Raw genomic sequence first — 144179 nt, 5'->3', positions numbered from 1 at the left:
GGGGCAGAGGTTCTGAATTGGCATCCAGGGAGTGTGTGTGCTCATTTTGGCAGCGACCGGTACAACGGTGCCGGAGATTAGCCGTTAACAAACTTGGGAGGACGGACGGACGCACGCACGGACGGACGGACGCACGCACGGACAGGGGCGAAAACATATTCTCCCCCTGCCTTCGGCTGGTGGAGACAATGATCGTTTGTGTTCAATCTGTGTTTTTAGATATTTTAGTATTTCAGCATGCTACAACTGCTTTGAAGCATGATATTGCATCATATGATGCATCATATGATGCAAAATGCATCATATGATGCTTTGTAGCATGCTGAAATACTAAAATATCTAAAAACACTGATTGAACACAAAATATAACTCAGGATTGTGTTGATCGTGTCCCAAACAACAATAAAAGCAGCAGAATACCACTGAATATCAATTTTCTTTTTTAAGATTATGGTTTGGTATTTTCTGCTTTATTTGACAGTGACTTAGTAGAGATTGGATTTGAAACCGGGCCAGCTGCGACAACAACTGATGCGCACGGCACAGGTAACACGGGATCCACCAAGGCCCTCCAAGCCAAGTAATTTCTTTTTTTAAATCATCAGTGGTCTTTCTGCTGCCAGCGTTGGCAGCATTAATAATTTCTTGCCATGCTTTTTTTTTATCTGTTCTTGCCACTCCACTACTTAGAGTAAAGTAAATACTTTTTCAGCCACATGCATTACAATAAAACCTAAATGTAATTGTTTGAAACCTTAACACGCTTTGAACACACGCCATACATACTGTACTGTAGTACTGTGTAACACGTGTCCATGCAAATCAACATGAACAGGCAATGTGCAAATTGTTCATTCAATTTAGGAACAATTGGCATTCATCATCTGGTATACCTGGGACACAACAACATTTAGTGACTGTGGTTTTTCATAGGCTCTACAAGAACAAAAGTAAACTAGAAATACTGTTCCAACGAAATAGTGTGGCCTCGCTCGACTATACTCTGCAGCGTGCTAACTGTCATGTGAAGCTCAACCAATACTCCAGCTAACACCACTCCCAGATTTTTTTCCACCAATTGCGCCTCATTGGCTAACGGAACACGATATGCGGTGGAAATAATGACGAAACCATAGTGTTTTCGCCTTTGAACTGTCTGCGGCGGAACTCACTATATAAATAATGAGGATAACATAGTGTTCTCGCCTTTCAGGCGAGCCCACAATAATTCAGGACAGGTTTTGTGAATAAGGCCCAAATGAGAGTGCATTGAAGTCTGTGGTCCCTCGCTCTCAGAGTGCAGGAGCAGTAGATAAACATGGTTGACAACATTTTATATACTTTAGCTACACAGCCCACAGTTCACAGTGCTTTGAAGCACTGATAAACCGAGGCTGCAAGAAGAGGATGCCAAGTTGCGAACATGATGCAGATTGTCAGAAAGCTGAGGCAACTGCCAAGCAGAATTACAAAAAGGGATGGGCTGAGTATCTGAGTCACCGCACAAACCAGAGGAAACAGGAGGCTTGTCCAACAGAAACATGCCAACATGGCCATTACTGCAGGGAATGCCCCATGTCTTAATGAGCCAGTCTCTGCTACTTGTGTGTTAACATTACTATAATGGGCCCTCAAGCTCTCTTATGGAAAATGCTGAGAGGTACTGTCGGGAAAATACTGAATTACTTTAGGAAACAAAAAATATTTAGCCTGTCAAGGAGAAGGGTAATTATGTGAGGATTTGCAGCTGTCGGGCTGAAACCTTGTACAGTATGCATCTCCATATTTCAAGTATCAGATCTACAAGCTCACAACACAACTCTGTATTTTATGTTATTTATAAATAATAAAATATGAAGGTTTTGGACATAATGAGGTTTGCTTGGAGAGATCAGTGTGTTAACATTGACATAATGAATGTGTGCCATAAATATACAATTATAGACTATTTCCGTATTCACAGGAAGCTATTTTGCTGGGGGACCGAATGATGCTTATCGCCATGGTTACCTTGAAGCTGCACTATGTACTTTCCTCTTTGGCCTCAGATTTTTTGCTGACATTTTAGCCATTGAGCAAATAGAGCCTGCCTGCTTGCAACCATCTGGTCAAAATTTGTGTCAGAGGTGAGACATAGAGAGCAGGGAGAAAGAATTTGGTAATCTTCTGATCCCCAAGTGGCTTCTCTACCTCCTGAGCCACCTCTGCCCCATTTCAGCTTTACCCAGCAGACGGCTGCTCAGGTGATCATATTGAGCACTCGGGAAGAACAGTTAGGGGTCAAGTGTCTTGCTCATGGACACAGGGGTTAAAGCAAAAAAAAAAATCCGAGACGGAAATGTATTCCCCCCCCCCCCCCCCCCCCGCGCGCTTGAAAAGCGTCTTTTTATCTTTGCTGCCATATAACAAATTTCTGTTGCACACACAACAGAAACAGGCTCCTGGTTCTCACCGTTTGACACCAGGACCTGAACGGCTTTCCCGTCAACCTTTTCATCCAGCCAAGCCCACCTCCATTTGTTTTTGACCGCACTGAGCACATCCGAGCCTTATTGTCGCTGGCTCCACCCAGAACTCATGTGCAATTCCAAATAACGCGTCGCTGACTGAACCGATGCCACACGTGGGTTATGGGAGAAATCTCCGCCTATTGCCATGAACACCAATCATTCATGATACGTTGCTAATCGGTACCAATGAAACACCACCCCGAAGTATTTCATTAGCATCTGTATGGATCACTTTTGTGAGTGACAAATAAATCCCCTCGAATCTCTGATTTGCAAACATAACAAGTGTTCCGTTGCTTATTTTAATGCAGAGAACGTAAGCAAACCATAGACTGTAGGAAGCAAACGCATATTGTCAATTACTGCTGCCCCCTGTAAACACATATTTAGATAGTATAGCCTACCTGCTGTTTGGTTACATGTAAAACTCCAGTGACTTCATCTTTTGACACTGCCATCCATCCATACATTACAGACAGAGCGACGTCTCATTCCTTTGCAGCGTGATATAATAACACCACCACTCATCTATTGGAATTAAGCGTAGGTCCAAAAAGTTTAACAAACTTCCAAACGGTGTACATCGTTTAAGCCACAGGAGCATGGTTTTCTATCATAAATATGAACTTTAGCCAAACTATTGCGAGTAATCCAAGTGATGTTTTGTTTATCCAACACAGCATGCATCGTCGCAGTTAGCTTACAGCAGCAACAAGTAGCTACAGAGGCATTTCCTCTCAGTGTAGGGCGGATTTCAAAATAAGAGCCTAACGTAATCCGATCAAGTCAAGTCAAGTCACGTCAACTGGTTTTATTTTGGTTTTTATGTCAACTGGTCTACTTACAGGAAGTAGTTGATCTAAATTAGAACTACATGACACACCAGCAAGTCTACGCACCACAGTAGTAACTGATGCTATTATAATTAGCGCAGACGGTTCAGCTTTTTTTCTTTTTTTCCGAAACTTCTCTGATCTCATAAATAGCCCCTAGGGAATCCTCAAGACGGAAATCCGTCCCCAGGACGGAGAACTTTAACCCCTGTGGACACCGTCCTTGACATACAGCTGGGGCCAGGAATCGAACCTGGGACCTTCTGTTTCCCATGTGGCATCAGCTACGGCCTCCCATACATATGGAAAAAATATGGACGGTGGGAACCCATTGGTTTCTATGCTAAAATGAAGCTTTTTTTGCCATTGTATGGGTGTCGCCATCATGGTACCAAGGAATGCTATTGGCTGCCAATGGTCATGTGCAACTGCAGGGATACTTGGGACATTGTCTTCTTGAGCTTGCCGAAAATAAAGCACACAAAGAAGAATCATCACAAGCCTATGATGACAAGCCTCTCCTACAGCATAACCTGCTTCAAAATCAATTACAACCTAAATTGGACCATATTTTCACAAAACGCATATCATGGTGATTGAAACAAGGCTTTAAACTAGCGACAGGAACCATAAAGTATTTATGAAAATGTTTATTAGGTTTATTTTTTAGGTAAGAAAATCAAGTGTAAAAGTTTGGGGGAAATGAATGGAATCCTATGGAGAACATGTTGCTTTTGGTACCAGAAAAGCGCAACTAGCGGCTAACTTTTAGTTCCGTGTTTGCTTCATTTTAAATTCGGACAACTGGCCCCCTGCTCCCATAACTGGCTTATACTGCCCATGTCTAAATTACTGACACATGAAAAATACATGAAATTGCCTAAAGGTATTTTACAATCCCTGGGGTGAAGAGCGTGTGTGTCTGTCCATCTTAATGCTAATTGGGACAAGAACCAAGGGAGCGTTAATCTCCAGCTGCTCGTCCTTGCCTCCTCTATACACCTGGGTTATCTCACTCCTCTGAGACAAGCGCACACACGCACGCACGCACACGCACACACACACACACACACACACACGCACGCACACACACACACTCTACCTTCAAGGGTGTCCCAGGGAAACTAAAGGTAGGATGGGAAGAGTGAGAGAGAGGGTAATGGGGAGAGACAGAGATAAAGTGAGAGACATTAGGAGGGTAAATGGAGACTACAAGTGACATTTGCAGCTCTCAGGCCTGTCTACTTGCTCTTATTTGGAAAACAGCCCCCCAGGCTGCAAGTCAGCTGTATTCAGTCTGAATACAAAACTGTGATACTATTGTCCACTGTGTATACAATACATTGTTATCTGCATCTCTAAAGCAGGGATCTTCAACGTTTTCAGGCCAAGGACCCCTTAACTGAGAGAGAGATGAGGGAGGGACCCCCTCTACATATTCTATAAATGCGTTATGCAGATTTTCATCAACTTGTTCGACAGCACATCAGTTGGATTTGTGTTTCAGATATTTAGCCACTTAAATCGTCGATATTTAGTAAACTTGTCACACAAGGATGTCACACAAGGATTTGGTAGCCCCCCTGTAGTAACTCTGAGGACCCCCTAGGAGTCCCGGACCCCCTGTTGAAGACCCCTGCTTTAAAGTATATTAATACTGGGGTGCCAATAATGACCCAGGAGCTAAGGTGCATACCACATATCCTACAGGCTGTTTGTGTGTGTGTGTGTGTGTGTGTATGTGTGTGTGTGTGTGTGTGTGCGTGCGTGCGTGCGTGCGTGCGTGCGTGCGTGTGTGTGTGTGGTAAATGGTGCATTTATATAGCGGCGCCTTTGTCCACTTTACAGAGATTGTGCATTACATTCTCCCATTCACAAAAACATTCACACACCGATGCGATGGTGGAGGAAACCATGCAAGACACCAACCTGCTCACCAGGAGCAACTAGGGGTTCAGAGTCTTGCTCAAGGACTCTTCGACCCTCCGTGTTCTAATGCTGGTTTCTCTACCCCTGAGCCACTGTGACGCATGCACGCACGCACGCACTCGGAGGGCGTGAGGGTGGTGGTGGAGGAGCTTAAAGCAGTCAAAGCTCAGGCAAAAGTGTGCTACAAGGATAAGTTGGAGAACTGTTTGCAGGAGAACAACACTAGACAAGTGTGGGGTGGTTTCAGAAAGTTCACGGGGTACGGCTCTGCTAACTCAACTGTGTCAGGCACAGGGGAGCTGGCAAACGACATGAACCTTTTTTTTCAACCGGTTTGATGGAGCTCCTGTTAGTGTTTGACAAGCAGCTGCTGGGCCTACTGCTGCAGGAGAAATGGTAGCTACCCTGTTCCTTCGCACCTTCATCTCTGCTGACTCTCACCATCGAGCAAGTGAGGCGCCAACTCGCACAAATCAACACCAGGAAAGCTGCGGGACCCGATAACATCAACTCTAAGGTGCTTAAGGCTGCTGCAGAGCAGCTCGCTGTCCCCCTCACGCATCTCTTCAATCTCTCCCTTAGGACGGGGAGGGTACCACAACTGTGGAAGTCCTCCTGCATTGTCCCGGTGCCTAAGAAGAACCGTCCTTCAGTCCTCAATGATTACAGACCAGTTGCCCTGACATCACAAGTCATGAAGGTCTTTGAACGGCTGGTACTGAACCAACTGAGACCGGTGGTCAGTGAACACCTGGACCCCCTTCAGTTTGCCTACCAGGCTGACATTGGGGTCGATGATGCCATCACCTACATTCTCCACAAGGCATTCACCCAACTGGAAGATCTGGGTTACACGGTCAGAATCAAGTTTTTTGACTTCTCCAGTGCTTTCAACACTATCCAAACTCCTCTGCTTGCGGAGAAGCTTGCGCTGATGGGGGTGGACAAGGGCTTGGTGGCATGGATCACAGACTACCTTTCAGGCAGACCACAGTACGTGAGGCTGCAGAGTTGTCGGTCTGATGTGCTGGTGAGCAATACGGGTGCCCCTCAGGGCACTGTGCTCTCACCTTTCCTGTTCACTCTCTATACATCGGACTTCCGCTTCAACTCCAAGACCTGTCACCTGCAGAAGTTCTCAGATGACACTGTGGTGGTCAGCCAGATCTCGGGTGATAACACGGCTGAGCACGATGGTGTGGTTAAGGACTTTGTGCAGTGGAGCGAGGCCAACCACCTCAGGCTCAACGCGAGCAAGACCAAGGAGATGGTGGTGGACTTCTGCACTTCCAAGAGAGTTCCCCCGGTGCCAAGCACCATTAATGGAGAGGTGGTGGAGTTTGTGGACAACTACAAATTCCTAGGAGTGCACCTGAACAGTTCACTGGACTGGTCGGACAATGCGGAGGCGATTCACAGCAAGGGGAAAAGCAGGCTGTTCTTCCTGAGAAGACTGAGATTGTTTGGCGTGTGCAATAGGATGCTACAGATGTTCTACCAGTCTGTCATGGCAAGTGTCCTCTTTTTTGGAATAACCTGCTGGGGTGGCAACAACAGAGCGGGTGACACCCTTAGCCTAAACAAACTGGTGAAGAAAGCGGGCTCTGTCGTTGGGTCCTCTTTGCAGGGGGTGGAGGAAGTAGCCAGACTGCGAACGGCTAAGAAGCTAGACTCCATCTTGAAGAACTCTTCCCACCCCCTCCATCTTGAGATCTTCAGTTACTGGAGTAAGATAGGAAATTACCGTTTTGCCTACCCAGGACGGAGATGCGAGAGACTAGGAAAGTCTTTTGTACCGGCTGCTCTCATAGATCAAGCTGTACAACGAGACTAGTGAAAGACCGATATATCGGCCGCCGATTATCGGTACCCGATATGGCCTTATTTGGGCATATCGGTTTATATCGGTATCGGTGAAATTTCCCGCCGATATAAAAATAAATAAATAAAAAACTGGCCGCTGCTGAGAGCTCTGTGGACTAGTGAATGGTAGTGTAATGAAATATTTTGTCCAGCAGAGAGCATCATTCCTTCACACTGAGGCCATGCCAGTGGAGTGTGTGTGTGTGTGTGTGTGTGTGTGTGTGTGTGTGTGTGTGTGTGTGTGTGTGTGTGTGTGTGTGTGTGTGTGTGTGTGTGTGTGTGTGTGTGTGTGCGTGCGTGCCTGTGTGTGTGTGTGTGTGTGTGTGCGTGTCTGTGTGTGCGTGATAACTCACATAACGTCTCACGTTGCTGAAGAACAACAAAGATAAATTAATTCCAAACAATGTCCATGGGAGTATAGGGACAGCACTTGTTGGCGATCTAAGGATAGCATTTTTAATTCCCTTTATAGAGTTTAAAACGACCAGTTCGACCGGAGCTAGCATTAGCCATTAGCCAAACTGTGGACACGACAGTGGAGAGAGGAGGAAGGAAGCGTGTTGCCAGACTTATGGGAGAGAAACAAGCAAACTGGTATATAAAACACAACACTGTGGACAGTGGAAAGAAGAGTGTTGCCAGATTTATGCGAGAGAAACAAGCAAACTGGTATATAGATCATAAAAAGTGCGCTCCCCTCCTCCTTTACTGTATGGTGAATTGACAACGTGTAGTGTGTTTTGTGTCAGCCGAGCCTTGTCAGGCCTGTCAATGTCAGGCCTGTCAATGCTCCTGGATTGTGTGTAAAAATATAATAATAATCTATCTATAAATGCGACAAATCTCTGTCTGTTTGTTTGTAATCCGCGTATCTCGAGAACCGTTCGTCCCACCGGCTTCAGATTCGGCACGCGCGTTCCCCGCCGCCGCGAGGAGTGCAGTGCCGGGCCTCGACCCGACCCGACTCGCGGTTTTCCGAAACCGGCGCGAAACGTTCGGAATCTCCTTACGCGGAGCTGATTGTTGACATCAGGCTGTTCCTGAGGAAATCGGCACAATCGTTGACTCATTGTGACATCACTTCATAAAAGGCTCTGACATCACGTACGCCAGGAGTCAACAAAAAATCTCTGTGAATGTGTATGTATGTATGTGAATCTCGAGAACCGTTCTTCCCACCGGCACGCGCGTTCTCCAGATATGGGCATAAAATGAATCCCCGAATGCGGAGCTGATGTCTGACATCAGAGTTTTCCGCAACCGGTACTGTGTGTGCAGAGATCTCCATATATGGGCATAAGGGGACAATGGCAAACAGATGGTCAAAACGGGTCCTATGACAACAGGTATATTGGGGTTTGCATTAAAGGGTGGGGACAAAGGCTAACAGAAGGCAAACAGATGGTCAAAACGGGTCCTATGACAACAGGTATATTGGGGTTTGCATTAAAGGGTGGGGACAAAGGCTAACAGATGGTCAAAACGGGTCCTATGACAACAGGTATATTGGGGTTTGCATTAAAGGGTGGGGCATTCATGGGGTCCGCTCCAAAAAAGAAAATAAAAGAGACAAAGACAAACATAAGACAAGCGACAAAGCATGGGACTGGGAGGATGACTTGAATGATGCAGATTTAAGCAGGCTGTGTATTCTGCTTAAAGAAGAAACAAACAAAAAGCGACAGAGATCTCATATATGGGCATAAAATGGACGCAGATAAACAGATATCTCCATATACGGGCATAAAGGGACACAGACAGACAGATACAGAGATCTCCATATATGGGCATAAAATGGACGCAAATAGTCAGATATCTCCATATATGGGCATATGGGCATAAAATGGACCCAGAACTATATCTGCAGGGATCTCCATATATGGACATAAAATGGACGCCGACAGACAGACAGATACAGATATCTCCATATATGGGCATAAATGGACACAGGCAAACAGATGGTCAAAACGGGTCCTATGACAACAGGTATAATGGGGTTTGCATTAAAGGGCGGGGCATTCATTCCCTATTTACATCGTTCCCGAGTTGGCCAGGTCGCCGACTAGACGCTGGGCCGCCCGAAGGGCGGCCCAGCTTCTAGTAATAATAATAACTCATTTGCTGCCCCCGCCCAAGTTTCCCGAGTTGGCAGCCATTTTTCTTTTTCAAAAAACTTTTTTTTTTTTTTTCTTTTTTTTTCAATTTCTTTTTCAAAACTTTTTTTTTTTCAAAAAAATTTTTTTTCCAAAATCTTTTTTTTCTTCAAAACTTATTTTTTTTCAAAAACTTTTTTTTTTTTGTCATTTTTTTTTTCAAAAATATTTTATATCGGTATCGTATCGGTATCGGTGATGGGCCCCCCTCTCTTGTATCGTATCGTATCGGTTAAAAAAAAAGGCTATCGGTCGGACACTAAACGAGACACACAACGGTCGATTGAAGAGGACTACCTTCCTAACCTAGGATGACGGTAGCCTTTCTTACTGGAACTTTAGTTGCACTGACTCTGACCTCTAAGGACATTCCAGGGAGGGTGCTCTTGTGCGTCTTGCTGCGTCACACTCTCTTGTTTCTTTCTTTTTGAAGCGGTGAAAGCCGCTTCCAAGGAGTGGCTTTGTCTGTCCCGTACCTGTTTTTTTGAGGATTCCCATAGATTCTCAAGGAGTGAGAATGTCTGTCCCGTACATGTCCCGTACCTGTTTTTTTTAGGATTCCCATAGATTCTCAAGGAGTGAGAATGTCTGTCCCGTACATGTCCCGTGCATGCAGAATTGAGGATTGGTCAAGCTTCACATAGCCTACCCTAACACAGGCCTATTTAGGTCTAGAGGGGGCGGATCCACCGGCAGAAAACAGCCGGTGGATCCTATTGGTTCACAATCTGTGCCATGGCCCGCCTCCCACCTCCTATGCCAGAAATCTCAGCAGGACACTCTGCACTATTAGGTTGTGTTAGTAGTTTTGAGTATTTTTGCTTGTGTTTGACATGAGGGTGAGATACTTGTTGCACTAATTAGCATTGAAATGTTATGGTTACTTTGATTTGGGGGCACTGTACTATAACTTTATGTGTATATATATATATATATTATATATATATATATATATATATATATATATATATATATATATATATATATATATATATATATTATTCGTTCCCTTTCTTGACGTACTGTTTCAGCAGAAAAGAGTTAATGTTAAAAGCCAACAGGTAAAGTATAATACATATTTATATGAATATTCACTGCGTAGTATCATAAAGGATATAAGATTATAACCTCCCTCCCTAACTCTCTCCGATACAGTTTCACATAAATGTGAAAAGCCGACCTGCCAAGGCCCTCTTTTTTTGTCAGCACAAGCCAGCTTCAGTGTAAATCCAGCTAATCAAGGTCCTCACACTCATCTGCTGGTGGCAGCACTTTTTCCACTTGCTGAAAAGGGGGTGAAATCTATTCAGGCCTGTCAGATATGGTGTTCCTTTGAAATAATCCACACAGGAGTACAGCAAGCTACTCAGGGGAAAATGGATTACTCGTTCCAAAGCAAGAGTGTGCGCGTGTGTGTAATTGGTCTGGCGTTTCTATAATGGTCTGTATTTCTGTTTTCTATAGCACCTTTCATGCAAAGCGCTGGGTAAATGTAACGTTATATTCATCTATTCACACACACAGACACACACTGACAGCAGAGGCAACAATGCATGGCACCGACCTGCTCATCAGGAGTAGCTCGGGGTTCAGTGTATTGCTCAAGGACACTTTGACACAAAGCCAGGAGGAGTCAGTATAAGAGAAGTATAACTTCTCGCTACAAAGGGCTCTCTTGTTATGAATTACGTTTAAATAAATGTTCCAATGATTTCAGAGGGAGATGGTCTTGCTGGTACAGTATTGATGACATAAGACAGCAAGTCTGACCAGGTGAACACAACTAGAAAGGCCATATCTCCGCCAGGCTAAGTGGCATACCCAGGGCTGTGTCAGGGGTTGCAGTCGGCAGGACTTGAGAAAGCCACAAGGGGATATAACATATAACATACGGTTCAAATATTTGTGTGTGTCTGATCGAGCTCTGGTCTGATGTCACACACATCCTCCATCCCTCTCTACGTCTCTCTTCCTCCCCCTCTCACTTTCCTCTCCCTCCCCCTATCCTCTCCTTCTCTCGTTGCCTAACAACGGTGACTTACTGTACGTGGACATCAGGGATATCCATGTTTGCCATATATGGGTAGTGCATTAAGCATGCGACTCTTTTGGACAAAAAAGGCTTAGTTTTAGTCACATTTTTGAAGCGGTGAAAGCCGCTTCCAATGAGTGGCTTTGTGTGTCCCATGTCCATATATGGTCATTTCAGTCCAGAATAAACAGGTTTTTTCAAAAACAAAATGTCTGTCACCTCATGTCCATATATGGTCATTTCAGTCCAGAATGAACAGGTTTTATCTGTCCCTTTTTATCTGTTCTTTTTGGAGTAAAATTTAGCCAACGAGGGAACAGCAAAAACTGCTTTTAGCCAATGAGGAAGCTGCATAAAGGTGACGTCACAAGAATGCTGGTTCCTCATTGGCTAAAAGTTACTCTATAACCGCGCTACTCAACCCGCAGCCTGCGGGCCGGCCCTTTCCGCATGTCTGTGCGGCCCGTCATGATCATACAAATAAAAATATGATTTTTCTAAGCATGTCAAAGTTAACACGCGATTAACGCGGTGATGTCTGAGCCTCGGTGCACTCCGTAGGTTAGGGATACGAGTCAGGAAGCGAATGCAGTTAATGCACAGAGCACAGCACTGACAGCAGTGCGAGATGCGGCTACAGCTAGTACGAGACAGACAGACAAAAACCTCTACTGAGATTTTGCAGCAGACAACCACAGTAGGGATGTTAATCGACGCATTATTTGCAAATCAACGCGTCGAGGCCGAAAATCGACGCGTCGATCGAATTTTTTCACTTTTTTTCCCGCTGAGCAGCAGCTGAGAGGAGAGCACAACGGCACATTACTTTAAGCAAAACAACTTAATGCAGCTGCACCCATCAGAACTTGCATCAAAGCCCTAATAATAATTATAATAAATAATTGCTCTTCCTTGCGTTAGCATGGAGTCTGTTCTCTAGAGACTAGAAGCGGAGTGACAAAGTCCATGGAACGTATATATAGTGGGAGCGCTCTGGCTGGCACCCCAGGCTAGTGTATCAAATGTGGAGCTTTGGTCTGCCTCGCTCTCCCTCCCCGACCGCGTCCACGGGTGTGTCGCATTAACAACGAATAGTGTATTTTGGGTTGTGTTTTATTGTCAATCTTGACAAAATCACCGTACACATCGGAGACGCTGCCATTAACAACTTGGGAGCCAAACTCATTCAGTAATGAGGTACGGCCACTGGAGGTCGCTGTGCCAAAAATGAGTCATCTCATTGAGAGACGAGACAAAGGGTTAACTGTGCAGCGTGCAGCTGCATCCGTCCTGTGTACCCTGTGAAAGACCCTGGTCCATACGTCATAACGTGGCTCGCAGAGAAACAAAATGGCGCGTCTAGGCTGCATTGATTTCTATTCTATGCTGAAACATAAAAAGGGCTTTATCTATGAATAAGGTGCAAAGAACGCCAGGGAAGCAGAGATCTGCCTGTTTTCACGGCGACACTTTACTGCGATGGTCAGCCCCAGTTTGGATTTTAGTTTCACGAGCGTTTGTAAACAAATGAATTATCCTCCTCAATCGTCAGTGGACACTCACGTGCACACGCACGAAGCTTCCGAGGCTCTTCAAAATTAAAGCGTAAGTGAACGACGGCAGCAGCAACAGCTAGAAATGTTAGAAACCTTGGCTTCCCATGTGTTAACAAGCGAGCTTTCGTGTCAAGCATGCATGCAAAGGCAAGGTAAACAAAACACATCCAGTCAGCGACTCAGCGCGCATCGCTATGAAGCGTGCATCAGACCAGTCCAGCAGTGTTTCTCAACCAGTAGTCCGCGGACGTGACTAGCGTCGCATGCATGCGAATCTGCGATGCATGCGTGCACAACACAGACATGCACTTGTCTCCGACAGACACACACACCGGTCCTCTCACATTTGGAAAACATTAACGTTTATAGCGTTTTTGAACAAGCGATTAAAACATTTTGGGGGGAAAAACTTTAGAAAAATAAAAATAGAAAAAACGATTTTTCAACTCATACTTTTTGAGTCGCGGTGAGCATGAGTCGATTTTTGAGTCGATTTTAGATTTTTTTTCACATCCCTAAACCACAGTCGGGCTCAGAGGACACTGGACGCATGACGGTCGTGCGATATGAACGGTCGCGACCGTCATGTTTCAGGCTAATGAAGACGTAGCCCTTGTCTGTGCTTGTCTCTGGCTCCGCCGCCATTGAAAAATAAAGTCAGCACCGACAGTGCACACATTCAAACAAATCGCAGCAGCCAGGGAACTATGCTTATTGTACCACAAATCTCCTCCAACGAGCTGTTGTGTTTTACAAAGCTCAAAGCATCAAACTGTTTTACAAGAGTACAGTTCAACTGAGGCTGATTTGAGTTATTCTTCCATATAACAACTCTCTTCACCAAAAATAGCTGATCTACAAGCTCACAACGCATCTTGTGGTGAGCTTGTAGATCAGCTATTTTTGGTGAATGTCCCCCAAGAATAGGGATGCTGGGGTTTGAGTGATAGAATAATATCTGACGTATAAACGTCAGATGATGTAATTTTCTCTCCAAAACCCCTAAGAGACTTTTTGTCTTGTTTTAAAACAAGATTTGTATTTTATTTTATAATTTATTTTATTTGTTACAAAGAAGAAAGACTTAATTTCATTTCTAGGATATCATTTGAGTCATTGATTTTAATTGTTGCACTCTTGACTGTTACTATCTGTTCAATTCAATTCAAAGGAGCTTTATTGGCATGAGAAAACATACCTTTACATTGCCAAAGTTCACAAGCCTCGCATACCCAGAAACTGTTGTGGATATTAGTCTGGTCCTTCTCAGTGTTATTTATTTCCAAGGGGCGGTTACAAAAAGATAGAACCAGATCTGTTCATTTTCACTTCACATTTTGTGAATAAAGCCTAATTTGATAAAATGTGATAATTTCTTCATTCTATCTGTAGGAGCCATTATGTTAGGCCTATTATTTCTGATTAGGATGCAGTTTTGGTTAACAGACACTAGGTGGTGGGCTCTAGATTTCTGCACTGGGTAGGTTACTTCAGGGCCACAGGTGAAGCATTCAGGAGATTCAGTAGGACTAGGACACGGGTTGGGGAGCACACCCTTCTTACCAGCAGACCAGCAGACAAACAAACAGTACAGGAAACCACTTCAGAACCCAATACTGCAATATCAATGGTATGTTTCATTCTCAACTGAAAACCTTCATGTCAATAAATGCACCTCAAACTGGAAACTTTTGGACTGGACATTACATTGTTTGTTTCTGTGTCATACTGCGTAGGATCACCCCTCACTACAACCTGTGAAGTAATGCGCAAAATCATTGGTGAAATTGCCATTACACTCAAGTAAGAAGGACGCTCTACGAGTGAAACAAAGGACATCGAAGGAACAAAGAACAAGGAGCCACAAAAGACAGATTGTTTCTCAGCCAACTGCCTCCTAATGTGGGTGATAGGACACACCTGCAGCTCTACTGGGTGAGTGTGAGGAGGCTGAAACTGAAAGAACTATCATGTCTGGCAATGGTGATGCTCTGCCCCAAGATGGCAACATTACAAAGGATCCTGCAAAGGAAAAAAGAGTGGTCACACATACAGCTAAAGGCCTTGACTTGTTGATTGAAAACACACAAAAGACAAGAGGCTTGTGTGTAAAAAAGGCAGCTAAAGTCAGAGAGACTTTGAAGGAGCTCATGAAGGAAAATGAGAATGTAAATGCAGTAAAATGTGATTTGGATGAAATAATTGATCTGTGTGGTCAAGCAAGAGAAAGCCATGCTTCATTGGTTGTTTTGCCATTACCTGAGGAGGAAATTGACAGGCAAAATAAATGGTTTCAGCCAAAAATTCAAATACTGGAGGATTTCATAGATGATGTACACGTGTGGCTATCTGAAGTGAAAATGCATGTTACTGTTGAAAATGAACCACAAAAGGAACAGCAAATACAAGTCACAATTCAGAATGAGCCACAGATGCATATCACTGCTGAAACAATACTTACCACTTGTGAAACACCTGTCCATGTTGAAACTCAGTCTGAAAATGAACAACAAATACATGTCACAGAGAGTGAAAGACTCAATGATGAGATTGGTCCCCTGGACAGTGTGTCAAACATTGCAAAATCCACACACAGGTCAACAACATCAAAAGCATCTACAACTTCATCTGCTCGCATACTTGCCCAGGCTGAAAGGGCTGCTCTCCTGGAACAAATGGCTGCCCTTGCAAAGAAACATCAAATTGAGGCACAACAGGAACAGCTCAGAATGCAGCAGGAACAACTCAGAAAAGACATGGAAACATTGGAAATGGAAACAATGCTGGCGGCAGTTAATGCAAAGGCCCATGTTCTGGAGACAAGGGCATCAAGGGGCAGCTCAAAAGTATCAGAATCACAAAAGGGAGCTGCTGCTGCTGCAGCTAAAACAACAACATTCAATCCAAATACAATTGCATACTTACCTGATCAACATGATCAAACCCTACAAACAGGAAAAGTGTCGATGAAAACAAGGCCTCCCTCCCAGCCACAGGCTGTGAGGCCAAAACAAGCACTATATGGGAAATCTGCAAAAGTTCCACTAACGCAACACTCTCTCCCCAGGCAAACTGTGCAGGTTGACAATGTACCAATTCCAAATGTGCAAACTGAAAATGTATATGGTGTTTCTGGTCATGACGGTCATACTAACCCCCCTGCAGGTGACATTTGTGATATGTTACAAAAACAGAATGACATATCAACATTACTGGTGAAACAAAATATGTACTCTACTTTACCCCCGAGAGACATTCCAATTTATGATGGTGATCCACTACAATATGAGATGTTTATGAGGGCATTTGAAGGAGGAGTGGAGAAAAAGACAGACAACTTTAGTGACTGTCTACATTATCTGGAACAGTATACACGAGGTCACCCAAAGAACCTGGTCCGCAGCTGCCAACATCTGCCTTCATCTCAAGGCTATCAAAAGGCAAAACAGTTGCTCAAAGAGAACTTTGGAAATGAGCATAAAATTGCAACTGCGTACATGGAAAAGGCTTTTGCCTGGGCACCCATTAAACAGGAGGATGTTAAAGGTTTGCAAGCATTCTCTCTCTACCTCAGAGGCTGTCACAATGCAATGGACAATCTAGCCTATATGGATGAAATGAATGTGGTTTCTAATATGAGGTCAATTCTAATGAAGTTGCCATACAGGCTCAGAGAAGGATGGAGGAACAGGGCATGTGAACTACTGGAGCGTGGTCAAAGGGCAATGTTTTCTGACCTTGTTAACTTTATTGAAAAACAAGTTCACACACTCACAGCTGCATCACTTTTCGGATGCCAGTGAGAGTGGCTACGGAACTGTCTCATATCTAAGACTGGAAAACAAGAACAAAGAAGTGCATGTTGCATTCATAATTGGAAAATCCAGAGTGGCACCATTAAAACAAATGACCATCCCCAGAATGGAGCTGGCAGCAGCAGTTTTGGCTGTCAGAGTGGACACTATGCTGCGAAAGGACATGCAGCTACCACTGGACAAATCCATTTTCTGGACGGATAGCACTACAGTGCTCAAATACATAAACAATGAAACTAAACGTTTTCAAACATTTGTGGCAAATAGGATTTCCTTTGTAAGAGATGCTACTGATGTATCACAATGGAGATACGTGAGAACAAAGGAAAATCCTGCAGATGCAGCATCAAGAGGGCTGACAGCAGATCGCTTCTTAAGCTGCAAAAAGTGGATCAGAGGACCAGATTTTCTCTGTAGATCAAATGTGGAGTGGCCAAATTTACACTTTGAATCTGCAATCTCTGTCAATGATCCAGAAATCAAGCCTGACATAACAGTGAATGTCATTGTTAAAGGTCAACTGAACCCAACCGACTATCTAATCCACTATTTCTCATCATGGATGAGACTGAAGACTGCTGTAGCTTGGCTTCTTAAAGTAAAGACCACACTCTTGCAACTGACTAGAAGGAGAAAGAAGATTCAAACTACTGTGAGTAGTGTTGAACAAGATCCTGTCAAATTAAAGGAGAAGATTGAAGAGGAGATGCAGGTCTTTAAAGCCACACTGAGTGGACAGTGTTTAGCTCCTGAGGATCTCATCCAAGCAGAAACTGCAGTCATCTCATTCAGTCAACGACAAAGATTTCAAGAGGAAATGGCTATTCTGGAAACTGGCAAAAATGTCAAAAGAAGCAGTCATTTGTACAAATTGGATCCAGTGCTGGATGATGGCCTTCTGAGAGTAGGTGGTCGCCTGAATAGGCTGGCGATGCCTGAAGAGCTCAAACATCCGATTATTCTCTCAAAAGACTTTCACATATCCACACTACTGTTACGGCATATCCATAAACAACTCGGACATGGAGGAAGAAATTACATGCTGTCTCACCTCCGCAAAAGATATTGGATCATCAAAGCCAACTCTGCTGCAAGAAAAATCTTAACAGACTGCATTATATGCAAACGACAGAGGAGCAAAGTGGGAGAACAAAAAATGTCAGATTTACCTTTGGAGAGGATTCAACCGGACAAGCCTCCATTTACAGATGTAGGAGTAGACTACTTCGGTCCTATAGAGATCAAAAGAGGGCGAAGTCTTGTTAAAAGGTATGGTGTAATCTTCACCTGCATGGCAAGTAGAGCGGTACACCTTGAAGTTGCACATACACTTGACACAGACTCCTGCATCCATGCATTACGAAGATTTATCTGTCGACGAGGTCAAGTTTTGTCTTTAAGATCAGACAATGGCACAAACTTTATTGGAGCGGAAAGAGTATTAAGGGAAGCACTAAATGGCTTAAATCAGGACAAGATCCAGAATGCTATGCTTCAGCAAGGGATAAAGTGGAGCTTTAATCCCCCTGCAGGATCCCATCACGGCGGTGTTTGGGAACGACTGATCCGCATGATAAGAAGTGTGCTACGCTCTGTTCTTAATCAACAAGTGCTTGATGATGAAGGATTGCAAACATTAATGTGTGAAGTGGAAGCAATTTTAAATGATCGACCCATAACTAAGTCTTCTGATGACCCAATGGACCTGGAAGCGCTGACCCCAAACCACCTTCTTTTGCTGAAAACACAGCCAGTATTGCCACCTGGACTCTTTGTAAAAGAGGATCTATACATCAAACGTAGATGGAAACAAGTACAATACATGGCAGATCTCTTTTGGAAACGATGGACAAAAGAATACTTACCTTCAATCCAAGAACGTCAACGATGGTCTACAGCAAAGAGAAGTTTTGCCCCTGGTGACATTGTGGTGGTGGTTGATTCCACTGCACCACGAGGCTCCTGGTTACTGGGGAGAATACTGGAAACCCTTCCTGATGCGAAGGGTCATGTACGCACAGTTCGACTAAAGACTAAAAGCAACATCTTGGAGAGACCAATAACGAAGATTTGTCTGCTCCAAGAGACTGAAACCTAAGTTTAAAGGACATTGAATGAATTTATTTTGTATTTTTTGTGAAAAAAGAAAAAAAAAGAAAAAAAAGAAAAGAGAGAAAAACATGTAAATGTGAAATTGATGAATTATGAATTTGAATATGGCTCCTTATTTTTATGTTGTAATTGTCATTAGACTTGAGACAATTAGGGGCCGGTATGTAGGAGCCATTATGTTAGGCCTATTATTTCTGATTAGGATGCAGTTTTGGTTAACAGACACTAGGTGGTGGGCTCTAGATTTCTGCACTGGGTAGGTTACTTCAGGGCCACAGGTGAAGCATTCAGGAGATTCAGTAGGACTAGGACACGGGTTGGGGAGCACACCCTTCTTACCAGCAGACCAGCAGACAAACAAACAGTACAGGAAACCACTTCAGAACCCAATACTGCAATATCAATGGTATGTTTCATTCTCAACTGAAAACCTTCATGTCAATAAATGCACCTCAAACTGGAAACTTTTGGACTGGACATTACATTGTTTGTTTCTGTGTCATACTGCGTAGGATCACCCCTCACTACAACCTGTGAAGTAATGCGCAAAATCATTGGTGAAATTGCCATTACACTATCCATGACAATCTTTTGGTTCAATGAGGTGTGGCCTGGTTTATATAGATGGAAATGTGGCTGTTTTCTGTGCGTTTCCTTAATTATTACTATTAGACTTGTCATAAAGTGTTACAAAATCATTGTAAACGTCCAAAATGGGACCGTCATTTTTAGCTTGCGGCCCTTTGACTTTTGGTATTTTGCTGAGTGGCCCCTGAGCCATCTTAACAGTTCTGCTGCCATTGACGATCCTCACCGGCATTTAAAGGGTTAAAATCGTGGTGCCGTTGACGGTGAGCACCGTCAATCTTACTGTATTTATTTATTTAAGTATTATTACTTACTGTACGTCGCTCCGGTCCCGCCCGCATCGGTAATGTCTGCGATTTGTTTACAACGCACGTTGTGCGTGCACGCGAAGTGAAGCTCCTCCATAGTAAATCCATTGAGAGGCCCATAAAAAGACTTCATTTACTAAAAAAAAGAGACTTTTTAATCCCAAAGCTAGCATGTTTACAGCTCAAACAAGGCTCGGCTGGTGGCCGCCATGACACACTGTCACATGACACATGTCATGTGACTAGATGACGTAATCGTTGATGTCATTCACCATTCTATCAGTGCAAAGACAACCCCATCCAGCCCTTCACAATAATAGCGTCTGCTAATGGAGGGAGCGGCGCGGCAGCAAAGACATTTTAACCCTTCATATAAAGTGGCAGCATTAGTGTTAAGTTGAGTAGCCCTGCTCTATAAACTCGCACACAGTGTACAACAACACCAGCAGCAGCAGCAAAAAAAGAAAAGGTTCCTATACCTTGAGCCGTCTTCTACTGCACAGGAGGAGCCCTCCAGCAGGGCCTCCAGTCACGTTGATCCTCCATACATGATCTGAATAGCTCGCCAGTCATTTCGTCCTCTACTGGGAGCTACTGGTGTCAATCATAGACATACTGTAGAAAGGTCTCCTCCGGTCGGGGGCGTCTGTAAAAAGTATTGGCAATTTTTAGGGAATCCTACCATGTGCGTCACAGAAACGGAAGTTCGGTATCCCAATCAAGCTTTTGGTGCTTGGGTGCCAACCCTTTTGCCCTAACACTCGCATGACTGAGCCTGATTTTGAGATTTTGACTTTTGAGGTGGAATGGGTTTGCTCAGGAAACTCTCAGAAATGTGCCCTTTCATGACTTTTCCTTAACATACAAGCCAAGTCTTGTTTTTTTTTCCCACCATTTGAGATGTTTTGTAAATGTGAAATAAATATTTTTGAGTGTTTCCTGAGCAATCTATTTCCATATCTAAATATCAAAAAAGGTCAAAATGACCTGTTCAGTCATGTGTGTGTTTTAAAGTCCCACCTCGCTAACCTTGCAGCTGCAAACTTTATTTGAGATAGGCAGAAAGCATAGTAAGATCACTGTACTACATTATGTTCTGGTGTTGGGCACTGTATTTGGCTGCAGTGAAGACCAGGGCTTGTGTGGAGATTCATAGTACCTGCTCTTGCAGACAGTGTGTACATGGCTCCTAGGGTGCGGAGTAGGTTGGGAGGAATACCATAAGCCTTGAGTGTCTGAAAGAAAGAAATAAAGACAAAGAAAGAAAGAAATTGAAGTGACCTCGGGTCCCATGTGTGATGTATCCTGTCACAACAACTCACTACCTTCAACAATAGCCACAACACAACCTAGTATAATTACAACACCAGAGGCAGCGCCACAGATCACGTTCAACCCAGAGTCAACTCAAACAAAGGGTCAAACTCGTTCTTCTGCTATACCACCAAAATGTGGAACGCTTTACCGAAGGGCTTAAAGGAGTGTGGATCCTTAGCATCCATTAAAATCGCCCCGAAAAACCACTTACAGGCAGCAGCCGTTCGCAACTGGTAAAAACAAACCTAGCCCGGCCTTACCCTCCCCTGACCCTTCTTTGTATTTGCCTACTGTATTTCTTTTTTGCATTTTTTTTATTTTATTTTATTTTTTTCCTTTTTTTACTGCATAGTGCTGTGTTCTATCCGTCTGTCCTTCAATGTTATATGACATACTTCAATGGTTTCCTGTGTAAATAAGCCAAGTGCTTTTCTAGGATCTCCGTATAGTTGACCTTGTACCAGTGAACTGTACCGTCATGAGACTGTACCTTTTCCTATGCAAACTTCTAATAAATCAAATAAATCAAGTATACGTATACTGTATCCTGTCACAACATACAGTGTCACTGAACTTGATTCATTGCCAGACCGTCAATGGGGCCGCGTAAAGTTAAGTCATTTTGGATAGTTGACAAATATTCAACCACAGAGTTAAGCTGGTTGCACACTGCTGAGTTTTTTCACTGGAAATCACTTGGAAATCCGAGGCCAAGGAGAGAGAGGACAGAGAGAGAGAGCAAGTAGCGACAGTTGCGAAAATCAAAAAAAAAAAAAAAAAAAACTAAAATAAATACGAAACGGGCAGCAGTGTGCAAATGTGATTGACATAACGTGAGGTCGATTTTTTTATTTAAGTGCTCCGAAAATCGCTCTGATATTCGGTGTAAAACGCAGCAGCGAGCAGAGACTTATTTGTAATGTGTATTTTCAATTCCTCCAAACCAAATGAGTTATTGACACGCAACAAACTCCAATGTGCAGGGGGATGTATGTGCACACCCTTTAGAATTCCCATGAAATATCTTAAATATTTTACATGAATATAGTATTTTTACAGTGTATGTTTTTATTACTGTAAATTGCATAATTACTGCCATAACGGTAGAACTCCACTTACAAAAAGAAAATGAGGCCTAGATTGAGCAGAGTAGCCTACTGGATATACAGTAGACATAGTAGATACATACTATATAGGACTTGTCCATCAATTGGCAAATGACAAGGGTCATAAAATAATGGATACATCACTGGCCAGATGGCCAAGTCTTTTTTCGGTGGTGGAAAAAAGTACTCAAATGTTTTACTCAAGTAAAAGTATCAACACGGGAATGTAGAAATACTCTGTAAAAGTAAAAGTCTGGAATTTTAATTGAGTAAAAGTCCAAAAGTATTGGCATCAAAATGTACTTGAAGTACCAAAAGTAAAAGTATTCACTATGCAGAATGTCTCATTTCAAGTTTTCAAATGTATACAAATCTACAAGCTCACAATGCGTTGTGAGCTTGTTGATCTGCTATTTTCAAATGGCCAAAATGTATATAGGACTTAAAGGAGTAGTTCACCCCCAAAATGACTTTTTTTCTATTGATTACTCATGCCATGGAGAGTAGAGTTCAATAATAATTTTTGGTTTTTGTCACATTCCTAAGACAAAAATATGATAACAATAAATTTACCCCCATTCATTCCGGATGGTGACCCGTTTCGAAATGGGTCACCATCCGGAATCAATGGGGGTAAATTTACTCAAATCAAATTTTTGTCTTAGGAATGTGACAAAAATCAAAAAATATTATTGAACTCTACTCTCCATGGCGTGAGTAATCAATAGAAAAAAAGTCATTTTGGGGGTGAACTACTCCTTTAAGTGGTTAATTCTTTGTAATAATCTAAACCAGGGGTCTTCAACAGGTGGTCCAGGGCCCTTAGGGGGTCCTCAGAGTTACTACAGGGGGCCGGGGGGGCGCCAAATCGTCCCACTTTCCCCCCCCTTGTGACGCCCCTGAAAATGACATACTGATGACAGTGCTGTCAAACAAGTTGATGAAAATCTGCAACACAATTTTATACAATATGGGGGTCCCTGCTTTATCTCCCTCTCAGCTAAGGGGTCCTTGGCCTGAAAACGTTGAAGACCCCTGATCTAAACCAACAAAGTGACTAGTAACTAAAGTTTTCCAAATAATTGTAATGGAGTAAAAGTACAAAATTTGCCTCTGAGATGTAGTAGTGGAGTAGAAGTAAAAGTGTTTAAAATTGGAAGTAGAGGCATATTCAAGTAAACTACATAATAATCCTACCTCAAAAATGTACTTGGCTACAGTAGCCTACTTAGTTGCTTTACACCACTGCTAGCCTTACATTAAGTCGGTCCTGTAGAAGTTTCTGCATTGATGACGTTTAGCCATTAACGTCATCAATGCAGAAACTTCTACAGGTGAGACTTAATGTAAGGCTACACCACTGCCAATATCAATTTCAATTAATCATTGGTAAACAGTTAGATATGGGGTTGACACCCCAACAAAACATTGTGTATTTATGCATTAAAAGTAGGCCCATGACATGAGACCCATTCATTTCAGTTTCACACACGCACGTGCGCGCACACTCACCTGGTGAATAAACACAACTGGAAATTGGAAAGAAAACGACCTGCAGTCATTTTCAACTGTCAGAGATTTGACACAGCTGCAGCCTGCAGAACACTGATAACTCCACTCGACGTACATGAAGTGTGACGACGTTACAAGTAGTTTGTTTCTCTTTTACTTCCAAACAAAAAGTAGCTTGCTACAGAACCCTCTCTGCTGTTTACAGCAGCAGCTGTGGGGAAAGGGGCGGGGCAACCGGATGTTTTCAAAAGAGCCCGCGAGAAGCCTGCTTAGGGAGTGTGTACCTTCATTGACAGTACTACTTTCTAGGGAGTATCTGACAATAACACAATATTTTGTGTGTTAATTCGCTGTTTTGCCTTTTTGCCAGACCCATGAAATGGGTAGGCCTACATAAGCAAATGTCTGTCGGTCCGGGTTTTCTATATAAAGGGTATATATGATGATGACATGATGATGACATGCCTACAAAAGGCATGATGTCATAAATGATGATGACAGACAGGGGGTCTGGCACAACCAGGTTGACCTGGTCTAGTTTTTATATAAGCTGTAGCCTATTCTCCTTTGGATGCAAACACACTTTAGAATATGAATGAATAAATACTCTGTTTATGTTTGTTTTTCATTTGACCAAACAAAGAGAGAATGCAGTCAAAGTGATATAGCCTAAGACAAAATAAGCCATTACTTACTGTATATAATGCAAACAATAGGGCATAGCAGTGGCGGACATTTTCTGGTTCCACTCAAAAATAGTCCATTAATTTTTTTCCATAGAGATTTAAAACAATATTTAGGCCTATATAAATTGTGCCTACACACATTGGTTCATTTTGTCCTCACTGTCTGGTGGCATTTTTAAACATCCAAAAGAGCAACACCTAGAAATGTGACTAGGCCTATATGGTATGAAATTATTAGGGAGATGAAATAGAAATCTAGATGTACTATTCAGGTCAGGTGTGTCGCACCTAATTCTGGGCCCTGGGTACAAGGATTCACTGCGGGCCCCCCATGAATGTTCTTCATAGGGGGAGGGAGTTTAACCCATTTAGACTGGGAACGCATTATTACGCATTATTTTGTGCTTTAACTATTGAAAAATAGCAGATACAAGCTCACAGCACAGCACCGAGTGCCGTGCTGCAAGCTTTTTGGAAAATCGTGAACATTTGTGCAAGTCTTGGAATATTTTCCGAACTCTAATTCGGGGTATTGCTTTTCAGAAGTTACGAGTGACGTAATTTTGTATAGTTGTACTGGACCTTTCCGACGAAAAGTTCGTTTTTTGAGAGAATATGGACTGGCCTTTATGCCAGCAGACTACAACAGACTAGCAGTTTGAATCAGTTACTTGGAAGTAAGCTATTTGGTGGAGAGCCACAAATAGCTTTATATGGATTTTTACCTTCAAAACTGGCCTTAACACTGCCCTCTAGTGAAAGCAGGTGTGGTCACATGACACATGGTATCAACTATCAAGTCTGTCATCAGGGATAGACAGGTACAGGCCAATCACGTCCTCTCACTGTGGCTGCAATGCGTTGCATAATGCGATGCGATGTGAAAGTGTGGTCTAGCCAACACCAACCACCAGGGTCTTGAGTTCTACAATGTTGTAGAACGTAGATGCACTGTACGTAGGCTGTACGTAGATGCACTGCGCCACAGTGCATCTACGTACAATAGGTGGTGCGCCTCCTGATTTTCCAGGCTTTGCCCTGGGTTGGCTCCCATAGTCAGTTTGCTTGCCTCTAGTTCTGGGTGCCTCATCCTTCTCTCTCTGACTTTGACTGTGACCCGTGGTACGTCTTCATAGAGGTCCACATTTCTGATGTAAGTGAAAGTAAGAAAAATCATGTGGTAAAAAATGGCAGATTGACAGCTCGCTGGGGGAGGGGGGGGTGGTGAAAGTTAATTTAGGAACATTTGGGGGGTTGGGAAATTATATAAAAAAAAAACTCTGCTGGCCTCCCATTATATAGGATGATTCTCAAATGTGTATTCTTTTTAGTTTAATTTGTTTCAACTTGAGGACAGTGTGAAACTTTGCACTCATTCAGCATGCAAATGTTGTGTGTGGGAGACAGAAAGAGAGACAGAGAGAGATAGTAGAGTATAAAATAAATTAACTTTTTTTTTTTCCTGAACAGAGTGCTTTACAATGATCAGGCCAACAACAAGGGGTTAATTTCAAGAAAGTTAGGGCCGGTGGATGAGCTCTGCTGATTCTAATGACAGCATCATATATCACTGTCATGTAAGGGCTCAGGGAATAGAAAGCCTACATCTCTCTCATTCCAGTATACGCGTGGCAAGAGCCTGACCTTAAGTACAGAGGTAGCGTTGTTCTCTGTGAATATGTGGCAAAATGGCACTGTCAGACTTAGAGCAAAATTAGTAAAACGGGACAGTGTCTGTTGGAAAGAAAGCGCAAGCAGCTTGGAGGAGTCTTTGGCTTTGGCAGGCCAGGCCAGTGTGTATAATGCTTAGTGTGATTGGAGTGGGTTTGACCTCCTTGCAGGTCCTTCTCAAGTTCAGGTGGATGTACTTTTTCTGTTGCTGAGAGACACTACCAAGGCATCCAAGTAAACATTATATTTATATTAAAATAAAATCAGCTTTTCCCTGTTTTATGTTTTCTGAATCTGTGATTCATTATCTTAATCTGTTACAGTCTGCCCCCTGACCTCTCTGGTCTCCTCCTATGCTTCCCTACCTGTCCACCATATGTTACCTTGTCTTATACGCTGGCAAACAATGGAACAGGAGCGCACACACCAGTGAGGACTGAGGAGGTGCTGGCCATGGGAGATAAACTGTTTCAAAGAAAGAACAACTCGTAGCCACAATGCAATATACAATATATAAATATACAGTATATCTGTATATACCGGTATATATATATATATATATATATATATATATATATATATATATATATATATATATATATATATATACACACACACACACAAACTGCATATATATATTTGTTTTTCTTTTTTTTTTCCCCAATGCAGTAAAAGTTCTTCAGGGTCCTATACTTTTCCACCAGATGTTACCTTGCCCTAAACCAGGGGTCTTCAAAGTTTTCAGGCCAGGGACCCCTTAGCTGAGAGAGAGATGAAGCAGGGACCCCCACAACCTGTTCATAGATTCCATATCGTTTCATTGTTTGACGGCACAATCATAATAAATCATTGTAAATTGGTGTTTCAGATATTTAACCACTTGAACTGTCAATACTTAATAAACTCGACCTTTCACTCTGTACTTAGTCTGCTCTTTTTCCCCTCTACACCTAACCTCTTTGCCGAATCTACAAGCTCACAACTCCTCGCAGCGCGAGCTTGTAGATCTGCTATTTTTGGCTAAAGTTCTCAGGATTTGGACATTTGGGTTCAAGTGGTTAATATAAAAAAGGAGAAAAAAAGTTTCTATCGCACAAAGATTTGGAGGACCCCCTGTAGTAACTCTGAGGACCCCCTGTTGAAGACCCCTGCCCTAAACATCTCCACCCCCACAGATGTTACCTTCATAGTCCTATGCATCTCTACCTGTCCTCCAGATGTCCTCGGGATGTGTTCCCTGGTTAATCAAGAATCAAGAGGCTTTTGTTTGTCACACAAGGGTGTAATGAAATAAAAAGGGGGGTGGAGGGATGTATACACAAGAATACGGTTAAAAATACAGGTAAGAGACACTCTAACCCTCTTTAAAATCCTCTTGGCAGCAATGCGGATTGAGCAATGCGGAATGTGTAGGATTAGGGGGGAGGATAATGCGCTGTGAGGTATCATACATTATTAATTTAGTATACACCTACGTACATTAGTGCAAGTATAGCAGTGTGAGTAAAAGAAAGTGTGGTTATTTGTGGATGAATATTTAACTTTTTTGTCCATTAGTTTTGTGTCCTTGTTTATTCAGTGTAATTGCTAATTGGTCATCTTGTTCATCTGTGTACCTTGTGTATATCTGTTTTCCTTATTCTTCTGCCAGATCCTAAGCAATGTTACCCTGGATTTCTGTCTTGGCTCCTCCTAGCCTCACACTTATCTGTGTTCTAGTTTTCTGTGTTCCATCTCAGATTCTGTTCTGCCTTCTTTCATTTGTCCCTGCATGTCCCTGATCTCTAGATTATTGCCTGTTACCTTCTTGGATTTGTTTTCCTGTTTGTACTGCTTTCCTAGGTTTGACCTCAGCCTGCTTCAGCAATCCTATAAGCCTTCTTGTTGTAATACAATAAATCCTATTGTCATCTGCACTTAGGTTCTTTTCCCCTGACACACCATAACAAAATTTTTTCAGTATATGAATCGGTGTTTTAGTAACAGAATCTATATGATTTCCTTATCTAAATCTGTCTTTCAATAACTCTCTCTTCCCCATAGCTAAACTATAAACTAGAAAGGGGCGCTCCATGGGGGGTATATCTCCACCAGGCTGGGTTGACGAACCAGGGCTATTATGTAAGTTGTAGGCTATACTGTAGGTCAGTGGTTCTCAATCGTTTTTGGCCGCAGTACCCCCTTACACTGATTTCCAAAGCCAAGTACCCCTTTCCCCTGACTACAGAAATATTGTCATCAAAAGTCCAGTTCCAATGCCAACACGTTCAAAATAAAACAGCATAATGGCAAATAACATTACTTTCTATTCAATGAAAGCTTCTACTGGTCAAGTAATTGATGTAATTTGGTTTAGAAATGTACAGATGAGCAGGTTCAAGTACATGATTGGTAAAACAATTGGGGTGTCAATTGGTAAATTGACACCCCAATTACTGTGGTAGTATTTATACTTGACTTGTGAAAGGGGCCTTTTCCCCCACTTCAGCATGCTTACGAATACCACCGGAAAACATTGGAGGAAAAACAGAGTGTCGAGTTATTATGAATCCGTCCACTTTAATGTTTTCTGTGAAGCCCCTGTGTTTCCAGTAGAGGAAGAGAGACACAGTAAATAAAGCTAGTTAACCTTTCTGTAATGTGGGTGACATTTGCCACATCAAATAGTGGACAACAGCTACAAAAATGTTAAGTATTTTGAAGATGTGACAGCTAGACTGCCGTCATGTATAAATAAATCACTGTTTTGCGTTTGCTGACATCATAGCATTACATAGCGGCGGGCTTGAAGTCTATTATTTTAGAAAGACATACAGAAGAATAAGTACTAAGTAGGCAGACAACACGCTCATGGTGCAGTATGACGATATGCATTATAGCTCACAGCATCACTGTTCTCTTTTAGTTCCCCCATGTGTCAACAAACACTCATTTCCAAGAAGAGTGCCGACGGTGCCATAAATGAACTAGATACATACGGGATTGTCTCTCGATCCTGCTGGTGTCTGTCACACGCTGGTGTCTGTCACACGCTTCATTTGAATTGAAACAATGACCTAAAACCATGTTTGATGGAATCATATACAGGCCAGAAAAAGAAAAGAATTAGTCAGTTTAGAGTTTACCACATCACCACTTAAACTCTCTACAGGTACTTAGTGTAGTGAATTGGAGCTGAGTTGCAACTGTACTTGGCCTGCTCCCGTTTCCCTCTACACCAAAGCTCTATGCCAGAAATAGCTGATCTACAAGCTCACAATGTGTGTGTGTCCCCACCCCCAGCATATTGATGCTAGGGTATACTAAGTGGTTAATAAATACTATAATAATAATACTATTTGTATGAATCACCTTTATTTTCTTCAACAAAATATTGCACCACTATTTAATTTTGCTATCTGTCGTCAACTTCTGTATAGGGTGAAATGAATGTCCCCACACAGGGCATTATAGGTATAAACAACCCTGATATCTGCAATTAGAGCAGAACAAATCACACACACACACACACACACACACACACACACACACACACACACACACACACACACACACACACACACACACACACACACACACACACACACACACACACACAGCCAAAGCACAATTGGTCGTACCTCACTGCCAAATGTAAAAGCACAATTGATTTGTACAGTAAATAAAGAGCAGCCTGTGCTACTCGAGGGATGTTATGTCTCTATAAAATAAAGCCGAATGCGAATAATAATCAATGGTGGACAGTAACTAAGCAACTTTATTTGAGGACTATACTTAAGAAACAGAATTTAGTATCTGTACAAATTGTTTGTGTACTTCCACTCAACTACTGGATTTTCCTTTAAAAATAAATGTTTTTTTAAGTAGTACTTTTGAATACTTACCTATTTTTAAAAACATGTACTCCAGTATACATTTAGTACAGATTCGTTACTGGGGTTAAGTACTTTGTCCACCACTGATTATTAAAATAACACAAACTGAGTCAGACAGTGCTCAGCGAGCTGAGCAGTTAAATATGGCAAGCCATCGATCCATACGGCATATCTGCCCTCTGTCACTGTCAATCAAACGTCATCTCTGTATCTGGCCTGTGCATGTGTAGTTCACAGACCCTGGCTTTAGCCGATGGCTATAGGGGTTACCCAAGGATCCAGAACCATTCAGACTTCGTCAGGAACGCTGTCAATCACAGAATATAACTCCGACGTTGTGGTAGCGTACTCATTTGATTGCATCGTTCTGTGTGGAGAATGTGAATGTGACTCCAGAGTGGAATGAAACAGCATTACAAATAGAAAAAAAACTATTTGAACAAATCGTTGTGTCTGTAGTAGAACAAAAGGGAACATCGACCATGCTTATAGTAATGTCCTGTTATGGGAACAAGCCTTGTTTTACAGTGCCGACGGTGGACTAAACGAAGTACATTTAGTTGATACTGCAAATAAACTGTCACACAAACTGTTACACCAAACAATAAACTTCACATTATCTACGCATGTGATGGAAGGTTTTTCCCTGTTTACCTTAAATATTAGTTGGACCAAGAAAAGAACCAGTTTCCCCAAAAGATTAAAGTACTCACACACACACAAGAAATGAGCCCACACAGTGTAAATCTCTGTTTCTGTAAATGTATTCAAAGTTAGAATGTCCAGTAAGTTTCTTCTGAGTACAAAGCATAATAATTTCACATATATAGTTGAGTGTACACAGCATAGAAGACTTTCATTGGTCAAAAGAACATAAACAATGTAGAACATAACAATAGATATCAGATGTTCTTCCTTGTCTTGGCCCAGTAAAGAGAAGGACAAGGCCAGATATGGATTGGCATTATCCAATTCGTTATCCAGTGTCCTGGGCATTTTGACCTGATTGGCATCTCTCAGCGTCATTCTCCTGCAGTGGCGACAGCTCGTCACAGGCGTTAGTTATTTGTTCAAAACATCATGACATTGACATTTAACACTGAAAATGGTATCTATACCATATTAAACAATAACATATTTTAATAACAGCATGCTTATTTAGGTCCTATGTGTTATGTGACTTTGAAAAGGGCCGACCTTTCTGGCATTCCTTTATGTTGCAGCCTATATTGAAATGGGTAACTGAGGCTACAGAGAAAAAGTTCAGATGAGTTCAAAAGCTGTGTTAAGGATCTCTGCAACCTTCAGACACCAGGTAAGTATGCCAGTGGAGAGATGTACAGACAAACAGGCAGACGAGACAGACAAGGTGGTGCCAGGGTGAAACTCCAACCTCCTGGCATACACAGAGAGGAAAGGGTTGTCAGACAGGGTGAATAGGGAGAAATGAATGTCCCCACACAGGGCATTATATAGGTATAAACAACCCGGATATCTGCAATTAGAGCTGAACAAATCTCTCTCTCACACACACACACACACACACACACACACACACACACACACACACACACACACACACACACACACACACACACACACACACACACACACACACACACACACACAGTAATGGCAGGTTGTACTCTTCGGTGATAGAAACACATTATCTGACCTTTAACCACATGGAAGGTCCTTTGTACAATATTTAAACTCCCCTTTATTGCTAACCTTGCGAATTATGTTTTCTTTTAAACCTTTAAGGTCATAATACCTGGTTTACTAGGCAAAGTAAGATATGTCCTGACCTTTAAAAGGGCACAGATGTGAGTTAAACTTAATGCCCTGCAAGTTAACAAGGATTGTGACTGCCATTAACTGTTGAGGTGACTTTGGATTTCAATGCGAGCCGAGGGGGAAATGATGGCATCGTCCAATTCCACTGTTTCACCAGTGTCCCCACAGGTGCAACAAATAGTGAATCTCAACAGTCAATATACAATTGATTTTACTGCTTGGTGTCATTAAAAGACACATCAAAGTTCAATTAACATAGCACGTTAAAGTTGGCATTTAAGCGGCAACGCTGTTGGGACAACCGTGCTTTTAGCCTTTACTATGTGTCATTAAGGTGGACTGAATGTAAATAATGAAGTAGCAAAGATTCTTATCTTGAACAGAATACACCAATTTAAATTGCTAAACTATGTTGGTATATACAGCTGTATTGTGCGGTATTGTACCTCAGAACAGAAACTATTAATATTAGTCAATGGACAGCTAAATAATATCACATTCATAATCCTCCATAATCTCTCCTCACGTCTTGTTCGCCAAAACACACTGCCTGAAAATCTGTGTAGACTACCTAGAGAGTATGTGGAGAGGTATGCTCAGCATAAATTTTAAGCTTACCCACCCTTGATACACATTGCCCCAGGCATTTCCTGCTTGCGCAGACTGCTGATGCAGCGTTTGTTTATTGCCGGAGGTGGTGGTTCTGTTTCATGATGTCATGCACGTAGTAACGTTAGCTGTGATTGGTGCGATTTGGACTATTTTTCAGGGGATACAGTAGACTAGAGACAATTTCAATGTACAATTTAAGCATTTAGCAGACGCTCTTAATCCAGAGCGACCTCAATCTGAGTTCCCAGAGGTAAAAGAGCTACCTATACACATTAAGCAAGGTATTACATCAGTACATCAACATCAATACATCAAAATGGAAAGAAATAGTAGGCTAATCTAAGAGAGATAGGTAGACCAAGCACCTATTCAGTAAAAACTTCATAAAAGATTATAACATAAAAAAATTAAAATGCTATCTAAATTACATGTATGGTCATTGAGACGGGGGCGGCATAGCTCAGGGGTAGAGAGACCATTATTAGAGCACGAAGGGTTCACAGTTCGAATCCGGGCTCCCCCTGAGTTAATGTCGAAGAGTCCTTGAGCAAGACTCTGAACCTCTAGTTGCTCCCGGTGAGTAGGTTGGTGCCTTGCATGGTTTCCTCCGCCACCGGTGTGTGAATGGGTGAATGTAATGCACAATCTATGTAAAGCGCCTTGGATAAAAGCGCTATATAAATGCACCATTTACCATTTGAGACAATTTTATTTATATGGTGAAGGCTTAACCTTATTAAAACAAATCTTGAATCCCCGATCAAGTCTTTTTCAAGTTTTTCCTCAACCACTGCAATGGGAACTGAAGAGTTTCTAGGAAACCATGGCAAGGTGGAAGACTCACTCTAACAACATCTGTAGTCCTTTTCCGTTTCTAGTTAGTGTGGTTGCCCTAACAGGGCAACACAATATACTGTAGTACTTGTCCGACTTTATTATTCAAGAATGACCAAAAGTTTGGTGCACTACTCCTCCCACAGTTTTTGCGCTACACACTCAAGCCATATGAGTTCAAGTTCAATCAAGTTGTATAGTTTAATTGATATTAATTCATTAGTGAATACATTTTTTCCCATTGACTTATATATCCATATCCATATGTGGAGCTATATCCATAATCTGGAGTTCGTAATGTCAGATGTAGAGGTATTGGCCAGCTCCATATATGGAGATCTAAGTGATGATCCAGTCGTCTCCATGTATGTCTGTCAAGGGTTTGATGAGGTCAGTGTCACAAGCTTCATATATGGAGGTCCAAGTAATGATAGTCAGATCCATATATGGAGAGAGACACACACACACACAATTTTTGTCAAATATGGACATGACTGACATCATAGATGTCTGACATCATAGACCACATGAGACTGACACAGTAGTCGAGATATGGGCATTCCAAGAATATATTGATGACATCAGGGATCTCCATATATGGGCATAAAAAAGACAAGGACGGAATGGTTCAGCACACACGCACAAATAGGGACAAGGACTGACAGATACCGAGATATTTATTTGCAAGTGTGACTCGTGTCACAGCAACCACACTTGCAATTTCCAATTGCATCTTTCTAGTTCAAACTGGGTTATAGACACTAGACAGTAGGCCTGCAATATCTGACATGCAGTCAGGGACGTGCTGGGCCCCTGATTCAGCCCGGGAAAAAGAGTTGTAGAGAGAGAGATCTCTCTATAGCACTGCTGCTGCTCAAACATTTGCCATTTAAGATCATGACAAGTGACAAGCCAGTGGGCCAATTACATGAGTTGTATTTCATCGTTGTCGGGTGGAAACCTTGTATGTCCAAAACCGTTTGTTTTGTATTTATCATTTTAAAAATGATGTAAACTAGTGAAAACAGCCGATCTACAAGCACACAACTGCTTGTAGATCTGCTGTTTTCACTACTTTTGTGCAAACAGTTACATTTTTACTTTTGCGCAAACGGTTAAATTTATTCCTAATGGCCGGCCTGGACCGGCCGGGAATGAACCGGCCGTTCGGGAGTTGTCCCGCTTTTCCCAATGGCCAGCACGTCCCTGCATGCACTCATTCTGCACTGAAAGCTTACGCTGTAAGAAGCAAGAAACGTCACCCGTGTGACGTATCCAGGGTCCAGGAGGAAAAGGGAAAGCAGCGCCAGCGAGGCTCATGCTGGAGAAAAGAGGCTTATAGTTTTTTTTTCTCCTTCTCCCTTTTCCCTCGCGCTACTTATTCCCTTCTCCTGCCTGCGGTTGCCATGGCAGTGTTGTGTTTGCATGAGCACCTGACTCACAGAAGTTCTTCTAGTTGTGGGGGAGGATCTCTGAGCTAGGTCAGATGCCCTCACTCTAGGTAGCCAACCGGCATGCTGTATCCTCCTACACAAACCAGGCATCTTCCTACACAAACCAGGCAGCCACGGTGTGCTCCGTCTCTCACACCATGCATACCAGACAGCTATAGGGGTTTGTAGAAGAAGGTCTTGACTGGCCTCAGGAGCCTTGGGTAAAAGATGAGGATACATGGGCAGGCTATACAGTAGGGACTCAAGGGATCAGATGCTTGAAAGAGGAGGTTCACAATCATGTTAACTCATAGCTGTGCAATATATCGTCGTTGTCGGGTGGAAACCTCGTATCTCCAAGTTTCAAATTTGTACATCTTTTCGCAAAGCAAAGCCCTGCTTCATCACACAAGGCTGTCGCACAAAAGTAGTGAAAACAGCAGATCTACAAGCACTGCACACAACGCCTCGCGGGTGCGAGGCGTTGTGTGCTTGTAGATCGGCTGTTTTCACTAGTTTAAATCATTTTAAAAATGATAAATACAAAACAAACGGGTTTGGACATACAAGGTTTCCACCCGACAACGATGATATAGTAGTGTCATCCTTCATTAAAATGTATGGCATATCATTTACATAATTTACATATCAATAGGCCTACTGAGTATAATAAAGGTCCACAGCAACTTCTCTGAGAAATGCCACAACAATGTTTTAATTATTGAAAGGGTTCCATCTGTTGAATAGGTAGTTTTCATCCAGTTAACAGCCGAGAGTTTGAAAGTTAACCGTCGCCAGTTTTTTCAAGTAGCAGTTCATGGTCAATAATACACAAACACACACATATTATAGCTCCAATCTAAAATGACACAGATGCTTTCCCGGTTTCAGCGCATGGGTTAAAAGGACTCCTCTTTCCATGGCTCACTTGTGATCTCTTTTCAGATCACCTGCCAGGCTGCCACCTCCCAGACGCCGCCCAAGCAGCAGGCACCACCAGCTTTGCCCCTGTCTACAGAGAGCTGGCTCCAGAGCCCCCTACCTTCCATCAGGCAGGTTCCAATCTGGGGTTCCCATTCTGTCTCCAGAGATTAGGCTTAGGCACGATCTGATCAGAGGAAGCATCTGCTCTGACTCTCCTCCTGCGATGGGGGCTCCGGTGTGCCAAAATGTTACTTGTGAATCTACCTGTTCATTGACTAGAATTCAATGACCTCTACTTGCGAGGATACAATCTATTGTCGTCTCCTAAATGTCTTCATTGTAAATTGTAAATTATACCAGACATTGGAGGAAGTTACGGCATGCAATTGCCAACTGGGGTGGCAACAAAAAACATAATGGTCAAAGCCCATAGGAAACCCTGAAGTTTCAGTTTGACGTGTGATTGTATAGAGCAGGGGTATTCAACGTTTTCAGGCCAAGGACCCCTTAGCTGAGAGAGAGATGAAGCAGGGACCCCCAATACATATTGTATAAAATTGTGTTGCAGATTTTCATAGATTTCATAGATAGATTCATAGACTTGTTTGACAGCACTGTCATCAGTCTCTGTTGGATACTTAGTCAATTTGATCTGCTCTTTTTTCTAAAGTTCTCCTCAGAATAGGGATGTGAGGGTTATAGTTGTTAATTTAAAATAATGATCATATCACAGGACCCCCTGTAGTAACTTTGGGGACCCCCTAAGGGTCCCAGACCCCCTGTTGAAGACACCTGGTATAGAGTAGACCATCCTGATTAGTTTGACGTGTCCCTCATTATCCATCGTTCCCTAGTGTATTGTGTTCCCCCCTCAGTAAGACAGGAGAACACACTCTGAAGGAGCGGAGTTGAACTGGGAAGTCACAGCAAATATGCTAAATAGCATATAATAATGCTATAATAATAACATTTCTACCCTTCGTGAACCATGGCTGGGACTGTTGTACTTATTAATTGCTTTTATAACCTTGGCGAAATAAGCATTTAACTTTATTCAATGGCTGTACTTGTGTAAAATCACTCTGAATAAGTGCAGCTACAGCATGTGTCAAAATAATATACACATACTGTACATTGTGTACAGTGTTCTGTGTTTGTGTTGATACATTTCTTATCTTTTCTATGCAAATTGTGCAATACAAACTCAAGCTTGACTTGCCAATTATGTACAAAATGTTATGCTCAGTCTGCACTAATCACATTATTCTAACTCTATCTCTCTCTGGGGAATGAAAGGTGCACTGTACAGTACAATAACTTCTCAGTCTGACCTATTTCTATTTGTCTCCTGAACAGGCCAGCGATTTACACCATTGCGCTCAATTATGTAACGGGTTTGTTGCATAAGAGAAGTGAGCATGGCCCACCATGCATGACGAGATGGGGGGCTCTGCTCTCGCTTCAACACTTCAATGTAAGTTGATAAAGCCAGAGTGTTATCAACAGCCCATCTGATTCTGTATTGTGGACAGTCAGTCATCGTGTATGGGTGATGGAGGACAGCAGAGGTGTGTGTGTGTGTGTGTGTGTGTGTGTGTGTGTGTGTGTGTGTGCGTGCGTGCGCGCGTGCGTGCGTGCGTGCGTGCGTGTGTGTGTGTGCATTTGTGTTTTGAGTGGGCGGTAGGGAGTTTTCAATAGTCAAGCCCTTGGCTCTTGTGCGTGAAACGGATGGGATGAAATTGCATAAAAATAACACTTTGTGTGCTTTACAGTTTCCAACTGCGTGCCAATTAAAATCATTTAGATTCAACATTTGACTGGTCTAACACTAGACAGGGAGTCTTACATACATGTGTATGGGCGACTGCTGGATAAAGCCAGCATCGAAAATAGCAGACCTCTGCTTTCTTAGTTTGTTTCTTTTTTGAGCGGTGGTCACACCACTCCTATATGGAGCTGTGTGTGTATGCATGTATGCGTGTCTGTATGTAGCCTGCAATACCTCTACTGACCACACGCAGTTGGGTTGGGAGGGAAGGGGTGTTTGTGTGTGTTGGTTGTCTTGTATACCATGTACCATAAAACTTCAAAATAAAGTTAAAAAAGCTTGTAGGTCTGCTGTTTTCGACGCACAACACAGAGTATAATTAGGCATTAGTTCACAAAAAAACATCCCTTATTTTGGGGCTTCTAATAAGGCCCATATGAGGATGGCGGTTGATCTGACACTCCACTTGTTTGGTCCAGATGGAGTCTGAATCCTGTGAGCCTGTTCCTCTTTGCTATGATGCTCTCTTCCACTGACATCAAATAATGTGGCGATAATCCGATAGCGAAGCAGTCTCTCAAGATTTAGAAGCAATTCCGTCTGCCCAATTCTGCCCCAAAAAATAAAAAAATTAAAACAAAATAACGTTTTCCATCTCTGATCCACTTTACCAAAATGTCATGTTTTCTCCAACTTTAAATCTTGGGATGATAACGGTATCCGGCACACATTGGGCCTTACTTCTTCAGCTCAACTATTTGACATTTACCGTTGCATCATTCTCCAAACGAACAGGTTAATTCAGGGGTCTTCAACAGGGGGTCCGGGACGCCTACGGGGTCCTCAGAGTCACTACAGGGGGTCCTCCAAATCTTTGTGTGATAGAATCTTTTGCTTCTCAGTGGGTTTGGGTTCGAACTGAACTTTAGAAATGTGCAGATACCCTACAGTTTACAGTTTACAGTTTAAGCATTTAGCAGACGCTTTTAATCCAAAGCGACTTACAATAAGCAGATAATACAGTACTATAATAACAAGATAACATGTCGGAACATCAACAACAATATAACAAATGCATATGAATATCAATCTAAAACAATAAAATCAGTAAAGAGAACTAGCTTCATGTATGGTCATTGAGTGGTGCTATGGGTCAAGGTGGAGTCTGAAAAGGTGAGTCTTCAGTCCACGGCGAAAGCTAGCGAGTGAGTCCGTTGTTCTAAGTGCGACCCTCTATACACTTAAACGTAATGTTGGTTTGTTTACTGTTGAGTGAGAAAACAATGTTGCACATTAAGTTAATCATCTGGGGACCCCCGCCCCCCTCCCCCCTCCGGAGAACAGCTGACATACAAGCTCACGCCGGAAGCTGCCGCACTCCTTCTGCGCAATGCACGATGGGATGTTGGAAAGTTGTGGATACACTCGATGTAAATCAGAGCCAGCCATCTTTGGTATTGCTTTTGACTGCTTCCCAATAGACGGGTTTCTGGTCCACGTTACACTGATAAGAACTAGATGCGTGCGCAGGGTCGGTACCAAAATTAGCCAATGAAACCAGCGCTCCCCAAAACAACAGGTTTGGGGATTGGACGGAATTGATTACATGATACAGTCACCTGTGCATTTAGTCTCAATGTTTGTAAACAAGAAACCCGTCTATACACCTCTATTTGGAGTCCTACCTACAGTATGGGTTCTCCCCTTTCTAGTGTTCAATCATACACAGTTATGCCACTCTTTTGGCTTGCTGGCTTATTTTTGAAATTTGTGGAGGTAACTACAGTACTTGAGTTTGAGAGTTTGCCTATGTCCACCCCCCCCTCGATCACCCCAGGCCCCCAGGCCATTTTTGAGCAAGTAGTAATAAGACAAGCTCGGAATATCTTGTCTGCATGACCCCTTGCATGTATTGAACTGAGAGTTCGATCTAGATGTACCGGTAGGACTCCGCGAAGCAAGTATAATAGATATAAGCATATCTATTATATTTGAGAATTCTTATATATAAGAATTCTCAAATAAAGACAAACCATGAACCTTGAACCTTGAGTTTCAGCTTACCCTCGTAGCTGATGGCTGCTCAGATGGTCATGATGAGTTCTTATTCATCCATCTTCAACCACTTATCCGGAATCAGGTCGTGGGGGTAACAGTTCCAACTGAGACTTCCAGATTTCCTTATCTCGAGCAACTTCCTCCACTCCCTCAGGGAGTATACCGAGGTGTTCCCAAGCCAGCTTGGAGATATAATCCTTCCATCTGGTCTTTGGTCTGCCACGGGGTCTCCTCCCAGTAGGACGTGCATCGAGGACCTTCCTAGGAAGGCGCACTGGGGGCATCCGTACTAGATGCCCGAACCACCGACTCCTTTCCAAGTGAAGGAGCAGCGGTTCTACTCCAAGTCTCTCTCGGGTGACTGAACTTTTCACCCTATCTCTAAGGGAGATACCAGCCACCCGTCTAAGGAAACCCATTTCGGCCGCTTGCACCCGCGACCTTATACTTTCGGTCATGACCCACACTTCATGACCATGAGTTCTTATTGAGAACTTTAAAAGCTCTGATGAGTTTTTCTCCCAGTTACATATCCTTTAACGCCTGATGTTCCGGTTCACTTCCTGCAGTGTTTTGTTCCACATTGGCAAGACTATTTGAACCAATTGAGCCCTAGAATGCCTATTCTGTGGGGGGAACATTTACAGAAATTAGACAGCCTACAAGCTAACATGCATTGCAACGTGATACAGTATGTTGCCAACTCAGGTCTGTTGTACAAAGTATAGAGGGTCTAAAATGCATGGTTATAGCTGTAATGTTACCAGGAAAGTTTGAACCCGGGTCTACTGAGTATGCTGACATTTTTTACCACTGAACTAATAAGAGCTCCCCTGCTTACTCTGGGAATAAATTGAATTTGAGCTTCAGGTCAAAATGTGTGTCCAACCTAGACTCAGGATCTAGAAGTATAAATAGCAGAGCAGGGAGACCAAATACAACCACCCCAACCCAACTGTATGAGTTATATTCTATTAACACACTCTATGGCTATGCAGATTGGACACCCAAAACATGAAAAGAACAACATAATATGGCCTTAAAAAAATTGTTTCCCTTCTCTTCCTTTTCTATTTCCTTTTCTAATGATACATTTGTTGTCTTAATTCTGACAGAGCAGTAAACAGGAGGAAACCAAGGACAGAGAGCGAGGGGGACACACTGATATGATGCCAGAATCCAAACCCAGGTTTATTATGCGGTGGATACAGCAGCACCTGAGATTTTAACTTTGAACACAAAGGAACACATCCATAGCACGACAACATACCGTAGGCTACGCACAGACAATGTTTAGCTCTATATTTACACCGTAGCAGGAGCATAATGCAGCCTAATTAGCAGAACACCAGACAGGGGTACCAACGGAATATCAGCTGTTCGTTTTACCCCAGAGCAATGCAGCATGTCTGGATGTTTACAATTAAATTCTCCTTGTGTCACGGTGATGCTTTGCAAACGGCAGGGAGACTGTCACCACTTTGACTGTAAGCCTGCTATGAGTATATGTCAGAGCTAGTTAAGGGCCTGAGAGCACAACTCCTTTTCACGTCAACAGTAATAAGGGTAGCGTCGTGTTTACCGAAGGCATCCGTCATTCATTAACATATTTAGCTAGCAGCAAATGTTATGTTAGTCATCAGGGGTGGTGCAACAAATCTCTGGGCCCTGGGTACAAGGATTCACTGCGGGCCCCCCGCCGCCATGAATGTTCTTCATAAGGGAAGGGGGTTTTATCCCATTTAGACTGGGAACGCATTTGTGATTTAACTATTGAAGAATAGCAGCTCTACTGTCTGCGAGCATGTAAATCTGCTATTTTGGAAAAAATCGTCTTGAATATTTCAAATCCTTCTAAGGGTTTTTTGAAAAAGCCCATGTTTCTATGTCAGTGCATGGTGCTCAAACCTTTTGAGGACCCCCAAAATGATATGTATTTGGCCACGAACCCCCATCTCAAAATATTTAGTTCCAGGGACCCCCCCAGAAGCAAAATTTGAGTTGCAAATGTTTGCTTAAAAAAACATATATTCAAAGATTTGCACACATTTTCACAACTTTTCAAAAATAGCAGATCTACAAGCTTGATAGCTCAATAGTTAAAGCATAAAATCATTAAGGTCCCTCCACCTTGGGCCCTAGTAACTCAGTCCCACTCCTCCCCCTCTTGTGACGCCCCTGATTTTAGTCACACTAAATAAAAGAGTGCACTGTCTGCCGGTCCTCCAGATGTTCTCCATGGTTCATCTTCTCACACACGTGCAAAGCCTCCTGCTGCTGCCGCTTGACTTTGAGCAGTGGTGTAAAGTAACTAAGTGCATTTACTTAAGTACTGTACTTAAAGGGGAAGACCACCCATTTTCAATATTGAACTATGTCATTAATATACCTTAGAGGAGTTGTGTGGAAATAAAAAAAAAGTTCCCCCTCTTCTGTGTTGCCTAGAACTGGAGGATTGATTTTGGGGTTTGTATTGCAAATCACAACTTGATGACATCACACATTGTACTTTACAATACAAACCCCAAAATCAATCCTCCAGTTCTAGGCAACACAGAAGAGAGGGAGCTTTTTTTTTCTCCACACAACTCCTCTAAGGTATATTAATGACATAGTTCAATATTAAAAATGGGTGGTCTTCCCCTTTAAGTAGCTACAAGGTATTTGCACTTTACTCGAGTATTTCCAATTTCCAATACTTTTTCTACTCCACTATATCTCAGATCCAAATATTGTACTTTTACTCCGTTACAATAATTCGAAAAACTTTTGTTACTAGTTACTTTGTAGATTTTGATTATTATTGCAAAACATACATTAACCACTTCAGCCTATATAGGCCTATTTTTCGGCCATTCAAAAATATCCGATCTACAAGCTCACAATGCAACTATTTTCCAAAGATTGTTATACATTTGAAAACTTGAAATGGGACATTCTGTATAATGAGTACTTTTACTTTTGGTACTTTAAGTACATTTTGATGCCAATACCTTTATACTTTTACTCAAGTACATTTTGAATTCCAGACTTTTATTGTAAAACAGAGTATTTCTACATTGCAGTATTGATACTTTTACTTAAAAAATGTGAGTACTTTTTTCAACACTGACTTTGAGCCAATGCTGCGGCAGAGCTGTACCGTGTTGTGTGGCACAGACTCATACTATTTGTGGAGGCTTAGTGACTTCTAGCGGTGGTTGGTGGTACTACGCTTCCAAGATCAGCTAAAGTGTTCCTAGTTTTTTAATAGCCCAATGACACAAAAAGTTAGCAAATTTGGGTTCAGTAGATTATTTCTCTGTTGTTACAACTTGTAACAGTGCTTCTGGCAATAACTGTTATACCGTTGGAAACCCTGTTTATGTCCCTTTTAAATAGTGCCCCACGTGAAACATGCAATTGTCATTGTGGGAATCCTGACCATACATTTTAAATCTTAAGAACAAGAATAAAATAAAATAAAAACTGTGGGCCTATTAATTAAAAGACACAGCTGGGATTCATTTTGATTTCATTTTTAATAAAAACACATTCTGTACAATAGAAAAGATCCAGTGGTACCATGTCAACAATATTACTCTAAAACAGAGGAAAAGAGACCGCTCACCTGGTATTAGACTTAGCTGAGGTGCTGGAGCAAAAGAAAATATATCAAACTGATTTAAAAGGGCATCCGCATCCGCACACTGATATATATTTATATTTTACCTTTTGTTTTTTTTACTTGTGAGCTTTCCTTCAGAGATATTTTTCAAAGCATAACAATTTATTTTAATTACATTCTGTACAATAAAAAAAGATCCAGTGGTACCGTTTCAACAATAGGCCTATCATTCTAAAATATATAACAAAGACAAATTAAATTACTAATCAACACTGCTAAAAGTGACAGAGATATCCAAAATCCATGTTCCAGCTCTCCTCTGAGAGGCGCTACAGGTCTATTATGGCCCAGCACAGCTTCTTCCCCAAAGCCATATCCTAGCTCAGTGGTTCTCAAAGTGGATTCCAGGGACTCTGTGGGTTCATTTAGGGGGGTCTACATTGACCCATACAAGTCTGTAACTCTGACAGAGTACAAACGGAACCAGATGGACCCTAACGGGTTCATTTGGTTCCATTTGTACACTGTCAGAGTTAAGGGGAGACCTTGAAATTTGAACGTTTGAGAAACACTGTAACTGGCTTAAAGCTGCACTCTGTAATGTTCATATTCTAGGCCTAAACCGGATTCAAGCCCTATTAGAGCCTGCCGGCTTTGCTCAGAGGAGAAATTTAATTTTGACCTTCAGGCAGTACCACTTGTCAAACCAGAATGATCTAAAGGTTTTTCAGGCCAAGGACACCTTAGCTGAGAGAGGGACCCCCTATACCAGTGTTTCTCAACCACTGTGAACCACTGTGCACACAACGCCTCGCGCTGCGAGGCGTTGTGTGCTTGTAGATCTGCTGTTTTCACTACTGTTGTGCGACAGCCTTGTATGATGAAGCAGGGCTTTACTTTGCGAAGAAACGTACACATTTGATACTTGGAGACACAAGGTTTCTTCCCGACAGTGACGATATTCACGATATTGGGACATGAAAAGTGTGCCCATGCAGAAAAAAAGGTTGAGAAACACTGCCCTATACATACTGTATAAAATTGTGTTGCAGATTAAATCACCCAGATTGGACACCATTGCATTCACTAAAAAAAGGGTTATTTAGTCGTCTACAGCACTACCCTCCTCCACCCCCGTATCCATCAACACCCACCGCTGTGCCTCCCCTAATCAACATGCACAAAACATCCGGTGGAAGCACTGGATGTACTGTACTCTTCACTGCCTACTGTTCCTTAACAGTACTTACTAGGGCATTAACAAAAAAGTCGACAGTCGACTTCAATACACAAGTCAACTCCCACCAGAGAAAGTCCAAAGTCGAAGTTGAAAAAAAAAAAAAAAATCTTTCTATTGTGAAAATAGCAGATCTACATGCTCACAACGCCTCGCAATGCGAGGCGTTGTGAGCATGTAGATCGGCTATTTTCACAATTTCTGCCACTACATATTTGACAATTTGGACAATGTTTAATTTGCCATTTTAGAGGTATTAAAAAGTCCTTAAATTGGCACTTTAGAAAAGTGAAGATACTCTCTATACACTTAAACTTTATGTTGGTTTGTTTACAGTTGAGTGAGAAAAAAATGTTTCACATTAAGTTAATCATCTGGGGACCCCCCAAAATAATTGGGGGGTCGTGTGTGATGCGATGACGTCATCAAACGATAAAGTCGACTTCAACTCAACCTTTTACTGAGTCGAGTCGACTTGCAAAAATCACAAGTCGTTAATGCCCTAGTACTTGTACTATGTTTTGCACACTGAGTTCTGTGAAATTGCTAGCTTTATTTGACTGTAAAAAGACCATGTCATTTCATATCACATTTACTGTGTAGGGCTATCACTGATATGGGAAAATTGAGATACCTCTGGACTTTTCTGCTTAACCCCCAACCCCCCAAACAAAACAATACAAAAAACAAAAACTATTGCACATCAAGCAGTAGGCTTGAAAACGAACAAAAGCGATTGTATGTCATCTTAACATGTGAGTGTAAGCACGTTAAGATATCAACATACTGTCACCACAATCATAGTGAGCAAAAAATGGTTTTGTCCACATTCCACTGTGTGCAAAAGAACACATTCAAAACCCCATGGTTGTCGGAAGTTTAAAAAACATGTACATTTACTTCTGTCGAGGTGTCTGTGGGTTTAATAGGATTCGCATCGCTCCCGTTGTCTCTCGTCTGTCTCTTGTTCACTCGATCTGCCGCTCGACTGCCCTTTCCGCGCCTTTCCCTGATATAATTGCAAAAAGAATAGAAAAACACATATTTAACGTTGTCAGCGAAATCATTAACTTGACAATCAACAGGCCATTGGAGCCAAGTAACAAAACAACAAACCCCTAATTGTGATTGCTGATTTAAGTACAACAGTCACACCTATTGCCTAACACCTGACACTGTGGTTCCCCTGACACATCACTGTGACATCACAGGTGACATCACAGTGATGTCAGATACTCAGAGCAGGGATCTCCATATATGAGCATAAACAGGTGACATCACAGTGATGTCAGATACTCAGAGCAGGGATCTCCATATATGGGCATAACAGGGATTGTATCCCAGATGATGCCCTGTTAGGAGTACCACACAAACAGAATCCATATATGGCCAAGACAGATGGAGAGGTCGCTTTTCGCCCTTAGGCGTCTTACTGGTAACATTGTACCATTTTGTCTACTTGTCTGTGTCTCAGAGGAGGGCTGTAGACAGTTCAGAAACCTGCCTACCAATGACATCGGTGAGCAAGTTTGGATTTCAAACTTTTTAAAAATGTTTTCGTATTATGGCAAGAACAATGGCTTCTATAGCACACTAACATTGCTTGGAATCTCCATTGACGTTATTGACATCACAATTTGAGATGTAATCTAATCTAATCTAATGTGTATTTATTGGTTTGTAATATGAATCAAGATGAATCTAGATACCGGTACATACCTGTGCTAGGTTGTAAATGTAAGTGTCATGTATGGGGGTGGAGGTACAAGATGGCTCCCGAATCCTCCAGTCTTCTTAAGGCCTCAGCTTCTTGATTGAGGTCATGGTAGGAATCCTGAAACAAGAACGTTCCAGAAAAGACAGTGTACTTCAGAAACAAAACCAACAACAAAACAATGACAGATCGATGGCATATCTGTTGTTTTTCTACCAGCATGCTCCTATTTTGCTCCCGAGAAACTCTAGTAATTTATTGTCCAACCCTCATTGTTTATTTGTTGTTGGTATTGTTCTTTTAATAAATGACTGTCAGATCATCCTTAGCACCAGCCAGGATGTCAGAGAAAGGTGACACTAATCTAAAAGAATGCAAGCCACGGTAAATATCTATCCAGCTGGGAAGAAGACTTTTCCTTCACATTGACAAACCATGCATCCTAAACTTGTCACTAAAAATAGAATACCAACTCTTAACAGAAATTTCTATTCCCGTTTGTCCTGAAAGTTAAACTTTAGCAGCTTTGACTCATCTCCAACACGAGTACACACAAAGGGTATACACTCCCACACAAACACACGCACGCATGCACGCAAGCACGCACGCACAAGCACGCCCAGTGTTGGGAAAGTTCACTTTCAAAATAAACTAGTTCAAGTTCAAGTTCAAAACTTCTAAAATGAGTTCACTTCATAGTTCATAATTCTACATTTTGGACTAACGTTCATGGTTCCTCAAAATGAACTAACTTAGTTATTTTTCGTTCTTTTTTTAACCATAGTAGTTTTATATTTTTGGCTATTCAAATGGGGTGTTTTTTAGACGTTGCTGCAAGCTATTATTTGTCAAAATTATTGACACAGCCCATAGAACCACACACAGCAATTATTTCTTCCAACTTAACATTGAGGTGCCCACAATATTTAGGTGCCCAGTGCCAAGTCTTCCTCACCCTTATTGTGAAGGCAGACGTTTCTAAAATAGCTGATCTACAAGCTCACATTGTCTCGTGGATGCGATGCGTTGTGAGCTTGCAGATCAGCTATTTCGGCATGCAACACACATCACACGACGAAGTAGGCTTTACTTGGGTGGGAGACAACGTAACGAGGAGGACTGGAGGAGACTCAGCGATTCATGTAAAGAGAAGCACACATGCTGCAGACAGCACCGCTCAGGCGCTCACATAATCAACTTCCGCGAGGTCTGCAGTGCGAGCCTGCTGCTGGGTGCTATTGGAGGCTGGAGCATGTGAATGCAAAGAAAGACGAGACGACAGGCAACCGCGGACCGTCGCGCGAACGAGCCGAACGGGCCGACGAGCGCCGTTCACAGACGTCAGAAGGAACGCGTTCGACAATATCGTTCATCAAGCGGAAACAGAGCGTTCAGTTCACGTTCTCCCAAAATATGAACATGTTCATGAACGATCGTTCATTGAACGCGTTCGGGTACAACACTGAGCATGCCGCATGGACTCGCACCCACAAACGCGCACGCACGCACTCACGCACACGCACACGCACACACACACACACACACACACACACACACACACACACACACACACACACACACACACACACACAAACACATGCCCTTTATACAGAGAAACCCCAAGAGACTAAATTAGTAGCTGTATGTTTATGTAAGTAAGCCTTGCAAAGAGATATCATACATATACAACACTCTCTTGATAAGCATTTGCAATTGAACACAACTTACATATTTCTCACTAAAGTTATCTTTAAACTTAGTCGGGGGCGTTAGGGATATGTCGCGCTAATCAGTCTAAAAGTGCAAAATTTTGCACAGATGTAGCTCAGGGCATGATCTAATGATTTAGCTAGGGCGCCCGAGTCGGCGACCTTCAGGGACCTTCAGGGTTTCTGAGGCCAATTCTAGCCCAAGGAATGTTTTTTGTGCAAAACAAATGCTTGCAATGGATTCAGCATCATGACAAACCTAGTTAGACCCCTCAGATCCTACTTAAATACCTAGAAAAAAAATGCTTTTCTGGGTATTTTCCTCCTGTATAGAAAGTCAATGGGAGCCCAACTTGATTTGGCCGCTGTGGCGACCCTGAATGTCGCAGACTCGGGCGCCCTAGCTAAATCATTAGAGCATGCCCTGGGCTACATCTGTGCAAAATTTTGCGCTTTTAGACTAATTAGCACGGAATTACCATGTAATCTCCCTAACGCCCCCGACTAACTCTAAACATTAAAAGATTAAGTAGACATGGTGGTCTAACATTACAACTATAACTATAAGAGTGCACATGCATACAATACTGGGCTCTATGAACCAAATGTATTTCTCACAACATGATGTCTTAATGTGCAATCTTTGTGTTATTGGATTGCACAAGAAGCCACCTGTCACATTAACCCATTTAGGCCTAGAACACCTATACTTGCTGATTCATTTCAAGCCAGGAACACCTTGGTGTCATATTTATGCAATATTACACGAGAGGTTGTGTGTTATCATGATTATCAACGATAATCGGAACGAGGCGAGTTCCGTAGGCAGGCAGTGCCGATAATCATGATAACGCACACCCTCAAGTGTAACATTGCGATTATACAACAGTTACACTTTAAAAAAAAAACATGTCAACTTCATTTCATTGTAATTAAGATATTTGATAGAAATGTGTAATTTTGTAATGCCACATTTAGCTACAATGTCCCTGAACTTCACATGAAAACTGCTAGCGTAGCGGCCTAGCATAGTTTTGGGAGAGGGAGCCCGGCAGCTCTTTCGCGACCGGCACAGCTGATTTCTTTGTTTGATGAGACCCGTTCCATAATGACCATTATCATCACGGGTAGAGAGCTATTTCAACCAATCAGATTGCTTCGTCGGAACTACATGTTGTATAATAGCTGTATATCGTCACTGTGTCGGGCAGAAACCTCTTATCTCCATATTTTAACTTTTTTATTTTTTTCCGTAAATGAACTCCCTACTTGATCTTACTTACTATAGCGTGGGAGGCTCTCTCCATTCCGACATGTCGCCACTCCGAAATTGACTTCTTATTGTCGGAGTGGCGACACTCGGTTTAGGGTTAGGGTTAGAGATAGGGTTAGTGTCGGAATGGAGACATGTCGGAAAGGAGACATGTCGGAGTGGAGAGATGCACTCCTATAGCGTCACCCAAAAGCATCAAAAGTAGCAGATCTACAAGCTTGAAACGAGGCGCGAACCGACGTGTTTTGAGCTTGTCAATCGAAAGGTTGATCGAATTGTAAATGTTTTTCAGAACACTTACAGTAGGTCGGGATTTAGAAGGTATTTTTAGCCTCAGATCTAAATAGGTTAAGAAAAGTCATGTATGACATTGGGGTCAGATATGTCGACCAACACTCAGGTATGCAATGGTAAAACAATCATTTTTAAACATTAGAGACAGGCCTGCGCTTAGAAGGAAACCTTTTTGAAACCCTAGGCTTGCTGGCACATCATACAGTAGGTGAAGAAATGGCACAGCAACATTTTCCCTTCCATTAGCAATTTTCCTGTTGAGTTCCAGTTGAGCAAGGCATTTGAACTCCTTTGGGATTTAAACGCCTTGTGGTGCTGCTCAGTGGCTAATAGCGGAATACTGTGGCTGCATCGGACAGATGCCATGGGATCATGTGTACGTGTGTGCATAACAAAATTAAAGTGCAGCAGGGCTGAACTGCTTGTGTGCTAAAAACAAAACACCTTCCCTGGAAACAAACACTGAATAATGTATACAGTATGATGTTAATAAGTCAGTGTGTTCAGCTGCCTGACAGACAAGTTCCCAGATCCCACCAACTTCTCAATTTGGAATTCTACACAATAAGAAAACTGTGTAAATAAATCCATTTGTAACTCTGAGAGTATACAAATGGAAGTTATGGAAACAAATGGACCCTTACACGTCCATTTGGTTCCATTTGTACACACTCTCAGAACAAATCAACCCGGATGATGTTACCGTGTAGATGGATAGGTAAGTTTAAAGGTGTAGATCACCCTGAAAATGACTTTTTTTTATTTATTGATTGAGTCTTTCTTGGGTTAAAAAATAAATAAAAGTCATTTTGGGGGTGAACTAAACCTTTAATACTTTATTAAAGTTGTATTATGCAGTTGTATGTTGATCTGCGTATCTGTCTATTGTGTCTGTTTGTGTGTTGTTTTTTAAGGCTGCACAAATTAAGTTCCGAAAGGAAAATAAAGTAAATTTGAAGTTTAAAGTAGACAGGGGATTATTCGTTGGTACCTTCATAGACTTCATGGTGTCATATCCATAATAGTGGATGGGATGCTTTTGGTTGTTGGCAACAGGGTATCCAAACCCAGCGATGTGGACAACGTCACAGTAGTTGAGGGCAACAAACACAGCGAGGATACCCGTGGTCGGATGCGCCGGTATCTGGAACAAAACAAGAAAAACAAGCCTTCACATGAGCACTAACATATTGTTGTTGTCGGGCAGAAACATCCATAATCCATAATCTACCGGTACGTCTTTGTTTTTTTGTAAATGAATGCCCTACCTACAGGATCATACTACAGCATCACACAAAAGCATCAAATGAACATATTAGGTTTCCACCTGACAGATAAGATATGCACAACAAGGTCGTTGCACAGATCCTGTTATGTACAGTACTTCGAGGATGTTACTGTGTATATGATGGAAAAATGCTGATGATTTAATTGGATTTAGGTTCCTCCGCTCGTTTGGAAAAAGCAAGGCGGTCAGAGTGAATGCTTAGCTTCACCTACCATAAAAATGTCTGATCATTATTGCTTTTTTAATGTCTTCTTAGTATACCCTTTATGAAAACTGTCCGAATAAATGATGCAGTACCTCATTTCATTCACTAGATGGTTACACAGATCAATAGAAAATAATAGGTCTTGTAGCCTAGTATTTCCAAGGCCAGAGCAGTTTCCGCCCGGATAAATGATTACAAATCCTGAACACAGATTTATTTGATTTTAAACCAAAACAAAAAAATGCATGGATTGCATTTTTTAGGGGCTAATAGGAAACTGACCCAAACCTAGCTGGCATAAGTGCTTCTATGTCAGTGGTGCTCAAACTTTTTCATGTGAAGGACCCCCAAAATTGGCCCATGGACCTCCATCTCAAAATATTTAGTTCCCGGGACCCGCAAGAAGCAAAATATGAGTTAAAAATGTTCACTTAAAAATACATATATTCAAAGATTTGCACACATTTTCACGACTTTTCAAAAATAGCAGATCTACAAGCTTGCAGCGCGGCACTCGGTGCTGTGCTGTGAGCTTGTAGATCTGCTATTTTTCAGTATAAAATAATTAAGGCCCCTCTTGGGCCTAGTAACTCAGTCCCACTTTTCTCCCCCTTGTGACGCCCCTGTTAAAATAGTGGTTTATTCATTAGGCATAACCACTTATGCCATATGTTGTGCTTTAGGTGAACATTTTCACTTGATTGCCAGTTAAAATAAGTTAAAGACTGCAGCTTTAACTTTAAAGACCAAAATCAATAGGAAAAGAAAAGAAGGAAAACTGTGAACAACTTTAAATGTTTGACTTTGTGGTTGGACCAGGAACTAAAAACTGGACAGCCTAATTTCCAATAGCATCTATTTGATGTATTATGAGATTCCTTGACAACCTCCATCTTTAGGCCACCCAGGTTAATTGTATTCAATGTAATGCTGGTCATCGTCTTGTCAAAACACTCTGCAGACTTTCTGTGGCTGGGGGTTGTTGGCATAATCTCAAGACACCCCCATTTTTACCATCCAATTCATGTTTGTCGAGTGTAATGAGATGTCGAAATCCTGCCAACACACTGACCGGTATGTTGTGAGGTGGCTAGTTGTTAAATATAATTCCCTGGCAGCTTTCGTATTTTTATCGACCACAATGTTTTGTAAACAAAACAAAAAAATGTTGGTTAGCTACAGTACCTGCCAGTATTTGTGTGTGTGTGTGTGTGTGTGTGTGTGTGTGTGTGTGTGTGTGTGTGTGTGTGTGTGTGTGTGTGTGTGCCGGCGTGCGTGCGTGCGTGCGTGCGTGCGTGCGTGCGTGCGTGCGTGTGTGTGTGTGTGTGTGTGTGTGTGTGTGTGTGTGTGTGTGTGTGTGTGTGTGTGTGTGTGTGTGTGCTGTATGGTGCTGCAAAGATGCTCCATTTTGAAAGGTCTGTCTGTATGCAGTCTAAAGATTTCATTTACGATCTTATTAAGTAAAACTAAGCTGCAAAATATAAAACCTCTCTCCCTCACTCACACTCGCATTACAAACACATACTGTTTCACTCTCAAACAGAGTGGAGTAATCTGCTTTATTTCAAAACAATGCCAGTCAATTGCAATCCAAGAACATTCTTGAAAACTGCACTGGAAATAAGGGACCTGATCTCCCCCTATGGACAGAATTTGCCACTTTTTTGAGCCTTTTAAGACTGAAAATGAGATTAATTATTCGTTAAGGTAGGTTTTTTTTCCTTCTTCTTTTTTGTAGTGCCTCAGGCTCATATTATGCGGAGCGATTTCCCAATGTTGTTTGCTGATTCACTACGGGACTCTGTCAGTGATTATCCATGTTCACAGAGGCCGGGGAAAGGAGAATCGTTTCCACATGAACTGGAGAGGGAACAGCTAGGTCTTGCTTTCCAGCTCTTTCCCAAATGCCACACTGTCCCTCTCAATAGCCTCACAATTGTCTTCCCCCTGTCTGTCTGTCTGTCTGTCTGTCTGTCTGTCTGTCTGTCTGTCTGTCTGTCTGTCTGTCTGTCTGTCTGTCTGTCTCTCTCTCTCTCTCACTCAACACAAACACCAACACCAACAAAACCTTGTTCCCGAACAAAAGATTCCACTAAGCTCTCCTTAGGTCTGGCTCACAGTGCCGACAGGTCCCCAATATAAATCTTTTTTTCTCCCCGTGTAATCAAAAAGAAGTCTCCTTTGCTGGATTTTCAATTTCCAATGGAATTTCTGTTGTTCAATATCAGACTGGTTCAGCCCATGCCCCCAGTGCTCTGAATAGGATGTTTGCACCACAGGGTGAACTCACTGTCTAGTCAGCTGTGTCCAAACATGTGCTACAAAGTGCTGGTTTTCATCTCATCATTAACACTTTGACTGCTATAGTTATAACTAATGAAGATTACTGCCAAGGCTTTTTCCTATTGTTTTTACCTGATTTTCGAGGGCTCCATGTACCCATTATGTACACGGGAGGTTCCGGTCACGGGAGACAAATGTCTTTTCTTTCACGTGGGGAAGAAGAAATACAACCGCAATGATCCGTGCGTAAGTTATGGTCCATAGAAAACAGGTCGTTTTGACCAAACGTGCGATATGGGAAAAGAATCCGAGACATTTTTCTGCAGCCATGATGAATACAACTGAATGGAAGATAGAATATCCAGACTCAGGTATTATCAGGTATTATGATTATACTAGGAGGAAGATCTTTTTCCAAAAAAGTGTACAGAAAGAGTTAAAATTATGTTTTTATGTGGCCACACCATCAGTTCATTAAGTATGCCTGGTTGCCAGCTGAAGTTCGCCACACCCTGATGATATGATGTAATTTACTCACTGCTTTTGGATCGGCACTTTTGACCCACAAGGTGTCAGCCTCCAGGAAGAAATACAAAATACAAAGGGAATACATAATTGCTCAAAGAAACAAGCCTGTATGCATATCAATAGACCTGTATAGTAGGTGTTAAGCGACGTGCATGTGACGTCATTCAATCAAGCGTCCACCAAAACATTGAATCACCAATGCAACACTGGTGTTAGGCATCCCATGTGTTAATATGCCGGGCTATTTCCTTAATTTGCACACCTTGGCTTCAACCCCTGTTGGGTCAATCGGTGAAATCAGACAACATTGTGTTTGACTACTTAGCTTACTACATTCTATAACACATCATTGGACGCCCACAGTGTCTAAATGTTTTTTAAAGGGAAACTAGGTAACTTTAAGCCTATTTTAATATACAGTATATACATATTTTAGTCATTTTCCTCTATCAGCCACTATATTATTGTGCTTGGGTGTTTCCTTGCAGAAAAGACAAATCCCTCTGGCTGTATTTTGGTTTTGTTCCACTGTTTATGTTGACATTCATCCCTTGCAGGGACTTCTTTGTCTGTAATGGGAGGGGGAGATCGGCCAGAGCTCTTAATTGCTCCCTTTGAACTTTGTGCACTGAGTTGACTGATTGGGCTATAAAAGTGTCAAACTTCTGTTATGTGCTCGTTAGTGCTCTCTCTAATCAATAAAGCATCAAAGACCGCTACCTGATTGATGCCTGTCAGAGAGGGGAGGGGGGAGGGAGGAGTGTTTTTGTACACACAGACTTACCTAGTTTCCCTTTAACTTTACACCAATAAATATTGATAACGTGCTTAGTCCCACCCGCAGAGGACCAACAACTTTCCAACTGAAACGCAGTCTCCTGGTATGGGAACCTAGTCTTATAATGGCGGATTCACACTGCGGTCTCCGGTGCGTTCTCGAGACTGCTTGGCAGATGTTTTGACAGTGTGAAGCCTGCGGTTTTCCTCAGAAACGGCAGCCTCGAGACCACCTCCGGAGGTAGTCTCGAGTCCACTTGATGCGCCCTCAAGAACAGTGCGCTGCAATGTGAAGCTACCGTTCCATGAACAAGGAAGTGGTGTCGCTTCTGCTGAGAAGAAAATAACAAGGATTGATCCGCGACGTCACTATTAAGATCCCAAGGATGCGCCAGTGATGTTACTGTGGTGCGATGATTACAGGCGGCGTTACGTTGTGATGTTTCAAAGACAGTCAGCACGCACTGCTTTGGTTGTGTATTGTTGTTCTGTTATTGTTACAAATCAAGATAACGTCAGGAACACTGTAAAACGTTATATTCGCTCTAACTTCTGACAAGATACTCTTCTTCTGTGACATGACATTTTATATCTCCCAAAGCCCCATGGTCAACAAGCGCCTCCGGGAGGCACATGAATACCATTACAGTTGAATGAAGTGTACTCCAGGGAGTCCAGGCACATGAGAATTTTGGCCAATGTGAATGCTGGTCAGCGGGGACCAGGCAACTGTTTTCAGAAACAGTTCTAATCAATCGGATTGCAGAGTGAATCTGCTAGTTAGGAACAAGCTCACCCAGGTAGTTAACCAGGCTAGTAAGATCATTGGAGACAAACTTCAGGACATATACCGGTACAACCGCTCCATAACCAATTCCGGTTTACAATGACTGCACCCACCCTCTACGACCCTTCATTTGAGCTGTTACCGTCCGGCAGGGAGCTTAGAGTACCATTAGCAAAAAAAGAAGGGTTACAAGACCATGATCACTGTTGCTGTGTGTTTTATATTGTATTTGTATATTGTGTATTTGTATACAGTATATACATGTATATTGTTTTATTGTTGTATACTACTAGCTGCCAGTGTGCCAAAGGCAAATTTCCATGATATGTAAAATGTTATGGACAATAAAGGTTTCTTTATCTTTATCTCATAAAATATTTTCAAGAAGTATCAACTGCAGACAGAAGGCAAATTTCCATGATATGTAAAATGTTATGGACAATAAAGGTTTCTTTATCTTTATCTCATAAAATATTTTCAAGAAGTATCAACTGCAGACAGATGTCTGCAGGCATTCCAATGAACATAACTGGCCGAGTTCGCAGGTGTGAAGCCCGCCACCTCCTTTGCATGTGTCTGTCTTTATTTAAGCCATTGCTGAGAAGAAAAGAAGAAAATTATTGTGAGACAAATAATATACTTGTCTTGTATTGTACATCCATACCCCCCATACCTATACTGCTACCAACAAATCTTCAACTTACGGTTTGATTACTCTGTAACAGTTGCAAGTGTTCTGAACAGCCTGAATGTCAGGGAAAGAAAGATGAAGCATAAATTGGTTGCTTATGCACTCAACAGCTTTTTTTCTGTTGCGGCGACTCATAGTGTGTACAATGATGTGATACGGCTGACATTCGGTGTGTATTAGCCTCATGTGTTCCTTTGAACGCCAACCACAACCTCCCAGCTCTGCAACGGCCCACCGCATAGTTTGGACATTGGCCCGTGTAGCCTTGACGAGAGGGGCAAGAGACGGGGTGCATACTGTCACCACCAAGAACCAGGCCCAAAAGCTCAAGGGAATCTTTTGTTTGGGGACAGGAGGGGCGTGCTGGCATTTTGTTCACGTGTGTTTGAGTGAGCGGGCCAGCAACAAGGGGGTGGGATAGAGAGAGAGAGACGCCCGGAGTAAGAAAGAATGAAACAGAGAAATAAATTGTGTTGAAAGAAAACAGATTCACCAGATTGAAATAAGATACAAACTACAGCAGGCCTGGAATTTCGTCATTTTAGGGGCAAGGCCACTTGGCCTTTGGTGTTGTCCACTTTTTGAGGGCAAAAAGGCCAAATGCTATAGGGCAGGAAGGCCATCAAATAAAACAAGATTTTAGTCCATTGAAATAATTAATTGAATTTAAGGGTTAAGGATTTTAAATTTAATATGTAGACTATCTGCTGTGAAATAAATAAATTGCTATTTAAAAAGTGATTCATGCTCAGCCCTGCACAAATCAAAGATACTGGATTGGTTTAAAAATGGGTACTCAACAAAAGACACTGGTGTCAACATGACAAGAAAGAGACACTGGTGTCTACATATTGACAAGAGAGAGACAGAGGAGAAAGTATACGTATAGTCAGCTGTTGGGCCATTAAGGCCACTGTGGCCTCAGGGCATGCCATTGGTTTGAGGGGCACAAGTCCAAACTGTGGGGCAACGACGGCCATGGCCTTCATGGCCTCCCTGAAATTCCTGCCCTGGACTACAGTACTGTACATAGAAGAGCATGCACTTCTATGTACAGTACTGTAGTCACTTCTGAAATAAAGCCAGCAGGTGGAACAGCCGTGAGATAAATATACAACAATAGGAAAACAAACAGGGAATATAAAGAAGAATATAAGAATATAAGAGGGTAAGGACTGGTGGGCAGAGGTTGCTGCCTGTATATTTTGGTAAGGATGACCAAGAAACAAAATGTGAACATGCATGGCTGTGTGCCAAAAATGATCTCACTGGACTTTGCTGAGTGCTATTCCAACTAAAAAGATATATAGATTATTTAATTATAGTATATGATTATTGGATTTGTTATCCTTACAAAAAGTATGAGTGTGATTGTTATTATTATTATTGTTTCTTCTCTTTTTAATGACAAAATAACTGTCACCATGAAATTGAATCAAAGCGTACTAAAAACAACGTCTTGCGGCGTGAAGGACAAATATTTAGGGCCTGTGTCCTCCATTTTGTGTAAAGTGTTCAGCATTCCACCTAGCCCTGTCTTCCATTCTGTACAGTGACCAGGGGCGTCACAAGGGGGGGGGGGGGGGGGAAGTGGGACTGGGTTACTAGGGCCCAAGGTGGAGCTATTGAAAAATAGCAGATATACAAGCTCGCAGCGCGGCACTAGCTTGTAGATCTGCTATTTTTGAAAAGTCGTGAAAAATGTGTGCAAACCTTTGTTTGAATATATGTATTTTTTAAGCTAACATTTGTAACTAGCTTCTGGGGGGTCCCTGGAACTAAATATTTTGAGATGAGGGTCCGTGGCCAAATACATATCGTTTTGGGTGTACATGAAAAAGTTTGAGCACCACTGACATAGAAACATACATTTTTCAAAAAACCTTAGAAGGATTTGAATTATTCAAAGACTTCAAAGGTAGACGCAGCGCGGCACTCGGTGAGCTTGTATATCAGCTATTTTTCAATAGTTAAAGCACAAAATAACGCGTAATAATGCGTTCATGGAGGCCCGCAGTGAATCCTTGTACCCAGGGCCCAGAATTTGGTGCGACACCCCTGACCAGGGACGTGCTGGCCATTGGGAAAAGCGGGACAACTCCCGAACGGCCGGTTCATTCCCGGCCGGTCCAGGCCGGCCATTAGGAAAAAAAATTAAATAAAATGTTGGCCTTCGTTCCATTTTGGGGGTTGGGCGGCCAACAAAGTAAATCGTCACTGTCGACCAGAAACCTCGTAGGCCTATCTCCAAGTTTCAAATGTATACATTTTTTTGCAAAGCAAAGCCCTGCTTCATCATATAAGGCTGTTGCACAAAAGTTGTGAAAACAGCAGATCTACAAGCACACAACGCCTCGCGGTGCGAGGCGTTGTGTGCTTGTAGATCGGCTGTTTTCACTACATGTTCTGAAATGGCAAATCTTTGAGTAGCAGCAGCGCTATATTCTCTATAGCACGCAATGAGGGCCTCTCCAACTATTTTTCCCGGGCTGAATCAGGGGCCCAGCACGTCCCTGCCCCTGACAGTGACCCCCCCCCCCCCCTCCCCATCTCTTCTGGCCTTTTGAATCCATGCAGATGGCGTTGTGCTCCTATTGGGCCGGCCTGCTGCTTGCCTGTAGGACTCCCGGCCTCCCCGCTGCTCGCTCGTCTCATGCAGCAGCCAGTTGTGTTTGTGTTACTGTCCAGAAAGGGTAACACCCCCGCCCCCCAGTCCCTGACATAAAACGGACTTGCGAGAGACAAGAATGAACGGAACCAAAACAAAAGCTGGCTTTGGACCATAACAGAGTCCACATCCACCCCCCCCCCCCCTCCCCCACCCCCCCGACCCCAGGCCACAAAACGCGCTCGAACAAGTCCGCTTGGCAGATGCAACGCCTTGAGCCAATGAAAACATCATTCTACGTGAGTAATAGCTTGAATCAATGAGTCAATGAGTCTATTTCAAAACCCGAGCACCTTGGCCAAAAGGGGAGTCGAGGTCCGAAACCAAAAACATGTCAATGGCACATTACTGAAAAGTCCTGCGTCATGGTTTCTTCATTACACAATCAGTTCACTTGATTGTACTAGCCTGTATCTCATAATTTCTCTCTGTATTTTGTCTTTTTTTTTTCATGGTCTTTTCTTCTGGCAGATAAATTGTTTCACCAAGTAAAGCCCTGCTTCATCATACAAGGCCGTCGCACAAAAGTAGTGAAAACAGCAGATCTACAAGCACACAATGCCTCGCGGTGCGTGGCGTTGTGTGCTTGTAGATCGGCTGTTTTCACTAGTTTAAATCATTTTAAAAATGATAAATACAAAACAAACGGTTTTGGACAAGGTTTCCACCCGACAACGACGTTATATAATCTTAGCTGAAAAACCTGCACCATGACAATGTTGCTTTTTCAGAAAGAAAGACTGCATTTAAAAACAAAATTCTCTAACAGCAATAATACTGTACAATGTATGGGGTTTAAGTGGCTATGGAAGTCACTCGTTCACACACAAACTGAGAGTTACAAGTGGATGTTTTTGTTGTCAGTGATAGCAGTGATAATCAACTCTGCAGTGAAGAGGCCCAGCGCCTGCCATCTTTCAAAACTGCAGCTGGCTGAAATATATACAATATGTTGGCTTCCTTTCAAGAGCCAATTATTTCCAAGGGATTTTTCTGTGTAGAACATGTTTTGTAATGGGGCTGCGCCGTGATATCAAGAGGAAGCTAATCGCTGTCTGGTTTCGCAGTAATTGGTTCCACAGAGCCATTTTCCCACTTTGGCATTTGAAGAACAGCGCTTCTTATACGGTAAAATGGTCCTCAGGGAAGGAAGGAAGCAACAATCGAATTAATTTTTAAATAAATTAACAGAAGGATGGATGTACAGTATGAATGAAGAAAGGTCGAGAGAACAAAAAGAAAGAAGGACGGAAAGTATAGGGAGATAAAACGCATTAGCAATCAAACTAATGAAGGGATTAAAAACATGATTTAATGGGGATGGGCAGAATAAAACAATGAATGAAGGAAAGAAGGAATACATGATCAGGGGTGTCGCACCAAATTCTGGGCCCTGGGTACAAGGATTCCCTGCGGGTCCCCCATGAATGTTCTTCATAGGCAGAGGGAACGCATTTAGACTGGGAACGCATTACGCATTATTTTGTGCTTTAACTATTGAAAAATAGCAGATATACAAGCTAACAGAGTGGCACTGAGTGCAGCACCGCAAGCTTGTAGATCTGCTATTTTTGAAAAATGTGTGAACATTTTTTTTTTTTAAACTATGTTTCTATGTCAGTGGTGCTCGAACTTTTCCATGTGAAGGACCCCCAAAATGATATGTATTTGGCCACAGACCCCCCATCTAAAAATATTTAGTTCCAGGGACCCCCCAGAAGCATGATTTGAGTTACAAATGTTCGCTTAAAAAATACATATATTCAAAGATTTGCACACACTTTCACAACTTAAAAAAAAATCTACAAGCTCACAGCGCGGCACAGAGCTTGTATATCTGCTATTTTTTGAAACCTTAAGTATAAAATTATTAAGGCTCCTCCACCTTGGGCCCTAGTAACTTAGTCCCACTTTTCCCCCACTTGTGACGCCCCTGAACATGATAGAAGGAGGAAAAGAAGAGAAAGGATTGTCACTATGTGGCTGCCTCCAGTAGGCCAACACAAGTGAATAACATCAGAGTAGGTCAGTGCGGGGAAAGTGTCTAGAGACAAATTGTTGTGATTCGGCGCTTTAATAAAATTGTAATGTAATTGAATTAGACCACATGCAGTCTAGTGCAGTGGTTCTCAAAGTGGAGTCCAGGGACCCCCAGAGGTCCCCAGCCAAATTAGATAATATAGCAACAATATAAATGTAGCCTAACTGAACACAGCCATTCTTTGGAGCAGAAGGGCGGGGATACACTAGCCGGGAGACTCCGGGCCAATAGCATTTTGTTCACTGATCTCTGTGCCTGCCCTGCCCGCCCCCACACTCGCATTGAGTAAACGAGGAAGAGAGCCGCGGTGGAAAACGAGTGATAAATCATAGCGATTTTTACAAATAAGCATAAACAAACCAGTTCACATGAACAATATGGAGTTGTGTTAACAAGGTTTAGGAATAGAGGCCAACCTCTGCTTATCTCAGCCACTCCCCGTTCCCAAGCTACCACACAGCCTTCACTCATTAGCCACTCCCCATTCACAATCACCCGTATCCACTACAGATGCCTCCACTCACCACAGCCAATCCTTGGTGGTAAGGTAAGGTAGGGAAGTTTATTTGAAAAGCACTTGTAGCAATCAGTAGCAATCAGTGCTACTAACAAAAATGCTTGCGGAACAAATACGCTTTTAGCAGTCTTTTGAAAGCATCGACTGACTCTGCATTTTTTAAAGCTAATGGTCATTCCATAACGTAGGTGCAACTTTTTTTAAAGCTCGATCACCTTTTGTGATCAGCTTAGTAGTAGGGATGTCGAGAAGGCCTTTGTTGGACGACCTGAGTACTCGTCTATTGACCTTAGGGTGCAATAATTCCGAAATATACGTAGGACTCAGTCCGCATATAGCTTTAAAAGTAATTAATAAAATCTTAAAAATAATTCTGTCTATTGTCTATTGGTAGCCAGTGTAATGCTTTAAGCACCGGAGTAATGTGTGACCTTCTGTATGTATTAGTTAAAAGCCTACCTGCTGCATTCTGTACTAGTTGTAGACGATGCATGGATGAGGAACACAGTGTAGTAAAAAGGGAATTACAAAAATCTAAACGGGATGAAATAAAAGCATGAATACAGTAGTTTTTCCTAGTCCTGTAATGATAAAAGTGATTTGATTTTGGCAACATTTCTTAATTGGAAGAAGCACGTCTGCACTCCCTTCTTCACATGGGGTTCAAAGCTCAATTTCTGATCGAACAGCACACCCAGGTTTGTTGAGCTCTTGGTAAAATTAGTGGTTGATACGCCCATAAACTGCTGTATATCATTTTGAATGCTCTCATGTCCTATAATCAGGACTTCTGTCTTGTCTGGGTTCAGTTGGAGAAAATTATGCGACATCCAGTCCTTGATGGACGCTAAACATTCTTTTAAAATAGACAACTTATTATAGTCCGACGATTTAAAAGAATAGTACAGCTGCGTGTCATCTGCATAACAATGATACGACTCTAGATTAAAACGACGAATGGTGCAATCACCACAGTATATATAAATACACCTGCGTTCTCTCGACCGGCTTCTCTGTTCTGTTCCACTATAGAACAAACATCCTCCTCCACCCCAACCTCCTCCTTCCTCCTCAATTCCCGCTCTTCCTCCTACTGTCTCTATTTCTATAGGAACCCAGGGGGGCAATGTGAGACGACTGCTCTCCGAGTGAGCATCGATGGCTGTCCTCTCCAGAGACTACACCCCCACCCTGAGTCCCGCCCTACCTGGGTTCCTCATCCTTCCCTCATCCATCCATCCATTCATACTTATTGTTCAATAAAATCTGTTAAACTTGAGCAGAGGTGTGGTCTCTTACTAGTGAAATTGATGTAAAATAAGATATCTGAACGGCTACATATGTTTTATATGCCCTAAATTACAATTAAAATGTGCGATTTTCCTAGGATGAAACAGGGTGGTAATAGATAACTATTTCCTCCCGCGAGGAAAATTCAGTATTTTCAGCCCAACCCAGCTGATCCGCTGCCCACAAGGCGCATGTGAGCAATTAGGGGTTAAGAGACTTGCTCAGGGACACACATCGACATTGCTGGCCTGGCCTGGAATCGAACCTGGGACAACCAAGGGCTCTGGTTGCCCAGGCCGTCTCCCTAAGCATTCAGCTATGAGCACCACTGACATAGAAACATATATATATATTTTTTTTTTTGAAAACTTAGACCTTCTTAGACCTTTTTTCACGATTTTTCAAAAATAGCAGATCTACAAGCCCCCGTGGTTATCCCTTTGTCATCCTAGGAAAACGCACACATAGAAAATAGACAATCTACAAGCTCACAACGCACAATCTATTGTTGTATGTAGGCAATGCCTTGACGGCCTAATACAAATTCGGACGGGGGTTCCGTGGCCAAATAAATATCAATTTGAGGGTCCTTGACATGTTTTTTTGTGCAAAACAAGTGCTTGTAATGGATTCAGAATCATGAAAACCCCCTAGTTTGACCCCTCACATGCTACTTAAAGCATATTTATTTTGGTATGTTTTATCCTGTATAGTTAATTTAATAGGACCCCAACTTTCAGCAGCTGTCAAGGATTCTCCTAGGGAAACTGAATTTCAGTCTTTGTGAGATGTGTTACTAGAGTCCTTTACAAACACATTGGTGAAGACATTTTTTGGTAAGGAATTTATTCCAGGATTTGACACTATTTCTGAAGATATCCCCTTACTATGTGATTCAAAAGGGAAATGATTGATCACCTGTTTATTCTTGGGAAACAGAGGGATCTGGAGCAGCCTCTCTGCAGTCTGGTGTATGAAGTGAGGGTCCAGGACTCTGATGTTACTGGTTTCACCAAGCCAGATCTGGGGAGGGGGCCGCCAGAAGCCTTTCCTCACCTGACACACACACACACACACACACACACACACACACACACACACACACACACACACACACACACACACACACACACACACACACACACACACACACACACAAAGATAGATGATGGGAGACAGAAAAACAGAGGTGAGAAAGGGAGTGAATACCAGAAGAGTCGCCGGAAAGAAACTCGCCTGGGCTGATGGTTTATGGCTTTTGATTGATTGATTGATTGATTGATTGAGGTATTTATTCGAAGTTTTGGATAGGAAAAGGTACAGTTTCATGACAGTACAGTTCACTGATACAATGTCAACTAAAAAGAAACTTGGGTATAAAGGCAAGGCTTATTTGTTATTTTCGTTTGAGATCCTTAATATCCATTTATAACTCTGTAAACTATGCCTAAATGGTTAAACCTATAGAGGGTATGCGCATGACATCATCATCATACCCGGAAGTTATGCAGGAATGCTTACATGAGTGGCAAAAACTACTTTCTGGCCTTGACAGCCCACACATCCAAACAGAAGAGTCCTATTAGATTGCATTAAACAATGTTATACTCACTTTGCCACTCACTTTGCCACTCGATTTGCCACTCGATTTGCCATTCACTTTATGCATGCGCATACCCTGTATTCCTAATCTTAACCTCAATAAAACGGTGCCAAAACCGCTCCATATTCTTAATCTTAACCTCAGAAAGATATGCGTAGGCCTAATCCTAAAGGTATTTCTAACCTTATTCTCAGTAAAACAAATACAAGAATAAAAAATCTCTGCGAGTTTCTTTCAGTCCACGACTTTACCGGTTACCGTGTGAGAGTCGACTTGCATTTTATTTGGTCTGCACAAAGGAATTCATTAGGGCAAATTTAGATGCTATTGAGCCTCTCACTCCTCAGTTCTCTCGGAGAACTGAAAGTCAGTGTGCAAATTAGAGGGTAATGACCCTGCAACTATCAGCACTAAAAAGGCCAGAGGGGCCCCGAGCTATGGAGTGGGTGACTTTGGATGTGGAAACTACATTTAACGCTGAAGAGCTTTGACGTCAGTGAAGTTAAACCCTCTAAGAATTTGTCCCTGTTATGGATGGCTGACAAGTACCAGCGAGCATGTTAAATGGTGTGTGTGTGTGTGTGTGTGTGTGTGTGTGTGTGTGTGTGTGTGTGTGTGTGTGTGTGTGTGTGTGTGTGTGTGTGTGTGCATGTGTGAGTGCAAGAGAGAGAGAATTAAATCAGTTATATAAATTATTACAAGAAGCTCAAAGGGTATGCATAATATTGTCGTCGTCGGGCGGAAACCTTGTACGGTATGTCCAAAACTGTTTGTTTTGTATTTATAATTTTTAAAATGATTTAAACACGTGAAAACAGCCGATCTACAAGCACACAACGCCTCGCACCGCGAGGCGTTGTGTGCTTGTAGATCGGCTGTTTTCACTACTTTTGTTGCTACGGCCTTGTGTGATGAAGCAGTGCTTTACTTTGCGAAAAAGTGTACAAATTTGAAACTTACGAGGTGAGATACAAGGTTTCAGCCTGACAGTGACGATATGTGACTATAAGATAATGCTTGTGAGGTGGAGTGTGCATGCACTCTCACACATATGCAGTACCCTCTTCTCATCGTAGAGGATCTCTTTCAGCCAGCGCAGGTCCTGCTGTTTGAAAGGCACCAGAACCATGAGCGTGCTGGGGTGATTGTGTTGGGAAGGGTTGTAGGATGCCGACTCGGGGTAGAACATCCTCATGGTGGTCTTGTTGCCCACATCTTCCTCGTAGCCCCTCACCGGGGCATCATTCAGCCTGACATAGGGATATAGGAGACAGACTTGAGTTCTCAGGCCTATTGGCTTGTGACATGTTTTGGCATTGACTTGTTATGGCTATTTCCAGGCCCCATTCAGGCCGGGAGGCCAACCCAGGGCTGTGTCAGTCAGTCGTTATGGGTGCAGCTCATGGGTTTTCAACAGGGGGTCCGGGAACCCCTAGGGGGTCCTCAGAGTTACTACAAAGGGTCCTCCAAATCTTTGAGTGATAGAAAGTTTTTTTTTCCCGCTTTTATATTATCCATTTACCCTAACCCTAACCCGAACCCTCTAGCGTCCATATTCTGAGAACTTTAGCCGAAAATAGCAGATCTACAAGCTCACAACGCCTCGCGCTGCGAGGCGTTGAGAGCTTGTAGATCTGCTATTTTCGGCAAAGAGGTTTGGTGTAGAGGGGAAAAAGAGCAGACTAAGTACAGAGTTAAAGTTCGGTTCAAGTGGTTAAATGTCTGAAAACACAAGTTGAAAGAATCCAAAATACACTGATGATCGTGCTGTCAAACAATTAAACTATATGGAATCTATGAAAAGGTTGTGGGGTCCCTGCTTCATCTCTCTCACAACTAAGGGGTCCTTGGCCTGAAAACGTTGAAGACCCCTGGTGCATTTATTAGGACATGAGGAAGCTGCAGGGAAAACAGAGTTCTGGGTAACTGTAGCACTTGAATTCTTTGGATCACGATGTTTCCTCGTGTCCTGACGGCTACACCACACTACTGACACAGCCCTGGGTAGGCAACCCGGCCTGGCAGGGATCTCAAAGAGGAGCACACATTTCCAACTCTAGTTAGGTTTTCTGTAATGTAATCACATTTCAAAAGCAATGGGGTGGAATGAATAGAAATGTAAATTTTCTCTCTCTCTCTCGCACGCACGCACGCACGCACGCACGCACGCACGCACGAACGCACGCACGCACGCACGCAAGGAGGAGGGTGATGATGGGGGTTAAAGTACACTGTGACCAGGCCAAACTACAGGCTGTTGGAAAAGAGGCTTACAAAAGGCTCCAAATGCATGTGTTCATTCAAAGGCTATAAATCTGATTTGCAATGCTTTTGTCCCGGGGTAAAACTAAATCCCCCACTGCTCCTTTATATTAAAAAAACGGTCTAACTTGACCTAACTGTTGCTGGGACCAAGGCTTTGTAATAGGGTCAGATTGTCATACAGCCTAATAATATTTTTCATTGCTTTGGAGCAGGACATTGAATGTGGTTAATTGCCTTTGCATGGCAAGGCACTCTTAACACACCTGTTGGGCAGATGACAGATTTTTGTCTTTTTTTTTTTTTTCACTTTCTCATAAATCTCTCTTCCAACAACACAGAGAGCGCATGTTGTTGGAATACATCTAGCTGACAGTATCCTGGCGGTACTTGCATTGCAGTTAGCAGTATTGCATGATACAACATTCTGTTACAGAGATCTAAAATCCCCCTATAACTAACACACCATAAAAGATTATAGGCTCACAAATCCAAAAGTATGGTTGACATTAATAACAATGTCAACCATTACTACAATATCGCATATTGAGACAAAAAAGCAGAGTGTTAATCTTCACAAAAGCAATAAATCCCAAGACTTTTGAGATTTAGCTGTTCTTCAGTACAAGTTATCCATTGTAGGTGAACTTGTACAGTGGCATTTTAGGCATTCAAAGGTCCACGATTAATCATTCAAAGGTCGGTTTAATGTTTAATTCACATAAATAAGGAGGCGTCGACTACTGTAAAAGGAATAGTTTTGAGGTGAAATATTCGCGAGTATTTTGATTCATGACCAGAGGCACTATATTCTCTGACTTGGCTGTTGTTTATGAATGCATCCATTGCATTTTCCTATCATTTATTAGTCACATCCTGTTACATGTATTAAGTGCTTAATGCTTATAATGTATAAGGTTTGGCCCAGTTAGAATATTGTACAGTCTTCTATCTTATATCATCACAAAGCTCAAATCCAAGGGATTAAGCCAAGGTGATGAGTCATTGAGGCAGCTGTTCAAAGAACAAACATGTTCTGAGGAGTGGATTACAGCACATTATACCAATTCTGAAGAGAGGTTAAAATGACGATGCTGTTTTGAATTTGCTATGCACTCTGGCAACATGATGAAACAAATTGAGCGTTAAATGAAACTATTTCACCATGGCTTACCGGATGACCACGTCGTATTTGTTGATTACACTCCCCAAGGAGCTGTTTTTAATGGCAAAGCCGTTGCCTATGACTACGCAGGTTCTGCAGTCAAGACTGTGGAGAAATAGACACACACGCACGCACGCACGCACGCACGCGCGCACACACACACACACACACACACACACACACACACACACACACACACACACACACACACACACACACAGGTTAAATTGACCTCCTTTCACAAAACACATCCTCAGACAGCTACTACTGTATGCTTTTATTATCTGGAAAGTAAACCAGACAAAGCACAAAGGCTGGGAGAACAAGGCCACGCCCCTTCCCGCTCATTTATATCAGCTAACACAGGAAGTCTGTTTGAACCTTCCCTAAAACACCCTGGCCAACGCTCCACACGTCCTGGATTTTTTTTTCTCCCTCCTCCTGGCTCCCAAACTGTGGAATAAACTCCTCGCTTGCAGTCAGAACTCCAGACTCCCCATTTTCCACTGCAGTCTGAAAACGTACCTTTTCAGACTGCACCTCCCTCCAGCATTCCTCTTTCATCCCTTCTTGTCACCTTTTTTGATAGCTGGTAGTTAATATACTGTGCAGATGTATGGCGGTTCATTGTTCACATTTGGTTATTTTCATTTGTTTTGCTTGACCGCAAATGCTGAGAATGCTACTTAGTATTTAGTGGCATGTTTATACAGATGCTAGGTTTGATGTTTACCTGGTATCCTAGTTTCTTTGAAGCACTACACTTGAAGCACTTGAAGCCCTTTGCACTCTACACTATTTATCCTGTCCTTTGTTGATTAGGGCTCATGTCATTTAGTTGACTGATTCACACTTTTAAGTCGCTCTCTGGATGTCTAAATTGTGAGAAAGCCAGTTCCATTGGGTGCACTGTTGAGACAGTCCGGCTCACACAATTTTCTAACGCTTCCTCCTAAATCAGGGGTGGGCAGCATTAATTTCCAGAGGGCCATACAGACCTCGATAAAGTGAGTGAAGGGCCACACATTGTACAATTTAATTAAGCAATATTACACGAGAGGGTGTGGGATAACTGAATTATTTGCACGACAGTGATGCGGTCAGGAACGAGCCGTAGGCGAGTTCCGCCGAGCATCACTGCTCCTCTATTGCAATAAACCCTTTTGCAAATCCCGCCCCATTCTGCCCTGTTACTATGATGGGACATTAACCCTGGGCAGATTGTTTTTATAGTGGAAGTGGATGGGATTTTTTCCCCCCTTCATAGCCTCATTACAGCTATATAAAGTACCAAAGGAAAAACACCTAGGTGATATTAATAAAAAGGGAAGACAAAGGTACAGTAGTTACATTGCAAAACAGGGGATTTACCCGAAAATATATGTTTTAATTTGTTTAATCCCAGTGGGACAGAATCCTCTTTGCAGATTCTTTTATAGTGGTAGTGGATGCGATTTTTTTTCCCTTCATAGCCTCATTACAGCTATATAAAGTACCACAAAAAACACATCTACGTGATATTAATAAAAAGGGAAGAAAAAGGTACAGTAATTACATAGCAAAACAGTAGTTTTCCCCCGAAAAATAAATGTTTTAATTAGTTTAATCCTCTGGATAAGAGATAGAAAGAGAAGCGCATTGCATCTTGGGTACTAGGAAGAGGACAGAGAGAATGTTTCTCCTCACATAATAGGCTGGCTTTTCGTAATTCTGCCCATTTAAATTATATGTACCCAATCGTGACTCTTAGACCATTGATAAGGTACATGTGAACTAGTTTGTTGAAGCTTATTCGTTATGATGAGCGAGATCGCTTGACGCTTGCCGTCGCTATCACCGTACCGGCCGATCTCCGTGTCGCGCAGTGCGGACAGTTCTTGAAAGACACATTCAACATTCTCCACTGCACAAACTCCACCCCCGATAGCAAAAAGTGAATGTTTTTTTCTGGTTGGCCAGTCAGGGAGTCTCAGGGACCAATCAGAAGGCTGACAAACGGTCTATTATACAACTGTTGCCCTTAAAAAAAACACGTCAACTTAATTTCATTGTAATTAAGATATTCGATAGGAATTTGCAATTTTTTAATGCCACATTTAGCTACTATGTCCCTAAACGTCACATGAAAACCGCTAGCCTAGGCTGCCTAGCCGCCTAGCATAGTGTGGGGAGAGAGGAGCGCTTGCGGTCTTTCGTGACCAACGCAGCTGATTTCTTTACTTGATGAGAGACCGTGCATCTGTGCTCGTTATATGCACGGTTGGAGAGCCTGTTTTCCATTGAGAGCCCGACTACCTGTTGTATAATTGATACTTGAAACACATAACACATAACAATATGTTCAAACTGCATGAATTTGGTAGACATGCCAAACTAACTTTACAATGAGGTCCTTTCACAACAAGACAGCTGTATCACGCTGGTGTACTCTGGCCTACAATAAAACATATTATAGTTACATAATATAATCTGCGTCAATGTCATTTCAACTTTTAAATTAGCCTATAAATTTATACTGTATCTTATCTTATCTGATATGCACCTTGCACCTCATGTTACTGCCGCATGTTGCCCATGTGTGTCCTAAATGCATATCTCTGTATATCGGAAGCGCTGAAAGTGCCTACTTCCTTTTTGTCTTTGCAGTCAAAAATCCTAATCTACATCAATCTAAAAATATAAAATCGACATAATTTGCTGAAGCCTATCTAGCTTGCTTGTTGCTTGTACTGTACTTCCTTGTACCCTTCCAGTTTAATAGCAGATGACAGCTTCATGTTCGTGGCTTTTACAAGGCGTATAGTCACAAACTCTCTGTAGCATTCAAAGAGTGTGGAAGAGTAGTCTAGCTTGAAAGAATAGCAATCACACAAAAGCTCATTCAGTGAGTTTTTTTTCTTCCTAGGATGTCCAGTCCACTAAAGATTCAAGCAGTCAAGGGGCACGCTGGCGCAGTCGGTAGCACACCGAACAAATAACATTTTCAAGTAGTCATTTGCTCCCAGTGCAATGAGACTGCGGAATGATAAGGATCGTCTGCCTGACCCGATTGTCAAACAGTGGTCCTCAAAGTGGGTTCAAGGGACTCTCAGGGTTCCTTGAGAGCCCTTACAGGTCTGTAACTCTGAGAGTTATGGGGTCGGGCCCTTGAAGTTTCACTTATATTTCCAGTGTATCAACAAAAACACAATACTCACAATAACATGTTGCACAACAGTGTACATGAGTAGCTTGATGCACAACAATAATGTACCGGTACATGTCTGTTGACGCACCGGAAATAAAAGTGAACTTTGATAGAAACCCTGCTGTCATTCAGCATCGAAGTGGCCCTGGCAAGGAGCAACAGACTGGCTAAGAGCCCGGCTATGAGACCAGCAGACTGGCTAGCAGCCCATATACCAACCCAGCTACCAGCCCCAGCAGTCTGGTGATCAGCAGCACTTGAGTGCTAATAATAAAAGGCAGTTTCGACAACAAGACAGTTTCGGCCACATGCCAATTGGCTATAGTGTACACATACTCACTTTTCGATGTTGGCAGGCATTTTAGAATTGGCAATAATAGCTAGAACCTTCAGTAGCAGCAGTTCTGGAGGGGGGGGGAAGGCAAGAGAAAGAAAATTAATCAGTTTGAGAAAGCTGCGACTGTTTTGGAAACTTTGGAGCTCTAATTAGAGTTCAAAGTCACATAAACTTTTACACCTATCAGATGCTCCAACAATGAGTAATTGCATTGCTGTAAAGTAAGCATTGCCTTATAAAGCTTCATTAAAAGCAAACAAATAAATGTGCTAGCAATAAAAAATAAAAATAAAGTCACAATCACAATATAAAAAAAGAACAAAATAAATGGCCTTATAGTTTGTCCTGTGTTTAGAATGTTTATTGTTAAATCTTACACGTCCCCTAATTGCACATCCTGTTGAATTGCTAAATGACTACTCTAGGTTTAAGTGTAAAGCCCAGCACTATAGCATAATAATCAATTATTACTGTAGTGTATGTACTCTACCTCTCAGCAGTCTAAACTTTCTTCCAAAATAGCATTATGGTTAACCCACTTAGACCTGAGAACCATACTAAAAACATCTTGTAAAATCTAAAGAAATTACCTCCTGATACCTTTTCAGAACTACTTGACTGAAATGTCAACATTCACACAAAAGATTACAATGGCAGCCTCTGTAGCAGATGAACAATATTATAACAGCAGTCAACAGCTGCATGGAATAAAATGAACGTTTGGGAAAGGTGGCCAATGTAGATTCATCTTAGGGGGTAACTGAGCCATTGGTCAAAGGTCACAAAAAAGGTTGAAATTGGGTTTCAGCCATGTTATTCCGATAAATATAAGGCAGAGAGGTTGGACAAAATTGTATTATTTAGTTTTTCAACTGATTCTGTCAGGAAATTAGGTCTACTGGCCAGGATAGAAAATCTACCATGATCTGCTCATGGCAAATACCCACAGTGGCCAAATCAAGTTGGGCTCTCATCGACTTTCTATACAGGAGTAAAATACCCAGAAAAAAAAGAAGCTGCTTTAAGTAGGATATGAGGGGTCTAACTAGGGGTTTGTCATGATGCTGAATCCATTGCAAGCATTTGTTTTGCACAAAAAACATTCATTGGCCCCAGAAAACGCCCACAAAAGGTGATGACTCATCACTTTTCATCACTAAACCATCCTTTTCTGGGGCAATTTTTAGCCCAAGGAATGTTTTTGTGCAAAACAAATGCTTGCAATGGATTCAGCATCATGACAAACCCCTAGTTAGACCCCTCACATCCTACTTAAAGCAGATTTTCTTTCTGGGTATTTTCCTCCTGTATAGAAAGTCGATGGGAGCCCAACTTGATTTGGCCACTGTGGGTATTTGCAGTGAGCACATCAGGGTAGATTTTTTATCCTGGCTAGTAGACCTAATTTCCTGTCAGAATCAGTTGAAAAACGAAATAATACAATTTCGTCCAACCTGAGTGTATTTTTTCCCTAGATTTACTAGACTATGTCACTTGACTTGTGGATCTCGAGATGTGGATCTTGGACTTCATATGGCAGGCCTGACTGTGACATCAGTTATCTACAGCACTGTCTCCGGGACCCATGTGTGAGTCGCAAACCAATTTTTATGGGGCACGAGTAAATATCCCCTTTATATATTTATTTCAGGGGGGGGTGTTGAGATACAGTAAATCTGTGGCCTACGGGCAGTGTGCACAAGAAATTAATATGGTGCTTGTCAGTTCAGCTATTTGCAAGAGTAGTTATTAGAACGACAACATGCAGATTGTTTCCTCAGGTGGATGCAAGGTCAGGCTGATGTTGATGGTTCCTGTTTCCTGGGCAGAGGCTGAGAAAAGATGTTGTTGTTGTCAACCGTGTTCCCCCCGATGTAGAAGTGAAACCTATGCACTTTCTCACAAAACCAACTTGTTCGCGATGGTTTTTGAAAACCTTTGTGGTGTATGACCACCACATCATTCTCGGCCATTAGGCATTACTGTTTATTATGTATTTTTTGTCTTTTTTCTTAAAACAACAAGAGCTTTTTTCTGATAACAGTAGTGAATTATACTTTTATGTTCATAACATGATTATATACGCCATATCATTCAACAACAAATTGTCTATATCAAGGGTCTTCAACAGGGGGTCCGGGACCCCTAGGGGGTCCTCAGAGTTACTGCAGGGGGTCCTCCAAATCTTTGTGTGATAGAAACCTTTTTTATCCTTTTTTATATTAACTACTTGAACCCTAGCGTCCATATTTTAGCCAAAAATAGCAGATCTACGCTGCGAGGCGTTATGAGCTTGTAGATTGTCTATTTTTGGCAAAGAGGTTTGGTGTAGAGGAAAAAAAGGGCAGACAAAGTACAGAGTGAAAGGTCAAGTCTATTAAGTATTGACAGTTCAAGTGGTTAAATATCTGAAAACACAAATTGACCTGAATCCAAAATACACTGATGATTGTGCTGTCAGACAATGAAACTATATGGAATCTATGAACAGGTTGTGGGGGTCCCTGCTTCATCTCTCTCTCAACTAAGGGGTCCTTGGCCTGAAAATGTTGAAAACTCCTGGTCTATATTATTGATAGATAACAGAAGCGGGATAGATGAGGGTTTAGTGGTCTGTGGTCTGTGGCCTGTGTGGCCACCACTGTAAGCCAAGCATAAAGACAATAGGATAAAGTTGAGTGGACGTACCACTGCCCTTAATGCCATAGGGTAATGCCAGCTTTGACAGATGCTCTCGCCAGAAGAAATCCTCCAGCTTGAGGAAAAGCTTTGTCTGTCGGCTAATACTGCATGGGAAATGGAAGAAGGGGGAATGACAACATTGTCATGTAATCTGTAGGTTATCATATTAAAGTATGTGGCAGTCAGAGAGAAACACATAATGCGTTCATTCGAATGAATGAGGCAGGGACATGCTGGGCCCCTGATTCAGCCCGGGAAAAAGAGTTGGAGAGGCCCTCATTGCGCGCTATATAGAGAGATCTCTCTTTATAGCACTGCTGCTACTCAAAGATTTGCCATTTCAGATCACGACAAGTGACAAGCCAGTGGGCCAATTACATGAGTTATATTTCGTCGTTGTCGGGTGGAAACCTTGTATGTCCAAAACCGTTTGCTTTGTATTTATCATTTTAAAAATGATTTAAACTAGTGAAAACAGACGATCTACAAGCACACAACGCCTCGCACCGCGAGGCGTTGTGTGCTTGTAGATCTGCTGTTTTCACTACTTTTGTGCGACGGCCTTGTATGATGAAGCAGGGCTTTGCTTTGCGAAGAAATCTACAAACTTGGAGATACAAGGTTTCTGCCCGACAGTGACGATTTACTTTGTTGGCCGCCCAGCCTGGAACGGCCGGGAATGAACCGGCCGTTCGGGAGTTGTCCCGCTTTTCCCAATGGCCAGCACGTCCCTGGTTCATTCGAATGAATGAGGAAATGGTCATGGTCACTGGGCTGTGGCACCAACACTGCATGGTCAAACACAGAACAATGGACAATATAATGTGTGCTGCCAAATCCTGTGTTTTGCCAAATGTCTTTAGTGTTCTATGGAAGCTGTTGCTGTTGCAAAGTCTTCATTGAAGAGCATACAGTATCATCCTAATTGTTAAATGCATTCGTGTCTAATGGGCAGGTGTGTGTGTCTAAGGTCTAATGTAATGTGTCAGATTGTAAATTGTGAATTGTAATGTGTTTGCCTGATGTCATTTAACAACAATTCCCCTAATTAAAATGGATGAGTTTCACTGCTAAAGAGGAGGGTAAAAAAATCTAACAATAATCATTCACAGACAGGCCCTGTGGAGTGTTATGGCATGTATTACTGTAATAAAATGTATTTCTTGTGTGTTTGGTAGTTGGGCATTTAGCATGCCAGCTACCCTACTGTTTCACTCCAGCTGTTTATGACCCACTCTTGTTTGACAGTAAATCTTTCAGATTATGCCTAATATATAATCAACTGAAAAAGTCGGTTTTGAGTTTGAGCCCTCAGCCTCCTGCTCCTGCTCAGGACATCTTTGCAGGGGCATGTGGCCTGATTAGGGCAATGTCATTGTGAAGACATTTTCTTCATTGAAAAGCTCTAAACGTCTACTGCTCATGTTAACCCTCTCTCTTGCTTTAAAACCGAATGGCTGTTCCAGAGCAGTACTTTAATGGAGATTGAATTAAAGAATTCTTTCCTTTCATTATAAAAGTGTGTTCTTTCTCGAAGAAATATGCTGACTTTTGCTTATGACTGGGGTGAGAGCAGCCCTGAATTTCCAAGGAGGCTGGCACCTCGGATTCCAGTAAAAATGTTGGCATAGCATCGTCCCTCGACAAGCCATCCCCTCCCCTTCAGGTCTTAAAACACGCAGACATGCCATTACTCACTTAAAGTTGAGGCTCTCCCACTTTTTCTGAGTTAGCCAGCCACCGCACAGCGACTTGCTGCTATTTGGAGACGTACTGGTGCCTCCATAGCTGAAAGACAGGCACATGGAACACAGAGGTTCATAAAAGCTGGCATGCACACCTCTGCTGACTTCCTATAAGCACACTGTGCCAATAACACTCAAAAAGGTGCCAATATGGACATGTTCTAGGGCCCAAATTGACCACCATTTAGCCACTCTGACCTCTGGGTAATTGGAGTGCAAGCTTAATGGTAGTGCGCTGTCAATGTCTGGTGACTCAGCAGACAGGCAAATATGTGTAGATGTCTAGCAGACAATTTTTATGTCTGTCTACAGATAGACAGACAGACAGAAAAGAAAGAAAGAAAGAAAAAAAGAAAGAAAGAAAGAAGGAAAGAAAGAAAAGAGAGTGAAAGAAAGAAAGAAAGAAAGAAAGAAAGAAAGAAAGAAAGAAAATGACTAGCTGCTAGCTACTGATATTCACCTCTGAAGGAAGGCGTGGGAGCAGTAATAGGTGGCAAAGGAGACCAAGAACAGGGCGATGAGGAGCAGCCTAAGGCACCATGCTGAGGAAACAGAAGAAATGGTTGGTGTCAAAAAAAGAATTTTGATGTGTCAAAAGGCGTCCCTATTTTGTGAATGGCTAAGAGCTTCACAATTTTGTAAAATCTTTTACTTATTGTTATTATTATTATGCTAAAATACAAAAATGATCCATTCTACAACTCACAGCGCGTCCCATGGTTATTCGTTGTTAGATTGTAGATCAGCAATTTCTGCAATTCATCATATTAATTAAGAAGAAAATCAAGGCACCAAGGCATACTAAACTACTTGAGAACGATGCAAGTAAGAAACTATGGGGGAGATAAGCGACCAACGGTCGCTTATCTCCCGATTAGGGAGTCTTACTGGTTCATACCCGTCTGTCTGTCTGTCTGTCTGTCTGTCTGTCTGTCTGTCTGTCTGTCTGTCTGTCTGTCTGTCTGTGACCCTTTATGCCCATATGGGGATCTCTGTGTCTGTCTGTCTGTCTCCCTTTTATGCCCATACATGGAGTTCTGTGTCAGCAAAGCCCAAATATAGGTCCGTCTATGACATCATGATATGACCACTTGACCACCTGAGAGTACCGCTATCTGTTTGTTGATGCTTTTAAAAGAGGACTTAAGTGCTACAGTACCTTTAAATAAAGCACTTTATAAGCTATCATTTTTCCTGAAGGCTTTAGTCCCTCACATGATTTTTATGTTTTTTAATTCTTACTTTTTTAGCTTTGTCATGCTTTACGCAAATATTTTACCCTGATTGTAAAGTGCATTCGCTGATCCTACCGGCTTCCCACTCTGCACATCACATCCTACAGTACTACTGTATGTAATATGCACAGCAGAGCAGAGCACAGCACAGCACAGCACAGCACAGCACAGCACAGCACAGCACAGCTTGAAGTCGGTCAGTGCTGACTTCAAATGGTTAGTGCCGTTGCCATATATGGGCATTTCCTTGTCTTGTAGCATTGTACTAGTTATACCTGGTGTTGTCGTGCATCTTATTATGTAGTATTGTTCCTAGTGTTTATCTGTCTGTCTTGTCTAACCAGTCCTGTTATTTGCTAGTGTTTCCACCGGTGTCCTCTTAGTCTCCCAGCAAATCCCAGTGTTGATTGTTATTTGTGTTCACCTTTGTCTAGTTAGTCCATGTCTATTTACATGCCCCCCATGTGTGTTCAGTTCCTTGTCAGTTTGTCATCGTTAGTGACGTTGTTAGTCCTAGTTCTTTCTTTGTGTTGGGTTCTACACCTCCAGAACCACATTGTGACCTTTATATACATATTAACTCATAAAACTTGTTTTTGAGCGGTGTCACACCGTCTCCTTAGTGTGACCGTGTGTGTATGTGTCTATGCGTCTATGCGTCTATGCAGGTCTGTATGTAGCCTGAGCCTGGCCTGCAATATCGATGGGTGACCAGAGAGGTGCTGTTGAGCAGCCTTGAAATGTACATGCACATGCACATGCACGCACGCACGCACGCACGCATGCACGCACACACACACACACACACACACACACACACACACACACACACACACAGACACAGCCTTGAAATTAATGGACACCACCGCTCAGTTCACACTGGTGTGATTTTATTATTTTACATGGACGCCACAAATTACACTGGACAAACCAGACCTTGACTACAGAGAGGTATCTGTCAATAGCTCATACAACGTGTCATCCCACATGCAGAGGTCCAATCCATATATCCTTAAATCTCCTAGTTTGTGTTTTGCATCTTATTTCTCCTTCCTGTGCCTTGCTACAAATATACTCCTTTTTATTATTTTATTTTATTCTATCTGTATTATGTGCTGTCTTTCTTTTTCTTACTGCTGTGCTGCCATGACAACTGAATTCCCCTTGTGGGATCAATAAAGGTTTATCTATTTATTTACCTTTCTTGACTGAAACAGACAACAACAATAACTACAGTTGTTATGTAAGTCTGTTTGTTTGTTTGATTGATTGATTGAAGACTTTATTAGAAGTTTGCATAGGAAAAGGTACAGTTTCATGACGGTACAGTTCACTGGTACAAGGTCTACTAAAAGGAGATCCATGAAAAGACTAAGCTTATTTCCACAGGAAACCATTAAAGTATCTCATATAACATTGAATGACAGACGAATAGAACACAGTACTATGCAGTAGATATGTAAATAAAAATAAAAATGAGAGAACAAAAAAAAAGGGAAAACAGTAATTCAAAACAAACAGTAAGTATAAGTATATACCGGTACAAAGAAGGGGCAGGGGAGGGTAGGGTTGGGCTAGGTTAGTTTTTTTACCAGTTGCGAACGGCTGCTGCCGTTCGCAACTCATAAACTCATAAACTCATAAACTCATGTTAAAGGAGTAGTTTTTTATTTTATTTATTTTATTACAATAAATGTATCCCAATGGGGGAAAATTTACAATTTCCCCTTCTTGAGATTCTAACTTCCTTTTCTGTGTAATCTCTTGACCTACATACAGTATGACTTCCCACTAACTGACAACATCAGTCATCATAGGTCACCATGGTCATTTAGTGCGCTCTTTCTCCAACTAGTCTTCACTTTCCTTCATTACTAAACATTGATAGGGACCACATGTACAACCTTCATGGACCACCAGTGGTCCACAGACCACCAGTTGAAAACCCAGGGGAAATTCCCCCCTACAGTATATGCTTTACAGGGGGGATACATTTACATTAATTGTGAGCTTAACTAAAGGTCTTAGGTTGTCTTAAGGGCATTGCACACAGGTCTGTTGCATTTTATCCGTTTGCTGCATGATTAAAACGCATTGTATTTGGTCTGCAATGTATTGCAGAATCCTCACTGCGGATCCAAAAAGGAGTCATAAAAGGAGGCAATGAGTTTTTACCTCATGCGAAAAGATGCACAAATCGAACTGGGTTAAATCGGGGAAAAGACGCACTGCCGCAGCCACTTGCCACTTGTCTCTTATTTTATCCATCTATATTAAACTCATGTTAACTTATATACTGATTATGAGTGAGCAGACACACCCCTATTACATGGGCACATTTCCTAATAATGGAAATAACTAAGGCAATCCAATACATTTCCCCTTCTTGAGATACTAACGCCCTTCTTTTGACCGCCTAATTTCCAGTAACTGCTGATTTAGAGATATTGACACGTTTTCTTTCAGCTAATTTGGTGGGGGGTGTGTGGATTTGGTAGTAATTATAGTAATTAATAGTGATGTCCGATATTATCGGCCGGCCCCAGGAGGACCAGGAGAGCCCACCTAAGAGAGCCAGGAAACTCCAGGACATGTACCAAGAAATCCTCAAGGAGAATGAAGTCTCCAAAACGGCTACAGGCGAGACAGCATCTGAGGTGATTATACAGTAAATCAACTTTAGCAAAACTAATTTGATTTGCAAAGTGCTTCACATGGAAATGTATAAAATGAATGAAATGAAAATGTGGCTGTCAGTGCTTTGTAGAAAATTAATAGAATTCTTATCCCCCCCCCCTTTTTTTTCTCCATTCTTTCTTCCCCTTTAGGTGCATCTATACCTGGGAGAAGAGACCCTTAAGGAAGGATGCCCTTTGGCGTACTGGGGAAGGACGAAGGGCCGCTTCCCTGCTGTTGCCCGTGTTGCACGAAAGTACCTCACTGCACCCTGCACCAGTGTCGACAGCGAACGGCTGTTCAGCACTGTCGTCCAGGTCATCAATGAGAGGAGAAATCGCATACACAGCGAGAATGCTGAGAAGCTCGTTTTCATACAGAAAAATCTACCTCTTACACACAACATCAAGGAGAAGAAGAAAAAGAACTAGGCCAGTTGTAGCCCAGTCAACATGATTAAGCTTCATTTGTTGCACTTTAAAAGAGGACTATGGTAACAAATTACTAGTCTGGACAGATTGAAGCTGTTTTTATTTTATTTTATGTTTTTTTTTGGGCCTTTTTATTCATTTTGTTTCAACTTGTCTGTAAGTAAGACTGTTATCTATTAGCCTGGAGGACTGAAGACGTTTATTTGAACATTTACATTTCTTTTTATTTTGCAGAATTTGCACATTTTGTTCCTCATACAAAAAGGCAGGGCAGATGGGCCCAGTTTATAATTTAAGTATTTTATTTTTGCACAGTTATATGGCCAGTTACAAAGGCCAGTCAGTCAGAGTTTGGACTTTTCATTGGATTTTATTTTGCACTGACTGTTACTACTCTGGACTGAAGCTTTTATTACTAAGTATTACTGCTCTGTGCCTTCTGTGCCTTGTGAAGAGACTGTGAATGATTAATATTATGTTGCCTACTGTAGTCATGGACATGGTTATTGTCAGGATTATCTCAGGGAGAGCATGATCCAAGCAGTTGTTTAAGGCATGTAAAAGAACAAGAAGAAAAGATATTTTGGCTTAATTAGTTTGTCATGGACATTGTTATTGTCTGGATTATCTCTGGGAGAGCATGATCCAAGCTGTTTAAGGCATGTAAAAGAAGGAGGAAAAAAAGCACTTGTCTTAAGTTGTCTAGTAATAATAAATATGGCAGTGCCATGTTGGCACTTTTTTCCAAGTTTAAGTTGTTTCTTATTTTGCACAGAGATATGTATCACTTGTTACATTTATTAATGCATCCAATGGGAAATCAAATCACAATTAGGCATAATGTGTTAATTTCACAACAGAGGATTTGTGATATTTTTGTTACCTTACATTAGTTTTGGTGAGAAAAAAAAAGACAGCATATTATCGGTATCGATATCGGTTAATATCGGTATCGGGAATTAAGAGCTGGATATTATCTGTTATCGATTATCGGTAAAAAAGTCAATATCGGACATCACTACTATCAATCTATCACTAACAATCTGTCAATTGTACAACAATCATGTATACAGGCTATTCAAAAGAGACAGAATCATGTTTTTTTATATTTAAAGACAAATTACATTTCTTTTTTTTTTCCCCAACAATTTCGGGGACCCCCTGCAGTATCCCCGTGGACCCCCTAGGGGTCGCGGACCCGCTGTTGAAGACCTATCTATGCACATTATTCTAATTTCCATACTTATCCAGACTTGGAAATTACAAAAATCTAAGTCCATACTTTTCCATACTTGTGTAGAAACCCTCAACTCTATGGAGTACCTGATCCTTTTCTCTACTTCACTTACCTGTATGTCGGAATTTATGTCTGACAAAAGGCTGCCATATATTCAGCAAATAACTCCAGTGTTGTGCCATATGGATGAAACTGTCTCTCCCTCTTCCTCTCTTTCTCTCTGTTACTCTCCTTCAAATCCTCCTTATATCCGTCTTAACTTTATAAGGGAGGGGTCGTTTTTTATTGAGGGTGTTACTGGAGGAAAATAGGGGAGGGTCATGCTATTTCAATTTCAGTCCTAGGGAGGGTCTGCTGATTTCACTTTGAATTCAAGGGAGGGTCATGCAATTTTTCAAAAGCAAACAATGGCTCTAGAGGTACAGGCACTTATGCAACCATTGTCAACAGCCTTCTGCTTCATTTAATGACAAACCCTGGGTGCCATCCCTGGAAATGCCCCACAGTCACTGCAGTTAGTGTGAATGAACTGAAGTGGCTGTGTTTATACTACAATGTATTTTCCTAAAACAATGGAGAGCTGTGTAAGGCAGCAACAATGGTTGTCAGAACTGTATCCCCCCTCCCTAAAGTAAAAAGTGAAAAGGTGCTAAAAAGAATTAACGACCGCTCGTTGAAAATACGCATTTGAACCAGATTTGACGACAGGCAATCAACAGCACAAAATGAATGGCAGCAGTTACAAGCCTTCTCTGTGTTGTGCACATGTGTCAACTGTTTAATCTGTAACCTAGATGTCAAATAACCTGTTCTCAACCTGTGAGAACTTCTCACCTTTTATGTGATGTCCACGTTGACTTTTACACTAGCAGCACTATAGGCTACTCACTGTGTGTTACTTTAGTTTGGAGGGTGTGTTAGTTTATATTTGGAAATGTGTTTTTGGGATGAAGTGCAGCTGGGATCTCAATGCATTATATTAGCCTATTCATTATTGTTCATTGCTGCTGCCGCCCGCACCCGTTTTTAACCATAAAAAAATCCTAATTATTTACAGTAAAAAAAGAAAGAAAGAAAAAAATCTCTGTTCTGTTCTGTTCTCGCCACTGGTTAGGAATATAATAATATAGGTTTTATAGGCATAATTTTACTGTGGTAAATGCCATGTTGTAGGGGAGGGTCAATCTTTTTTATTTTAATGCTTGGGGAGGGTCACTGATTTTTTCCCCAATTGAGAGGGAGGGTCATGGCATCTTATAAAAGGGCTTATACATTTTCTCCAGTAACACCCCTCAATTAAAAACGACCCCTCCCTAACCAGTTTGCCTTGGCCCGCTTACTGATGACATAAAACGTTTACCACAGAGATGAAAGGACGATGACAGAAATACCACTCTTGTGTCGTCGTGGGGATGAGCTGCTGCAGGTGCACTCTGCTCCAACCAGAGCAGAAAGCACTTTGTATGGCTAATTTGGGCTCATCACAGGCACGTGCTCACAATGCGTCGTGCTGCGACGCGTTGTGAGCTTAATGCCCTTTTGGAATGCCCTTTTAGAAATGTCAGCCCCTGCCTCTCTAACATTCTCTGCACGTCCCTGGCTCATGGTATATACAATGTAAATAGGGAATGAATGCCCTGCCCCACAAAAAACATTCCTTGGGCTAACAATGGCCCCAGAAAATGATGGTTTAGTGATGAAAAGTGATGAGTCATCACTTTTCCACAGTTTTGTGGGCGTTTTATGGGGCCAATGAATGTTTTTGTGCAAAACAAATGCTTGCAATGGATTCAGCATCATGACAAACCCCTAGTTAGACCCCTCACATCCTACTTAAAGCAAATCTCTTTCTGGGTATTTTCCTCCTGTATAGAAAGTTGATGGGAGCCCAACTTGATTTGGCCACTGTGGGTATTTGCAGTGAGCAGATCATGGTAGATTTTTTTATCCTGGCTAGTAGACCTAATTTCCTGTCAGAATCAGTTGAAAAACTAAATAATATTTTTTTGTCCAACCTCAGCCTTATTTTTACTGGACTACATGGAGATATCTGTATCTGTTTGTCTGCGTCCATTTTATGCGATGTAAATAGGGAATGAATGCCCCACCCTTTAATGCAAACCCCATTATCCCTTTAATGCAAACCCCATTATACCTGTTGTCATAGGACCTGTTTTGACCATGTTTGCCTGTGTCCATTTATGCCCATGGAGATATCTGTATATGTCTGTCTGCGTCCATTTTATGCGATGTAAATAGGGAATGAATGCCCCACCCTTTAATGCAAACCCCATTATACCTGTCGTCATAGGACCTGTTTTGACCATCTGTTTGCCTGTGTCCATTTATGCCCATGGAGATATCTGTATCTGTCTGTCTGACAGATTGTGGGGATAATGTAGTCCAATAAAATGTAGTGTTTGTTTAATCTTGATTAATCCAACATTCTGGTATCTGTGTACAGTCTGTTGCTCAGCAGTAATAAGTCAAAGGATGATGTTGCTAATCAGTGGTGGAGTGGTGCATATGTGTACGCAGGTATAAATTATACATATATTTACACGAGAGGGTGTGCATTAACGCGGTTATCCTGCACGACAGCCTTTTCGCAGGAACGAGCCGACAGGCGAGTTCCGTAGGAAGGGCTGGAGTGTTAATGCAGACCCTCGAGTGTAATATTGCGATTATACAACTGTTGCCCTTAAAAAAAACACGTCAACTTTATTTCATTGTAATTAAGATATTCGATAAGAATTTGTAATTTTTTAATGCCACATTTAGCTACTGTGTCCCTGAACGTCACATGAAAACCGCTAGCCAGCCGCCTAGCATAGTGTGGAGAGAGAGGCGCGCTTGCTGTCTTTCGTGACCAACGCAGCTGATTTCTTCACTTGATGAGAGACAGTGCATCTGTGCTCGTTATATGCACGGTTGGAGAGCCTGTTTTCCATTGAGAGCCCGTTGTATAATGACACTCATACAATCGCGTTTATAAGGGGCACAATCTTTTCTCACAATTATTTTTGTGGCATGATTCATGCATGCCTTGTGGTTTTTACGCAGGTGCATGAGCTCAACACACTTCTCGCTGTCCAGACTCTGGAAGAGTGTTATTATGGCTGCATTGTACAAAGTGAGCAAATCATAGCCCAATATTAGATTTTATTCAAAAGCAACAAACTGCATAATGTAGAGAGTCAAGTGGATAATCATGCAACAGAGTAAAGAACCAGCAACGCTAGCATTGAAGCGGCAGTTGGAAATGACAGTTGAATGAACATAGCTGTTTCCGTTTCCGTCTACCCAGATACCAGTAAGACTCCCTAATCGGGAGATAAGCGACTGCCAGGTCGCAGCGTGATTTTAGGCCAAAATGTGTAGGAGCAGTGTCCAAAAATGTGTTTGAAAAATCAAACCTCGGTTCGAAGTGGAGCTGTGAATTTGAGCAGTTCCAGATCTATGTTTTTGATTCTATGTGTTTTAGATCTATGAATTCTATGTGTTCTAGATCTATAAATTATGTGTTCTAGTTCTATATTTTTTAGATTGATTCTATGTGTTCTAGATCTATATTTTTACATTCTATGTCTTCTAGATCTGTGTGTGTGATGGGAGTAGACAAATACTTGCTTTATGCAAATGTAGCATATTTACTATTATTTGAAATAATAACAAATACTGTCCATAATAGGCATAACAAACATATAACTTGAGAAAATATCTGCTTCTATAGGACAGATTAATAGTGAAAGGACCACCACTCATCGAGGTGCTGCATGCCTGAAGAAGGTCTATGACCAAAAGCTTGAACTTTATTTAACTGAAAATGAAGAACATGATTTTGCAGACTTTTGAGTGTGCGGAGGCTCCCTTAAATCTTTCATTAGGACAAAATCTTTCATTAAAATAAACATTTATACTTGGCATTCAATCAATAAACCCCAGCATCCCTATTCTAAGGGGATATTCACCAAAAGTAGCAGATTTACAAGCTCACTACAAGATATTGATACATTCTAAATATTATTCTGAGGCACCCTGGACTGGTGTTATTGGGCGCCCTAGTTCACTATGAGAAAGTGATTGAGAAACCCAGCTGTTATTATGATGTAGAGACACTGTGATGACTAGTTGGAGATGTGTGGCACACAAGCCATAGTCAGCCAGACCTGACGGATTTCAGCCGGATTCGGGCCAAACCTGTTTGCTATGTGGGTTCTCTGGCCGTTGTTGCATGCATTCGGTGGTCACTGTTGTGTTGGTGCGGGGGTCTGGGGAGCACTGTATAAAGGACGTAGGCTACTATGTGCTCGTTTACAAGGTGGAGCGCTCCTGTTCTTGGGAGTGTGTTTGTCTGGGGCTCGCGCTGTCTACGTGCAGATGTGCCGTTTCAACGCTTCGGTATTTGCTGCGCGCGACACCGTCAGCGGTAATATTGTAGTTGTGATTGTGGTTGTCTGCTGCCCCTTTCAGTCGGAGGCAGCCCGACTGTCGGGAGGGTAATTAAATGCCCCGATTATCGTGTAGTGTACGTCCGCCTTTACTAGTCAATTTCGGCCGGGATGCGACTCATTGTGAGCTTGTAGATTTGCTAATTGCTACGTTTTCTGTGTGTTCGTTCGAGCCGTGTGTGTGTGTGTGTGTGTGTGTGTGTGTGTGTGTGTGTGTGTGTGTGTGTGTGCAGTGTTAATTTTGTCGACTAAGACTAAGACTAAAAGACTAAAAGACTACAAGATTTTGATATTTTGTCGATAAGACTAGACTAGACTAAAACAGTCCCAAAAGACTAAGACTAAGACTAAGACTGTTATTTGTGTTATTCAAAAGACTAAGACTAAGACTAAATCTAAGTCTAAGACTAATGGCTGCAAAGAATTACACTGGCATTTAACTGCAATGAAATTAAAGGCAAATACATATTTTATGTATGTTTTATTTTGACCAAGTAACAGGCAGTAGAAGACAATGACTTGTTCATAATTATGTGGTTATATTAGGCTAAAAAACCTATCCTAAAAGACGAAGACTAAAAGTCTAAGACTAATCCCAAAAGACTAAGACTAAGACTAAAATGTTTTGATATTTAGTCGACTAAGACTAGACTAGACAAAAATTATTTCAGAAGACTAAGACAGGACTAAGACTAAACGGTGTGTTATTCAAAAGACTAAGACTAAGACTAAATCAAAATTTGCTGAAAAAATTAACACTGTGTGTGTGTGTGTGTGTGTGTGTGTGTGTGTGTGTGTGTGTGTGTGTGTGTGTGTGTGTGTGTGTGTGTGTGTGTGTGTGTGTGCGTGCGTGTGCGTGTGTCGCGCATGCGCAGATCCTGTTCAAACTCAACGGGACAGTTCTCACTTGTGAGACTGGACACACACACTTGTGAGACTGGACACACACACTTGTGAGACTGGACACACACACTTGTGAGACTGGACACACATTGCTGCCTATGGGGAGCTCTGTTCCACACAGCTCCAAAAATCAGCTTGACGGTGGCGCTATATGGGACAGATCCATGTTGATGATATGAGTGTAGACATACTTTGTACCGATTTGCGTGATTTTAGGGCAAAATCTGTAGGAGCAGTGTCCAAAAATGTGTGTGAAAAAAATCGGCCTGATGGTGGCGCTATATAGGACAGATCCATGTTGATGACATGAGTGTAGACATACTGTGTAGCGATTTGTGTGATTTTAGGGCCAAATCTGTAGGAGTAGTGTCCAAAAATGTATTTTAAAAAATCGGCCTGAAGGTGGCGCTAAATGGGACAGATCCATGTTGATGACATGAGTGTAGAGCAAGTGTGTACCGATTTGCATGATTTTAGGGCAAAATTTGTAGGAGCAGTGTCCAGATACCACTGACTGGATCACAATCAGTGTTAAAGTAACTAGAAAATGAGACAATACATCACATTAGGTCTTCTCTGCATTTCAGAGAGAGAGCGAGGGGGATCTAGTTCTCTGCACGTGTACACAGTAAAATCCTTGGTTTTAATTTAACACCAGTAAGACTCCCTAATCGGGAGATAAGAGACCGTCAGGTCGGCAACCTCATGGTGGCGCTAGAAGAGGGGCATGTGAGAAATCAGGGGCGGAGGTTGTGGTTTGCCAGCCAAGGAGTGTGTGTGCAAAGTTTGGCATGGATAGGAGCAACGGTGGCGGAGATAAGAGTAGGGGCAAAAGTGTGACGGACAGACGGACAGACTGACTGACTGACGGACAGACAGCCGGTGGAGCTTTTCATAGTAACTTGCGACCTGACGCTCGCAACCAGAATTGGTTACATTTGTACACTCTGTGTTAAATGAAGATCGATTTAACTGCGCCTACACAGACTGTAAAGAGTTAACAACAGGCACGTGCACACATAGACATCAAAGGGGGCTTGAGCCCCTGCCCTTTTAGCTGTCAGTAAAAAGTGCCCTCTCTCGACCATGAATGCCGTTTTTACTATGGTGAAAGAAATGCAAATGCCCTCTTTCCATGCCATACCTGAAGCTAGTATTTAAGAGAATTGTCTTGTCCAAACTGTCCTGAACTTGAATGCAGCTTCGTATGTTGAAAGAATTGCCCTTGAGGTATATCAAAGTGGATCAAAAACGACATATTCTTATTTATGGTTAATATGCATCCACATAATTAATTTGTTGTTACAAGCTCCATTTTGTTGCGTTTGGGATTACAATGCAAGCAAAGTACTAGGCCTAAGTAGGCCTACATTTATGGTCTGGTTATGTCCATACATGTACAAGATGGTACATCCAAGTCATTGTAACGCCTTACGCTAACGTACACACTCATATGATGGGTACATGCAGGTTAGGTAAGAATGAGCCAACATATGTTTATGTAAGTGACTGACCAACAGCTGGGATCGCTCTCATCCTATTTGTGGCTCTTTTCAATGTTTGGGTCAAGATAAGCCCTGTAATGATTGACAGAAATTACCAATATAAGTAACTCTGAACATGTAAGTTTAGAGGAAGTGAGAAGTTTAGAGGTGTGTGTCTCGCACTGGGCGAGCCGATGGGCTCGTTCAGTCTCCACTGCTCCGCTGTCTCTGTCTGTCCAATAAACTGATGGAAGAACCTGATCACCTGCCTGCGTCTCTCGTCTCCTCTCTTCAGCACAAGGGCTAAGAATTATGCACAGCAACTTCGTACTTATGAATTCAGTCTAATATTTGTGTCAGAAGTCTCCGATGTAGTATTTCCAATAAACTCTCAGAATGGTGCCGAAACCCGGGACCACAATACACGACACCCTCTCTTTGTAGAAATCCATGCCATTACGCCACATCTTCAGTATTGATTTGATTTTTGCTTAGTTCAGTGTGGTATCGCGCTGCGACGCGTTGTGAGCTTGGAGGTCGACTATTTTTGATACTTTCACCAAAAGGCCCTTTTAGAAATTTCAGCCCCAGCCTCTCTAACATTCTCTGCATGTCCCTGGTTAACAACACTGGATAAAAAAGAAAATGTCTCTGATGCACAGATGTGCTTGGCCACCCACAGCAGGAGAACTTACTTTTAGCTGCCTTATGGGACATCTTCTTCACATGCTCCTTGGCCCTCTCATCTCTGTGCAGCACATGGTGTTATCCTGGTGGGGGTGGGGGTAGAAATGAGAGGGAAAGAAGAGGAAGAACAACCTATTAGTGCCTCAGACAGCTGACTCGCTCCACCACTGTTGATCCTTCACATGCCAACAAAATTAAAGTCCTTCCAAGCTCCTTTAAATGGGCTTCATAAATTCTCTTACATCCTCCCCTTCGCAAAATGACGAACGAGGTGACGGGACAGCAAAAGAAACACAGTAGTGGCAATTTAATGTGTCTTATGTATGTGGTGGGAAGAAGGCCCCGTGCCGGTGAGGATTTACTGTAGGCACTATTTGTACGAGGGCATTGTGAGAGGTTTCAGTTTCATACGGCAGAGAGCTGAAGATAAGACGGGGCTGAGTAAAAGAGATAACGCTAAACATAACCGTAATGAAAGTAGTGGTAAAGACAGAGACAGATGCAGGATGCATGGCACACGCAAACAAATAAACGGAGTGGGTAAAATAGGAAATAGATAGTTTGAGAAATAGGAAGAGATTAACCATGGGCCCAAACAACATGGTACCGGTAGGTCAAATGAGAACAGAGAATGTAATGTAATATAAGGAAGTGAGAACAAAAGGCGATTATGCCATACAAAATTTAGAATAACTGAGGAGGTCTCCGCCAGGCCGGGTTGCCTACCCAGGGCCCACAAAAGGCAGTCATAGCCAGACCGATGTGAAAATTGTGGGGCAGAGGTTCTGCTCTTAACTCCAGGTAGTGTGGTTGCAAGGTTTCACACCGATTGATTGATTGATTGATTGATTGATTGATTGATTGATTGATTGATTGATTGAAGGTTTTATTAGAAGTTTGCATAGGAAAAGGTACAGTTTCGCTGTTTGGCATAGTCCTCCACCATATTGCCAAGTTTCGTAAAAAGCGAATGCAACGTCAAGCCAGGACAGAAAGTGGCGGAAGAATGATAAGAAAAGGTACTATCTCATAGTGGCTTACAAGCCCCTTACAGGGCTTGGCCACTTGATTGTCATTAGTTGAGAGAATCTGTTTCAAAGTGGGGAAATCTCGCTCTTTCGAACGACATCATTTCGACAAAGGAGTGTCGGGAGGGTTAGCGACTCACCCCACAGAGGTTAGGTTTAGGGTAAGGGTTAGAGTTGGGTGTCGAACAGATTACACCGCTCCCTTTCAAAGTGTTAGGCGTTATTTCGTCTTTCTCTGGTGTTGTTGGTGTTACTTCCATGATGTTTTCAAATGTTTTCTTAAACTATCCACGCATAACAAGAATATGCCACTCGAATGACTCTGTCTGTGCTAGTGTGTTTCTGTTATGTTTCCAATGGGACTACCAATAGGACTACAGTTCAGTGCTGCAGTAGCTACTTCTGATACTCTCCGTTAGTTCCAGACTCTCTATATAGTCCTGCAGCAAGCCCTCAAAAAAGGCCTTATTTTTAGAGATACCCCTACCCGAGGTATAACCAAACTCTTATGTTTAGGGTCTCCCATTAATGAAATGGATTGTTGTGAAATTGTACTTTTGGCGGAAATTTGTTTTTTTGGCTATTCTTTAGACCTACCCCAATCTCTGAAAAAGGCAAATCCGCCTTGACAAAAATGCCTATAACTTGAGAATGCTCACTCTTATCTTCATAAAATCTGCTGAGATGTGAACCAGGTGTTTACCCTACATCAGCAAAGTCAGAATGCAATTTACCTAAAGAAATGCTGAAATATTAGTCTTTAAAAACACACCTTTAGTTTAGGCGGAAATTGTACTTTTCATTTACAAGAAAAACATACATTTATGTCAAATAAGATGTTACTGCATTGCCTAAGATGCCACTAAACAATAACCAGTGGTTGTGTGGAGATAGCTTGTACAGTTTTATTGCAAATCAGATTTCTTTAGACCCTCTCCCCTGAAAAAGACAAATTAGGTAATTCTGAATGGGAGTTAGGTGACATGCTGTACTGTAAGTATTTTTTGGGAGGTCCAGTTGGCTGTACTGTACCACAGAACCAAACTATCACAATATGAATGAACCAATAATGTATTTCATCTAAAATTACAACATTGATCAAAACACAGCAATGCCTTTTTTCCCCTACTACTCCCGTTCATAAAGTAATTGTTGTGGAAATGTATTTTAAGGCAAAAGGAAAAAATTGTGCACTAAATTCAGAAAAAGTTGAAAGTGGTCTTTCCAGAGCACACCAGGGCAACCTAATGCTGTCTGGCTTTTCAGGATACTGTCTGAGTACACAAGTGATAATTTCACCTGTGTACTTTAAGCCTCTCTCTCTATATATACAGGCGACGATTTCCATGGATAAATAACACTCAACTTTTGGATATGTACCAAATTATAAGGTTTTCAAGTCAAGCCATGGGAATTAAGGAATGCACACACGGTCAACAACCAACCCATATAAACAAACATTATAGACTTGATTGAAGTTCTTGAACACCACCAAAGCCTTTTCAACTCTCCCAAAGTTGCATAACATGCGCATGGACGCACTATGTGTCACCACTCAACCAGTGAGTAGTTGATTCATCGCTGGCCAAATGAATCGATCAACCTTATGAAATGTCTTCTCAGACCTGACCTTTAGACTATATAAAGGCATAAAAGCCACAAATCAATTATAAAAAAGACATGTGTTGGCATGAAACATGATGCAACAGAAACACCTTGTTGTGAAAGCAATATAGTCCTGCAGCAAGCCCTCAAAAAAGGCCTTAGTTTTTGAGCGGTGGTTACACCGTCTCCTATACGTGGCCGTGTGTGTATGCGTGTGTGTGTGCGTGTGTGTGTGTGTGTCTGTATGTAGCCTGCAGGCCTGCAGTACCTTTTATGACCACACATGTTAAGGGAGGGGCGCTGTTGTTCAGGCCAGGCCAGACCAGGCACACACACACACACGCGCGCACACACACACACACACACACACACACACACACACACACACACACACACACACACACACACACACACACACAGGGGGGAAGGGGGGGGGGGGGGGTAAACCACCGCTTTTTTTAGATACCCCTACCCGAGGTATAACCAAAAAACAACCATGTTTTTTCTTATGTTTAGGGTCTCCCATTAATGAAATGGATTGTTGTGAAATTGTACTTTTGGCGGAAATGTGTTTTTTTGGCTATTCTTTAGACCTACCCCAATCTCTGAAAAAGGCAAATCCGCCTAGGTCAAAGCTGACAAAAATGCCTATAACTTGAGAATGCTCACTCTTAAATCTCCATACAATCTGCTGAGATGTGAACCAGTTGTTTACCCTACATCAGCAAAGAGTCAGAATGCAATTTACCTAAAGAAATGCTGAAATATTAGACTTTAAACACACCTTTAGTTTAGGTGGAAATTGTACTTTTGTGGTGGGGACTTTACTTTCTCTCATTTACAAGAAAAACATACATTTATGTCAATTAAGATGTTACTGCATTGCCTAAGATGCCACTAAACAACAACCAGTGGTTGTGTGGAGATAGCTTGTACAAATTAGGTCATTCTGAATGGGAGTTAGGTGACATACTGTATGTCTTTTTGGGAGGTCCAGTTCAGAACCAAACTATGACAATATGAATGAACCAATAATGTATTTCATCTAAAATTACAACATTGATCAAAACACAGCAATGCCTTTTTTCCCCTACTACTCCCGTTCATAAAGTAATTGTTGTGGAAATGTATTTTAAGGCAAAAGGATAAAATTGTGCACTAAAGCGTATAGGGGTAGCGTTGCCCTGGTACGCCCTGGAGCGTACCAGGGCAACATAATGCTGTCTGGCTTTTCAAGACACTAGTGGCGTTTCCATAAAGCCACGTTTTGCGCATTAATGGCTTATTCGCAAAATGTTTTTATGGAAACACTTCAAAATGCGAATAAACTTTCATTATCCGCAAAAAAAATTATCCGCTTGGAGGAGGTGGATTTTGAGGCTTAATCGTATAAACGAAATGCGCATTTGTGAATGGAAACGGGTCAGACAATAAATGCGAATAGATTATGACGTTCTAGGTCCATATCGTCCTCCAACTTTACACTTTCCCCTGCCGCTTCACGTCCGTTAGCCCACAAAACAAACCGGTTGCTTGTTACACACAGAGTGACACGGACCGTGTGTAAATTCTTCCCGTTTTCACCTCCCGGAGTCAAGCCATCCGTGGCTAACCCTTCCTCATCACACGGTGTTGCGTGCCAAAAGTGGCCGATCAAGCTCACAGCAGCTTGCATCAGCGTCTCTGCGCCGCGTTGTGAGCTTGCAGATCGGCCACCTTCCAGAGGACACTGAAACTTGCAGGATGAGCACTGTGCAGTGTTTTCCCAGTGAACCTGAGCGCAACGGTGGAGGCGCGGGAGTGTGGGGAACACACACCACCGACTATTGCCGATAATGGAGAGGTTATATAGCTTTATGTATTGAGAGGAACTCTTGCCAATTTCGTAAGAGACTCGTCGCCAATTGTAATATATTTAAAAGTTATTTGGGGCCAATGGGCCATGATGATGATGATTGATAACCCCTTCTTCCCACTAGACAGTAGACAGCGACCGAGTCACAGCAGTCAGACGTGCAGTGCTCAGGTTCGGTCTGAAAAAAATCAGCCCGATCAACTCATGCGAGACCGTCGCTAATTCGAATGACACCCGCAAATGGAAACATGCTAAATTCGCTTTGTCTTAATGCGTATTTCTGATAATTCGCTTCCCTAATTCGAATAAGTTTATGGAAACATGGCTACTGTCTGAGTACACAAGGGATAATTTCACCTGTGTACTTTAAGCCTCTCTCTATATATAGGCGAAGATTTCCATGGATAAATAACACTCAACTTTTGGATATGTACCAAATTATAAGGTTTTCAAGTCAAGTCCTTATCATTTGACATTCACTAACACTAAAATAAATATATCAATTATCAAGTGTTTTTAGAGGTATGGAATCCATATAGAAAGACAATATGGATACATGGCAAATGGTGCAGTTATATAGCGCTGTGCATGTTTGTGCATGTGTGCGCGCGGCTGCGCGCGTGCCTGCGGGCACACACACTCGCTCGCTCACTCACTACCCTATGTAGCTCTGTAATCCCCCACATTGTCATCCATGAAGTTGTGAGGGTGGACAGGAAGGGTGATAATATAGCTCCTTGGGGAGCACCAGTGTTGGTGACATAGTCTGCAACCAAGCCTAGATCCACTTGCACTGACAGCTTCAGGGCCATCTGTGGATGTACTGTATGGTATTGAAGATGCTTAGGAAGTCAAAGAACATGACTCTCACAGTGCTACCAGGAGCAGAATCTCAAAGATCTTCTTGACGTGTAATGTCAAAACAATTAACTGGCATTTAGTCACTGAATGCACTGGGTGTCCCTTCTTAAACACCAGGACATTTTACTTTACTCAACCTCAGGAAGAAGTTGAATATGCTGGAATGCCGCTGCAAACTGCCCAGAGCACACCTTGAGCACCCAAGGGTTGCTGTTGTCTGGACCCCTGGCCTTGTTAATGTTGATCCTGTTAAGGGTCCATATGAGGTATAGGGATCTGAGGATCTTAAGGTTGCTGGTTCACCAATCACTAATCTGCGTTAAAGTGTCATTGGGAGAACCAGTCTCACAAATCTGTCTGCAGTGATATTGATATTGGGGTATGTCTAAAGAAATCTGATTTGCAATAAAACTGCAGTGCAAGTTATCTCCACACAAACACTACACTCTTAAAAGAGATGGGTCAAAAACAACCCAAGTTGGTTTATTTAGGTAACCCAACGCGCAACGCTGTTTTGGACCATGCAGCCCAACATGGGTTATTGCAGACCAGCAGGGTTGGGTTAAGGCTGTGACCCTGCATGTTGGGTTGGGATTGTACAACCAAGTAATGGGTTAAAAGTGACTTTGCTGTTGGGTTAACGTCTTACTGCTGATGGTTTGGGATCCCAAAAATGGTTTAAAAGTGACCTTGTTATTGGGTTGGGATCATACGCCCAACCACTTTAAATCTATTCATTTTTTTTACATCACTTACTTCAATGATCTTTTTCATGCCTAATTTACTCAAGGAAGAATGCATGCTGAGTAAATTATGCATTTAGTCGTGACAATTTTGAACACAACAGATTATGTGGTGCTTCACGTTAAATGAATGTTTCTGTAAGCAACTATGTTTTTTTTTTAGGGATTATGACTGGGCTACATCCACTGCGAGCATTTACAATACAATGTTGTTTTCTCTATCGAAAACCATAAAATAATAGAAAAGTTTGTAAAAATATCTGTATGGGAGCACAGTTGCATGCTGGGTAACTGCCCGCCCACTTAGTTTAACCCAATAGTGGTGCAATTCACAAACCAATGCAGTGAACCATGTGTTGGGTAAACTCGAACCATAACACAAAATTGGTTCAATGCACTAACTCATGCATTGGGTAAACTCGAATTCAAAAGCCTATACCAACACTTGGGTTATGAACTCAATGCATTTTATCTGATGATGTGGGCAGGCCATCCATAGCCCAACAGATGGTTTACTAATTTTAAGTATTTTTAATCCAATGTTTGACCCAACCTTTGACCCAACAGTGTCAACCCAGCAAAAAGATTGAACATTTGACCCAACAATTTTAACCCCTTGACGCCTGAATTAATTTCTAAAAGTACAAAAAAAATAATTCTGTGTGTTTTGGCTATCAAACAGATGTGAAAGAAGATTTCAATTGTCAATTTTAATATAGCACATAAAATAAACAGAAAATGTAATATGTGTCATATTTGCATCACCAGGCACAATCAGGCATAATCAGTATAGCACAGTTTTTTTTATTGAACTATACAAAAATATATACAAAAAATACAAATATAATATACAATATATATAATATCATATAATATATGTTCCCTCACTTCGGGGAAATTGTAATATGTGTCATATTTGCATCACCAGGCATAATCGGTATAGCACCGTTTTTTTTATTGAACTTTATAATATATGTTCCCTCACTTCGGGTTTGTATAAATATAAATCGGAGCACTTGGCCATGACAGACAGTAGGACAGCTGAGAGGGAGACAGTGTAGGAGAGACAGACAGTAGGACAGCTGAGAGGGAGACAGTGTAGGAGAGACAGACAGTAGGACAGCTGAGAGAGAGACAGTGTAGGAGAGACAGACAGTATAGGGCAGCTGAGAGGGAGACAGTGTAGGAGAGACAGACAGTAGGACAGCTGAGAGGGAGACAGTGTAGGAGAGACAGACAGTAGGACAGCTGAGAGGGATCAGTGTAGGAGAGACAGACAGACAGTATAGGACAGCTCAGAGGGAGACAGTGCAGGAGAGACAGACAGTAGGACAGCTGAGAGGGATCAGTGTAGGAGAGACAGACAGTATAGGACAGCTCAGAGGGAGACAGTGCAGGAGAGACAGACAGTAGGACAGCTGAGAGAGAGACAGTGTAGGAGAGACAGACAGTATAGGGCAGCTGAGAGGGATCAGTGTAGGAGAGACAGACAGTAGGACAGCTGAGAGAGAGACAGTGTAGGAGAGACAGACAGTAAGACAGCTGAGAGGGATCGGTGTAGGAGAGACATACAGTATAGGACAGCTCAGAGGGAGACAGTGCAGGAGAGACAGACAGACAGTAGGACAGCTGAGAGAGAGAGAGTGTAGGAGAGACAGACAGTATAGGACAGCTGAGAGGGATCAGTGTAGGAGAGACAGACAGTAGGACAGCTGAGAGAGACAGTGTAGGAGAGACAGACAGTATAGGGCAGCTGAGAGGGAGACAGTGTAGGAGAGACAGACAGTAGGACAGCTGAGAGAGAGACAGTGTAGGAGAGACAGACAGTAAGACAGCTGAGAGGGATCAGTGTAGGAGAGACAGACAGTATAGGACAGCTCAGAGGGAGACAGTGCAGGAGAGACAGACAGTAGGACAGCTGAGAGAGAGAGTGTAGGAGAGACAGACAGACAGTATAGGACAGCTGAGAGGGATCAGTGTAGGAGAGACAGACAGTAGGACAGCTGAGAGAGAGACAGTGTAGGAGAGACAGACAGTATAGGGCAGCTGAGAGGGAGACAGTGTAGGAGAGACAGACAGACAGACAGACAGACAGACAGACAGACAGACAGACAGACAGACAGACAGACAGACAGACAGACAGACAGACAGTAGGACAGCTGAGAGGGAGACAGTGTAGGAGAGACAGACAGTATAGGGCAGCTGAGAGGGATCAGTGTAGGAGAGACAGACAGTAGGACAGCTGAGAGAGAGACAGTGTAGGAGAGACAGACAGTAAGACAGCTGAGAGGGATCAGTGTAGGAGTGACAGACAGTATAGGACAGCTCAGAGGGATCAGTGTAGGAGAGACAGACAGTAGGGCAGCTGAGAGAGAGACAGTGTAGGAGAGACAGACAGACAGACAGACAGACAGACAGACAGACAGACAGACAGACAGACAGACAGACAGACAGACAGACAGACAGACAGACAGACAGACAGACAGACAGTAGGACAGCTGAGAGGGAGACAGTGCAGGAGAGACAGACAGTAGGACAGCTGAGAGAGAGACAGTGTAGGAGAGACAGACAGACAGTAGGACAGCTGAGAGGGAGACAGTGCAGGAGAGACAGACAGTAGGACAGCTGAGAGAGACAGTGTAGGAGAGACAGACAGTATAGGACAGCTGAGAGGGATCAGTGTAGGAGAGACAGACAGTAGGACAGCTGAGAGAGAGACAGTGTAGGAGAGACAGACCGTAGGACAGCTTAGAGAGAGACAGTGTAGGAGAGACAGACAGTAGGACAGCTGAGAGGGATCCGTGTAGGAGAGACAGACAGTATAGGACAGCTTAGAGGGAGACAGTGTAGGAGAGACAGACAGTATAGGACAGCTGAGAGAGAGAGACAGTGTAGGAGAGACTGACAGTATAGGACAGCTGAGAGGGAGACAGTGTAGGAGAGAAAGACAGTATAGGACAGCTTAGAGGGAGACAGTGTAGGAGAGACAGACAGTATAGGACAGCTGAGAGAGAGACAGTGTAGGAGAGACAGACAGTATAGGACAGCTGAGAGGGAGACAGTGTAAGAGAGACAGACAGTAGGAGAGCTAAGAGGGAGACAGTGTAGGAGAGACAGATAGTAGGACAACTAAGAGGGAGACAGTGTAGGAAAGACAGACAGTAGGGCAGCTGAGAGGGAGACAGTGTAGGAGAGACAGACAGTAGGACAGCAGAGAGAGGGAGTCAGACAATGTTTGTTTCTGCATTCAAACATGGATGCAGTCTTCCTCAGGGGAGTGTGGGAGGATCGCAGGTTCAAACACTGGTTCGGTAAGTCACGTCGAGCAAGGCCGGCACCAGTACCATCACTGCTGTCTTGGTCACTGCTGTCACTGGTTTCTTCCCCTGTTTTGGTTGATAGATTGATTTCATTTATAAATATAGCATAGCAGACACGATCCAAAGGATAAACATGCAAGATTGTACACATTTATTTCCAAATTCAATGTTGCACACTTGCTCTGCACATACAGTTACAGTTAGTCATAGTCCATATTTCAGTACCTGCATTTGTTATTGTAATAACAAAAAGGGGGGGGGGGGGGGTGCAGGGTTGGTGGACCATGGGAGAAGGGGGGGACTTGTGATTGTATAAGTGGAAAAACTGTGAGAAAAAAAAGTCCAATATTGTTTGAAAGGAAAAAGTTGTTGTTTTTTTCATTACGGCTGTCATTCATTATTGATTAATGAGCCAAACATCAGATTTACAATCTTATAAGGAAACTTATACTTATATTCTTCAAAACATTTGAAGTATAGGCACAGCAATTGGAATTTCTACAATATTGCACCTCAATACATTACCATTCATCCATTCATTCATTTCATCCCCCTTGTGCCTAGTGCGTCATATTTGCATCATAATAAAATCGGCTCACATCAGGATAATACTTGATGTCACATGTAATCTATTTTGATATATAAGCAGCTGAGAGGTTCACAAAGCTAGAATGTATTTTTATTTTCACCCTACTTACCTCAAAAGGGGTGAATTTTGTCCAAATGAGGAGCTGCTTGTCCATGTGGAGAAAATGTTTGGACTTCCTGGATTGTGAGGCTATGCAATTCCACCACCGAACACTAGATGGCGACCTAGCATTTTCAATGATCAAACAACACTCCCTGATGACTTATCAACAGTCAGTGATGGGATATGTAGTTCACTTGTGCCTGCAGGTGCCTCCATTTAATATGTATCAAATTTGCACCATTAGGCGTTAAGGGGTTAAGAGTGTAGTTATTGTTTAGTAGCAACTTAGGAAATGCAGTAACATCTTATTTGACGTAAATTTGTGTTTCTTGTAAATGAGAGAAAGTAAAGTAGTTCTCACCACAAAAGTACAATTTCCGCCTAAACTAAAAGTGTGTTTAAAGGATAATATTCTGACTCTTTGCTGATGTAGGGTAGACACCTGGTTCACATCTCAGCAGATTTTATGAAGATAAGAGTGAGCATTCTCAAGTTATAGGCATTTTTGTCAGCTTTGACCTAGGCGGATTTGCCTCTTTCAGAGGTTGGGGTAGGTCTAAAAAATAGCCAAAAAAACTAATTTCTCCCAAAAATAAAATTTCACAACGATCCATTTCATTAATGGGAGACCCTAAACATAAGAAAAAACATGGTTGTGTTTGGTTATACCTTGGGTAGGGGTATCTCAAAATCTGACGGCCTCTGCTGCTATACTAATATACGGTATAGCATTCGGAGATTGTGGAATAGTTGTCTGGCTACGCGAGACTACTTCGCATTGTTTGATTGTGACATATTTTGGCATGCCTTCATTAATCACTGCCCTTCATTAATCAATCATGACATTTCCTTGAGAAGGATTTACAACATTTGCGTGCCTTGGACTTTCTCGCCAACAGAGAATACCTGATCAAATTAAAGGTAAATATTGAAGCTACCTTGCCATACCAAACAAATGGCAGGTCTACAAGCGCACAACACATGGTTTTATGGTTTAGAGTAGACTGTAGAGATACTGTCTACTAATTTGCGTGATTTTTAGACCAAATCTGTTGGAGTACTGTCCAAAAATATATTTTGCAAAGGTTCGGCTTCATGGTGGCACTAGAACTTTAGAGTTTAGATATTGGTCCAAAGTTCATGTAAAAAAAAAAAAAAAAAAAAAGAAACGTTTCATGCACGTGGCGCGAAAATTCCAGGAGGAGATAGATTTTAACTGTTTTTCATATAATACAACGACGCCCCCTGTTCCCGCTACTCCAGCGACTGTGACACTTCAGATATCATCGTTGTCGGGTGAAAATCTTGTATGTCCAAAACCATTCGTTTTGCATTTATCATTTTAAAAATGATTTAAACTAGTGAAAACAGCCAATCTACAAGCACAAAACGCCTCGCACCGCGAGGCGTTGTGTGCTTGTAGATCTGCTGTTTTCACTACTTTTGTGCGACGGCCTTGTATGATTTGCGAAAGAACGTACAAATTTGGAGATATGAGATTTCCACCCGACAACGACGATATACTAGTGTTGTTGCTGCTCTTATACCACCATTATTACTGGGGTTGGTGTGGGCCAGACAGTAGCCCCCCGCGGGCCGCAAATGGCCTGCGGGCCGCAAATGGCCCGCGGGCCTCCTATTGGGGAACCCTGCTTTAGCCTATCGTTGCGAGTTTCGTGGTTTCGCTGTTTGGCATAGCCCTCTACCATACTGCAGAGTTTCATAAAAAGCGATTGGTCAAGCTAGGACAGAAAAAGTGGCGGAAGAATAATAATGATAGAAACACCAATCTCAATAGTGGCTTACAAGCCCCTTACAAGGCTTAGCCACTAATAAATGGTATTTACAATAGAAAGGTCAGGCGGAGGTAAGGATAGGCTTTGTTTTCATTTACCAGTTTCGAGTAGCAGCCACCTCTAAGTGGCTTTTCAGTGCCGTTTTAAAGGAAGGTATGGATTTACATTCCTTTAAGGCCTTCGGTAGGGCGTTCCGCATTTTAGCGGCATAGCAGGAGAACGTATTTGACCCTTTTTTTTTTGCCGATTGGTCCAAAAGATATATGTTTTTTAAGATTTGGGTTAGGGTTAGGCTTTTATGCCTTCATTGATAGGACAGTAGACTGACAGGAAACGGGGAGAGAGACGGGGAGTGACATGCAGCAAAGGTCGCCCGGATCGGGAATCGAACCGGCAACACGCTGTCAGGCATCAGAGCCTATGTGGTATGCGCCCGGACCAGTAGGCCCCTGGTCTAAGAGATGTTAGTGTCGATTGGTCCAAAGGTGCCAGATATTAGCAGCTCATAGACAGACGGATGAATGGACAGACACATACTGTACACGGACGAACGGACATGGGCGAAAACATAGTCCATTGTACTCCATTGACCAATTTGATCTCCATTTGCACTACTATTACTAATATATCATGATCGCCCATATCAATGGTCTCACTATAACTGTCCATACTAAAGTATACAGTCATTGCTGTGTTTACCTGTAACGCGGGTATACGCCGTATGCTGTGAAAACATCTTTTTGAAAGCGTCTACCCTCATGAACCTTTCAAAGTAGCGTAGCATTATGCACTGGTGTCTGCGCTGGCCACACGAATAGCCGCGGATCTTAGATTATAGTATGCCCTCAAAAAAAGTCTAGAACACACCACTGTATACAGTACAACTACTTTGATGAGCGCTGCTTCAGTAGCACTAGCTCTAAACCAGATTGTTACACATAATACAGTGTGATAGGTAGCCCTGCGGTTGTTTGTAGACAATATTTGTCTCCACCAGCCGAAGGCTGAGGGAGAGTATGTTTTCCCCTCCGTCCGTCCGTGCGTCCGTCCGTCCGTGTGTCCGTGTGTCCGTGTGTCCGTGTGTCCTCGCAGTTTGTGTGCAGCTAATCTCAGTCGCCGTTGGCCCGATCGCTGCCAAACTGAGCACACACACTCCCTGGATGCCAATCTAGAACCTCTGCCCCACATTTTTCAAATCAGCCTCATGGTGGCGCTATAACAGGCCGATTTGTGTGGCCTGGTTGTTACCAGCTAATCTCCGGCGCCGTTGGCCCGATCGCTGCCAAACTGAGCACACACACTCCCTGGATGCTGATTCAGAACCTCTGCCCCACATTTTTTAAATCAGCCTCATGGTGGCGCTATAACAGGCCGATTTGTGTGGCCTGGTGGAGACCTGTGCTCGGAAGAGCACTGCTTCTAGTTTCAACTCTTTTTGCTGCAGAAAAGAAGGTTGAGATTGGTCTGTAGTTGCTAGTCACAGATCTAGTCACAGATCTAGAGAGGATGTACTGTAGGTAGGCAGCTATAGTGTCAATCCTGGTACGCTGGCATCCTTAAAAAGAAGCTACAGACCTTGCAAAATAAATTGGTCTTAAATTCCCACTGCTCCTACTCAGTTTCACGCTGATCGGTAACTTGAAGACAGTATCCATTACTATCCATTGTGTTTTTTAAACTGTGTTATGTTTTGTACTTGTTTGTTTTGTATTGTATGCATGGGGTTGGAGAGGGGTGTCGACTGGCATAACAGCTCTTTTAGGGTTATTGTTGGAGTAACGTTTTATATTCTAGACAGCTCAAAACCTGTTCCTCAGTTTACAGACAGGCTGCCGCGCCTCAGGCCAAACATAGGCAAGGCCGGTGCATCACAGGAGCAGGACAACACACAGCATATCCATGGCCAAAACGCAAAACCTTCCAATCTGCAAATTTCATGATTTTTGGATTTCACTTGAAATGAGGACAACAGGCTATGCTGCACATGGTCAGTCTGTCTGCAAGATCGTTCTGCCCCTCATTTTGCCAAAAATGTCATGTGACTAGAAATAGTAGATAGGTTTTAATGTTGAACACAAATTTTCTTTTTCATTTTCCCAACAAAGTGAATTTTTCAGATAGGAGGTTTTGCGTTTTGGCCTTCGTAGACACTGGAGCAGCTTGGACAATTGAAGCCTCTTTTATTAAAGGAGTAGTTCACCCCAAAATGACTTTTTTCCATTGATTACTCATGCCATGGAGACTTGAGTTCAGTAATATTTTTTGGTATTTGTCACATTCCTAAGACAATAATTTGATTACAATAAATTTACCCCATTGATTCCGGATGGGGACCTAAATGCATTTGGGTCACCATCCGGAATCAATGGGGGTAAATTTACTATAATCATTTTTTTCTTTTCTTAGGAATGCGACAAATACAAATAAAATTATACTCCATGGAGTGAGTAACCAATAGAAAGAAGGTCACTTTGGGGGGGAACTACTCCTTTAAGGTGCTACGGGCAACAAAATATTAACTGACGTTTCGATGTTACGGCATCTTCCTTAGAGTCATGAAAATATTTATACTCAGCAGTTAGGTCCATTAGCTCCATTGTTAACTTCAAGTCCTAGCACCTGGAACTAATCAGCTAATTTATATTGTAGTTAAAGATGAAACTGTGTTTTTGTATGCATATGGGGTTGGAGAGATAACAGCTCTGATAGGGTTATTGATAGAGTAATTAACGGTTTCTATTCTAGACAGCTCAAAACTTGTTCCTCCAGTTTACAATGAACTAGAAAGCCAAGGAATTTCACATGTTAGATTCCTCCCATATAATGAGAGACAATAACCTCATTGTCTTTCATGTTTGTTTTTGTTTCCGTCTGTCTCTTTTGTGTCTGACCGGTAACGGGTTTTAATCTGCTGCTTTAATCTGCTGTAGTTAATTTTGGGGGCTTTTCTGCCTTTATTTATAGTACAGGGCGTGACATAGAGCAAAGGTCATTGGGATTGGGAGTCGAACCCGCAGCGCACATTAGAGCCTAATTATGTGGTGTCCACCTGGAACGCTATGCCAGTGGGCACCCTCTGCTGTAGATTTTAACCTGAATTGGAAAACAAAATACTAAATCAGCAGCCCTAGCTTTTAATGACAGCGGAATTGGTAATTGGAACTTGGAATGTTTTCTAATGTTCTTTTGCTTTTGCTTGTTTGCTTGAAACGATCTGTAAATCTGGAGGTGCATCTTGACTACAAACTGGACAGTTCAGTGGTCAGAAAACACAGACTGTCTTTACCGGAAGGGACAGAGTAGGCCATTGGTCTTCAACAGGGGGTCCGGGACCCCTAGGGGGCCCTCAGAGTTACTACAGGGTGTCCTCCAAATCTTTGAGTGATAGAAAGTTTTTTTCCTTCTTTTTTATATTATATAATATATCCATATCCATATATCCACATTCCGTGAACTTTAGCCAAAAATAGCAGATCTACAACCTCACAACGGTGAGCTTGTAGATCAGTTATTTTTGGCAAAGAGCTTTGGTGTAGAGGGGAAAAAGAGCAGACTAATTACAGAGTGAAGTTCAAGTTTATTAAGTATTGACGGTTCAAGTGGTTAAATATCTGAAAACACAAATTGACATGAATCCAAAATACACTGATGATTGTGCTGTCAAACAATGAAACTATATGGAATCTATGAACAGGTTGTGGGGGTCCCTGCTTCATCTCTCTCTCAACTAAGGGGTCCTTCTTTTTTGAGGACATCTGCAGGAAGCTCCTGCAGATGTTCTTTCAGACAGTGGTGTGATAGGGACCCACTCAGACTGGCCAGAATGATTGGGCGGGCTGGCAAGATGATAGGGATTGAGCTTGACTCTGTGGTGGCAAGGCAGAGAGGAGAACTTTGGCTAAGACTGTATCCTTGGAAGTTGGTCGATCGTGCCAGCCAAGAACGGCAAAAGCCTTTTCCTCAGAGAGAGGAGCACATTCAGTCAATCACAGAGGTGTAGCCATTGTTGGAAAAGTTTGGTTAATATTATTGTACCAATTTTGGCAAATGGTCAAACTACTGTACATAACAGATCATCTGTTAATTGTGCAGTTTGCCACTCTATGTTCCAACACAAACCATGTTATTCTAACATTGTTATTCCAACATTGTTATTCCAACAACCTTGACACTGTACAAGTGTCCTGATATTTCACTGGTAAACCATTTTTAAGTAAACAATCTTTATCCTTATGGGGTGACGGCAGGAAGCCGTCAACAACAAGATTACACCATCATGTCAACAACTCTGTTGTGTTCTGTCCACTGATAAAGGTCATCTCAGCCCATGAGGTGACCACTTGTCACGATATTACATCATCATGACAGGACCCATCCTACTGTCTTACAGTAACTATATAAAATCATGTCAACTGTCTATTAGGGCAGGAAGACACTATGGGTGCATTGCTGTACTGTACGCTGAACTCTGAACTATTCTCTTAAAACAATTATTTCAGTTGATATAATTAATTCAGCCAAGTGCTATAAGCAAAAAATGTGGACCTAAATAATGTCCATAAAGACTGTCTGCTGATGTCTGGACAAATAATCCTCAAGCTTGGCCATCAGTTGAGCTCGGGAACACTTACGTTTACCTAATAGAGAGTCCTGGTAGTATTTACATTTACTTAATGATTACTTAATCATCAAATATTTCATTTGTTTGCTGATGCTAGGTGCGCTAGATTCTTCCTTGGTCTACTGGGAGTGTGTGTGCAGTCTCCCAAAACGGAACACTCCTGAAAACTTTGGAAGCCAATCTTAGCCAATCAGGATGGAGTTTTTCAGGAGCAGGAGCACACGCACGCACGTGCCTTGATCAAAAACAACCCTTAAAAAGGGAGGAAAAAAATGTTTGGTAATTTTATCGTTTTATCGTTTGGGAACACCCCAGACAGTTTTTAAGTTGCTTGATTCAATATTTAGATATTTTGATATTAATTTTATTAGACACATCCCCTTCCTATTGTAACTCAAACCCATTGTAACTTCAAACTCCATTTTAATAATGCTAGATTCATCAAGAACTAGAGATGAGTTGAAGCTGAGGTTACATTCAGTCCCACAGATAAATATCGTGAAAATAGCTGATCTATCTTGTAGATCGGCAAAGCCGATAGAGGCAAATCCGATACCAATCAAAGCCGATAGAGGCATTATCGGCCGATCGCGATCACTCACCGATCGATCGGCACATCTCTATCAAGAACACCTGTTCCTGGTTATGGTGACTCATACTGTCCCCCTAATATGTGAGCTGGCCGTGTTTTTTCAATTACTTTTTTCATTTATTTGTAATAAATGAGTCATCAGAACCAAGAACGGGTGTTTTAATGAATCTATCATGGTTAAAATGGAGTTTAAAGTTACAATGGGTTTGTATAGGAAGGGGGCGTGTCTGATAACGTTAATATCAAATATCTAAATATTGAATCAAGCAGCTTAAAAACTGTCTAGGGTCTTCCCAAAAGCCTGAATAGACGATAAAATTACCAAAGTTTCTTTTTTTTTAAGTGAAATATCCCTTTAAGTTCACACCTCTAAACAAAGATTATAAAAGCTGACGACTGCCGAGTGACAACAGCTTGAATTATCATAGGAATGACCCTGGCTGCATATCATATCAACTGAATTCAGCAGCACCGCCGATGGACAGCGAGCGACAGGCCAGCACGGGTCACAGTGAAGATTTTGCCAAATAGAACGTTCTCTTTAAACTCTAAACATTAACCCATTCAGAACGGGTACACATTGTGTATCATTATTTTATGCTTTAACTATTGAAAAATAGCAGATATACAATCACTCGCAGCGTGGCACCGAGTGCCGCGCTCTATAAGTGTCTTTTGACTCCTTCTAAGATTTTTTGAAAAACCTATGTTTCTATGTCAGCAATCTGGCCAGCCATCGTCAAAGAAAAGGTCCTTTTCACTTAACTGGAGCTCAGTTAGTCTGTTCTTGAGAGACTACTATGTCAGTGGTTCTCAAACCTTTTCATGTGAAGGACCCCCAAAATGATATTTATTTGGCCACAGACCCCCATCTCAAAATATTTAGTTCCAGGGATCACCCAGAAGCAAAATTTGAGTTACAATCGTTTGCTTTGAAAATACATATATTCAAAGATTTGCGCACATTTTCACGTCTTTTTCAAAAATAGCAGATCTACAAGCTCGCAGCGCGGCACTCTGTGCCACGCTGTGAACTTGTAAATGTGTTAAAATATAAAGTAGATAGATACAGTGGCCTGCAACATTACAAGGCACATTCAAAGACAAAGTTGACATGAGTACAGCGAGGGGATATCATAGCTGCAGCTGTGCATAATTGATCAAACAAGCAACACATTGAACACAAGCTCAGATGATTCCAGGAGCAGATAGACAGAAGAGGAGAGAGGCAGGGTGAAAGAATAGGAGAGAGAGAAGGTACCAGAATGCTTTTTTATGCTGTGTGTAGCCCGCGATAATTGCGTCTGAATATTAACCAAACCCGCACACCCTTTTTAATAGAGGGTATTCGTGTGACATCATCATCATACCCGGAAGTTATGCGGGAACACCTACTGAGCGGCAAAAAACGGCTTTCTGGCCTTGACAGCCCATATACCGGTACATCCAAACAGAAATGTCCTATCTGATCGTATTAAACAACGTTAAATGACGTAAAGCTCACTTTGGCACTCACTTTGCCACTCGATTTGCCAATCGATTTGCCATTCACTTTATGCATGCGCACAGCCTCTATACCCTGTGGGTATTCTTCTTCTTAAAAAAATAAAGAAAAGAAATAGGCCCCACGATTTGACTCATATAATATGGATATGAAGTATCAACTGATGGTAAAAAAAGTAGATTATGTACAATATCATAAACAAGTCACATATAAACAGAATCGCAGGGCTGATTTGTTTATTTTTGGACCACAGTTCTTCTTATATGACGATAAGATTTCTCTATGGGATTTTTTATAGAAAAATACACCCGTGACCCAGGGGTGTACTCTAGTCTATTGTAGTGTCATTTTAGTTTTTTTTTTCTTTTTCGTTTTTCAATGATTTTAAGTTATGACAAAATACACACCAAAAAAAAGGTCTAATCGCAGATCGGTGAAAAGTTTATTACATAGCTTACCCTGAAGCCCAGCATAAACCACTACCTGTCACTATCAGCAGTGTGAAAAGACACGGTGCTGTTTCCATGATGGTGTGCATGAGAGAACTTCATTGAGGGGAACTTTAACCGGCTCCACATGGCTCCCCAGAACACAGGAGGCATAGGAGGCACAAAACGGCCTCGCATGGAGCAAAAGGCAACACAGGCACAGCACAGCACAATGGCTGTCTGTCTGTGTGGGGCAAGGGTATAAGGGGCAGGGAGAGTCTGGAATAGGGTCCCTACTCTCAAAATACCTTATTTTTGCAGAGTGACATGTGACATGAGAATTTTACCTACCCATTTGAAGTACAAATACACGACTCTCTCTCTCTCTCTCTCTCTCTCTCTCTCTCTCTCTCTCACACACACACACACACACACAAGCACGCACGCACGCACACACACACACACACACACACACACACACACACACACACACACACACACACGCACACACACACACACACACACACACATATGCATGCATGAACATAAGCAAAAGTAGGAATATAAATGTATAACATATAAATGTAATCTTTAGAGGTTAAGAAGCAGCGTATAATACAGATACTTGATTAATTAATTATTACCTCTGCTAGCAGAGTAAGACAGGTTTTATTTATTCATTCAAAGTTGAATGCAAATCGATTTGCATTCAACTTTGTGCAACATTTTGGTCATGGCCAGGAAGAATTGAATGATTGTTAGTGGCGTGGTAGTCGTGCATCAATCGTACCAAAACACAAGAGGTTGACTGGTAGTTATCGGATATTGATATCGGACAGAAATCGATGCAGCCTTAGTTTTATTTAACGATAGATAGGCAGGATCTAAACCCGGACTGGTAAATGCTCTGTTTAAATTGCTACTTATCAACGTGATCAGTGGTGTAAAGTAACTAAGTACATTTTTTAGGTATTTGTACTTTACTTGAGTATTTCCAATTTCTACTCTTTTCTACTCCACTACTTACATCTCAGATTGAAATTTTGTACTTTTACTCTACTACATTTTTTTGAAAGCGTTACTAGTTACTTTGCATATATAAATGATAATATTATAAAACATACATAAACCACTTTAGCCCTATTTTATACCTTGGCTATATGAAAATAGTCGTGTGAGATTGTAGATCTGATTTTCAAACATTTTGTACTTTTAGTTTCTGTTACATTAAGTACATTTTGTACACTTTAATACCTTTACTCAAGTACATTTTGAATTCCGGACTTTTACTTCTATATTGCAGTATTGCTATTTGAACATTTGAGTACTTTTTCCACCACTGAGCGTGATGTTGTCTGATAAGCCGTCTATTTGATTAATGACTGGCCCGAACAACACAGTTTACCAAGACCACCCCTCCCCAATCTGACGAGCCTGGCAGCTCTGTCTGATCAGTTATTAGATCTGCACTCAGGTCAGGATTATATTACATAAAAATTCATAGCTTGATAAGAATGACATTTGTTATGTCTCTGAAACAATATAGTTATATACATTTCGCTTGCTGCGAGCTGATATATGACTGTCATTTCTTGTTAGATTAGTGTTATTCTATTTAGAAAAGCCTCCTGTTAACAGGTGTTGAAAATTAGCACTCCTACTATATAACACTGGTGATGTCCATGTAAAAAGAAATATACTTAAACAAACCATGCTCGAACACAGTTTCAAGGAAACTCGGCTACGCAGCGCACAAGACAAAGCTGTTGTCACATTATGTCAAATGTAGTAAATTTAAGTAGTAGTTTGGCTGGGATGGGGCTTAATCATAAAACATGTTTTATGGGGTGCACTGTTTTTTCATTTGCACAGCTTATTAGAACGAAGGAAGGAAGTGCGTGGGAAATGTCACCTCTTGAAATGTCACTAACGTCGCTAAACTAACAGTTTGTTGTATGTGTGTGTGCGCACGTTCGTGTGTATGTGTGTGTGTCATGACACATGTACAGTAGGCCTATATATTGCACTAGACAGACTTTGGCATTACTTTGATCATTTAACCCATTTAGGCATAGAATTATTGAATGCATTAACCAGTGAAAAATAGCAGATCTACAAGCTCGAGCTTGTAGATCTGCTATTTTTGAAAAAAGTTGTGAAAATGTGTGCAAATCTTTGAATATATGTATTTTTAAAGCAAACGTTTGTAACTCAAATCTTGCTTCTAGGTGGTCACTGGAACTAAATATTTTGAGATGGGGGTCCGTGGCCAAATAAATATCAGTTTGGGGGTCCTTCACATTAAAAGGTTTGAGAGCCACTGACATAGTAGTCTCTCAAGAACAGACTAACTGAGCTCCAGTTAAGTGAAAAGGACCTTTTCTTTGACGATGGCTAGCCAGATTGCTGACATAGAAACATAGGTTTATAAAAAAAACCTTAGAAGGATGCAAAAGACACTTATCCACGAGTTTCCTACGCCCCATAGTGCATTGCGCAAACGTCTGCACCGAGGTTCCGCCGCCGATTTACAAGCTCACAACGGGTTGCATCTGCGACGCGACGTGAGCTTGTATGTCTGCTGTTAAACCCGGAAGTTTGGTCCTGATAGTCTCCAGTAAACTCCCGCGGAAACTTGTGGATAGAATCGGGTCAAAAATAGCAGATCTACAAGCGCGCAGCGTGGCACTTGGTGCCGCGCTGTGAGCTTGTAGATCTGCTATTTTTCAATAGTTAAAGCATAAAATAATGATGTACCCGTTTTAATGCTATATGTCAGGGTCAACAATTTTGACTCTCATATGTACACAATGGGCCACATGGCTTCAGAACCTATAGGTTTCCATGGCTTACCTGTACACAAGACTAACTGAGAATTGACTGAGTTGTATGTACTTTATAACCATGGAAAATGTTGCTACGCAGTCATGACAGTTGATGCACATCAAATGATTGTATTTCACATATGGACAATGGTGTATTGTAATGATGTTTGTCTCTTAAAGGAGGCATTCAGACCAAAACATATATAGGGTTAAATCTGCCTTTTATCATACCCCTTCATACCTGCTTCAGTCGTTTTTGAGCGGTGGTCACAACGCTCCTATATGTGGCCGTGTGTGTGGGTATGTCTGTCTGTCTCCGTGTCTGTCTGTCTGTATGTAGCCTACAGTACCTTTTTTGACCACACATGTTAAGGGAGGGGCGCTGTTGTTCAGGCCAGACCAGACACACACACACACACACACACACACACACACACACACACACACACATACACACACACACACACACACACACACACACACACACACACACACACACACACACACACACACACACACACTGGATGGATACCAGTGGCGGCCTGAGTGACATGCATTTTATTATTAATATTTTGTTTAATATTGTTTTAATATTTTTTATTATATATATATACAGGTATTACAGGTATATATATATTTGTTTTGCTGTTGCGCAGCCTCCACGACCACCGCTCAGTTCACACGGGTGTGATTTCTTTTCATAGCTGCCCCTGTTGCTAGATTTTGGCTGCCCCTGTTGCTAGATTTCATGGGCCCTCTCATAACTAACACGATGGATTGTCCTCAGGCTAGTGCGGTTATTTCTTTAGCTTCAAAGTTAGTATTTTCTTATTGGATTGTGTTTACACAACGTCCTGAGACCAACCAAACTGAGGTGTTAGTTATGAGAGGGCCCATGAAATCAGAAAACAGGGGCAGACAAAATCTAGCAACAGGGGCAGCTATGAAATAAATCGACTAAAGCAGGTATGAAGGGGTATGATAAAAGGCAGATTTAACCCTGGGTGTGTTTTGGTCTGAATGCCTCCTTTAAGGCCAGTCAACTATAATGGGAGTTGCGGCCAAACCGTACCAGTTTGCCAATGCAGGCAAATGGCGAGTATTAAAACCCTGTTGGACAGTCCTCGTCACACAACTCGACCTTTTGTGCCTAGTTTGAACCTAAACAAATCACAATTCGGCAACAAACAATGACATTTGCACGATATAGGCTGTGCTGCAAATGTCATTGTTTGTTGCCGGTCAGAAATGTCATTGTTTGTTGTGGTCAGAAAGTCCACCCCTCGAGGCTGGCAGAATGGCAGATCTACAAGTCCTTGTAGATCGGCTATTTTCACTATTTTAAATCTTTTTAAAATCACAAAAAAGGGAAGGTTTTGGACATGCATGGCCCTATTTTCAATCTACAAGCTCACAACGTGTCGATGTAGATCGGCTAGTTAAACTATCTTTAAATGTTTTTCAAAATATTAAAAAACGGCAAAGAAGTTTAGGGATAAGGGGTAAGGCATGGACGAAAATATAGCTCACAATGTTTCCCCCCGACCACGACGCTTTGGGTGTAAGTGAAGTAGCTTTTGGCTCTGCATTGTTTAGGGACCCCTACACATTTGTGATATAAATATATCCACAAGTTTCCCGAGGAGCTTACTGGGGAAAAGGGGTGCGGTAATGTGTGCTTCACTTCCTCCACACGGCCAAGGAAGTTAAAAATAGAAGGAAGGGAAACACGTGACACCGGGCAAGCGCCATTACCGCTCATGACGCTCACCATGGGTGCCAAAACTCGCACCGGAAGTGCTATGAAATAGCCTACATGGCAGTGAAAGGGTCAACACAGCAGGAAACAAAATGTGACATGTCTTATTTTATTTTCCTGAGAGGAGTATTTTATAAAGGTCTGAATTGTTCAGAAATAGTGTTTGTTCATGAGCTGGTCTACAGGCTTCCACTGACTCCAGTGCATTCTACCAAACTTCCGGACGCAGTTTGGCACCCATGGTGCGATGAATCTGCCCCGGCTGGAATTGCGTGATAGGGAAAATTACGTTGGTATCAGTATGAAACAGCTAAGAGGAACAGGAATCATAGGACACAGCACTGTTTATTGCACTTTGAATGCATCAGCAACATAATGCTGTAGCTGAAATTCCCGCTAGGCCAAGGAAGAACCATCACTCCACTTTTTCCGGAACTATGGCGAAATAACAGGTCGCTTCACAGGTCGCTTCACGTATTGTAGTGAAGCGACCGTTGCTTACTGTATTTCCCCTCTAGATTCCTTGGATTCCGAATTTTTTGTATAATGAGGCACCTCGTAACCCCATGTCACTGACATTATTAATCATGACCTGAAGATATTATCTCAGTAAAGAGATGTAATTTACAGTATATTATGTTCTAAGAAATTACATTACAAAATGTAAAATGTAGGTCAACTAATGTATTTGTATTAATAAAATATCTGCAATTGAGTTGCCATATTAGAAAGGTCTACTTGCAATGTTAATAATAGTTTATGAAAAGGTAGAGCCATAACCCCCACTGAGTAGATATAATTGAACAAGGAATCACAGTAATCATGAAAAATCATTAAGGTGTCTTTCAACTTACATAAAAACAAGACACGTGGATTTCAAACACAATGTTGATGACATCATATAAGCCGGCTTTCTCATTTGTACACTGGAAAATGTCTAGGGAATCGGGTCTGGATATTGTCCGGTGTTGGGCTGTTGGCCTTTCGCACTTGTAGCAAGCTACAGACAATGTCCGCTTCAGATGCGTTCATCATACAGCCCCTCTGTTTAAAGTCTGGAAAACTTACAGTAATACAGTGCATATAGTAATATACTGACACTGTGACCTCATATTGCTGTATTGATTTTCAAATATTTTGTTATTTCAAAAAGTCTAAAACATGTGAAAAGGGTACACACAGAGATTTTCGTCCTAGGCCTAGTATCAGTGTGCCCTGGAATCACCTAAACAGTGATGCTCTTTTGGAAACAATTCATCTTAATTCATTTGAATTTCTTCAGAAAATAATCATAACCAATTTCATCATGCCTTCAGAGAAGTTGATGTCTTAAGGCCAGACCACACCAATGCAACTGGTTCTGGGATCAAACCTGTGACATTTTGGTTACAGGACTGTCTAACCTCTCTAGGCTACCCTGTGTGTTTATGTGGTTGGGGGCTGGGGCTGGCACACTCATAGGATTTGGTGACTATTAGTCTGGTTAGGTTACTTGCATCATTATCCTAGCCAGTACAGTTTTCGAAGTCTGGTCTTAATTACCTCTGTGGAAGAGAGTCAGCGCAGACATGTTTTGACAAACAACACTGGTTAACCATTTCCAGTTGGTCACCATCGTTCCCACAGTAAAAAGGAAACAAGAAGCCTCAGTAACTCTCAAGTTAATGTGATGCTTAGAAAATGTCCTAAAACATAGCAAACTAAAATTGGATGGGAATTCCAAGCCATTTTGTTGGTATTTCCAAGGAAATCACAGCGGATTTTACCAATCCATCATCAGTATCAGGTTCCTATTTCGTTCTGTGGCAGCAGCCCTCAATAATACCATTACACACATCTGAGCTGCTCCCTCCAAGCCTGACACACTCACCACCCAGCCCAAAATCCCCTTTGTGACCCGCGATTGAACATTGAGCCCGGACTCGTTATATGGGGTGGGGGGCGGGTAACCTTTGCTCTTTGTGTCTTATCCACAGCTCTGATGTGTATGTTGTACAGTATGTTGTCATAATGCAGCAGTGATGATCAGAATGGCAAATGAACCAGACATGGGCCAGGCACAGGGAAACTCATCAAATAAAAGACCACTGCTTCTTTGGAAAAGTGTAGTAGGCCTACAGAGCCACCAGGCTGAATTATATTCCAGTAACCATTTACATTTGCCCAATCTTTTAGTGTAGTTATGATTCCATTTGCTTCAGATTGTAGCTTCCTTCACACAGGGTCGGGAAAATCGCGCTCTTTCGAACGACCATCATTTCGCCCGGAGGGTTAGCGACTCACTCCACGGAGGTTAGGGTTAGGGTGAGGGTTAGAGTCGGGTGTCGAAAAGATGACATGTAGTAACAGTGACACGCTCCCATCTGACTTCCATTTACAATTACTTGTCTATCAGATTCAAAAGAGCTTCCCAATATAACCAAGCTCAAAGTTTACACAACAAATTGTGGTAGGAATGTTATATACTGCTATATATCATTGATATATTTCTCTGGTATACAATTTTATTTGTAGAGATCGTGATGATGTAGCATGGCAGTCTGAAATCACATTCCAAACAACAAATATATTCAATAAATATTATGAATTTACTATTTTTGCAATTAACTAATCCAACTCGAAATGCCAGTTTGTCATCAATTTTCAGGCGTGACCATGATGATATTTGATGCAACAAGCAGCTCTCACCAAAACCACTGTCAATATTATGGACTTACTGTTTGTCACATGATTGAAATATCATGTGCACAATATAACTAATCACTGTTAAGGGTAACATCTGTATACAAAAGTCCCTTTCTCTTATGTGTTCGCTGAGCCAACAGCTGAAATCAAGTGATGCAATTCAGTACAAACACATTTGAAACAAACAAAACTCTTTCTTCTTACTTGCCTGGGAGGCTTTAACATTTTGTAAAAGTAGCTTCATTCCCATGAGGGTGGTGATACATTAAGCCATTTTAAACCATTTTTGGGGCAGTATAGATGGTGGCCCAATATTTCCAAGAATAGAAAACCACTGAATCAAGTATCCATAATGCTTCCCGGAAACCATGCTGCATTCAGCTGTAATTGAGTCAATTCTTTGAGCCCTGTTGCCCATCAGAATTGCTCAGAAAGTTGTCCTGCATTGTGGTGCCTGAAAATCACTAGAATTATTGAGTATTAATCAAACCAGGCAGGGGGTTGCTATCATGCTGTAAATCTGGTTCATGGTAGGCCTAATTGAGATTAGAAAATGTTATATAGGCCTAGTCCAATGTTCAAAAGGCACACACACTATCTCTCTCTCTCTCTCTCTCTCTCTCTCTCTCTCTCTCTCTCTCTCTCTCTCTCTCTCTCTCTCTCTCTCTCTCTCTCTCTCAAGTGCCAGTATCCTTCCACAGATCTCCCACACACACGTGTAGACCAAAATGACTGATAGCCTACCTACACACAGTAGCCTACTATATAGGCTAGACTAAACGCATGAGATTGGTTTATGGGGGGCAAAGAATGTAAGGCACGTCAGACACTGATGGAAAGTTTCAAGCCAAGATTAGAGCTAAATGTATTTGACAGCCATGTGATCAAATGCAAGGTAAATGAGTGCTGTTGGTCTGTTAGGATCAGTGGTTCCCAAACTTTTTTAGCCCCAGACCCAAAAGAGAAATTAGGTATATACCAGGGACCTTACTAGTGAAAACAGCAGATCTATAAGCTCACAACACAACTTCGCGCCACGTTGTGAGCTTGTTGTAGATCGGCTATTTTCACTACTTCTTAAACATTTGTTTTCTAAATTTCTTACATTTGTCTGTATGTCTGTTTACAATTCACAGCCAATTTTTTTTCTTTTTAAATATGTATAGGCCTAGTCTATATTTTAAATGATAGGAAAGGGAAGAAACATATAAAGATTTTTGCTAGAGTCCCCATAAAAATCGGTCCGTGACCGTGACCCACACATGGGTCCCGACCCAGTGTTTGGGAACCAGTGTGTGTTAGGTCCTATCATGTCACCATGCGCACACTTCTGAAAGCCGGATGGAAACAATCATATCGTACCGTTACTCTGAAAAGGATATTTAGGCATTCAGCAGCAATATGTCATCATAGCGAATACTTACCAGCAACGCTGCCCACTAGTTCATGTAGCCAATATTCCACTGTGTGTGAGTCTGTTGGTACAAGAGCAAGGATGTTACCACCACCAGGTTCACGTAACGGTTTATATTGGCATTCGCTGTTCGCAGATGAGAGAAATAGGCGTCCTGTCTTCGCGCAACGAGTGGGAGGTGCCCGCGAAGCACTGGCACGAGCACGAATTAAGCTCATCCCTCACATTTCGCGGAAAAAAACACACACAAGGACGACATGGTTGTTTACAGTAGACCTGCTGGGAACTCTCTCTCTGCAAGCAGCAGAGAGATAGCGGTCCTCTGGAATGAGCACGTTGAGCACAGCGCGTACCCTTCGCTCATATAGACGCATGCGCATGTTGGCCACTAGATGCGCTGGTCCGTCAGTCAGTGGTTAACAGATGCGAGTTCTCCCCCTGAGCCGAGTGAGAAATTGTGACCAAAATTGTAGTGGTGTTTTAAGTATCTAAAGTACTATAGGGCTACTGTACTTGAGTCCAACTTTGAGGTGTTTCTACTGTAGGCCAGTGGTTTTCTCAACCTATGGGTCGGGACCCCCCTGGGGGTCCCCAAATTATTTAAGGGGGTCCCCAGATGATTAACTTGATGTGCAACAATGTTTTCTCACTCAACAGTAAACAAACCAACATAAGATTTAAGTGTATAGGCCTAGAGAGGGTATCTGCACATTTCTAAAGTCACAGTTTAAGTTTTTTAATACCTCTAAAATGACAAATTAAACATTGGCCAAATTGGAGGAAGAAATTGGGAAAATAGCAGATCTACATGCTCACAACGCCTCGCATCGCGAGGCGTTGTGAGCATTTAGATCTCCTATTTTCCCAATAGAACCGTGTTATACAAAATGTAATGCCTCAACTCTTAGTGCTCCAGGGTGTGGGGGGCAGAGGGTCCCCAGTTAAAATATGATTATTTTGGGGTTCGTGGCCTAAAGGTTGAGAACCACTGCTAGGCTATATAGGCCTACAGTATTTTCTGGACTATAAGGCGCACCTGACTATAAGGCGCACTGTCAATGAATGGTCTATTTTCAAACTGTTTTCATATATAAGGCGCACCTGACTATAAGGCGCACATAATAGACGCTACCATTGCGTTATGCATCCAACAGATGGAGCTGTGCTAAAGGAAATGTCAATGTATGATCCATATATAAGGCGCACTGGACTATAAGGCGCACTGTAGTTTTTTGAGAAAATTAAAGGCTTTTAAGTGCGCCTTATAGTCCGGAAAATACGGTACTTTACTTGAGTAGGCCTATTTCCAATGTCTTCTAACGACTCCACTGTAGGCCTTTTACTTTTACTCCACTAGTTTACTTGAAAACATTAGTTACTAGTTAGCCTAATTTATAGATTGATTAATATTACAAAAATACATTAACCATATATCAACCTTTAGGCCTATATACATTTTGGCCATTTGAAAATAGCCGATCTACAAGCTCATAGTCATAATGTGTGGCATTGTGAGCTTGTAGATCTGCTATTTTCAAAAGCTTGTTATAGGCTACATTAGAAAACTGTGACGTTCTGTATAAGCTACTTTTACTTTTGGTAGGCTACTTTAAGTAGCCTACATTTTGATGCCAACCCTTTCATACTTTTACCTAAGTAGGCCTACATTTTGAATTACAGACTTTTACTTGTAACAGAGTAGGTTATTTCTATATTGTTGCAGTATTAGCCTACTTAAATAAAATATATCTGAGTACCTTTTCCACTGTCATTGTTTGAACTTGCCCACTGCAGCAGTAACCGTGTGCTTGTGCATTGAGCAAAACTATAGGCAGGTTTTTATATCCAGAAACAAAATAAAAAACCTTTAAAGCAGTTGATTCTACCACTATTCAATTATTAATTCTCTCATTGTCATTCAAGGTCAGTTTTGTCTGCACTGCATCCACTGTGGGCGGTTTCCCTGCGCATGTGTTAGACAAGAATAAAAAAACACACACTTTATTCTTTCCTGTAATAATCAAGAACACATGTCGTGCACTCATCACAGTTGATGCCACATATGAAAAGGAAATGTCATTTAGTTAAAGTGAAAATTGGGGATATAGAACTATTGCTGTTTCAGGGATAATGGCAGTAAAATCCCTTTTGTCTCAGAATTCAGAAAATATCTTGTGATGATGTTTGGAAGACTGTAGCTCTTATACTGTATGTTATAGACATTGAAATCAATACTTGTCACAGCCAATCAATATAGGGCACAGTATATGGCCTACTATTAGGACAACAACAGCAAAAAAACACCATAGTGCCATCCAGTGGAATAGAGTTAATGGCCTCTTTGATTTCAAATGGAAAATGATGTCTAGACTACTATGATTTCAATGACTTCATCATATTCATAAATAGCTACACAGCGTAAGGTCATCAATCTGTCATTAGGCCTATGTCCCCTGCATAGACCTACTGCTCAGAATGTTTGCCAGCAATCAAGTGTGTTATTCAAATGTATGTCCATGTTAGAATTATAACTCATGTGTTACTGATGCAGTTGCTCTCTTGTAATTTAGTAGGCCTATGTATTTATGTATTTATTTAATGTATTGTAATAAGTTGCCTTGGATGAAGACTAGACATAGGCCTAGTATTGATTGTGTGCGTGCGTGCGTGCGTGCGTGCGTGCGTGCGTGCGCGTTCGTGCGCGTTCGTGCGTGCGTGTGTGTGTGTGTGTGTGTGTGTGAACAGCTAATTTCCGGCACCTTTGGTGCATCATGAAAATCGGTACACATGTGATCAACACAGATCTGTCTGTTTTTTCATAATGCATCCTGCAGTAGATTAGAGTTTATCATGATTGATTATGTATGACGTTATAGAGTAGATCATGTATTCATTGATTATATTAATATCTAGGTCTGTACAGTATGATGATACTAATACTTGATAGTTAGGAGTCGAGAGGTCTTCAGAAGGCCTCAGTAACTATTGTTTTGATAAAGCCTATCTTGTTATGGTACAGCTTGTTCCAGAGGCCTTGAAGCCACAGTATAACTCTAGTGTTTGACCATTCTTCTGGGCAGAACTCTTTTACCACTGACCAGAGTGTTAATTGTACTTCTGTCCATGATATCATGTTATATAAACTTGACCACACCACCACCTAATATAATTGTCTTGTCTCCTCATTTTCTCATGATTATTGATTGATCTGAATTCCACCACAATCCTGACTGTCTGAGATTGGCAAATCTAATTTGCAGGAGTGGCTTGTTTTGAACAAAATGCCTCAAATCATGAAACCAGCGTCTGATTGCCGTGGCGGAGACCTGTGCTCCGAGGAGGCTGAGAGGGAGTTAAAACAATCGAAAAAGGTGGTTGGTGGAAAGAAGATAAGATAAGATAAGAAAACTTTATTGTCCATCAAATTTTGCATAAAATGGAAATTCATCTTTGGCACACAGGCAGTCAGTCAGTATAGAAAGAAGCCGCAAAGAAAAGAAGCAAGCGACAGAGACACTATTGTTTCACAGTGTGAAAATAGAGACAGCATAGACAGATAGAGCAGCCTCTTTGTTGTTTTTCAGCACCCTCCCCACCTAGTTCTAGCCTGTATAAAGGACAACAAACATATTTTAGATTGTAATTAGAGAAAAGAAAATATGTTTTTCTTTTGTTTTAGCAAATTTTAATGACTTTGATTTCAAGTGCCTAAATGTGTCTTTTTAGACACAATAAGCCGGCAATCTCTTTATTACTATTTACAATAACACTAATAGCCCACATAAGTCACATCTGCCCATGAAAGATTGTGGTGCATCTTGGGAATGCATGGGCTTATTGTATCTAAAAATACATATTTGGCCTCTTGCACGCATGAAATCAATGTAATTAAAATCGCTAGAACGATAGAAAGAACTAAGTAAATGAAAACGATATAACACTCATCATGCTTTTCTCTAAATACAAATATGAACCCTTGTTGTAAAAAACTAAGTTGTCCTTTAAAAAAGCAACACAAGCTGGTTAAAACGTCAGCCAATGTTTCCTCCCTTTATTTCCTAAGTTAGTGAGTCAGCTCTGATGGACCGCAAACGCTGCAGTATTTATGTATTGCATAAAATCTTGTTTTACGTTATTTTAAGGGCTACTTGTTGAGTAAATGTTTGCTGGCTCCAGACCAAGGACAATGTCAATGCTCAGTAAATAGATAGAGAGAGGTCTGTCTATCTTGATACTACTACCTCTGTAGTCCACAGAGGTAGTAGAAAGTCCACACTTTAGAATTGCAGTATTTCATAATAGTGCCTGCCAATGAATTAACGCTAGTTTAGCCATTCCCACACTGTATCTACAGTATGAAATAAATACTTTAATTGGAACATACAATGAAGCAATTTATCTGCGTGCTTTGATCCTCTCACTCGGGAATGTTAAAGAGGGATTCCCTAAAACTGAAACAATTGAAACCTTGAATTAAATTATATATGTATGACTTAAAATGTTTTAAAAGACTAGTGCTCACCTTTTTCTACATTTAATGTACTTATAAACATAAAAGATTTACCAAATTGTTGGCCATCCAATCTCAGTACCTTTTATGTGTGTTTGTTTTTAGTTTTACATCTTTGTGGTCTTTTAGATTTATGCTAAAACCATGTATCTTTTTGGGATCTTTTTCGTTTTATTTTTGTTGTCCTGTTTCCAAAAAAACAAAGGTAGATTAGAGAGAGGCGAGAGACATGCAGGACAAGTCAGGTCGGACTCAAATGTCATGCTCACAAGGAGCATAATGGCCTGACTGTGTACCAACTGGCCAAGCCACCACTGGCATGATCCATGTTTTCTTTGTTTCAATGTGTTTACTTGTGTAATATTGTGCTTTTGGATATGTATCTGCTTCTTATACCTACTGTAGGTCCTCAATGAAACTAAACTAAAAATAAACTAGAAGCAGTGCTCTTCCGAGCACAGGTCTCCACCAGGTAAAGTAGGTCCTGGTGGCGGTAAATGTGAAAGGGTGCCATGTCTTCTTTGGCCTTATGTGACCCTGTATGACTTGAGGCATTTTGTTCCAAAAATGTCTTTGGAAACAGTCGACCTGCTGGTGGCGCTATAACAGGCCAATGTGAAAATGGTGGCATTTGTTCCTTGACCTAGTGGGAATGTGCGTGCAGAATTTCTCTGTAATCACAAGCTGCGTTCATTATTTAAGTGATTTTGTTCAAAATGAACCAATCCTGCAAACTTTGGAAGCCAATGTTAGCCAATTAGGATGGAATATGAAATATCGGACAGATCTGTCTTGATCACATGACTATAGAGATACTGTGTACTGATTTGCATGATTTTTGGAGAAAATCTCAAGGAATAATAGGAAAAAATGTGTTTTACACAAGTCGGCCTCCAGGTGGCGCTATAAAAGGCAGATATGAAAAAGCAGGGCAAAGGTTTTTCCTTGGCCTCTAGGGAGTGCACATACAAAGTTGTACACTGATCAGTGGAGTTATAGGTAAAAACACGAATCGGCCTGTTATAGCGCCACCATGAGGCCAATTTGAAAACATTTAAGTGGCATTTATTCCTCTGCCTATTGGGAATGTGCATGCACAATTTCACCAAAATCGCACACTGCGTTCATGATTTCAGGCATTTTATTCAAAACTGACCAATCCTGCTAACTTTGAAAGCCAGTTTTAGCCAATCAGGATGGAATATGGAAAATCTGACACATCCTTGTCGATCACATGACTGTAGAGATACTGTCTGACGATTTGCGTGACTTTTGGACAAAATCTGTAGGAGTACTGGCAAAAGTTAGTTTTGCAAAAGTCGGCCTCCAGGTGGCGCTAGAACAGGCCCATTTGAAATATTTGGGGCAGAGGTCCTGAATTGGTATCGAGGGAGTGTGTGTGCACAGTTTGCCAGCGACCGGGCCAACGACGCCGGAGATTAGCTGGTAACGGACAAACGGACGGACGGACGGACGGACGGACGGACGCACGGACGCACGGACGGACGGACGGACGGACGGAGGGGAAAACATACTCTCTCCCAGCCTTCGGCTGGTGGAGACAATGAATAAACGAACATGGGAAATTAAATTGTTAAAGGTAGGGTAAGTGATTTCATTTAAGTTTCAGTTCTCATGTAGGTGACAGGCGGGGGCCTTCCCGCCAATCATGATCAAGTGGGGGCAGGCCTTGGTGTGCATAAGGCCCGCCCCCACTCGACCATGATTGGAGGAAGGCCCCCTCTATCCTGACTGGAGGGAAACATGTCTCCTCCACCAAAACTGAAACGGCTTTTTTCTCCTCACAGGGGATAAAGCTGAATGAAGTCCAAATATGGAACAAACACTCTATAGTAACTAGTACTATCAGAACATATACACATTTGTTATTATTTGAATTAAATGAAATCACTTACCCTACCTTTAAAGAAACAGACTTGGAAATGATTAAGAAGTCACAGCTAAAAACATTCAGAAGATCAGTCCAGCTACACAGATTTGATAGCCTATCAGGGGTGGGCAACTTTAATGATAGAGAGGGCCACTATATTTCCACACTCACTCCAGAGGGCCACATTGCATATTGTTACGTCAAAGTTTGTCATTCTAATTAGTATGTCATAGAAAAGAAGCAAAAATAGCTGATCTACTGAGCTTGTATTATATCTGCTATTTTTGCTTCTTTTGAACTGGAATCCTGAATATTTTTTTGTTCGAATCCTGAAATGTAACATTTTGATTTAATGTCAAATGCATTTAGTTATACTCGCTTTATGAACTTAAAAACAAATACATTGGACATAAAAAGATACTAATACTACTATACTAGTCATTAAGCTACTAATATAGACTGAAGCAATTAAAGCAGGTCATGTGAATTGTAACAGGTGAAATCAATAATATTATCAGTATTCCGATATTAACCTGCGGGCCGCATTAAGTGAAGGTGGGGGCCGCATGTGGCCCCCGGGCCGCCAGTTGCCCATGTATGGCCTACATGCATGGGTTAGTTCGTAAATACATCAAAGATGCGATTATAATCCATTTCTGAAGGATAAGCCTTGGCCTGGAAGAGAGGTCATCAGGTGGTCACCACTCTGAGCTAGCGCAGACAGTTTCTGTATGCAGATGGGCGGGCGTGTTCTCCCCCCCACCCCCACCCCCCTCTGCTCCTCTGCTCAGCGCAGAGAACACTGCTGTGTCATGACGTCAACACATTCAGTGCGACGCTCTCCGCACTCTGATTGGTTAGGGAAATTCTACACTTCCTACAACAGTGATCATAACACGATCGCCCAGGCTTCTTTTTCTTCCGATCGCCAAATGAAGCCTGGGTTTCCGAGGCTAGGTGGTCCCCAACCTTCTCGGAGTGTTTCGACCCTTAACCACAACACTCTTCAGTTGGCGGGTCAGCAATGATTGGCAAATCACTGCCCCTCTCCTCCAGGCATCCAGCTATTGTCCTCTCCCCTATGCCAGAGCCAACAGGAGGCTCTCTCTGTCTTCTTGTCTGTGTTCTTGGGCGATTGCATTTGCAGGCACTTAGAGGTCTCTAGGACTATGGTTTGCTTCCTGCCTAAGGTCCTCCTATGTCTGTGCGGTGTGCATGCATCCGTCCTTGTCCACACTTTGCCTTACTCTGGTGTATTTTGAGACAAGGTGGTTTGTTTGTAGCCCGGCATTACCAGACCGACACCACCCACACGCCGCGGCCCCTCCACGGCACCATCCCAGACCCCGGCCCATAGGCAGAGAGCACGAGAAACCAGAAAACGACCAGACCAATCAGTGATCGCATCCCAACTGCCGTCGGTACAACAGTGAAAGGCAGCTCCTGACTGGCCGGGCCATTCCCTGACCCCCCCAATTTCCACAAACAGGGTCACCTGAGTACGTAAAGCACACATTGGCTTTAAGCTTTAAACCAGACCGAGTTGTAACAAAAGGTTAAGAGAAGGCTAAAAGGCTGCTGTCTGGCAGAAACCAGCTTTCAAGTAAAAAAAAAATCAGTGCTATTGAACACTGTTTACATCTGGATAGGCCTACTCACTCTTTCTGCCAAACCAGCTAACTCCACCCGTTTAGCCCTCTCGTCTGTGTGTTGGTTAAAAAAAATTTAACCAATGAGAAGTAGTAAAAAGCGCTTCGGCCAAAACTAACTCCACATTTTGGAGTTAGCTGGTTTTTGCCTGACAGCAGAAATAGGCTATGTACGGTCAGTAACTAGGCTTCATATTCTCACAAGATCATGCCTATAAAAATAAAAAATAAAATAAAACATTGGTATTTAACCTCGGATTCAGAATCGTCACCATCTTTTAAATAACCTCCTTTATTTTCTTTTAGATGCACGTGGTAAAAACCTAGGAGATTACTTGGTGTATGCTGACTGTCTCATAAGGCCACACAAAGAGCAGGTAACATTGGTGTTAAAGAAAGCTCTAATAAAATATAAAATTAATTAACGAAAATATAATAATAAAAACAATTGGATTGTGATCATGTACGAAATGCATGGTGTGAGAGATCCATCCAGAAATGCCGAAGGCTCTGGTTGGTTGACACGTCTTTTCAACATTGCATGTAATTCTGGGACAGTGCTGAACAAGTGGTAGCCCGGGGTATGATGCTACTGTTTAAGAAATGGGACCAGAGGGTGTGTGCCAGTTATTGAGATTGAGGAATCACATTGCTTAGTCTTCTTGGGAAGGTTTACACCAAGGTACTGGAAAGGAGGGTCCGTCCGATAGTCAAACTTCAGATTCAGGTGGAGGATTCCGTCCTGGTCGTGGAACAACTGACCAGCTCTTCACTCTTGGCAGGGATACTGTAGAAGGCCATGGGAGTATGCATACCCGGTCTACATGTGTGGATTTGTAGAAAGCCTGTGAATGGGTACCTCAGAAGATACTGTGGGAGGTGCAGCGTGAATATGGGGTGAGGGGGTCCTTGTTGAGGCCATCCAATCTCAGAGCTGTGTCCGTGTGCTTGGCTGTAAGTCGGATTTGTTTCTGGTGGGGGTTGTCTTCCGCCAGGGCTGCGCATTGTCACCTACTGTATCCTGTTTGTGATATTCATGTGCAGGATCCCGAGACGCAGTGGCGGAGAAGAGATTGCACAGTTAGGTGAGCTAAGGTTTGCTTCACTGTTTTGGAGGATGATGTGGTCCTGATGGCACCATCGGTCCAAGACCTCCAGCTCTCACTGGATCGATTCACGGTCAGAAGGCAAAGCTCCCGATATACCAAGCAATGTTCGGTCCTACTCTCACCCATGGTCATGAAGTGTGGGTCATGACCAAAAGAATAAGATTACGTCCAAAATAAGTTCTCAGACGGGTGGTCTCCCTTAGACATAGGGTGCTATTGTTGCTCTGGAAAGGGAGGTCTGGAGCTCTATGTAGGAACTATTACCCCTACAACCCGATTCTGGATAAGCGGTTGAAGATGGATAGATGGATGGTTTCTATAACATAACTCTAAATAACCCAAAAAGATCCTGCAAATAAAAAAAGAAACCCAGAGAAATTGACATGCTGCATAAAAATAAAAAAGTAAAAAATAAAATCTAGTGAGCGAGCATTCTGCAACCCTTGGATAGGGGGGCAGAATGCACAAGGATCGGCCCTGATATCGATGACCTCCTCATTCGTCAACCATGCCTAAATTATGACAAACTGAGACCCATTGACATCCGCTATAATGTTTAAAAAATATTCTTTACAAAATCTAGACTATTTGTGAGTGCACAATAAATTTGGTGTTGATCGGTCCAGTGGTTTGTGAGATTAGCTCCAAACAAAGACAGGCACATCTATCTATAAAACATGTATAAAACATCTATCACATATGATATGACTCCATGTTGGGGCACAGTTTTAGCCTGATTTGACTATCATTAGAGTCCATAATACATTTTAAGTTAAATATTTCAAATATAAAATGTAAAAAAAAAGGTTTCAGTCCGATACGAGCTGTGGGAAAAATAAGGATGCCAGTCACAAAAAAAGTGAAGTCTGTTTTAAAAAAAAAGGTGAATGCAGCCAGCCAAGACAAAAATAAGAAATGTGGTGCTGATCTGTCCAGCCATTTCTGAGCTCCAGACAAATGGACATGGACGCACACACCACAGACCCTCTCTTCTAGATGGCCGGCCTCTTTTTCAATTAAAAAAAGTACAAAACACGAAAGGAATACGGAGGTGTATACTAAGCTAGCACCACTAGTCTTGGGTGTGCCCAAGACATTTGCCCGCTGATCGAGCTGGGGGTTTTGCGACATTAATTATTGACAAAAAGAAAACACACACACAGACAGACCCTCATACAGATGTCTAGCCTCCTTCTGAACGGGTACTACACTACTTAGCCTACTCTATCTCCGTTCACTTTTGGTGGTCAGATGCTGTGACAAATAAAAATGTATTCATGTGGATCTCGGGATCATGTGGAACCACTTGGCTCCAATGTGGATCTCGGACTTCATGCAGCTCAAGAAACATATACCGTACATAGGCCTACGTAGACACACAGACCACAACCCTCTTATAGATGGCTTGCCTCCCGCCCCTGCATAGCCATGCTGTAAACAAAAAAAACAACATACACAACTTATACGATGGGATTCATGTTATGTCTGGTGGGGTGGAGAAGGGCTCGATCTGCAACTGCTCAAAGTTTTCATCTTCTACGCTTAATGCCAAGCCAATTGTAGCTGGGATCTCGGGTCCTGCATTCTGGCTGTTGAAGCCACACTCAGCAAGGGTCTTGCTGTCCTCTAACAACTGGTCATCTTTGTAGAGTTTCTGTTCCTCAGGCGCTCTATTTAGAATTCCCTCAACAGTGCGCTTCAGGTCATAGACAGTGCTGGTCTCCTTGGCATCTGCAAAGATTGTGGTCTTCTGACGCCTGATCATTACAAATACCTCCATTTCTAGAGGCTGTTAGGTTTGGATACAAATGTAAAAGTCCTATATTGTGTCTTAAACAGGGGGCTGTTAAGTTTGGATACAAATGTAAAAGTCCTATATTGTGAATCTTTAACAGAATCCCTCACAGGGGTTATATACTACTGCGGGCTACCGATCTGAATCGTCACAACGTATTGATGATGTATGTCCCATTCCCATATATGGTGCTGAAGAACCATTTACATACGGGAAGGACTCCAGACTAGACTCTGGACCCAAACCATGATGTTGTTAGTGTGGTTGCTACAGGCAATCACACTATTGTTCTGGGTCTGAGAACTTTTATGTCACTTAAAGTAAACCTGTTTTCATTTAACGTTTCTGTGATCTCAAAAGTCCATTGAGTTCAACTGACGTTTTTTTTGTAAACTTTTATGTAAACCTAAAAGTCCATTGAGTTCAACTGACGTTTTTTTGTAACCTTTTATGTAACCCTAAAAGTCCATTGAGTTCAACTGACGTATTTTTTGTAAACTTGTATGTAACCCTAAAAGTCCATTGAGTTCAACTGACGTTTTTTTGTAACCTTTTATGTAACCCTAAAAGTCCATTGAGTTCAACTGAAGGTTTTTTGTAACCTTTTATTGAGTTCAGTGGACATTTTCTGTAACCTTTTCTGTAATCCCAAAACCCCCAAAGTCCGTTGAGTTCAATGGATCTGTTCTGTTCCTTTTCTGATTGGACGATATTATGTCCAATCAGACAGGATTGGTCATGCTTCACTTGACATCACAATATCTAATATAAATGGTAAGACGGCATTCATATTTCCTCAGCGGATTCTCAAGCGGATTCCTCGCGACTCGCGTCAGTGCAACCACACTTGTAATTTCCCAGAATTGCAGCTTTCTAGTCATAACAACTTGATCTGAAAGTTCCAAGTCTCACATATGGACATGAAATGTGGGTCATTTTGAACAAGTGGCCAAAATGAGTTTTCTCAGCAGGGTGGCTGGCATCTCCCTATATAGTAGGTACAGTATGGGGTACAAAGTTTCATCCGAGAGAGACTCAGAGTAGAACCATTTACTCCTTACGTGGACACTCCAGTCGGTTTCTGAATTTCTCTATTTCAATGAGTGTAGGCGCTATTGCAGCAGTTGTTGGCTGGTATTACTTACTTACGAGGGAAACAAATACATACAGTCAATAAAGGCACAGACAGGAAAAAAACACTTGTATCTGAGAGACTGAAAGAGGAAGCACAATAATGTATCTTATTTGGACAACTGCCAATTCCCCCATGTTGTCCCTGTCACTACCGCTTAGTCTTGAGGAGGGTGTAGAGCAGTTGTTCTCAACCTGTGGGTCAGCACTCCCAGCGGGGTCCCCACATGATTTTGGGGGGTCCCCAGATGACAATTTAAGGACCTTTTTAATACCTCATAAAAAAGAGCGAAAGAAATGAAAAAGACCATTACTGCATCACAAGTTATCAACAAACTATTCCATAAAAACTGGTCAAACATTGGCCAAATTATTGGCGTGTGTGTGTGTGTGTGTGTGTGTGTGTGTGTGTGTGTGTGTGTGCGTGCGTGCGTGCGTGCGTGCGTGCGTGCGTGCGTGCGTGCGTGTGTGTGTGTGTGTGTGTGCAGGGCCGGTTTCGGATATAAGCAATATAAGTGGTCACTTAGGGCCACAACCACTAGGGGGGCCACATCAGAGGATGGTTGTGCTGGGAGTGTTAGGTAATTGTGCCAAAATGCAGTTTTCTCTGCATTTTGGGGAGTTTGACCCCCCTAAAGATCTTCGGCCCTGGATACAGTATGGATAGGTTTGCGCACCTGTCCTGCTTTCATGTAGATCAGGGGTCTTCAATGTTTTTTCCGGCCAAGGACCCCATAGCTGATAGAGAGATGAAGCAGGGACCACATACTGTATTGATGGACATATTTTTATATCCCATGTGAATAAGACAGTTCCCCAAAAATGATTAAAGATCACTCCCACACAATAAAGGAGACCACACAGTGTAAGTCAGTTTTTCTCTTACTGAATATTAAATAAATGAGCATACAGAATAGATGTCCAGAGGTACAGTACAATAAACATGTTGCTCGTTTCTTTCTCAATCTGAATCTGAATACAATGCAACATCATTTCACAAATATACTTCAGTAGGTACAGGGAAAATAGACTTGTCAAGCATTCATTGGACAGTTAAACATAACAATGTAGAACATAACAATATCAGATGTTTTCGTGTCTTGGGCCCAGTAGCCAGAAGGACATTGCCAGATATGGCTTGGTGTTATCCAATGTGTTATCCAGTGTCCTGGGCAGTATGACCTCCTGCAGTGGAGACATCTCATCACGTGCATTAGTTATTTGTTCAAAAACATAATAACCTTGACACTGTAACACTGAAGTTGGTGTTTTAAATATAAACGATATTAAAATGTAATTTCACCCTAACATGTATATTCATATTTCTTAGAATGCTTTCCATTCTGTCATACAGAAATGTGACTGGTGCTTGCATTGTAGCCTTGCATAGAACCTTAACATTCTGTGCAGCTCACAACCCAGACATCGTCATTGAAATTGCCAGCCAGCTCTGTGCAGTTAATTTGCAGAAGTAAAAACTCCTGACTAGATACATAACTTAAAAATGTGTGACAATGTAAAATCCATCAAGCCTCAGAATGGTGAAGTAGAGCAGTGGTTCTCAACCTTTTCAGGCCGCGACCCACAAAATAATCATATTTTAACTGGGGACCCCCCACCCTACGAGCACTAAGAGTTGAGGTAGCCTATAACATTTTGTATAACACGTTTCTATTGTGAAAATAGCGGCTATTTTCACAATTTCTGCCTCTAACATTTGACAATTTGGCCAATGTTTAATTTGTCATTTTATAGGTATTAAAAGTCCTTAAATTGTAAATTGTCAAACTGTCAAATGTGCAGGTACCCTCTATACCACACATGGGCAACATTCGGCCCGGGGGCCGGACCCGGCCCTTTGATCATCTCAATCAGGCCCTCCAAGTCCTCAAAGAAAAACAAAATTACCCCCCCCCCCCCAAAAAAAAAACGAATAAAAAACGACATTCTAAAAGTTTGCTATATGTTAATAGTTTTGAAACATTGATTTTGACTCCAATTTTATATTTACCATTTGAGCATGCATACCTCTGTATGTAGTCAATGTTTTTTAATTTAACAGTTAAACAGTCAACCTTGAGTCCATATTTATAACATAATGCAATGTGTTTTTATCAGTGACCTATGCAGACGTGCAAGGTGCATATCAGATAAGATAAGATACAGTATAAATGTAGGCCAGAGTACACCAGCGTGATACAGCTGTCTTGTTGTGAAAGGACCTCATTGTAAAGTTAGTTTGGCATGTCTACCAAATTCATGCAGTTTGAACATAATTGTTATGTGTTATGTGTTTCAAGTATCAATTAAATTGTACAACGTGTGGCCCTTCACTCACTTTATCGAGGTCAGTATGGCCCTCTGGAAATGAATGCTGCCCATCCCTGCTCTATACACTTAAACTTTATGTTGGTTTGTTTACTGTGGAGAAGGAAAACAATGTTGCACATTAAGTTATACATCTCGGGACCCCCTAAAATAATTTGGGGACCTCCTTGGGGGTCCCGATCCACAGGTTGAACAAATACTATATTTTAAATCATGTAAAATTAACTAGAGTCCAGAAGAATAAAACCTCTGATCTGTGAATGCTCATGTGATTCATGTGAACCTTAATCAATTCAAACAGCGTAGAGCAGTGCTGAATGATATTGAGAATATGAAATACTGGTAATGTGCCAATACATTATTTTGTGAAATAAACATGGTTATTGGTTATACTGCACTTCTAAATCCAATTCATTATTTCCGTGGACTTCAAATCATTGGTTGTACCAAAGGTCAAGTGGCCTTGACACTAAAATGACTAAATTCGAAAACCTTTTCATCTTACAGATAAACAGTATATAGCCTACAACACGTATTTGAGGTGTAAAATAAGTAATGCAGTAACAGAATCCTATCAGTAAACTTTGATCAGCCTGCAGTTCCCGTACTGGGTGGATACAGCGTACTATGAATGGGCACAGCAAGGACCATGACAATGGGTACAACAGGCATATTGCATAAGCATGTGGGGCAGTAGCCTCGTTCCCAGCCTAATACAGATGCAAGCAGGAAATGTTGGTGTGACATTGTCACCATCCACAAGACAGCGATATAATAGGCTATACAACCATATAGAAGCGAAGAGGAGAGGTGGGGCATGCGTTCCCAACCTGCACTGTTCAAAAGCAGATCTCAATCTACAAGATCACAACACATGCTGCGCATTACTGCACTTTGTGAGCTTGTAGATCATCTGTTTTTTGTTTTGTTTTTTATATATATGTTTGCCTATAATAATGTCATGCCCAAAGAACCAACACCAGGTTTGAGATCAGCTCATGTCGTCAGGGGCGTCACAAGGGGGAGGAAAGTGGGACGGAGTTACTACTAGGGCCCACGGTGGAGGGGCCTTAATTATTATGCTATTGAAAAATAGCAGATCTACAAGCTCACAGCGCGGCACCGTGTGCCACGTTGTGAGCTTGTAGATCTGCTATTTTTGAAAAATCTTTGAATATATCTATGTATTTTTATTTATTTTTTTGCTTCTGGGGGGTCCCTGGAACTAAATATTTTGAGATGGATGTCCGTGGCCAAATACATATAATTTTGGGGGTCCTTCACAACATGAAAAGGTTTGAGCACCACTGACATAGAAACATCAAAAAACCTTAGAAGGATTTGAAATATTCATATTCAAATTTTCAAGATCTTTCCAAAAAAAGCAGATCTACAAGCTCGCAGTGTGAGCTTGTATATCTGCTATTTTTCAATAGTTAAAGCACAAATTAATGTGTAAAAATGAGTTCCCAGTCTAAATGGGTTAAACCCCCTCCCCCTATGAAGAACATTCATGGGGGGCCCGCAGTGAATCCTTGTACCCAGGGCCCAGAATTAGCGGCGACCCCCCCCCGCGTGCCGTCATAGGTTCAGATCTCAACTCACGCCATAGCCCGTCTCAGCAACCATATCACAGTTACATCTGCATTCGCACCTTTTCCACTCTCTTCTCATTGCATATAGCTTATACATTCACGTGAAAACTAATAAAAGGTCTGAGGGTAGGTGGATCACCCACTTTCCTTTAATTGAGCCAACTGGCCCTTCCACGGAGCAGAGAGAAGCTGATTTTTCAGCCACCACAGCTAGAAAATGCACAGGTCAGTGCCCCACCCTCCGGTGACCGCCACGGTGACCACAGCCCTGAGTGCTTCTCCAGAGTGTTGGTGGTCCAAAACACAGCAGCTCGCTAGCCATGCTCAGGCCCAGCTCCTGTGGTTAGTTTGCTTGGTTTGTGTGGTAGGCAGGGGCGTCACAAGGGGTAGGAAAGTGGGACTGAGTTACCAGGGCCCAATGGTGGAGGGGCCCTAGTAACTTTAGCTATTGAAAAATAGCAGATATACAAGCTCACAGTGCGGCACCGAGTGCCGCGCTGCGAGCTTGTAGATCTGCTATTTTTGAAAAATCATGGAAAATGTGAGCAAATCTTTGAATATATCTAATTTTTAAGCGAACATTTGTAATATTTTGGGATGGGGGTCCGTGGCCAAATTCATATCATTTTGGGGGTCCTTCACATGAAAAAGTTTGAGCATCACTGACATGGAAACATGGGTTTCTTCCACACATTTTCACAATTTAAAAAAAATAGCAGATCTACAAGCTCGCAGCGCGGCACTCGGTGCCGCGCTGTGAGCTATTTTTCAATAGTTAACATTCATGGGGGGCCCGCAGTGAATCCTTGTACCCAGGGCCCAGAATTTGCTGTGACGCCCCTGGTGGTAGGTGTTGAGCAGCTGGCACACAACATGCCTCAGCTGTAAAATCCTGAGTGTTTATTTAACTCAGACTCTCGGACTCCAGAGTGTATGAGCATTTGTAACTGCGAGGATTTTACAGTCTTATTAGAGGGCCCTTCCCATCATTTCCACAGCACAGTCCAATTTTTTAAGATTTTTTATTTTTGGGATTTTTATGCCTTTATTGATGGGACAGCAGGTTGACAGGAAATGGGGAGAGAGAGGTGGGGAGTAGCCTCTGAAACCCAGGCTTCTTTGGGTGGGGAGTGACACGCACTCACGCAGCAAAGGCCGTCTGGATCGGGACTCAAACTTGTGACGCACTCTCTGGTTACATTGAGCCTATAGTTCCTGGACCGCTATGCTGGTCGTCCGGGCCCGCACAGTCCAATTTTCATCGGTTGAAAACCATTTAGAAATTATAGATTATTATGTTTTATCTGAATTTATTTTGCTGTTCAATTGTAACTGTGTTAAAGGTCTTAAGACCTCAATTACACACAAAAAACTGAACTTTCAACATTCCGTAGTTTTTCGGTAATCTGTAGTTTTTTTAATAATTGGGCTCAGTAAAGTGAGTTCATTGGCCTCTGGACGAATGCATACTCGTCCAGGGGAGGGTGTTACTTTCCACTGTGTTTGTATCATTCCAATGCACCATTTTTACCATGGTTGTTACGTTCCAAAAGAGGCGACGATTAACAGGAAAGTTCCTGAACTACAACACCTACAGGAATCTAGGTATATTCTTTGTAAGTCAAAATGCTACAGAACACAGAGAGAAAAAAAACATTCCATGGCTCACTGGAGTGGAGTTTTCAGTTTTAACATTAATACACGTTTAAGGACCAGGACAAAGACTGTTACGATTGGTAAACAGCATGTCATAATTGCTTTAAGATTAAAGTGGAGTTTATTTGACACTTCACTTACTAATACAGATGCAAGCAGGAAATGTTGGTGTGACATTGTCCACATCCACAAGAAAGCGATATAATAGGATATACAACCATACAAGAAGAAGAAGAAGAAGAAGAAGAAGAAGAAGAAGAAGAAGAAGAATACTGGACTGTAATAAAATAAACTAGAAGCAGTGCTCTTCCGAGCACAGGTCTCCACCAGGCTGTGTATCCTGGTGGTGCTACTGTATAATAGGCCAATGTAAAAAGGGTGGCATATCTTCTTCACCATAGATCTTTCATGGAAATCGGACGCTGCATGCATGATTTGAAGCATTGTGTTCCAAAAATTTGTTTTGCTAAAGGCTACCTGCTGGTGGCGCTATAACAGGCCAATGTGAAAAAGGTAGCTTTTGTTCCTTGACCTAGTGGGAAAATGTGTGGCAAATTTCACGGTAATCGCAAGCTGCGGTGATGATTTGAAGCATTTTGTTCAAAAACGGAGCAATCCTGCAAACTTTGGAAGCTAATATTAGCCAATCAGGATGGAATATGAAATATCAGACGGATCGGACTTGATCACATGACTATAGAGATACTGTGTACCGATTTGCGTGATTTTTGGATAAAATCTCAAGGAGTAATATCCAAAAATGTGTTTTACATAAGTCGGTCCAAAGGTGGCGCTATAAAAGGCTGGTGTGAAAAATGCAGGGCAAAGGTTTATCCTTAGCCTCTAGGGAGTGCGCTTACAAAGTTTGAAACTAATCGGTGGAGTTATAGGTAAAACCACAAATCGGCCTGTTATAGCGCCACCATGAGGCTGATTTAAAAAAAAATAAGTGGCTTTTCTTCCTCGGCCTAGTGGGAACGTGTCTGCGCGATTTCATGATAATTGCACTTTGCGTTTGGGATTTGAGGCATTTTGTTCAAAACGGCTCAATCCTACAAACTTTGGAAGCCAATCTTAGCCAATCCGGATGGAATATGCAAAATCGGACAGATCTGTGTCGATCACATGACTATCGAGATGCTGCCTACCGATTTGTAGGATTTTTTGACAAAATCTGTAAGAGTAGTGCACAGAAATGTGTTTTGTGAACATCGGCCACTAGGTGGCGCTAGAAAAGGCCCATTTGAAAAATTTAGGGCAGAGGTTCTAGATTGGCATCCAGGGAATGTGTGTGCTCACTTTGGCAGCGACCGGGCCAACGGCGACTGAGATTAGCTGCACACAAACTGTGAGGACACACGGACGGACACACGGACGGACGGACGGACGGACGGACGGACGCACGGACGGACGGACGGACGGACGAAGGGGAAAACATACTCTCCCCCAAGCCTTCGGCTGGTGGAGACAATAAAGGGGGTGACAATGTAATGACAAGAAAAGACAAAATTGCCTACTTGGGTTGCATCCTAGATGCTAATCTTTCCAGTGAAAAAATTACTACTAAGGTAATCAAAGAAATCTGCCAACAAACTCGAGGCTTGTCCCACTGGTTGGAGAAAATACATTGAAGACTCTAACAGGGGCACTCATTGATTACTTTGACTATGGAGTCCACGTATGGTACCGTGACGCCTCAAAGGCCCTAAAAACAAGGCTCCAAACAGCCCAAAACAAACTAATTAGGCTTTTGCTTAACCTTCCATCTTGGGCTCACCTTACTGCTAATCACTTTCTAAGCATGGGGAGGCTCACGGTATCTCTCTAGGTGACAGAGTACAGCATCTTGCAATGGGCCTGGTGTACAAGATGCACTACACCACTAAGATACCCATGTACCTGACAAAATACTTCCAAAATGTCAAGGATGTTCTCAATTACAACACCAGAGGCAGCTCCACAGATAACGTCCAACCCAGATTTGGCAAAAAAAAAGGGTAAACTGTGTTCTCCTGCTACTGTATGCCGCTAAAACGCCTACCGAAGGCCTTGAAGGAGCTTAAATCCATATACCTTCCTTTAAAACGGCACTGAAAAGCCACTTAGAGGCGGCTGCTACTTGAAACTGGTAAATGAAAAATCACACCCGTGTGAACAGAGCGGTGGAGCCTGCATGTGTGTGTGTGTGTGTGTGTGTGTGTGTGTGTGTGTGCGTGCGTGTGTGCGTGCGTGCGTGCGTGCGTGCGTGCATGCGTGCGTGTGTGAGAGTGTGAGTGTGAGTGTGCCTGGCCTGAACAACAGCGCCCCTCCTTTAACATATGTGGTCATTAAAGGTATTGCAGGCTACATACAGACTCAGGCTACATACAGACAGACACGCACGCACGCATACACACACACACACACGCGGCCATGTATATGAGACGGTGTGACTATCCTTACCTCCCCCTGACCTTTCTATTGTAAATGCCATTTATTTTGTATTTTGTTTGATGATTTTGTTCTGATGATATCCTCTGCATATAGTACTACTGTGTTCTATCTCATTCAATGTTATATGAGTAAAAAAAAAAGAAAAAGGATCTCAATTGAAACAAGCCATATGCTTTTTTGGGTATATCCTTTTAGCTGACCTTGTACCAGTGAACTGTACTGTCATGAAATTGTACCTTTTCCTATGCAAACCTCTAATAAATCAATCAATCAATCAATCAATCAATCAATCAATCAATCAATCAATCAATCACTATGGTGTCTTTCTTTTCTATATCACAAAAATCTGAACATTTTGTTATACATTAGGTCCTGTGCTCATGGATGGAGTTAGACTTAACTGGAGGATCAAAGCTTCTGGGGGTATGTCATGGCTTTTGTTACCAATATAAAAGGATTCAGAGTCGTTGTTGTTAAGATGTTATTATCGTGATCAAGTGTGCATATAATCCATTTTGTTCCATGTAATGGACATGGTAATGAGCACAATTTAATTGTCTAATTTAGCTTGGATGGTAAAAGTAATGATATTGAACAATAATTGAAGAGATGATGCAACATTGCTCAACAACTCTCATACCCTCTGTCCTATCTCTGAAAACTATGGGGAGATTACTCCCCCTGGTGGTAGGCAACAGTATCACATAATTTCTCCCCATCACATTCATGGGCCATGAAACTGTCCCTATAACTCACAACTCAGTAATAGCAAACCCTATCCACATCCACTAACACAGAGTCAGCTGATTACACAATTATTGTTGAATGTTGGACGTGAAATAATTCTGACACAACACTTACATATAATACCTAATATTAGATTAAATATATATATATATATATATGTGTGTGTGTGTGTGTGTGTGTGTGTGTGTGTGTGTGTGTGTGTGTGTGTGTGTGTGTGTCTATTTCTTCCCGCGAGGGAAATTCAATATTTTCAGCTGATTCGCTGACCACAAGGAGTGCGGGAGCAATTAGGGGTTAAGAGTCTTGCAGGGACAAACGTCAACATTGCTACCCTGGCCTGGAATTGAAGCTGGGACATAGGGGCTTTGGTTCCCCAGGCAGGCTCCTGGCTCCCTCGCCATTCAGCTATGCTGCCCCACCATTATAAGGTTTTAATTTATTTAGAGGGTTGTTAGTAGCCTAAATTATTTTTGTGTTCTTAAATTACAATAATATAGATAGACTGTCCATTTCCAGCCTACTCCATTAGGCCTACTGTATACAGTATGTTGTATGAGTTTAAAAAAAGAGGACCCCAATTGAAACAAGCCCGGAGTCTTTCTTGTGGTGTTTATTCTTTTAGTTGACCTTGTACCAGTGAACTGTTTTGTATAGTCTTCAATTAATCAATCAATCAATCAATGGATGTGAGTAAAGTCTGTCAGTGTCAGTGTCATTACCTCATATAGTACATTACAGCATATGTATTCAGGGGAACCCACCCGTTCAAAGATATGAGCTCCGAAATGATGTGCAGTGGGTGGGTTATGGGATGTGCACTGTGCACACAGTATATGAGGGATGGAAAGTAACTTTAACTGGTGCTTGCATGATAATATGTAGGAGCATCAATGTAAGAAATACCCGTTTCCTTTAATGGCTACAGAGATACTGTGTACCGATCTGCATGATTTTTGGACAAAATCTGTAACAGGGCCAGACAACCGACCCCCCCCCCCAACCCGCCTGCACACACACACACACACACACACACACACACACACACACACACACACACACACACACACACACACACACACACACACACACACACACACACACACACACACACACACACAGAGCTGGTTAAACATGTTGCCTCATGCTAGATGCAGAATAGATATGCCTCAAGCTAGATGCAGAATAGATATAGGTACACCATAAAAAATGCTAATATACAGCATATGATTTGTGAAAGTGACAAACGGGCTTCACAGATATGTCAGGTGTGTTCATATGCTTATGGTGATGCGATTTCAGATCAATTGCTCCAGCCACTGAGGAGAAACGCTGTGACAGACACTCAGACACTCAGACAGACAGACACTCACTCAGACATTCCGAAAATGATAGTATAGATGGAGGACTGCGGTGACGCCAAAGTCCACTTCTGATGGCACGCTTGCTTTGTTTTAAGCAAGCATCTGAAGCGTCTGTGGGTAAAGCATGTTCAGATGTTGCCCCAAATCATATTATGATTTGAGAGATGTGTAGGCAATGAAGCACCTGACTGTTCATTTGACGTTTGGCTTCCCTGTGAACAAACTGGATGCATTGTCAAATTGGCTGCTAGAGCTGTCCATGTCAAGTGTCTTCTGTTTTTCAACCATGTCTTCAAGGTCTACGAAGGAAAACAAGAGATTATAAAGACTATTTTCGCAGCACAACAGAAAAACGAAACTAATTTAATGTGTTCTAAGCATTCAAATACAAGAGCAGTTCAATAAACACATAGGGCCCTATTTTCGTCCATGCTAAACCCTAAACTTCTTTGCCTTTTTTTTTACTATTTTGAAAAACATTTTTAATAGTTCAAATAGCTGATCTAAGAGCTCACAACGTGTCGATGTAGATCAGCTAATTTAAGTATTTAAAAATGTTTTTCTAAATAGTAATAAAAGGCCAAGAAGTTTAGGGGTTTAGGGTTTAGCTTGGCGAGAATAGGGCCCTTAATGCTAAAGTGAACCTTAACTGAGATGAGACTAAAACCTGAAGTTGGACTGAGTCCATGTCCTCGAACCTAAAGTTATTATCTAATTTCTGTCACTTACACTTCCGCACAGCCACGTTGACCTTAGTATAACCACGGTGTGGGTCTTTGCTCAGGTCAATGCAGTAGAAGAATCTTAGTTCCTGTGGGCACTCAGCATGGGTTAGGTTGTGAAGCAGAGGAATCATCCGATTAGACATCGGTGCCTCTGCCAGGGCTTGGTGCATCATATACTTACACCATTCATCCTGCAGGAAATCAGGAGTGATAAGCACAGCCTTGCAATGACTGTCCTGCACAGCTTGACACAGTTCAGTGGGAATCGCAGCACCCGGAGTGGCATCTCTCTGCCATAGAAAGCATCGAAGGTTGCAGCCTGAGCCTTCCAAGAAAGAGACAAGGCGTGTGGCCTCCTCAACATCAGTGTCCGCAGAGCTATTGCACACAAACACATCATATGTTTTTCTCAACCGTATCGGTGAGCTCAAAACAGACTGTGGTGGTTTAGTGGAGGAGGAAGAGGCTAACGATGATGAAGAGGGCGATGATTGATCGCTGATCTTCCTGTGATCTTCTTGTTCATGTTGTGTTGAGTCTCTGCATGGTGAAGCTACTCTTGACTTTTGCAAGAGTTTACGAAACCAAACTGAAACAAAAGGAAGATGCTCAAATGTCTATGTATACTCTCACTCTCCCTGGTCATGATAAGGCCAATCATTTCACTTTAAAATACAAGTATATAAGTAAATATAAAAATAAAGTTTTTGTCACAAGACAATAATTTGAGGAGACTCTTTGTAGGCCCATTGATTCCAGATGGAACCCAAATTCCACTCACAATCCTCTTTTGGCCCAGAAATGTATGTGTGACAAACTATTAAATTATAGCTCTGAAGTTTAAATGTCATTCAACTGTCCATGATGAAATTCAACTATTCTATGTACAAATTCATATCAAATCCACTTACAGTGTAACAATGGAACACCCACCATAGTGAACTACAAGTTCTATGAGAACATGAACCCTGGCTTATACCCAAAATAAGGACCTTCATGCTCAAATTGAACAGGTTTTTTTAGTAGTTCACCCCCAAAATGACATTTTGTCTATCAATTACTCACCTGCATTGAGACTTGAATACAGTTTTTGTTGCATTCCAATCAAATTATTGGCTTAGGAATGCGGCCAAAAACAAAAATTGCTAAATAAAAACATATAATTAAACATTATTTGTCTTGTCTTCTAGCTCAGATGTTCCAACAAGAGAAATCCTGTCCACTCACCGTGCATGTTAACATCATTGTCCAGTTACTTTCACCCATCAATGAGCGCATCTGATGTCTGATTTTCACATTCAGAGATAGAACTCATGACTGATGCTAAATATTAACACATTAAAGGAGTTTAGGACAGAAACAACCTAATGTAACAAAAGCAAAGCAGACAATGAATGCATCAAGGGTTTCCATCTGGTTTCACTTTAAAAAAGAGGAAGAACTGAGCACTATTTGCAGAGAGTGAGGCATTAATGTAAAAAACAAATTCAACCACACAGTCTCGCCTCTTAGAATGGCAATGATTATGAAATCAATACCTGGATTTATAAACCAATGCCAGTCTATTTTCAAAATGAGAAATCTACACTTGGAAAAATGTTACACCAGCTCTGACAATGAAATTAAACGGGGAAAAGGTTCAATGTCAAACACAAAGATCCTTTTTACGTGTCATTTCTACAAAAAATTGATTAAAGGAAATCAGACGTCATGGTCGAGGATATAACAGCTTATTGTCAGCAAATTAGTCACAAGGGAAACAGTGGTCTCTTTTAGAGAAGTGTAACAGGAACAGCTCATTAACAGCCTTTACCCTCCATTTTTCCAAGTAAATGGAGGGGTATTTGTTTTGTTTAGATTTTTGACTTGACTACAGTGTCTATGGAAGAAACAATTCAATGACCAATTGGCTCTATTCTCTATTGTATTATCTATTCAAGATTCAGGTTTCAAGAAGTTTTTAGTGTCACTGACATAATACTGTAGGTACAAGTGAAATGTTGTTAGGACCCCACAGATTGTATTACATAACAACAAACATATTAATGCAGGATAATAAAAAATAGAATAGAATGACAACAATAATAACAATAATAATAATAATAACCAGTAAGACGCCCTAAGGGCACATGGGCTCGTGCACGCATCCGTCTGGGTGACAGCAGACTGCTGGGCGAGCACTGGCACTTTGGCATGGGATCAACATTCCCTCTGCATCCTAAAATAAATATTGGCACATTGGCTACAGTGTGCGACCGCTTCTTTGTCTTTTAAAGACTATTAATGGGATCAACTTTGACCAAAAAATGCAGAGACCTGGTTGGTTGTTTAAATTGGACAAAAAGTGGACATATTTTCCCAAATATGGAGACGTCTGACTGACATCATACTGTAGATGTTTGACATAGATCGACACAATATGTCCATATGGGCATTCCCAGATATGGGCTTAATATTGATGACATCAGGGATCTGATTCAAGATCCCTGAATTCAAGTGTGGCATAAAAGGGACAAGGACGGAATTCATTTGCAACATCATTGTGATGTCAGAACAGGTCAGCTATGTCCTTCTGCTGAGCTGGGATGAGTTGATGTCAGAACAGGTCAGCTATATTGTGATGTCATTGTGATGTCAGAAGAGTGACAGACTCAGGAGAGTGACAGATTCAGAAGAGTGACAGACTCAGAAGAGTGACAGACAGAATCTGGAGGCTTTCATACTAAGTAGCGACCTACGATCGCAATAATAGTTGGTGTGAACACTGCCATCCACTTAGCTTAGTTAGAACGATTATAAAACTATATTTTTATAGTCATATAATGTGAATTGCCCTTTAGACAGGCTGCACAGTAACTTATGCAGTCAATTCCTGATCAAAAACAGCAATGCTCACCCAAATGTAGGCTATACAAAGTGATTACATGTGCAGTCTTTTTCTGATCAAAAACATCAATGGTCACTGTCTGACTTTAGTCTAGCGGAAAGATGCATGATTTCAATGCATGATAGTTCAGTTGGTGATAAAAGCATGAAATTTGGCACAAATGACCTTCATATGACCCTAATTGATAATCAACCTCTGGCCACGCAAAATTCCAACATTTTCAAGATGGCCAGCCAGTTTGAAAAATGGCTGCAACTGGACCTAAGTTTTGGATAAATAAATGTACATCTGCTCATAGTTAATCCACAGTTGGTGATACAACCATGAAATCTGGCACAGATCATGTTTATACTACCCTAATTGATAATCAACCTCTGGCCACGCAAAATTTTAACATTTGCCAAGATGGCCAGACAGTTTGCTGCAACTGGACCTACGTTTTGGACAATATCACTTTGCTTGTGCTGTAAATCTTTGATTTCCCCATCCTTTTGATATATAAGAGAATATGTTCTGGAGGTATTACAACCAGGCAAGTTCAGAAATAATATAGGTTCCAATATGGCGGCATATTTTCCAATATGGCTGCCGATACATTGCATAAATGTACATCTGCTCATAGTTAATCCACAGTTGGTGATACAACCATGACATTTGGCACAGCTGACCTTTATACTACCCTAATTGATAACCAACCTCTGGCCACACAAAATTCCATAATTTTCAAGATGGCCACCAGTTTTCAAGATCGATGCCCAGCCTAATTGACCAGGGCACACTGGTTGACACTATAGCACACTAGTCGCATGGAGTTCGATGTTAGCTATTAGTGAATACATTTTCTAGATTGCACTTACAAGGAAGCTGACACAAGGATGCTCCTTTATGCAGCCTATGCTGCGAATCATGGAGTGTCAGCTGCCATCATCTGAAGCTCAGATACTGACGTTCATTGTCATAGCAGTTTCAGCCATAGCTGAATGGTTAGTGAGCACGCCTGGGGAACCAGAGCCCCTGGTTGTCCCAGGTTCGATTCCAGGCCAGGCCAGCAATGTCGATCTGTGTCCCTGAGCAAGACTCTTAACCCCTAATTGCTCACACGCTCCTTGTGGGCAGCAAATCAGCTGGGTTGGGCTGAATTTCCCTCGCGGGAGGGGTACGTAACCATTATAATTATTATTTCACTTGTTCACTTGGCTTGAAAAATCTGTGGATTGACATTGGAAGGGGGAAGAACCACAGATAGATCCCAATTCACGAAATTGCATCAGCTATGGGATCAAATTCATCAGGTTCTTTCATGCATTCAGCGAATGCAATACAGTTTCGTCCTTCCATGGACGGTCAGCATGGCAGACATGGAACGTGTTTGAGAAGATATCCCGGGTCTTCACCAAATTAGGTTCAACACCTGTTGCAGTAACTGATGAAGACATGGAAGTCATTGAGGAGTTTGTAGTACTCATGTACGATAGAAGTAGTTCCTACAAGGAAGTGAATGAGGCAAGGCTGCACTTGTCTGCAAGAAAGCAGCGATCATATGACTGTATTCTACCAACATGCTGCTCTGAAAGAACACTGCAAGAGATCTGCATTCCAAGCAGGACATATATGGGGCCTGTCACTCTAATGTAGTCCTGTTTTGCCAAGTCCAATTCACTTGGGATAGCACCAGAGGGACAGAACCTGGCTTCCACAATGGATGGATCTTCCAGAAATGGCCAAATCATGCCAGGAGCTGACGCGATGTCAATGTAAAAAGGAACTTTCTGGACGCTGCAAAAACTTTAAGTCTGGACTAAATTACACACCCCTCTGTGGTTGCAGTTGCTAGCACACAGGCCTGTCACTTTCCCAGCCACCATTATAAATGAGAATGTGTTTATAATGATTTGCCTGATAAAAAAAGCAAAAATAAATAAATAATAAATACAATACAAAATAAATTAAAAACAAATGCTAAGTTTTATAGGATCTAAGTGTGTGTATGGTGACCATATTTAAAACATGTCAACCTAATTGAACCTATAGGTCATGCTAAAGCTACAGAATCACTTTAAAAGTGCCATAAAGGGATTCTGTGAATGGTAATTTACACAAATATGTGTTACAAGCTCATGTGGATTAACCATAAGCAGTAAATGTCAATTAATTGGCAACCATATTGGAAAATGTGCCGCCATATTGGAACCTAATGGTATTTTTATCTTACTTGGTAAAAATACCTCCAGAACATAACTCAACTCCAGTCTCATATCAAAATTAGGGGGAAATCAAAGATTTACAGTACCAGCAAAGTGATCTAGTCCAAAGCGAAGGCCCAGTTGCAATGCAGCCATTATAAAAACT

The 144179-nt window shown here is 41.9% G+C and overlaps 2 protein-coding genes across 3 annotated transcripts; both read right to left on the bottom strand.

The window, feature by feature from the left end:
- Window positions 1–42794: 42794 nt before the first annotated feature.
- Window positions 42795–116317, bottom strand: st3gal4 (ST3 beta-galactoside alpha-2,3-sialyltransferase 4). 2 transcript variants are annotated; one of them, XM_080731568.1, is made up of 12 exons: window positions 116024–116313; window positions 88295–88369; window positions 75643–75724; window positions 75136–75225; window positions 73444–73541; window positions 70759–70822; window positions 67241–67336; window positions 64865–65054; window positions 63120–63257; window positions 50118–50270; window positions 45856–45970; window positions 42795–45145 (listed from the first exon to the last, which is right to left on the bottom strand). In XM_080731568.1, the coding sequence occupies exons 2-11, from the start codon at window positions 88314–88316 to the stop codon at window positions 45881–45883; spliced, it is 1023 nt and encodes a 340-aa protein (XP_080587694.1). In that variant the 5' UTR covers window positions 88317–88369; window positions 116024–116313; the 3' UTR covers window positions 42795–45145; window positions 45856–45880. The 2 variants fall into 2 exon arrangements, with proteins under 2 accessions (XP_080587694.1, XP_080587695.1); XM_080731569.1 differs by lacking the exons at window positions 42795–45145; window positions 45856–45970; window positions 50118–50270 and adding exons at window positions 55213–55591; window positions 55699–55739 and having other exon boundaries at window positions 116024–116317.
- A 10329-nt stretch (window positions 116318–126646) lies between these two features.
- LOC308289966 (elongin-B-like) lies at window positions 126647–126952 on the bottom strand (the record flags this gene model as incomplete). Its single annotated transcript, XM_080731746.1, has 1 exon — window positions 126647–126952. The coding sequence occupies one exon, from the start codon at window positions 126950–126952 to the stop codon at window positions 126647–126649; it is 306 nt and encodes a 101-aa protein (XP_080587872.1).
- Between the last annotated feature and the right edge of the window lie 17227 nt (window positions 126953–144179).

The sequence above is a fragment of the Nannobrachium achirus genome, assembly GCF_963921795.1.
Source record: "Nannobrachium achirus genome assembly, chromosome: 8".
NCBI lineage: Eukaryota > Metazoa > Chordata > Actinopteri > Myctophiformes > Myctophidae > Nannobrachium > Nannobrachium achirus.
This window is presented reverse-complemented; position numbering and strand designations above follow the sequence as displayed.

Coding starts and splice junctions, on each gene's coding strand:
- st3gal4 (XM_080731568.1), bottom strand. CDS start 88,316: ATGTCCCATAAGGCAGCTAAAA. Junction 65,055..67,240: donor AAATACGACGTGGTCATCCG/GTAAGCCATGGT, acceptor TCCCTATGTCAG/GCTGAATGATGCCCCGGTGA. Junction 45,971..50,117: donor ACACCATGAAGTCTATGAAG/GTACCAACGAAT, acceptor TTCTTGTTTCAG/GATTCCTACCATGACCTCAA.